Consider the following 121,700-nt stretch of genomic DNA (forward strand, 5'->3'; position numbering starts at 1 on the left):
GCGGATGCAGGGGCCCAAGCACTTGGGCCATCTTCTACTGCTTTCCCAGGCCACAGCAGAGAGCTGGATCGGCAGAGGAGCAGCTGGGACCTGAACCGGTGCCCATGTGGGATGCGGGCTCTGCAGGCCACAGTTGTCACCTCATGCTGTCAGACTTTAAAGAGTAGGAAGACAGAAACTACCAAAGGCCGAACCTTGAAATCTGTTCACAGCGCCGCCCCTGGGTTTCTTTCCGCCTTGTTAATGTCCACGTGTTTCTTACAAGACTGTAACCTGTGCGGGCAGGAGGCAGGATAGAAAGGTCTGCCTAGTTGGGCCTGAGTTTGCCCCATCCCTTACCGCCTGTGGGAAGTTAAGCATTCATTTATATCCTTGGCGCTGGTTTGTGGGGGGAGGACGAGACACACAGGGGACAGATGTCAAGATTCAGTAGGCTCCAAGGAGCTCGATGGGCAGCGTGTACACTAAAAACGGAGTTAGCTTAGGGTGACTCCTGTACAGGAACGGCTGGTACATCTGTGAGGTGCTCCATGCTTATAAGCAAATAGCCATTTTTTTTGTACAAAAGTTTCCTTTGGAATCTTGGTTCTTCCTAAAGCTGAGAAAAGTAAGTCGACTCCCCTTGCCAGTATGGTATAGTGAGGGCGGCCCATGAGCTGTTACATCCTGGCTCTGACCTACTGTGAAGCCTGAGCCGGGCATCCACTTCCTCATCTAGTAAGCAAAAAGGTAGAGGGGACTTTCCAGGCTTGGAGAGAGCCCTGGAGGAAATACACCACGAAAAGCACTGGTCTGGTTTGCTTTTGCTATGAGAAACCACTCCACATCACAGTGGCTGAAACCATTAAAAAAAAAATTATATGAAAGGTAGAGCTACAGAGGGGGAGAGAAGGTCTTCCATCTGCTGGTTCACTCCCCAGATGGCCACAATGGCCAGAGCAGAGCTGCTCCCGGTCTCTTACCTGGGTGCAGGGGCCCAAGCACTTGGGCCATCTTCCACTGCTTTCCCAGGCCATCCAGATTGGAAGAGGAGCAGCTGGAGCACAGACCAGCACTGCGCGTGGAGGCTTAGCCTGTCATGCCACGGCAGCAGCCCCCTGAAACCATTTCTTCTGCTCCCAAATCTGTCAGTGGTTCCTGTGGAGACAGCTGGTCTCTGTTGCCTTCAGCATCAGCTGGGGTAGTTCTGCGGCTGGGGGCTAGGATCACCTAACGGCCCACATGTGTTTGGCGGTTGATGGTGGCTGTGAGCTGGAGCCACTGGTGTTGTGGGCCAAAAAACATACAACCTCTCCTTGTGGCTTGAGCCTCTAAACGGTGTGGAAACTAGATGGCAAGGGCCAGTGTCCCCAGGCAGAATGAGACAGTTGCTGCCTTGCATTTTTCTAACCTAGCCTTGAAATCTGTTCTGCCGTGCGCCATGTTTGTTCTCTTGGGGCCACTAAGGCTGGCCTGTATTCAAGGGAAAGGAACTTAGACAACTTTATTATTTTTTAAAAAATATGTGCAGAGTGTCAAAGAATTTGAGCATGTTTTACAACTGCCACAGCCGTACATGACATCAAGGCATCACAGCTATTGTGACTGGGGCCTGGAACTAACTTCCCAAGCCCTCCAGTCCATCTAGTTAGGACCTGCTCTTGAACTGGGCTCTTTGGTGTCCTGTGGAATGTGGGTCTCAACCCATTTCTTCACCTCTCAAAGTCTGTCTGTCCTTGTAAAAGGAGAAGATAATTACTTAGGAATTATAGTAATTCACTAAGGAGGGGCAGCCATTAACTCTTCACCTGTGCCAGGCAAAAGCTTGCCCCTTGTAAATCCTTGTTTCATTGTAGCTTTTGCTATTGTTTCTGGCAGGAAGGACCACTTGTAATTATCAATGCCCTCTTTTGTAACTAATCAATTCTCAAATAGCAGTTTGGGAACCGCCTTGGAAAGAATAAAGGAGAACATTTTTTTTTTTCTAGTGCTTTACAAAATTATTTGTAAGAACCTGTTTGAGACTGAATTGTGGGTTCAGAGTTTGGCATTGGGAAGTCTGGGGAATCCGCCATCCAGGAACAATAGAAAAACAGAAGCCTGGACGTTCCAGGAGCACCTGTGAGAGCCTGCTGCCAGGAACGAGGGGTTCGGGGCCGTCACCCTCAGCGGTGCGGGGATTGCGCCTCGCTGAATGCCTGGTTCCTGTTCAGGAAGTCTTGCTCCAAGGATGAGCCCTTATTCTAAGCAGCCAGGGTTTGAAGAGTTCCACAGGTGTCACCTCATGCTGTCAGACTTTAAGGAGTAGGAAGACAGAAACTACCAAAGGCCGAACCGTAAATTATTTGCAAAGTCTGCACCGCCTTCTGGCGCCTAACATCTTTTGACACACGAGAAGTACTTAACAGAACCTGTCACCAGGTTAAGTACTGCACCAGCTGTGACTGTACGGGGCTGCCACCTTCCAGGCCTTCCTGACGGGCCTCATTACCTTCACTACTCTCGGAAAAGCCTCTCGCCCAGCCCTAAACTGGCCAGAGTCGATGGTGGCAGATGCACACGATAGGAAGAAAGTAACCAGCAAGTCAGCTTGTACCTCCGGGCTAGGTACATGGGTGTATCCTCAAATAAAAGTCCTTGTAAGCTAATTCTACAGCTAGTACACATTACAGCATTGGTCAGGAGTTTGAAAGTCATGCCATTCTAAAACTACTTGTTGGTGCTGTGGCATAGTGGGTAAAGCCACCGCCTGCAGTGCCAGCATCCTATATGGGAGCCGGTTCAAGTCCTGGCTGCTCCACTTCCCATCCAGCTCTCTGCTCTGGCCTGGGAAAGCAGTAGAAGATGGCCCAAGTCCTTGGGCCCCTGCACCCGCGTGAGAGACCCAGAAGAGGCTCCTGGCTCCTGGCTTCGTGTGGGCAAAGCTCTGGCCGTTGCAGCCATCTGGGGAGTGAACCAGTGGATGGAAGACCTCTCTCTCCCTTTCTCTGTGTAACTCTTTCAAATAAATAAATCTTAAAAAGAAAACTACTTGGTGCCTAAAGTTAGTTCTTGGGTCTGCTAAAGTAGAATTTCTCCTAAACACTTTTAAAAAATAAATAAAAGCTAACGACCAGCTCTGTTCTTTCCTGAGATGCTCGCCTGGTCTGTCAGGTGTATCTCCCACTAAACTTGCTTGGCGATTTAAAAAAAAAGACTAGGAAATGGAGCAAAATACGAACTACCTGTGTTCCTTGAGTCGCCCAAGTTATTTTTTCATGTTTTCACCGTAAAATCCTTCATTTACATGATGCTAGCTTTTGCTTTCTCTAGTAGAAATTTCACGTTTTCACAAAGCACTGGAGACAAGGGCGTCAGAACGTCCCGTTTACCCTCCCCCACTCGGTTTCTAAAAAGATGATCAGCGTGAACCCAAATTTTAAAAATGCTGCTCATTAATTACGTTTTAAAAGCAAGGGTTCTGTGGCGAGGTAAGAGGATTCTAACTCTAGGGCTGCAGGGCTCCCTCCCCTAAGTCCGGGTAGCCGAGCCCTCCGTCGTCCACGCGCGCGCGCCCCGCACGGGTTCTGACTCGCGCGCTCAGAGAACCATTGAGAACCGGGAGCCGGAGCGGCTCGCGCGAGAGTTCGCAGGTAGGGGAAGGAGGACTTCCGTCCGCGGCCGCCTCACCACTAATGCTTGGCCGCAACGGGCGTCATCGCTCCCGCTCCTAACGGGAACCGTAGGAAGCTGACACGTAGGTGCAGACCCGTCTGCGGGGTGGCCCAGACAGCGCATCCACCCGCAGACCTCGAGGCCAATCTCCCCACGCCTGGGCGCCGCCGCGGCTCGAGGGAGGTGTGTCTCCGGGCTCACTGAGGCTGCGCGAGCTCTAGGTTACGGGGCGGGGCCTGTCTGCCGCGCGCCGCGTCGCCAGGGAAACGGGGGCGGGGCCGGCGCGAGACCGGCGTCCGGAGGCGCGCGAAGCGCCAAGGCGGGCGTGGGCCGCGCGGGCCTGAGGAGGCCGGTGGACGTCCGCCGGCTCCCGAGGCGGCTTCTCCCAGGGGCCAGGCCGGAAGGCTCGGGTGCACAGCCTCCGAGTGGGTGCGAGCCCCGCGGCGAACGCAGGTGCCTCGAAGCGGGGCCTGTTGAGTCTCCGCGTTGTTTTCCAACGGTGCACGCCGCGCGACACTACTCAGACGCGGGGCTGGAGAGGTGAGAAGGGCGCGCGGAGTCCGCACGCCTCCTCGTCCGGCTCTCCTGCTGGTCCGCGCCTTTAGAGCGAGCCCGGCCGCAGCCCGAGCCCACCGCCTCGAGCTTCCTCAGGCGTGCGCGGGACCGGGCTAGGGGTGCGGGGACTCCTGCTGCGTGGCCCGAGGGAGACGCTGGTGTCCGCGGACCTCGGGGGACCAGGATGGCGGTCTAGACCACGAATGCCCGCTCCTGGGCGGTGGGGGTCTTGGCTTTTCGTCCCTGGCTGGCGGATCAGCTAGCTCTGTGCAGGTGTATGTAGTTGAGTGTCTGTTGGGAATGAGCGAGGACCCCCAGCTCCACCGCTGGTCAGCTGGTGGCCTTGGGTACCCTGCCCATCCCGTGAGGGTGGCAGCCACCCGTGTGTGATGGGCACCGGGCCCGCAGGTGGCAATTACGGCTTCCTGGGAGAAGCTGTTGGAAACTTCTGGGCCTTAAATACGAATCTCCTCGCTTTTTGAAGTGCGGGGCCCTTGGGGTCTCGCTGCCGATTGCTGTAGAAACGAATTTAAGATACGTTTTACATGCATTTCCCCTACGTAATTTTAAAAAAATTAAGCCACGTTAAAGGCTTGTGACGGAGAAGAGCCCTGCACTCCAGTTCCTGTGCCCACTCTTCTAGCTCGCTCTCTTGATGTTATTTAGAAATTACAAATAAATACGCTTGCAGTGTTATTCCTTGATTGGCTTAACACGTTCTGTTGACTTATTTCCGGGAGATAAGTGTTTAGCTCATAGTTTATCTTCCCTCCTCTCGTTTTCAACTAACTCTTCCTTTCTTGTAAATCCTGTCATTAAAAAAAAAAAAAAAAAAGTTTATTTGCTTAAAAGGCAAAGTGATAGAGCAAGAGAGCGAGAGGGCTTCCTTGGTTCGCTCTCCAAATGCCGGCGACGGCTGGGGCTGGGCCAGGCACCGCACTCAGACTCAGTTCAGGTCTCCCTCTTGAGTGCTAAAGACCCAAGCGCTTAAGCCATCACCTGCTGCCTTCCGGGATGCACCTTAGCAGGAAGCCAGAATCAGAAGTGGAGCCAGAAGGGGGCTGGTGCGGTGGCATAGCGGGTAGAGCCACCGCCTGCAGTGCAGGCATCCCGTATGGGTGCTGGTTCCGGTCCCGGCTGCTCCACTTAACTTTTTTTGTTTTGTTTTGTTTTGACAGGCAGAGTGGACAGTAGAGGGAGACAGAGAGAAAGGTCTTCCTTTTGCCGTTGGTTCACCCTCCAATGGCCGCCGCGGTAGCGTGCTGCAGCCGGCGCACCGCGCTGTTCCGATGGCAGGAGCCAGGTGCTTCTCCTGGTGTCCCATGGGGTGCAGGGCCCAAGGACTTGGGCCATCCTCCACTGCACTCCCTGACCACAGCAGAGAGCTGGCCTGGAAGAGGGGCAACCAGGACAGAATCCGGCGCCCTGACCGGGACTAGAACCCGGTGTGCCAGCGCCGCAAGGCGGAGGATTAGCCTACTGAGCCGCGGCGCCGGCCTGCTTCACTTCTGATCCAGCTCTTTGCTGTGGCCTGGGAAAGCAGTAAGAAGATGGCTCCTGGCTCCTGGCTTCGGATCGATGCAGCTCCAGCCTTTGCAGCCAGTTGGGGAATGAACCAGCGGATGGAAGACCTCTCTCTGCCTCTCCTCTCTTGTGTAACTCTGACTTTCAAGTATATCTTTAAAACAAAACAAACAAACAAAAACCAAATTCGCATGCTTTAAAAAAAAAAAAAGTGGATCCAGGATATAATCCAAGGTACTCTGATACAGGACTGCTGTACCAAATGCCTGTTCCCTTCCTTTTTTCTGAAAAAATAGTAATTGTTTTATTATTGATTTGCTTGATATATGCATAAGTCACTATTTTTTTTCCTGGATAGCTCAACATTTCTCATATACCTGTCAGGAGTTTTTATGCATGGTCTTAAAATCATTAATTTCATCTTTTTCCTGAATGCCTTCCTCCTTTACTCTAACTTAGTTAGGTCCGGAGACGACTTTTCCCATCTATTCTAAGATTTTCCTTTTTTTGGCTTTTCTCCTGCATTGGATTCACTGTAATTTTTTCTTGATATGCTTCCTTAGTTTTGCGGTCACATTTTCCTGTAACAACTGGTTCTTCATTTAAGTAAATATTCATTTCTATTCATTTTATAGATGCATAATTTGCCACTGTATGGCAATACCATATTTTGTTCATCTACCATAAACAGTGGTGAATATTTGGGTTACCACATTTTGGCCATTTTTTTATTTTTATTTTTATTTATTTATTTATTGACAGAGTGGATAGTGAGAGAGACAGAGAGAAAAATCTTCCATTTTTTCCGTTGGTTCACCCCCCAATAGCCACTGCGGCCAGTGCACCGCACTGATCTGAAGCCAGGAGCTTCTCCTGGTCTCCCATGCGGGTGCAGGGGCCCAAGGACCTGAGCCATCCTCCACTGCACTCCCGGGCCACAGCAGAGCGCTGGACAGGAAGAGGAGCAACCGGGACAGAATCTGGCGCCCCAATCAGGACTAGAACCCGGTGTGCTGGCGCAGCAGGAGGAGGATTAGCCTAGTGAGCCGCAGCGCCGGCCCATTTTGCCCATTTTGAATAACGCCACTAAGAACATTTATGTACAAGTTTTTATATAGATAGTTTTCAGTTCTCTGGGCCATATAACTAGGAGTAGAAGTGCTGGATAGAGTGGCTAACTCTGTATTAAGCATTTGGAGGAACTGCCAGAGTAGCTGTACCACTTTCCATTCCCACTGGTGTTGGATAAGCAGTTCCGTTTCTCTACATCTCTACCAGCTCTTACTATCTGTTTTTTTGATTACAGCCATCTTAGTGGATATTAAGTGCTATCTCATTGTGGTTTTGATTTGCATTTCCTTATTGACTAAAATTGTTGAGCAGGTGCTCTTTTGGCCATTTGTGTATCATCTTTGGAGAAGCATCTACATCCTTCGTCCTTTTTTAAAAAAAAGGGTACATAGTGTATCAGTCTTACTTATTTATTTTATTTGCAAGAGTGAGACACTGGGGCCGATGCTGTGGCATAGTGGGTAAAGCTGCCACCTGCAGTGCTGGCATCCCATATGGGCACTGGTTCGAGTCCCGGCCACTCCACTTCTGATCCAGCTCTCTGCTATGGCCTGAGAAAGCAGTAGAATATGGCCCTAGCCCTTGGGTCCCTGCACCCACGTGGGAGACCCAGAGGAAGCTCTTGGCTCTTGGCTTCAGATTGGTGCAGCTCTAGCTGCTGCAATCAATTGGGGAGTGAACCAGTGGATGGAAGACCTCCCTCTCTCCCTCCCTCCCTCCTTCTCTCTCTCTCTCTCTCTCTCTGCCTGCCTATCCTTCTCTCTCTAACTCTGACTTTCAAATAGATAAATAAACTTTTTTTTTTTTTGACAGGCAGAGTGGACAGTGAGAGAGAGAGAGTGAGTAAGGTCTTCCTTTGCCGTTGGTTCACCCTCCAATGGCCGCCGCAGCTGGCGCGCTGCGGCCGGCGCACCGCGCTGATCCGAAGGCAGGAGCCAGGTGCTTCTCCTGGTCTCCTATAGGGTGCAGGGCCCAAGGACTTGGGCCATCCTCCACTGCACTCCCGGGCCATAGCAGAGAGCTGGCCTGGAAGAGGGGCAACCAGGACAGAATGTGGCGCCCCGACCGGGACTAGAACCCGGTGTGCCAGCGCTGCTAGGCGGAGGATTAGCCTGTTGAGCCATGGCGCCGGCCCCAGTAAATAAACTTTTTTAAAAAAAGTGAGACACACAGAAAAAGCTCCCAACCAACCACTGGTTTACTCTGCATATGCCCACAACAGCTGGACTTGGGCCAGGCCAGAGCCAGGAGCTGGGAACTCAACCCAGGTCTCCCATGTGGGTGGCAGAGACCCAGCTAGTTGAACATTCCAGGGTCTGTGTGATCATGAAACCAGATTTGGGAGCCAGGGCCAAGACTTGAGCCTAGATATTCTAATATGGGAAGCAGGTGTCTTAATTGCTGTAGCCAGTACCTACCCCAACTTACATTTTAATTATATCTGCAAAGGTCCTGTTTCCAAGTAAGGTCACAGTCACAAGTATCAGATTTTTAGGATATTAGTGTATCTTTTTTGAAACACAGTTCAACCAGCACTAATCTTTGTACTAAGAAATACCTAAAACTCTTATTAGTTCACATTTAATATTTTTATACATATGATCACCAATTGAAAATAAAAATTCTGGGCCAGCATTATGGCCTAAGTGGATAGCCACTGCCTATAGTGCTGGCCTCCCATATGGTGGTACTTTGCAGTGCTGGCCTCCCATGGGTGCTGCTTTGAGTCCTGGCTGCTCCACTTCCAATCCAGTTTCCTGCTAATGCACCTGGGAAAGCAACAGAGGATGGTCCAAGTGCTTGGGCCCCTGCACCCATGTGGGAGACCTGGAAGAAACTCTTGGCTTTGGCCTGGCCTAGCTCTGGCTGTTAACATCCATTTAGGGAGTGAGCCACCAGATGGAAACTCTGTCCCTCCCTCCCTCCCTGCCCCCCCCCCTTCTACCCTCCCTCTTTCTCTCTCTCTCTGTAACTTTGCCTTTCAAATAAATAAAGTAAATCTTCACACACAAAAAAAGTAAAACCTTTGCACAGTAATATATACTACAGATCAAAAACTGCTTGAAAATTTTTATAAGTAACCTTGACAACCATAGAGTTAATCCACGGAGAGGGTGTTTGACCTAGCCCCTAAGGTGCCAGTCTAGACACTCTTGTCCCACTTTGGAGTACTTGGCTTTGATCCCTGGTTCTAGCTTCTCATTCCAGATTTCTGCTGTGTGGACCCTGGGAAACAACAGTTATTGCTGAAGAGGTTAGGTTCCTGCATGCACATGGGAGACCTGTATTGCGTTTCTAGCTTCCAGCTTGAATTCCCACCTTTGCAGGCATTGGGGGAGTGAATCAGAAGATGGGGGAGGTTTGGAACCTCTCTCTTAGTCTCTTTTTGCCTCTCAATTTTTTTTTTTGCTTTTTTCCCCCCCTCTTCTTTTTTTTTTGGCCTCTCAAAAAAAAAAAAAAAAAAGACCTGAGGGGGGGATAAATAAGAAACTTTTTTATTTTTTAAGATTTACTTATTTGAAAGAGTTAGAGAGAGAGAGATCTTCCATCCGTTGGTTCACTCCCCAGATGACCACAACAACTGGGGTTTGGCTGGTCCAATGCCAGGAGTTTCTTCCAGATCTCCCACATGGGTGGCAGGGGCCCAAGGACTTGGGCCATCCTCCACTACTTTCCCAGGCACATTAGCAGGGAGCTGGATGGGAATTAGAGCTGCCAAGACTTGAACTGGTACCCATATGGAATGCTGATGTCACAGGTGGCAGCTTTACCTGGTCTGCCACCACGTCGGCCCCAGAACTCTTAATTTCTATTGGTGTTCTTGTGAAGGGAAGTTGAAGGTGCTGGAGCATTACTTGGGTAGTCAGTCATGCTTGTTAAATGGAGCTTACTCAGGGCCAGCGCTGTGGCGTAGTGGGTAAAGCCGCCTCATGCATTGCTGGCATCCCATATGGGCTCCAGTTCGCGTCCTGGCTGCTCCACTTCTGATCCAGCTCTCTGCTATGGCCTGGGAAAGCAGTAGAAGATGCCCCAAGTACTTGGGCCGCTGCACCTGTGTGGCAGAACCAGAAGAAGCTCCTGGCTTCGGATTGGTGCAGCTCAGGTCATTATGGCCATCTGGGAAGTGAACCAGAGGATGGAAGATCTCTCTCTCTCTCTCTGTCTCTGCCTCTCCTTCTATCTGTGTGTAACTCTGACTTTCAAGTAAATAAATCTTTAAAAAAAAAAATAAATGCAGCTTACTCTCAGCTTTCTTTCCTAGAAAGTAACAACAACAACAAAAACTAAAAAAACAAAACAAAACAAAACAAAATTTAAGAGGCAGAGTGCCAGAGAAAGAGAGAAGACAGAGACACTTATCCTTCTATTTCCTGGTTCATTTCCCATGTGGTCGCAACAGCTGGGGCTAGGTCAGGCTGGAGCCTGGAGCCAAAATCCCATCTGGGTTTCCCACATGGGTGGCAGGAAAAGCTACTCGAGATGTCATCTACTGAATCAAAAGTGTAGTTTCTGGCTCCAGTATGGGATGTGGGCATCCCAAGTGGCGGCTTAATCCCACTGCACTACAATGCACATTAGCAACAAGCTGCATGGAGGGCGGAGCTAAAACTTGAACTCAGGCCCTCTGATTTGGAATGTGGGCATCCCAAGTGGTTGCTGGACTACTGTGCCAAATACCTACCCCCAAAATATCTTTTTTTAAACAATGTGATTTAAAAGGGATATTTTAAGTGAAAGACCTCCCATGTTCATCTAGTGTTGATTTAGTAGCTATTCAGAAATGTGACTCCTAAGAGGATGTAAATTATTTATTCTCTCTTTTATTCCCTTTTTTCTTGTAGTTAGAAGATAAAAAACCTTTCTAATTCATGAAGAATCTGCACACCAAGAAGTGCACGTCAGGTTACGGGTGAATTTCTGTCAAAAAGTGATTAAACAGAGAATGGAGAAAAAGGTTGCTTCCAGGTGAGAAATGAGACTTGAGCAAAAAGACAACTGAAGTTATAGTCTGTAAAAATTTGTAAACATTTTACTGTAAAAGTAACAACATTTCTAATGAAAGTTGATTTTTTTTCTAAATTATGACTGCTGAGGTAAGAATTAGGGTAAGAATGTTTTTATCATTGATATTTTAAATTTCTTGTATAATGTACACATTTCATCTGCATTATGTTTTTTAAAGATTCATTCATTTATTTGAAAGGCAGAGAGAGAGAGGTCTTACATCTGCTAGTTCATTCCCCAAATGGCCGTAATGGCCAGAGCTGGGCCAGTCCAAAGCCAGGAGTCAGGAGCTTCTTCCGGGTCTCCCATGCAGGTGCAGGGGTCCAAGGACTTGAGCCATCATCCACTGCTTTTCCAGGCCATAGCAAGAGAGCTGGATCAGAAGTGGAGCAACTGGGAGTCGAACTGGTGCCCATATGGGATGTTGGCACTGCTGGCAGCAGCTTTACCTGCTACACCACTGTGTGACCCCCTTTTCATAGTTTTACCACCGAAGTATAAATTCCTACAGCACATTTAGAGCAGAATTAGAAGCTATTTATATTTTCTTTATAATTTTCAAGACTGTTCAGATTTTCTAAGATCCTATAATGCTTTTTTTTAACTTTATTGAGATATAATTCACATACTTATTCACCCCCTTTTTTCCTTTTTCTTCTGGCAGCATTTTTTTTTTTAAATAATGGATTGCTGTATATCACTTCTAGGCTACCTGCATGTACTTTTTTGAGACCAGTTTCCTTTTTTTTTTTTTTTTTTAAGATGTTTATTTATTTATTTTAAAGATTATATTTATTTGAGAGGCAGAGTTACAGAAGAGGGAGAGACAGAAAGCAGTCTTCCATCCGCTGGTTCACTCCCCAGATGGCTGCAACGGCCAGAGCTGAGCTGATCCGAAGCTAAGGGCCAGGAGCTTCTTCCAGGTCTCCCATGTGTGTGCAGCGGCCCAAGCAGTTGAGCCATCTTCCACTGCTTTCCTAAGCCATGAGCAGAAAGCTGGATCGGAAGAGGAACAGCCAGGACATAAGTGATGCTGGCACCACATGCGGTGGCTTAGCCTACTACGCCACAGTGCTGTTCCCCTTTTTATTTGAAAATTAGAGTTACACACACATAGAGGGAGAGAGAGAGAGAGAGAGAGAGAGAGAGAGAGAGAGATGAAAGGAGAGAGGGAGGGAGAGAAAGAAAAAGATATCTTCCATCCTCTGATTGATTCCCCAATGGCCACAATGGCCAGAGCTGGGCTGATCCGAAGCCAGGAGCTTCTTCTGGGTCTCCCATGTGAGTGCATGGGCCCAAGCACTTGGACCATCATCCACTGCTTTCCCAGGCACATTAGCAGGGAGCTGGATCAGAAGTGGAGCAGCTGGGACCTGAACTGGCACCCATATGGGATGCTGGCACTACAGACAGAGCCTTAACCTTCTATGCCAGTGCTGGCCCCAATGGCATGTATGTTTTGTTTTATTTTTTTTTTTTAAAGATTTCTCTATTTATTGGAAATACAGAGTTACAGGGAGCCAGAGAAAGAGAGAGAGGTGTTACAACCTCTGGTTCACTCCTCAAATGGCCAACATGGCTGGAGTTGCACTGATCAGAAGCAGGAGCCTGGAGCTTCTTCCAGGTCTCCCACACCGGTACAGGGGCCCAAAGACGGGCCATCTTCTACTGCTTCCCAGGCCATAGCAGAGAGCTACATCGGAAGTGGAGCTGCCAGGACTTGAACCGGCGCCTATATTGGATGCTGCGCTTCATGTCAGGGCATTAACCTGCTGCACCACAGCGCTAGCTCTGGCATGTATGTTTTAATGACTCTGGATTAGTTAGTACAAAAGCACATTTCAGGGGCACCAAAAACTGAAAATGTATAAAAAGGGGGAATTTTACTATTTTTAAGAAAGACTCTTTAAGTTATGCTTGCATACAAATAAATTGTAGAGAAAATCTTTGCTGACCACTGTTTGAACCTTGAAATACACCCTCATATTAATAATACTGATTCAAAAGGTAGTCATTAATCCATGATAGAAACTCGTTTAACATTATTGGGAAAAGTCATTTTTGAATCTGTATTAACACTTAAACATTAATGAACCTGCTGTAACACTTGAGCTGCTGTCTTATATATAATTTACCTTCCAGTTTTAACCCCTTGCATTGAAGTCTAAACCACCCTAAATTTTAATGAATACAACAATTATGTAATTGGTCAAACATGATTGGTGGTCTTTATTTGGTGGTGACAAAAAGGCTGTAGCTTAGTACTTAAACCTGCATTTCATGGTGACCTTTCTGTCAAGGCAGAATAACCATGGGAGCTATGAAATCTGAAAACTGGAGGAGACCAGGACAAAGACAGTGTGAGCCAGCCACTGCAAGCCGGTCTGTACTCTTGTCTCTTAGCAGGAGCAGACAAGCCAGAGTCACTGCTTGCTTTCTTTGTTGGCTTCAATAAACAGTCTATTTTTACTGCAGAAATCTTGTCGACAGTTATATTTCATTGTAAAATACAGTCAACCTTATAACAATCACATTTTTCTGGAGAAAAAGTACATGTACAGTACACATACTACAGTACATAAATACAGTACACATAATACGTTCAGAATCACTGATTGCTTTCTCTTTGTCTCCCCCGACCCCTGCACCAAAATGTGTGTTTGCAATTCTTGTATTTCTTCTTCACCAGATACAGGCTCTTTGAGAACTATTTTATCATTTTTGTAATCAGCATTCATTTCAGCCACTTAACATTTTCATCTCTTCAGAAATGTTTCTGTATAAAGCGTGTGGGGCCCTGACTATCCAGTCTTCATAGGAGGGTTAGGAGTACATGAAGCTTCTTTTTCTTAAGTAAAACCTGACTATTTGTAGAAAGTTGGTGTTTGAAATACCCACCCTCCCCTTTTTCTGTAAAATCAGTGAAGGAAAATGATAATTCCTTTTTTAAAAAAAAGCTAATTTGAAAATCGGAGCAAGTTTTCCTCCCTTTTAAATTGTCCTCTAAAGTAGCCTTTGTAAACGTGTCTGATCCTGATTGTTCATTTCGCTGCTGGATAGGATGGCTGATGAAATGGAGCACTTCACTTGTTGGAAGGCCTATCACTGGGATCGGAGCTGTGGCATGGTGTGCTAAGCCACCACCTGCAGTGCTGACATCCCATACAGGCGCTGGTTTGAGTCCTGGCTACTTCTCTTCCAGTCCACTCTCTGCTAAATAGAGGATGGCCCAAGTGCTTAGGCTCCTGCACCCACATTGGAGACCCGGAGGAAGTTCCTGGCTCTTGGCTTCAAATCAGCTCCCTTCTACCATTGCAGCCATCTGGGGAGTGAACCAGCATAAGGAAGACCTATCTTTGTCTCTCTCTCTGTAACTCTGCTTCTCAAATAAATAAATAAATAAATCTTAAAAGTAAGCTCTTCTGTACCTTTTCAGATGGCATAAAATAACACACCAAGATTCTCTTACCAAAAAGTAGTTGTTTGTTGTTTGAGTTACTATCCTGGCAACATCCTCAAACTTCACAAAGGCATGGAGGCTGCTGTTTCAGTTCTTTTACTTCTGGACTGTCTGAACCTCGTAACAACACATCACTCATTTACTCCGATGGCTTTTATAATACAGAGGTTTTTGTAAAATTGCATAAAAATAACCATTTTAAAAATTGTACAGATTCCTTGACATTTCATATATAAGTTTTCACAATGCTATGTTACCATCATCACTTTTTTTTTTTTTTATTTGAAAGGCAAAGTTACAGAGGGTCAGGGGTAAAGAGAGAGAGGTTGGCCAGTGCCGTGGCTCAACAGGCTAATCCTCCGCCTTGCGGCGCCGGCACACCGGGTTCTAGTCCTGGTCGGGGCACTGGATTCTATCCCAGTTGCCCCTCTTCCAGGCCAGCTCTCTGCTATGGCCCGGGAAGGCAGTGGAGGATGGCCCAAGTCCTTGGGCCCTGCACCCGCATGGGAAACCAGGAGAAGCACCTGGCTCCTGGCTTCACATCAGTGAGATGCGCCGGCTGCAGCGGCCATTGGAGGGTGAACCAACGGCAAAAAGGAAGACCTTTCTCTCTGTCTCTCTCTCACTATCCACTCTGCCTGTCTAAAAAAAAAAAAAAAAAAAAAAAAAACAGAGAGGTCTTCAATCTGCTGCTTTACTCTCTATATGGCTGCAACAACTAGAGCTGTGTCAATCCAGAGCTAGGAGCCAGGAGCTTTTTCTGGGTCTCTCATGCAGGTGCAGGGGCCCAAGGGCTTGAGTTATCTTCCACTGCTTCCCCAGGCCATAGCAGAGAGCTGGATTGGAAGTGGAGCAGCTAGGACTCAAACCAGTGCCCATATAGGATGCCAGTACTGCAGGTGGTGGCTTTCCCTGGTACACCACAGTGCTGGCCCCATCACCACTATCTACTCCGAAGTTTTTCATCATCCCCACAAGAAAGTCTGTATTGTTGAACATTAACTCCCTATTTCTTCCACTGCCACCTGTTTGTTACTTCCTTTTTTTTTTTTTTTTTTTTCTTTTAAAGATTGGTTTATTTGAAAGGCAGAGTTAGAAAAAGAGACACAGAAATCTTCCATCTGCCTGTTCACTCCCCATTGGATACAACAACCAGTGCTGGGCCAGGCCAAAGCCAGGAGCATGGAGCTCCATCTAGCTCTAACCACTGGGGTGCAGGGCCCCAAGCACTTGGGCCATCCTCCACTGCTTTCCCAGGTACATTAACAGAGCTTTATCTGAAGTGGAGCAGCCAGGACTCCAACTGGCACTCAGATGGGATGCTGGTGTTGCAGGCAGCAGCTTACCCACTGCGTCACCATGCCAGCCCCACCTCTATTCTACTTGCAGTCACTGTGAGTTTGCCTATTCTATGTACCTTATATAAATGGAGTCCTAAAATATCTGTCCTTTTTGTGTCTTGGTTATTTCACTTAGCATGTTTTTAACGTTCATGCTATAGCATGTATCAGAATTTCATTCCTTATAGCTGAAGTGCTACAATTGCATCATTGTACATTTTGTCCATTATCAGCTGATGGATATTTGAGTTGTTTCCACCTTTTGGCTATTGTCAGTAATGTTGCTGTGTACAGGGTGTCCATGTTTTTGTTTTTAATTAGAAAGAGGGACAGACCTTGCTACCATCTGCTGATTCACTCCCCAGGTGCCCATAATGACCAGGACTGGGACAGGTAGAAGCTGGGAGCCAGAAACTCAGTCTAAGTCTCCCAGGTGGGTGGCAGGAACCTAATTGCTTGAGCCGTCATTGCTGCCTCCCAGAGTCTGCATTATCAGAGCTAGAGTCAGGAGCTGGAGACAGGTATTGAACCCAGGTACTCCAGTATGGGATGTGGGTATCTTAACCACCAGGCTAAGTATCCAGTCTATTGTACAAGTATTTGTGTGGCCATGTTATGTTGCTTTTCTAGTAAAACTACAAATTGTTTTTAAAGATTATTTATTTGAAAGGCAGAGTTAGAGAAGGAAGGAGACAGAAGAGAGATCTTCCATCTGCTGGTTCCCTCCACAATTGGCTACAACATCTGTGGCTGTGCTGCACTGAAGCCTGGATCCCAAAGCTTCTTCTGGGTCTCCCACATGAGTACACAAGTCCAAGCACTTGGGCCATCCTCTGCTGCTTTCCCAGGTGCATTAGCAGGGGGCTGGCACGAAAGTGTAGCAGCCAGGTCTCAAACCAGTGCTCATATGGGATGCTGGTGTTGTGGGCAGCTGCTTTGCCAGCTACGCACAATGCTAGCCTCAATCATAAGCATTTTAAAGCAGAAAATTCAGGCCATGGGATTGCTACCTCATTGTAGTAACACAGGTAATTATTTGTTCCTGTGGTCATCCATGATTCTTCATGTTCCTTCTACTGAAAGTGAAACTTTTTGGTAATTTAACTTCTGGTTTGGACTGTCCTGTGAAGAAGGGTCAATTACAGATGAATGGTGTTTGGCATGGGCTCACCTGTCATCAGTTCCAAATGGATAAATTGATGACGTTATGCTTTAGAAATCAGAAACCACTCTACCAAATTAAGAGAAAGGAATCTAATTTTAACCTCCAAGTTTGGAACCAAACTCAGCATGTACCTAGTTGTTCTGTTAAGGTCTGTCGTGAGGCTGAACCTGAGGGAACAAGTCAGCCAGCACACTGGGTGTACTTAGCAGAATTCGCCCTTAGATTGTGAAGTGCACTGTCTCCTTTGAGTTCCATAGTCCTGTGCACTGTTATCTCCACTTACAGGTGAGGAGAGAATACAGGGGATTACTGTGAATTTCCATAGACATTGTAGCTCCTGATCCAAGGAATCAAGGTTTTGTTTTGTTTTTTAACTCCAAATCTTTGGGGCCCACGCTGTGGCATACCAGGTAAAGCCACCACCTGCAGTGCTGGCATTCCCATTTGGATACCAGTTCGAGTCCCAGCTGTACCACTTCTGATCCAGCTACCTGGTGATGGCCTGGGAAAGCAGTAGAAAATGGCCTAGGTGCCTAGGGTCCTGCACCCACATGGGAGACCTGGAAGAAGCTCCTGGCTTCAGATTGGCTCACCTCCAGCCATTGCAGCCACTTGGGGAGTGAACCAGTGGATAGAAGACCTCTGTCTCTCCCTCTCTCTCTCTAACTCTACCTCTCAAGTAAATAAATAAATCTTTAAAAAAAAAAAAAAACCTCGATCTTGATGTGTTTCTACTCTTTAGCTGGTAGTTAGGAATATTCTTTGTGGATTATATAATAAATGATTTTCATATTTACACTTTTTTTTTTTTTTTTAACAGGCAGAGTGGACAGTGAGAGAGAGAGACAGAGAGACAGGTCTTTCTTTACTGTTGGTTCACCCTCCAATGGCCGCTGTGGCCGGCGCACCGCGCTGATCCGAAGCCAGGAGCCAGGTGCTTCTCCTGGTCTCCCATATGGGTGTAGGGCCCAAGCACTTGGGCCATCCTCCACTGCACTCCCGGGCCACAGCAGAGAGCTGGCCTGGAAGAGGAGCAACCGGGACTAGAACCCAGTGTGCTGGCGCTGCAGGCGGAGGATTAGCCTAGTGAGCTGCCTAGTGAGCCACAGCCATGATTTTCATATTTAAACTTAAGTGATGCAGTAACACATTCAAGCAAGGAATACTGTTTTCCAAGACCAGAATGCTAAGAGTTTCTGCTGCCCCTGCAGAAGCAACCAGACTCAAGTCAGTAGCATTTAGATTGATTGCACAAAGCCAGTTTTGTTTTAAGAAATTAAAGAATGAGCTGCAGTTGTCATAATTGTAGAGCGGTGGAGGTTGTGAGACAGGAGCAGACCCGCTGATCACCCTGCATGGAGAAAGTGATGTGGATTTCTTTTCATCTAGAGGTTCTTCCTCCATGTTTTTCCTACCTTGAAACTAGTTGGGGATCATTTGTAGGGCTTGCTACTTGTTACATTCCTGTGGCGTATTTTTATGTCCTCTATCATTTTCTTCTAATTGATAATTGGATCTTGAAACATAAGTGGATTCAAGTTTGATTTTTGAGGAAGGGGGACACAAGATTATAGAATCAAAGCAAAGAGCAGAACCAGATTCTTATATGAATGTTGGAAATAGCAGGCTTGGAATAAAATAATTAAAATAATTTGGTGTGTGCTTGCTCTATTAATAATTTGAGAGAAATATGTTAAGATTTCCTGTTGTTAATGAGGTCTTGAATTATAGGAATGTCTTGAGGCACATGATGAAGGGGCCTTCCTCCAGAAAAGATTTACATTTTCTTCTGTTAGATGTGTATCCTATACTTGCTGTCAGCTCTGGGTACCTTGTTTTCTCATTGTAAGATGTCTAACATTAAATACATACTCGTAGTTGCGTGTGTGTCCCCAGGCCTAACTTCATTGCTGGGTGTATAGAGGTCCTAGATAAAGATGGGGAGAATGAGCAGACCCTGCAGGGATGCATCTGCAAAGTATGTAGTTAAATGGAGTACCTCTCCCTGAGCATTTAGGGATGAACATTTTTAAATTGTGTATTTCTCTTCACGTCTTTTTTTTCTTGGCTTGTCATACTTTTCCCATTGATTTAAAAATATGTATGTATTTGATAGGCAGACAGAGACTCATCTGCTGGCTCATTCCCCACGTATACAGTGGCCCAGGAACCAGAGCTAGGAATTGGGAACTCGGTGTCGGTATGCTCGTCGGTAGTAGGAACCCAGTTACTGGAGTTATCACTGCTGCCTCACAGGGGCTGCACTAGCAGGAAGCTGAAGTCAAGAGCCAGGGGTTGTGCATGGGAGACCAGGAGAAGCACCTGGCTCCTGCCTTCGGATCAGCACGATGTGCCGGCCGTAGCGGCCATTGGAGGGTGAACCAACGGCAAAAAGGAAGACCTTTCTCTCTCTCTCTCTCTCTCTCTCACTATCCACTCTGCCTGTCAAAAAAAAAAAAAAAAAAAAGAGCCAGGGGTTGACCCAGGTGCTCTGTTGTGGAATGTGGGTATCCAAACTAGAATTTTAACCTCTAGCCCAAATCCTTATCCCCTATTGGCATATGTATTTTTAAAGGTTTATTTGTTTATTTGAAAGGCAGAGTTACAGAGAAGCAGAAGCAGGGGGCGGGGGGAGAGGTCTTCCATCCGCTTGTTCACTACCCAGATGGCCGCTATGGCTGGAGCTGCGCCTATCTGAAGCCAGGAGCCAGGAGTTTCTGCTGGGTCTCCCACACTGGTACAGGGGCCAAAGGACTTGGGCCATCTTCTTCTTTTTTTTTTTTTTTTAATTTTTGACAGGCAGAGTGGACAGTGAGAGAGAGACAGAGAGAAAGGTCTTCCTTTTTGCCGTTGGTTCACCCTCCAATGGCCGCCGCAGCTAGCGCGCTGCGGCCAGCGCACCGCGCTGATCCGATGGCAGGAGCCAGGTGCTTCTCCTGGTCTCCCATGGGGTGCAGGGCCCAAGGACTTGGGCCATCCTCCACTGCACTCCCTGGCCACAGCAGAGAGCTGGTTGGGCCATCTTCTACTGCTTTCCCAGGTCACAGCAGAGAGCTGGATAGGAAATGGAGCAGCCAGGACTTGAACCAGCGTCCATATGGGATGCTGGCACTACAAGTGGCGGCTTTACCCACTATGCCACAGTGCTAGCCCTTGTATGTTTTTAATTAAGCTAGGCTTCTTCCGTATTCTTCAGGAATATTTTTGAAAGATTTATTTATTTGAAAGAGTTACACAGAGAGAAGAGAAGGAGAGAGAGAGAGGTCTTCCATCCTCTGGTTCACTCCCCAGTTGGCCACTGTGGCTGCAGCTGTGCTGATCAGGAGCCAGGAGCTTCTTCCAGGTCTCCCACACAGGTTCAGGGGCCCAAGGACTTGGGCCATCTGCTGCTGCTTTCCCAGGCCATAGCGAGAGCTGGATCAGAAGTAGAGTAGCTGGAACCCTTAACTGATGCCCACATGGGATGCCAGCACTGTAGGCAGCAGCTTTACCCACTATACCATAGCACCAGCTTCCTGATGCTGTGTTTTGTTTTGTTTTGTTTTTAAAGATTTTATTTATTTATCTGAGAGGTAGAGTTATGGACAGGAAGAGACAGAAAGATCTTCCCTCCGCTGGTTCACTCCCCAGATGGCCGCAATGGCCAGAGCTGTGCCAATCTGGAGCCAGGAGCCTCTTCCCAGTCTTCCATGCAGGTGCAAGGACCCAAGCACTTGGGCCATCTTCCACCGCTTTCCAAGGCTACAGCAGAGAGCTGGATAGTAAGTAGAGCATCTAGGACTAGAACCGGCGCCCATATGGGATGCCAACGCCGTAGGCTGAGGATCAACCTACTGTGTCGTGACGCTGGCCCCAACGGTGTGTTTTTTAAAGTGGCTTCTACTTCATCTATTTTGTATTTCTTTAGTCTTTTTTCACCTCCCTGCTCTTGTTCCTTCCATAAAATGTGCCAGACATTGTGTTAGAAGCTGAGCATGTATGAATACCAAGTACACACACATGCACGCAAATAAGAGTGGTCTCTGTTAACATGAAACCACTGAATAGATTAGGGGAAGACGGACACTCCATTATATCTAAGTGTGTAAACAAATTTGTAAAATACATAGTTTCAGTTCACTATCTCACCCTTCAGGTGTAGATTCTGCTAGAATAACTCATTTCTGGGGCCATGTCGTTTATACCAGTACTAATGTCTTTAAGCTTCCAGAGCTGTAAGTAGTTCTGCTGCTGCTTGAGTCACTGCCTGGGAAAGAGGAGCCCAGAGACCTGATGAGAGGAGCTAGCCACAGGACGGGGTGACTTTGGGTTTGGGCTTCCTCACGGTCAGAACTGAGTAGTAGTTGTTGCTGGTGTAGCAGGGCTTCAGAAGAGCACTGTCCCAGCCTGCCTTCCACCAATTAGCTCTGTTTCATGGGCTTTAGGACCTTTTTATTTTTGTTTTGAAGTGAGTAAGTTGAAAGCCTTAATTTCATTTATTTATTTGAAAGTCGGAGTTACAGAATGAGGGAGAGACAGAGATATTTTATCCACTGGTTCACTGCCCAAATGACCACAACAGAAGGATCTGGGCTGATCCTAAGCCAGGAGCTTTTTTGGGTCTCCCACATGGGTGCAGGGGCCCAAATACTTGGGTTCTCTCCCATTGCTTTGCCAGACCATAGCAGAGAGCTGGCTCAGAAGTGGGGAAGGGGGAATGTGGCATAGTGGGTGAAGCCACTGACTTACAGTGCTGGCATGCCACATGGGTGCCGATTCAAGTCCTGGCTGCTCCAACTCCTGTCCAGCTCTCTGATATGACCTGGGAAAAGCAGAAGAGTCCTTGGGCCCCTGCACCCATATGGGAGACCTGGAAGACACTCCTGGCTTTGGATTGGCACAGCTCCAGCCATTGTGGCCATCTGGGGAGTGAACAAGCAGAAGGAATACCTCTCTCTCTCTCTGCCTCCTCTTCTCTGTGTAACTCTGACTTTCAAGTAAATAAATAAATCTTTAAAAAAAAAAAGTTTTTTTTTTTTTTTTTAAGGCATAATTAGAGATCTTCCATCCACTGGTTCATTCCTCAAATGGGCGCCATGGCCAGGGTTGGGCTAGGCTGAAGCCAGGAGCTTCCTCCAGGTCTCCCTGTGTGGGTTCAGGGGCCTAAGGACTTGGGCCATCCTCTGCTGCTTTCCCAGGCCACAGCAGGGAGCTGGATCGGAAGTGGAGCAGCCAGGATACAAACCAGTGCCCATATGATATGCTGGCAGTGGTGACTGCTTAACCTGCTGTGCCACAACTCGAGCCCTGGGTTCTGTATTTTAAAATTTACCTACTTACTAAAACTTATTGGTAATCCCCAAATCACTTCTCTCTGTGTTTTCAGCCATTTGAGGACACGTGCAAAGCAGAAAAACTTTGAATTATTGAGTGCATATGTTCTTAGCTGAGGTCAACAAAAAAGTAAAAAAAGTGCTGGGCAGTGCTGCTGTGCTGTGGGTTAAAGCACTGCTTGTGATGTCAGAGCCGGTTTGAGTCCAAGCTGCTCTGCTACTAGTCCAGCTCCCTGTTCGCGCACCTGGACAGCAGCAGAAGATGGCTCAATTTGGGCCCTGCCATGCACTCGCTGGGAGACTCAGTTAGAGCTCCTGGCTCTTGGCTTCAGCCTGACCCAGCCTTGGCCATTGTGGCCATTTGGGATGTGAACTAGTGGATAGGAGATCTCTCTCTCTCTCTTTCTCTCTGCCTTTCAAATAAATGAATCTTTAAAAAAAAAATAAAAAATAAAAAAAAGATGAAAATGATGCTCTTCCTTGTTTGAGCAGTCACACTGTATATAACCCAGGGTCCTTTTCGCAGTCTGTTTAGTGCCTTGTTTGTCACATTTTGAGCATTTTGTTGATGATTTTCCTGTTTAAAATGGTCCCCAAGCATATTGTTGCAGTGCTGGGTGGCAGCCTTCAGCACAGGACCACTATGATGTAGCTTATGGAGAGGATGTGTGCATTGCAGAAGCTGCTTCCAGGCAGGAGTGACCATGCTGTTGGCCATGAATTCAACATCAAATGAGTTACTATATATTAAGTAAAGTGTGTCAGCAGAAGTTCATAAAATCCAGGCTGATGAACTGACGAGAATGTTCTTGCAGGCTTGCAGGAGGCTTACTCTGTATTTACCCTAGAAGCAGTGGTTTGGTATTTGAGGAAATAACTACTATACAAAGCTTGAGAATTGCTATTTTTTCCCCTCTGTCCCATTTGAGAATAAGTTGTGGCTGATTGCCCCATAGCGTTATTTGTAGAAAAAGAGAGAGAAGGAAAACTTCCCATTTGATTACTTTCCTTTCTGGCCTTGGATTCGGTTTGAGGTCACACATTGCATTTGTCTTGGAGGTCTCCTTCAGTTTGGAACTCTTTGTCGGTCTTTACCTCTTTTTGAACAGTTCAGACTACTTACCTTTAAAGAATGTTTCTCAGATTGGGTTTCCTCAGTGTTTTTCTATATTTGAGTTTCCTCAGTCTTTGTGATTAGACTCAAGTCGGGCGTTTTTGGCAGAAATAACCACAGAAGTGATCCTCTGTCCTTCCTGGTGTGTGATATCCAGAGACACATCACGTGGGTTGCTCTCATTACCGTTGATGTTAACTTTATTCACCTGGCGTTTCCATTTCTCCACTCCATAATGAATAAGTATTTTGTGGGTAGATGCTTTTTGAGACTATGTTAATGTCCTGTTCTGCATCAGACTAGCACTGACTTGGTTTTGCATCCATTGATGATTCTTTCCGATTCAGTTATTAATGTGATGGTTCTTAAATGATGACTTTATAATCCTTTCCAAATTTATTGGCATTCTGCACAGCACAACTTTCCCCCTGCATTTATTTACATATATCAGTATGGATTGTGTATTTTTATTTTATTCATTGGGGTTTAATCTGTTGCTACTCCGTTGTTCCAGATTTAGTCATTATTATAAGCAGATTCCTGTGTCTCCCTTTTTTTAAATTACCAACCCTACAGGGGCTGTTTGCAAAGCTGGCATCCTGTGTTGGTGCCGGTTTGTGTCACAGCTGCTCCACTTCCAATCCAGCTCCCTGCTAATGGTCTGGGAAAAGCAGCAGAAGATGGCCCAAGGGTTTGGCTCCTGCCACCCAAGTGGGAGACCTGGATGAAGTTTCTGGTTTTGTCCTGGCCATTGCGGCTATCTGGGGAGTGTACTACAAGATTCTGTCTCTGCTTTTTCCTCCCTGCTCACCTTATTTATTTATTTATTTATTTTAAGATTTGTTTGTTTATGGGAAAGAGATCTTCCATCTGCTGGTCAATTCCCTAAATGACCATAATGACTGGGCCTGCGCCAGGCCGAAGCCAGGAGCCAGGACCTCCATCTGGGTCTCCCATGTGGGTGGCAGGGGACCAGACACTTGGGCCATCTTCCGCTGCTTTTCTCAGGTGCATCGACAGGGAGCTGGATCAGAATCAGAGCATCCGGAGCATATTAGCACTCATATGCATTGCTGACATCACAGATGGCAACATAACTTGCTGTACCACAACACCAGCTCCGCTTTTCCCTTCCTTGATTGTAAAAGACAATCTCTCTTTTTTTTCTTTCTTTTTTTTTTTTTTTGACAGGCAGAGTGGATAGTGAGAAAGACAATCTCTTAATGTTTCTGAGATGCTGTGAAAAGCCAGCAACTTATTAGTGTTTAGTGAAGATGTGTGATTTCATATTGATAACAAAGCTACATTATCTGAAAATCTTTCATATATATATGAAATATATATATGATTTACAAATAATATGTACAGAAATATATATATTCAGCTTACATATGTGTGTATATATGTATATATGTGTGTGTATATATATATATATATATATATATATATATGAAGCTGTTTCCAGTTTATGAATGAGTTCCCTTAAAATTGCATGGGAAAAAAGAATGCGTTGGGCCATGACTCCAGGGTGCCCTCCAGCTCTGTGGTTCCTGCCTGGAGCAGACCTAGCAGTACCCACCTCCAGTGGCTGGCAGCTCTTTCTGTCAAGAGATTGGGCTGCTTATTGTCCTTGAAGCATGGTTAGGTTCAGTCTCAGTGAGCTTGTTTGTTTAATCTTGCTTGTATGTTAAGAGGTATTTGCATCACATGCACAGATCTTTTTATTCTCTTTCCTCTTATTCCCCTAATTTAAGGTCTTTCAGGGATGGTGCAGTTAAGAAACCTTATTCTCCAAAGATACTGTCCAACAAGAAGTCTTCTGCCTGCTCTGGGATCCGGAGGGAGTTTCCTGTTACCAGTCATCCAGTGCAGTATCATACTTCCCGGACTGGGACTCGACAGGGCCGGTTAAGAGAATTGCGCATCAGGTGAGCTTATGAGTGGGCTGCCTGCTGGCATGGACTTTTCTCTGTTCATTTTCCTTGGTTAAAATGAGGGAATGATTCTTATTTCATTTTTTTAAAGATTTATATAATTATTTGAAAGGCAGAGTTACAGAAGAGAGAGAGAGAGAGGTGTGACATCCTCTGGTTCACTCCCCAAGTGGCCGACATGGCTGGAGTTGCACTGATCTGAAGCCAGGAGCCTGGAGCTTCTTCCAGGTCTCCCACATGTATGCAGGGACCCCAGGGACTTTGGCCATCTTCTACTGATTTCCCAGGCCATAGCAGAGAGCTGGATCAGAAGTGGAGCAGCTGGGACTCAAACCAGCACCCATAAGGGATGCCAGCACTGCAGGCAGCGGCTTTACTTGATATGCTGCAGCACTGGCCCTGATTCTTATTTTCTTACACCAGTTAATTGAAAAACTTGATATTTAGAACCTGCATACATAAAACCTGTAATTGAATGATTTCTTTCATGTTCTCCAGTGTGCCCCACCTTATGCAAGTTATAAAGATTCCTCCAGAAAAAGTTGAAACATGGGCCAAGAAAAATGATCATTGGTCAGTTATGTTAAAGGTCCATTTATTCATTCAACAAAAATTTGTCAGGTGCCAGCTCTCCAAGATATTACGTTAAGCGCTGAGCATAAAGATACGGCATGATAAATGCTATGAGAGGAGAAGGATGTGGTACAGAGGCATACATGGCAAGATCAGCCCCATTATAGAAACAGCAGTGACCTTCTGGAGGAAGTGGAGGTTAGAGTGGGTCCTGAGGATAACATAAAATCAGACAAAGGGCAGGCGGAAGAATGTCCCAGACCCAGGCCAGAGATCAGCTGCATAAGACAGTTAGATTTCCTAGTGTGTGTTCCAAGCACTGTGCTAGCTACTGCAGATACTGTGAGCCTGTTCTTGGGCTCATAGTGCAGATGAAATGACAGACACCCTGCAGGTCCATGACTGTGATGTTGTATCATTTGTCACACAACAGGTGTGACCAGAGTGCTGGGAGGTCACAGCTGCTCCCCCTGGTTTGAAGGGGAAGGTTTGGGATGAGTGGGTATTTATTATGCATTTAGGATAATGTGAATGAAGAATTGTCACGTTGTTCCTTTATCTTAACTTTCAAATCTTTATCTTTTCATTGACTACACATACACACACACACACATGCACACAAACACATACACACACACAAAAGAGAGGGAGAGACAAAGGCCCAGGGTAGACCAAGCCAAAGCTGGGAACTGGGAACTCAGTTCAAGTTTCCCATGTGGGTGGCAGGGACCCGACCACTTGAGCCATCACCTGCTGCCTTCCAGAGCTGTCTTAGCAGGAAGCTGGAATTGGAATAGAGCCAGGACTTGAAACCAGGCACTCCTATATAGCATGTGGGCATATTAAGTGGTTCACAAATATTTGCCCTGTTTATAAACCAGTAGCCAAATGGAGTTTTGAAATGTATATATTCTTTCTTTATTTCAGATGTGTGTCCAGAAAGTTCTTATATTTGTGGATTCGAATGACTTTTGGAAGAGTATCTCCCTCTAAAGCCAGGTAATATTAGCTCAAAACAACAGATTTCTATTGAATTTGTTTTAGTTTTTTTTCCTTTTATTGACACATACATTATACATCCATATTTACCAGAAAAGATGTGATGTTTCAATACATGTGTATATTGTGTTATGATCACATTAGAATAGTTAGCATATCTATCACCTCTAGTGTTTATCATTTCTTTATGGTGAGAATATTAAAACTCCTCTCCTAGCTATTTTGAAATATACAACACATTATTGTTAACTGTAGTCACCCTTCTGAGCAGTGAGATAACAGAACTTCTTCCCCTGTCCTGCTGCAACATTTTTTTTTAAGATTTATTTATTTGTCTGAGAGGCAGAGTTACAAACAGGGAGAGAGAGAGACTGAGAGAGCTCTTCCATTCTCTGGTTCTCCCCCAAATGGTTGTTGTGGCTGGAGCTGGGCCAATTGGAAGCCAGGGACCAGGAGCTTCCCCCAGGACTCCCACGCAGTTGCAGGGGCCCAAGGACTTGGGCCATCTTCTACTGCTTTCCCAGGCCATAGCAGGGAGCTGGATTGGAAGAAGAGCAGCCAGGACACAAGCCAGCACCCATATGGGATGATGGCACTGCAGGCAGAGGCTTAGCCTACTCTGCCACAGCGCCAGCCCCTGTGGAACATTGAAGCTGTTGAGTAACCTCTCCCCTGGCCCACTTCCCTTCCTCTGGTAACCATTGTACCAGTTTAAACTTCTACAAGAGCAACTCTTTAAGAGCCTGCAAACGAGTGAGATGATGTATTTGTGTTTCTCTGCCTGGTTTATCTTGCCTCATGTAATGTTCTCTAGGTTCGTCTGTGTTGTTAGCAATACTTTCAACTTTGTTAACGGCTGAATACTATTCCCTTACGTTCATATAGCATGTTTTCTTTATCCACTCATCTGCTGATGGACACTTAGGTTTATCCCATACCTTAGCTGTTGTGAAGAGTGCTATAATACACATGGGAGCGCAGGTACCTCTTTCACAGACAGCATCCCAATGTTTTGCTTTCCTTAGGATATGTACTGCATCATAAGGCAGCTCTACTTTTAAATTTTTTGAAAAGCAATGTCTTTTAAAAAAAAAAAAGATTTTATTTATTTATTTAAGAGGTAGAATTACAGACAGTGAGAGGGAGAGACAGAGAGAAAGGTCTTCCTTCCGTTGGTTCACTCTCCAAAAGGCCACAGTGGCCAGAGCTGTGCTGCTCTGAAGCCAGGAGCAGGTGCTTCTTCCCGCTCTCCCATGTGGGAGCAGGGGCCCAAGCACTTGGGCCATCTTCTACTGCTTTTTCAGGTCATAGCAGAGAGCTAGATTGGAAGAGGAGCAGCCGGGACTCGAACTGGCACCCATATGGGATGCTGGCGCCGCAGGCAGAGGATTAACCTACTGCGCCATGGCGCTGGCCCCTTGAAAAGCAATTTCATATGAATAGTTTTGGCATCTGTGTGAAATGTACCTATTCCTTCAAAAATACAAATGCAGGGGCTGGCATTGTGGTGTAGCCAGTAAAGCTGCAGCCTGCGATGCTGGCATCCCATGTGGGGCCCCTGCTAATGGTCTAGGAAAGGTGGTGGAGGATGGCCCACGTGTTTGTGCCCCTGCTACTCAAGTGGAAGACCAGGAAGAAGCTCCTGACCTTGACCTGGCCCAGCCCTGGCTGTTGTGGCCACTGGGTGTGAACTAGTGGATGTAAGATCTCTCTCTTTCTCTTGTTCTCTCTCCCTCTTTCTCTCTGTAACTCTGACTTTCAAATAAATAAGTAAAATCTTTAGAAACAAACAATAATACAAATGCAGAGTCTGGCATTGCGACATAGCTGGTAAAGCTGCCTTCTGTGACATCGGCGTCCCATATGGGTGCCAGTTCATGTCCTGGCTGCCTCACTTTTTTTTTTTTTTTTTTTTAAGATTTATTTATTTATTTGAAAGGCAGTTACACAGAGGCAGACGCTTAGAGAGAGAGTGATCTTTAATCCACTGGTTCACTCCCCAGATGACAGCAACTGTTGGAGCTGCACCGATCTGAAGCTAGAGGCCAGGAGCTTCCTCCGGGTCTCCCACTTGGGTGCCAGTACCCAAGGACCTGGGCCATCCTCTGCTGCTTTCCCAGGCCATAGCAGAGAGCTGGATCAGAAGTGGAGCAACCAGGACTCAAATTGGTGCCCACATGGGATGCCGGCACTGCAGGCAGTGGCCCTACCTACCACACCATAACACCGGCCCCTGGCTGCCCCTCTTCTGATCTGTCTCCCTGCTAATGGCCTGGCAGAAACTGTGGAGGATGGCCCAAGTGTTTGGGCCTCTGCTACCTACATGGGAGACCTGGAAGAAGCTTCTGGCTTTTTGGCCTGGCCCAGCCCTGGCCATTGCAGCCATCTCAGTAGTGAACCAGCAGATGAAAGCAGAGAGCTGGCCTGGAAGAGGGGCAACCGGGACAGAATCCGGTGCCCCGACCAGGACTAGAACCCGGTGTGCCGGCACCGCAGGTGGAGGATTAGCCTATTGAGCTGTGGCGCTGGCTTTCCATTCACTTTTTCACTACCCAAATGCTTACAACAGCTGGGACTGGGCCAGGTGGTAGCCAGGAGCCCAGAACTCAGTGTGATTCTCTCATGTGGATGGCAGGGACTCAGGTATTTGGGCTGTCATCTGCTGTCTCTCAGGATGTGCGTCATAGGAAGCTGGTGTTCGAAGACTCAAACCCAGGCACTCCAAAATGAGGTGTGGGCATCTTAACTGCTGTGCCAAATGCTTGCGCCAAGGTACTCATTGATAGGGGGACTACGCCTTACTTAAGACTGAAGAGAAGATCTGAACAAAATTCTTGGCTAGTTTAGGAGGTAGATGAAACAGTCTTACCCAATTATAGCGTTTAATTCAGAAATATTTCTTCCTCATTTTTAAGAAGATTTATTTATTTGGTTGTTTGTTTGAAAGAGTTACACATGGAGGGGAAGAGAGGTTCTATCGACTGGTTCATTCCCTCCAGATGACTGCAACAGCTGGGGCTGGGCCAGGCTGAGTCAGGAGCCAGGAGCCAGGAGCTTCATCTGGGTTTCCCACGTGGGTAGAAGGGGACCAAGCACTTGGGCCATCTTCTACTGCTTTCCCCAGGCCATTAGCAAGGAGCTGAATTGGAAGTGGAGCAACCAGGACACACACTAGCACCCATATGGTGTGCTTGTGTTACAGGCTGTGGTTTTAGCTGTACACCACTACACTGTCCCCTTCTTCCTTATCCTTAGCTAATGGCCTTGCTTCCTCTTTTCTCAAGAAAACAGAAGCAGTGGAAGATACCTCCACATGGTCCCTCCACCACATCTATCTGCTGCCAGCATCTGTAGCCATCACCTGCTTAACAGGAGGGAAACTGCTATCCATGCCTTCATCTGAGGCGCTGTCCTTGACCTGTGCTTAACGGTCTGCCCATGCCTACCGAGACCATCGCTGTATCAACATTTTTTTTATTTTCTGTGTTGTCAGTTTTCCCCTTTTCACTAGATCATTTCCTTCATATAAATGGAAGTCTCCATCCAAAAAAATAAAATCTCTGCCCCCACTGCTTTCTGCAGCCTGGCACTCCATCTTTTTGTTCTCCGTTCTGTCAAATCCCTGGCCGTACTCAGTGCCTCCAGCATCACTTCTTGTCTGTCTTAAATCCACTCCATGGGGCTGCTGCTTTTTTTTCTTTTTTGAAATTTATCTATTTATTCTAAAGTCAGAGTCAGAGAGAGAGAAAGAGAATGAGAGATAGAGAAATAGCCCTTCCATCTGCTGGGCCAAGCCAGAGCCAGGAGCCAGGAGCTTCTTTTGGATCTCCCACATGGGTATAGGGGCTCAAGCACTTGCCCCATCCTCCGCTGGTTTCTCAGGTGCATTAATAGGGAGCTGGGGGGCCGGCACTGTGGCCCAGCGGGTTTTTTTTTAAAGCCCTGGCCTACAGCGCTGGCATCCCATATGGGCGCAGGTTCGAGTCCCGGCTGCTCCACTTTTGATCTAGCTCTCTGCTATGGCCTGGGAAAACAGTAGTTACGATGACCCAAATCCTTGGGCTCCTGCACCCACGTGGGAGACTGGAAGGAAGCTCCTGGCTCCTGGGTTCGGATCAGCTCAATTCTGGCTGTTGCGGCCATTTGGGGAGTGAATCGGTGGATGGAAGACCTCTTCCTCCCTCCCTCCCTCCCTCCCTCCCTCCCTCTCTCTCTCTCTCTCTCTCTCTCTCTGGCTCTACCTCTTTCTGTAACAATGTCTTTAAAATAAATAAATCTTTAAAAAAAAATAGGGAGCTGAATTGGAAGCGGAGAAGCTGGGACTCGAACCAATGCAAATATGGGATGCTGCTTTTCAGGCAGCAGCTTTACCTGCTATGCCACTCCGTGGCCCCTCCATGATACTTTTGATACCACCGTTCCACCCTTACAGTTTTTGTTCAGAGTACCAAGTTTGCTAAAAGCAGCGATGAATTCCTAAACTTCTCCTTTCTTGACTACCAGACAGCCTTACACAATCCATCATTTGTTTCCACCAGAAGCCCTTCTCCCAGCTTCTAGGATACCGTGCCCTCACAGTTTTCTCCTACCTTTTTGACTGCTCCTTCTAACTCTGCTTTGTCAGTTCCTCCTCATCTAAATGCCCCAACACCCAGCCCTGTAACTGCTTCTGACTTACTTACCTCACTCATGGTCGTGGTGATATCAAATCCCACGGTGATTTCCAGATGTACTCACATACACCCAGTCCACACCCCTGTCTTGAGCTCCAAGAATCCTGCACACATGACAGCTGGGTATCACAGCTCAATATGTCCCAAATGGAGATTTTTTTTAAAAATAATTTTTAAAAATTTATTTGAAAGAGTTACAGAGAGAGGTAGAGGTCTTCCATCCACTGGTTTACTTCACAAATGGCCATAACGGCCAGAGCTGAGCTGATCCAAAGCCAGGAGCCAGGAGCTTCTTCCAGGTCTCCCACATGGGTGCAGGGGCCCAAGGACTTGGGCCATCCTCTGCCTGGTTTCCTGGGCGCATTAACAGGGAGCTGGATTGGAAGTGGGCAGCTGGGACTTGATCTGGTGCCCATATGGGATACAGGCCTGGGCTTTAACCCCCTGAGCCACAGTGCTGGCTCCCAAACAGAAATCTTGATCTTCCCCACAAGCCTCCCCACTGTCTTCCTGTACTCATTGGAAACTCCTATTCTTCCAGAGACTCAAGTCAAACAAAATCTGGGAGTCAGAATTACAGAGAGGCATCGTCCATCTGCTGGGTCACTCCCCAGATGGCCACAGCAGCTGGAGCTGGGCCAATCTGAAGCCATGAGCTTCTTCTGGGTCTCCCACATGGGTGCAGGGGGTCAAGGTCTCAGGCCATCTTCTACTGCTTTCCCAGGCCATAGTAAAGAGCTGGTTGGGAAATGGAGCAGCTGGGACTTGAACTGACACCCATATGGGATGCTGGCACTGTAGGCAGCGGCTTTACCTGCTACCCACAGCACCGGCCCCACGTGTATCTTTATAAGCCAGTTTTTGCAAACTGAGTGGGTGAGCAGGAGGGACATGTTAGTAATCTGTACAATTATGAAAAGATATTCAGAGAGGCCAGTGTTGTGTCCTGGTAAAGCCGCTGGCTGTAACACTGGCATCCCATGTGGGCGCTGATTTGTGTCCTAGCTGTTCAACTTTCGATCCAGCTCCCTGCTGATGGTCTTCCTCCTTGTCTAGCCACATGGGTGGGTGTAGGGCCCATGCACTTGGGCCGTCTTCCACTGCTTTCCCAGGTGCATTAGCAGGGAGCCAGATCCAAAGTGGAGTAGCCAGGACTCAAACCGGCACCCCTATGGGATGTTGGTCCTGCAAGTGGCAGCTTTGCCCATTATGCCACAGTGCCGGTCCTGGGACCCAAGTACTTGAGCCATCACCTGCTGTCTCCCAGGATGTGCATTAGCAGGAATCTGGACTGGAAGCAGAGCTGGCACTTGACCTAGGCTGTCTAATATGGGATGTGGGTGTTCCAAGCAACATCCTAACTGCTGAGCCAAATGCTTGCACTACATATGTCTATTTTTTATTATTATTTTGGCGTTTCTATGAGGTAGCAGTGGCAATATAAAGCTGTGATTGGGAGCAGCATTGTGGTGTAGTGGGTAAAACCATCGCATGTAGTGCCAGCATCCCATTTGGGCACCAATTCAAGTCCTGGCTGCTCTTCTTCCAGTCTAGCTCCCTGCTATAGGCTGGGAAAGCAGTGGAAGATGGCCCAGGTCCTTGGGGCCCCGCACCCAAGTGGGAGACCCTGAAGAAGCTCCTGACTCCTGGCTTTGGATTGGCCAAGATCTGGCCATTGTAGCCATTTGGGGAGCGCACCAATGGATGGAAGGCCTCTCTTTCTCTCTGCCTCTGCCTGTCAAGTAAATCTTTAACAACGACACTGTGATTTGGGAATAGATGTCAGCTGGAACACTCTGTCCAGCTCTCTGGTTCTTCTTCATTGCCCTAGGTTTTACTGTAGGCAGCGAACATTACGGAAGGTCTTTGAAGCATGGAAAGAAGAGTGGTGGGTCTCTCATCAGGAGTGGAAGCTCTGTGTCCGAGCTGACTGTCACTACAGGTCAGTGTGCATCACTTTGCTTTAATTTTACACAGTATCAAATACACAGTATACTATTACCAAAAATAACTGTTGACATGTTTCTGGTCAGAAGGACCAAAGTATAGGGTTGCTTTTTTGTTTTTCTTTAAATCTTTTTAAAGTAAGGTAAAAATCCTAAATTAAACCCAAGTAGGAATTCACACGCAGACTCCATACACTCCTCTGCACTCCCCAGCTAATTCAAATAATCACTATGTGTGTATTGTATCATGCCAATTATTTGATGGGACATTTCTTATTGTTTCTCACTTCCAAATAATTTCTAATTCTGAGAGTATTTTGCTTTTTAAGATAGTAATATGTTTTAATTTATATTGATAAAGTGAGAAAGTATTCCATATGCCTAGTCACTATAGAGCACCAAGAATATAGAAAAGGAAAATGCTTTCTCTTTGATATTCTCTTTTCCATGGATATATGGATAAAAAAAATGGGGAATTATACAGAATACACATTTTATACCTTTTTTGGAAAGAAAATATATTTTTTAAAGATTTATTTATTTATTTGAAAGTCAGAGTTACACAGAGAAGCAGAGGCAGAGAGAGAGAGAGAGAGAGAGAGATCTTCCATCCACTGTCATTCCCCAGATGGCCGCAACAGCCAGAGCTGTGCTGATCCAAAGCCAGGAGCCAGGAGCTTCTTCTGGGTTTCCCATGTGGGTTCAGGGGCCCAAGGACTTGGGCCATCTTCTACTGCTTTCCCAGGCCATAGCAGAGAGCTGGATTGGAAGTGGAGCAGCTGGGACCCAAACCGGCACCCATATGGGATGCAGGCACTGCAGGCGGCAGCTTTACTCACTACGTAATAGTGCCAGCCCCCCCCAAAGAATATATTTTATACATTGTGTCTTTAAAATGGTATTCACTCTCATTTTAGTCACACTTTTAGGTTCTTTGGGGGCAGGAATTCTGATTTGTGAATATTTAAGGTATTAATATTGAATAATTCTAGTAAGCTGAAAAGAAGCCTGAGGAACTGGAGTAGTAAAAGTATGGAATGATGAAGGTCTTAAAGTGTATGGTATGTGAATCGAAAAGGAAGAAGTGTCATTGGTTGTGTTTTGGTGGAGAGGAGGGCGAACGTTTTGCATGGTGCGCAGGTTGATTAAGATAACGACTATTTTTCCAAGCATCGTGGCCTTGTGAATGCGGGAAGTGAAGGTCTTCTTGGAGAAATCAGGCCTTCTCTTCCCCCATGACAGCTCCAGGGGGTGGCCAATGACTGCTCCAAGGACAGTAGGCTTCCCTGTGATTCCAGGACGTGCAGTTGGAACTTAAATGCAGTAGAGTTTTTTGTGTCAGGAGGTTCTGTGTTATTTTCTTCTACACAGAGAGCAGACTGTGCTGAATGAGGAGCGGTCATTAGCTTTTCTGATTCCTCAGGTACTACTTGTACAACCTGATGTTCCAGAACTGGAAGACCTATGTGCACCAGCAGCAGGAGATGAGGAACAAGTACATCAGAGCAGAGGATCATGGTAAGAAAAGGAAGTCCAAAAGATCATGTCCATGTTTACTCTTGCTCAAAAGATAAGCAAATTGTGTCCCAGAGAGAAGACTATTTGAGAGGCTGAGAGAGAGAGAGAGAAAGAGAGAGAGAGATGTACAGATGGAACTGCTGTCCGCTGGTTCACTCCCCAAATGTCCAGAGCGGCTGGGGTTGGGCCAGGTCAAAGTCAGTGCCCAGGAATTTAATCCAGGACTCCCAGACGGGTGGCAGGAGTCCAAGTACTTCAGCTGTCATCTGCTGCCTCCTATGCGTTAGCAGGAGGCAGAGGAGCCAAGACTCCAACATGGGAGGCCAGTGCCCCAAGCAGTTACCCTGCTGTGGCACAACCTGCAGGAAGGGAAGATTTGTGTGACTCCTGTTTGTGGTTTTCAGAATACGTGTTCCCTGAATGGGGACTCTTGTGGGATCAGATTCCTGTGGCTCTCCCACACGCTGTGGTTTTGGTGCTAAAAGCTCATTTGGCCCTAATTTGTGTGAACTGGCCTGTCCTGGCCTGCTGGCGCAGTGTGCTGCCTGTGTCTCCCATGCACCAGGGGCTGCCCTCTGTCTTGCTGCCATGTGTCAGGTTGCAGGGAGACTGGAGCAGAGCTACAGTGCTCATTTCTTTCTTTTTGAGGATTTATTTATTTATTTATTTTGAATTAGAGTTCTTCCACCTGCTGGTTTACTCCCGAAATGGGACCAGGCCAGGCTGAAGTTAGGAGCCAGCTTCTTCCTGGTCTCCCACATTTGGGCCATCTTCCATACTTGGGCCATCTTCCACAGCTTTCTCAGGGTATAGCAGAGAGCTGGGGACTTGAACTGGTGCCCATGTGGGATGCCAGCACTGCAGGCGGTGGCTTCATCTGCTACGCCACAGCGCCGGCCTCCAGTTCTTTATTCTTGCCAATCTCTCTTTGTTTTCAAGTTCATTGATTTCTGCTTTTTTTTTTTTTTTTGACAGGCAGAGTTAGACAGTGAGGGAGAGAGAGAGAAAAGTCTTCCTTCCATTGGTTCACCCCCCCAAAATGGCCGCTACGGCCAGTGTGCTGCACCAATCCGAAGCCAGGAGCCAGGTGCTTCCTCCTGGTCTCCCATGCAGGTGCAGGGCCCAAGCACTTAGGCCATCCTTCACTGCCTTCCAGGGCCATAGCAGAGAGCTGGACTGGAAGAGGAGCAACAGGGACAGAATCTGGCACCCCAACCGGGACTAGAGCCTCTGGTGCTGGCGCTGCAGGCGGAGGATTAGCCTAGTGAGCCACTGCGCTGGCCTTCTGCTCCTTTTTTAAAAATGATCTTTCTTCTTCAAGCTTTGGTCTTAATTTGATCTTTTCCTAGTTTTTTAATGTATAAACTAAGGCTGCTGATTTGAGATCTTTGTGGTTTTTTTTTAAGATTTATTTTTATTTATTTGAAAGTCAGTTACACAGAGAGAGAAGGAGAGGCAGAGAGAGAGAGAGAGAGAGGTCTTTCATCCGCTGGTTCACTCCCCAGTTGACCACAACAGCTGGAGCTGCACAGATCCAAAGCCAGGAGCCAGGAGCTTCTTCTGTGTCTCCCACGTGGGTGCAGGGCCCCAAGCACTTGGACCATCTTCTACTGCTTTCCCAGGCCACAGCAGAGAGCTGGATTGAAGTGGAGTGGCTGGCACTAGAACTGGTGCCCATAGGGGATGCTGGCACTGCAGGTGGCAGCTTTACCTGCTATGCCACAGTGCTGGCCCCGGGTTTTGTTTTCTATAGCATTTACTGCTATAAAGTTCCCTTTGGGGCTGGTGATGTGACATAATGGTTAAAGCTGCTGCCTGCAACACCAGCATCCCACATGGGTGTTGGTTGGAGTCCCAGTTGCTCCAATTCTGATCCAGCTCCCTGTTAATGCTATTAAGAAAGCAGCAGCAGACGACCCAAGTGCTTGGGCCCCTGCACCCACGTATTAGACTTGAGTGAAGCTCCTGGCCGTTGACTTTGGCTGTTGGCTTTGGCCGGCCCAGCTCTGGCCAGTTGGGAAGTTAATCAGTGAGTAGAAGACATCTCTGTCTCTCCTCTCTCTGTGTAACTCTGCCTTCCAAATAAATAAAATACATCTTTTTAAAACAATAAAGTTCCCTTAAACACACCTTTAACCACATCATATACATTTTAATGTTAGATTTCTGTTTTCAATGAGTAATGAGTAAAAAATGTTTTATAGTTCCGCTTGAGCCTTCTTCTTTGCCCCATAAATTATTTAGAAGTATACTTAGTTTCCTAATATTTTGGGACTTTCTGGTATCTTTCTGTTGAGGATTTCGTTATGACTTAGTATCATTTCATTTCTTCCAGATTTTTTTTTTTTTTTTAATTTTTGACAGGCAGAGTGGACAGTAGAGGGAGACAGAGAGAAAGGTCTTCCTTTTTGCCGTTTCACCCTCCAATGGCCACCGCGGTAGGCGTGCTGCGGCCGGCGCACCGCACTGTTCCGATGGCAGGAGCCAGGTGTTTATCTTGGTCTCCCATGGGGTGCAGGGCCCAAGCACTTGGGCCATCCTCCACTGCACTCCCTGGCCACAGCAGAGAGCTGGCCTGGAAGAGGGGCAACCGGGACAGGATCGGTGCCCCGACCGGGACTAGAACCCGGTGTGCCGGCGCCGCAAGGCGGAGGATTAGCCTACTGAGCCGCGGCGCTGGCCTCTTCCAGATTTTTTTTAAAAAAGATTTGTTTATTTATTTGAAAGAGTTACAGCAAGAGAGCAAGAGAAACAGAGGTCTTCCAACTGCTCGTTCACTCCCCAAATAGCCTCAACAGCTGGGACTGAACCAGGCCAAAGCCAGGAGCTGGGAGCTTCTTCCAGTTCCCCAACTTGGTGGCAGGGGCCCAAACACCTGGGCCATCCTCTGCTGCCTTTCCTAGGCCATTTGCAGCTGGATGAGAAGTAGAGTAGCAGGGATACAGACCGGCACTGGTGTCACAGGTGGTGGCTTAACCCACTGCACCACAGTGCCAGCCCCAAGCTGTTATTTTCTGAGCACTAATTTGCACGAACAATCTACAGTGATTCTGATGCACAAGATAGTCTGAGAACCCTGCCTCTCTAAAGTTCTAAGTATTTGCAGACTTTTCATATAACAGTGTAAGGTTGAGTGGATACTCCCTGTGATCTGTGGACAAGGCCTGAAATAACCATCATATGTCACAAATAACTCTTTATTTAAAACATCAAAGGGATTTTTCCTGGGGCTGATGTTGTGGTACAAGGAGTTAAGCCACTGCCTATGATGCTGGCGTCCCATAATGAGTGCTAGTTTGTATCCCAGCCAGTCCACTTCCAATCCAGCTCCCTGCTAATAGCCTGGAAAAGCAGTGGTATTTGGGTACCTGCCACCCAGGTGGGAGACCCAGATGGAGTTTCTGTGCTCCTGGGTTCAGCAGGACCCTGCCCTGTCCTTTGCAGCCATTTGGGGAGTGAACCTGTTAGATGGATGATTTCTCTGTCTGTAACTCTGCCCTTCAAATAGAATAAATAAATCTTTAAAATAAGAACAGTTCATGTTCATTGGAGACACTCTTCATAGATAATTTCACTTGGCCTTTCAGACATACCTCTGAGGGTGGCATCTTTTCCACAGATGAGGAGCTTGTGTGAGATGACTTTGCTACAAAGTGGAAGGGTCGGTATTGAAACCTGGCTTGTCTCTCTCAGCAGCCCACACTCTAAGCCACAGCACTGTACTGTGCTCCTGAACCTTGGTGGGCTGATTTCTGAGGTGCGGGGTGGGCTTAGGAGCTACATGTTACATTCTCCTGCACATTTTGGTTTGTCTTGTCAGTATTTATAAGGTATGGTGAGCTGTATTGCTATTGAGCACGTTTTGGAGAATGTCCTAAAAAACTTTTTTGTTTGTTTGTTTGTTTGTTTTTGACAGGCAGAGTAGATAGAGAGAGAGAGACAGAGAGAAAGGTCTTCCTTTTTGCCGTTGGTTCACCCTCCAATGGCCGCTGCAGCCGGCGCATCTCACTGATGTGAAGCCAGGAGCCAGGTGCTTCTCCTGGTCTCCCATGCGGGTGCAGGGCCCAAGGACTTGGGCCATCCTCCACTGCCTTCCTGGGCCATAGCAGAGAGCTGGCCTGGAAGAGGGGCAACCGGGATAGAATCCGGCGCCCCAACCGGGACTAGAACCCGGTGTGCTGGCACCGCAAGGCGGAGGATTAGCCTGTTAAGCCATGGTGCCGGCCCTAAAAAACTTTTTTATAATTTTATTTTTCCCTTTGTATTCTGAAAAGAAATTGACTTTATCAGTGATAACTTTAAAACAATTTATTTTATTTATTTGAATGAATTATGGAGAGAAAGAGAGAAGTCTTCCATCCTCTGGTTCATTCCCCAAATGACCACAATGGCCGGAGTTGAGCTGATCTGAAGCCAGGAGTCAGGAGCTTCCTCCAGGTCTCCCATGTGGGTGCAGGGATCCAAGGATTTGGGCCATCCTCCACTGCTTTCCCAGGTACATTATCAGGGAGCTGGATCTGAAGTGGAGCAGCTAGGACTTGAACTGGCACTTATATGGGATGCTGGCTTTAACCCACTGCACCACAGCACTGGCCTCAGTCAGTGGTAACTCTTCTTTCCTTTTCTTTTCTTTTTTTTTTTTTAATTTTATTCATTTATTTGAGAGGTAGAGTTACAGACAGTGAGAGGGAGATACAGAGAGAAAGGTCTTCCTTCCGTTGGTTTACTCCCCAAATGGCTGCAGTGGCCGGAGCTGCACAGATCCAAAGTCAGGAACCAGGTGCTTCTTCCTGGTCTCCCATGTGGGTGCAAGGGCCCAAACACTCGGACCATCTTCTACTGCTTTCCCAGGCCACAGCAGAGAGCTGGATCAGAAGAGGAGAAGTCGGGACTAGAATCGGTGCCCATATGGGATGCTGGTGCTGCAGTCCAGGGCTTTAATCCACTGTGCCACAGCACTGGCCCCAAGTGGTAACTTTCATAATGAAAATGGAATTTACCATAGAAGGACACTTATCAGCTTTCGTACCTCCCACATCTAGTAAATTGTTTTTCTTTTATGATCATTACTGATCCTCTTTATTATTTCCCAATTAGACTCATTTCTTACATTTTGCTTTTTCTACTTTAGTTATTGTTAGAAAATGCAAGTTTTCTAACATAATTTCTCCTTATTTAGCTTCATATTATGGAGATTATTAAGTGTTTACAAAATTACGAGAATCAGGAACCTCCACATACCTATAACCCAGTTTCAACAATTATCAGCTCATGGGACTGGCATTGTGTTGCTGGGGATTAGGCCATTGCTTGTGACACTAGCATCTCGTATTGGGGTGCAGGTTCAAGGCCCAGTTGCTTCTCTTGTGATCCAGCTCCCAAATGCTTGGGTTGCTGCCACCCATGGGGAAACTGGGATGGGATTCCTGACTCTTGCCTTTGGCCTGGCCCAGACCTGGCTGTTGTGGCCATTTAGGGAGTGAACCAGCAGAAATGAAGCTCTCTGTCTCTGACACTCTGCCTTTCAAATAAATAAATAAGTAAATCTTTTCTTAAAAAAAATTTGGGTCCAGCACTGTGGCGTAGCGAGTAAAGCCGCCACCTGTGGTGCCGACATCCATATGGTCGCCAGTTCGAGTCCCAGTGCTCCACTTCCAATCCCGCTCTCTGCCAAGACCTGGGAAAGTGGTGGAAGATGGCCAAAGTTTTTGGGCCCCTGTGTCCACGTGGGAGACCCAGAAGAAGCTCTTGGCTTTGGATCAGCCCAGCTCTGGCCGTTGCAGCCATCCAGGAAGTGAGCCAGCAAGTGAAAGACCTCTCTCTCTCTCTCTCTCTCTCTCTCTCTCCCTCTGCCTTTCAAATAAATAAATAAAAATCTTAAAAAAAATGCAATCACCAGTTCATGCCAGTATTATTACATCTGTATCCCTAAAAAACTTCTCTGTTGCCTGTTGATGTATAGAATTTAATCTGTAACTGTTGGAGAATATATCTATAAAGAAATAGGAACATGTAAAGGAAGGACTCCCTGGACAGTTCAGTACATTGATCTTTCTTTAAATGCTGTCAGTGTCGTCATGTAGTCTTCACTTGTACTTGGATCTGCATTAATTTTGTAGCACTTAACAACTTTTCCAGCAGGGGGCACACGAAGGCTAGAGAGATTCAGGGATTCAAAGAAAGGATGAATACAGAGACCCTTGAGCTTTTGTCATAACCCAGGGTAGCACATCTCCTCTTACCCTTTAAAATAAATGCCTTTGGTGTGTCTAGATGCAAAGCAAAAGATGCGACAGGCCTGGAAGTCCTGGTTGATCTACGTGGTTTTTCGGCAGACCAAGCTTGAGATGCAGAGCACGGCTGCGGAGTTCAGGCAGCAGAGTATTTTACGGTGAGTGCACTTGATTGCCCCTCAGAGCAGCAGCCGTCATCCCTCACCAGCTGCTATGTGGGGAGCAGCATAAAACCCATGTTAGGGGCCAGGGTTGTGGCATAGCAGGTTGAATTGGCATCCCATATGAGTGCAGGTTCAAGTCCTGCTGTTCCACTTTCGATCCACCTCCCTGCTTATGCGGTTGGGAAGGCAGCAGAAAATGGCCTAAGTACTTTGGCCCCTGTCACCCATGCAGGGGACCCAGACTTTTAACTTCCATCCCCCAGCCACAGCTGTTGTGGCCATTTGGGGAGTGGACCAGCAGATGGAAGATGTGTCTGTTTGTCTCTTTCTCAGTCTCTGTCTCTTTCTCCACGCTCGTGTGTGTGTAATTCTACCTTCAGATAAATACATCTTTTTTTTTAGGATGTATTTATTTATCTGAAAGACAAAGTTACACAGAGAGAGAAGGAGAGGCAGAGAGAAAGAGGTCTTTCATCTGCTGGTTCACTCCACAATTGATTGCAATGGCCAGAGCTTCGCTGATCCAAAGCCAGAAGGCAGGAGCTTCTTCTGTGTCTCCCACATGGGTGCAGGGGCCCAAGGACTTGGGCCACCTTCTGCTGCTTTCCCAGACCATAGCAGAGAGCTGGATTGGAAACGGAGCAGCCGGGACTCGGACCAGCGCCAATATGGGATGCCGGCACTGCAGGCGATGGCTTTACTCACTATGTCACAGCACTGGCCTGATAAATACATCTTTTTAAAAATTTTCTTAAAAGCTTATCCTAAAACAGCTCTTCAAACATAATGCATAATATTAATTGATAATCTGTTCCACTATTATGTTTTACATAATCATATTCAAGGCTAATTGAGTATTTGCAATGTTCTAAATCCTGCATTAAGTTTGTGTGTATGTTAACTTTTTAATGTAAAATATATTATTTAATCTTTGCCATATACTGTTATTGCACATTTTACAATGTACAGAAAAGTTGAGTAGCTTGATTGAGCTCACACAAATTGTAATTGGCAAAACTAGGAATCACCTACCTGCACCCTTAACTGCTGTGCTACACTACATCTCATTAGCATTTAGAAGCTTTGGAGGAACATGAATTAATCTGCTTTCAATAACAGGGAACTGCTGTATGTGGAACTGATACCCCTGTGTGCTTCTCCAGTGGTACTGGGATGTCCTGAATGGTGGTGTATTAAATGCACAGTTCTTGCTGGAAAGAGCTGGGCTTTTAAAACGGTTAAGAGCAGAGGCTTTGCTACTGTACCAGCTTGGTTTTGAATCTGTGTTCCTACACGTGCTATTGGGTCATTTCACCATCTGGGAAATAAATAGACAAACTAAGTATATTTCACAGTTGTCATGGGGAATAAACATGGTAACACCTGCAGGGTATTTAGCAGTGTACAGAACATCAGTGGATGTAAAAAAGACATTTAAATAAAAATAAGATTATTTAAAATTTATTCAGTGATATTTTTATAATTAAACATTTAATTTACTGAAAAGGCAGAAGCATAAACATAAAGAGATAGAGATCTTCCATCCACTGGTTCACTCCTCAAATGCCTGCAACAGCCAAGGCTGGGCCAGACCCAAACCAAACACCTAGAATTCAGTCTGAGTCTCCCATGTTAGCCACAGGGACCCTAATACTTGTTGTGTCACTTGCTGCCTCTCAAGGTGTGCATTTACAGGGACCTGAAATTGGAAGTGGAGCTGGAATTCAAACCCAGGCACTCTGCGTGCCCCTTAGCAAGTATTTTTAAATACTTAATTGGTATGCAGTTCTGCTTGAGTCTGTGGTGGATGTTTTTGTATAATGAATTCATTTACTCAATGTATGTTTGTTGAGGCCTTAAAATGTTCTGGTACTATGTTGGTGCTGGGATTATTATTTTTAAATACTTAAAAATAATACTGCAAGACAGCTGGAGATTTTTGGAGTGATTTTGGTAAACAGGGTGTAAGTTAGGAAAAGAGAGTAGGTTCAGAAGAGAGAGGTCTCTGTGGGTAGAGTGAGCAGGCAAGTAGAGCTTCTGGAAAGCAGAACCTGCAGACTGGTTTTCTCATGGCTGTTGTCCTACGGCAGATTGGAAAAGAACTGGAAAAGAAACCAAGACTGAAGCCAAAACTTGTCCCGGACAGTTGGAAGGGAAGGAATCCAGCGAGGCAGGAAATCCATGGTTGCTTCTTACATAGATTATTCTGCAGAATCTGATCTTTAAATGTTGACAATAATTGTTTTTCACATTTTTGTTTATTTATTTTGTTTATTTGACAGAGAGAGACAGACAGACAGAATTTCCACTGGGTGGTTTACTCCCCACATGCCTGTAATAGCTGAGACTGGGCCAGGCCAAACCCAGTGGCTGGAAACTCATCTGGGTCTAACACAAGTCTTGAGCACTCATTCATTGCTGCTTCCCAGGGTCTGCATAAGCAGGAACCTAGAATCAGTATCAGAGCGGGGACTCCAAACTAGGCACTTTGTATGGGATGCAGGCATCCCAAGTGGTATCTTAACTGCTAGGCCAAATGCCTGCTCCAGTAATTAATTTTAAAAGAAATAGACCAAACAGAATATGTCTGTAGTGATTAGGCTGATCTGACCTTAGGAACCATCAATTTCCAACCCTTAGTTGGTAGCTCCAGAATTGTGTGTGTGTGTGTGTGTGTGTGTGTGAGAGAGAGAGAGAGAGAGAGAGAGAGAGAGAAACAAACCAGCAGTTTCTCTAGCAGATACTAACCTAGAGATGTCACCATGAGGGAGAAGGACCAGAGCTGAGGATCTGAGGCCCATCCCTCACTCCCTTCTCTTGTCTGAATGGCCTTTTTTCTGGCTGGCCCCATCTTTGGTTTGCTCTTTCAGGGTGTGTTGGAGAGAGTGGAGGCGGCGACTAGGACAGGCCTGCCTGAGCCGTGCCCTCCATGCGTCAGCTGTGAAGCACAGGGCCCTGAGCCTCCAGCTGCAGGTAATTCCAGTGGACTTGGGTTTGGGTGCTGTCTGTCCATGTGTCAAGCTCCGCACCTACAGACTGGGCTCAGACTCCCCAGAGGAAGCTTTGCTGGGCCAAGGGTGCTGACATGGGCAGAAGCAATGTGGAAGGCTGTGCTCTTTCTCAGACAAGACCGCTACTGATGCCATGACAGGTCCATCCTGGATGTGATTACCAGTAGTTGCCAGGGTACGTTTGCTAGCTGTGGCCTTGGGCAGAGTTTATGAATGTTACAAGCGTGTTGAACAAACGGCATTGTGCTCTTATTTCCTCTTTACTGTTTAGCTACAGCAAACGAGAAAACTGTGAGAACAGGAAATAAACAAATACTGAAAAGAAAACCTGGATTCTTTTTTCTTATAATTTTGCTTATCTTAGAGGTTACTTTTAGGGAAGCCACTAGTTTTTGGTTAGTTATGAAAGCCTAAGGCCTGTACCCAAACTATGGTGTGGTGAAACTTTCTTAGGGTCTTTGATATACTCCGAGTTTCTGTCACTTTCTGTGTCTGTTTTGTAATTACAGGATTGCCAAGTCAGTTATAGAAAACAGAATAAGAAAGGGGGGTGGAGGAGGAAGCCCAAGTTACTAAATGTAGGAAGAGTGTCTTTTTTTTCTTTATCCCCTCACCAGGAATATGTTTTTGAACTGACGACATATTGCAAAGTCTTTGGAAGCAGATGCAGATCACATGCAGATGGCACACACAGCTGTCTAGATCCGAGATGACAAGCTCTGGCCCATCCACCACATTTGGCCTGCTGCTTGTTTTTGTAAATAGTTTTATTGGGACACTGATCCACTCATTCATTCATTGATGTGTTATCTGTGGCTGCTTTCAGGCTATAAGGCCTGAGCAGTTGCAAGAGAGACTGCATGGCCAGCAAAGCCTAAAATATTTATTTTCTGACCCCTGACCTCTGACCTCATAAGATTGTCTGAGCCAACAACAAGGAAATAAGAGACAGTCTCTCCAGTAATATTACCAGCAGCAGCAGCAGCAGCGGTGGTTTCTGTTGTGGTCTCACTTGTGGTAGGTGCTAGACTAAGTGCTTTGCATACATGCTTTCCTAGGATTTTTTTTAAATCCCAGTTATTGTTGAGGAAACTCTGAAGGTTAAATTACTTGAACCAAGGTCATACATGTAGCAAAGGTCAGAGCCGGGTTTAATCCAAGCATCCTGAACACTGCAGAACCACTCTCTGAACCACATACACTGTAGTCCCTACCAGACTTGTCACCTCAGGAGATGACCAGTGGGAAAATGCTGTAAACATGGGAACCTAAAGAGACTGCTTTCCTGTCATTGATGGACAAGTGTGTGGATGCTCCCACTTTTGGATAGCCACTTTCATTCTGCTGAAGCTACCGCTGTCCAGAACATATTTAGAATTTGCTTTTTATAGTTCTCTTCAAGGCTTGCATCAACAGATTTGATTGAATATTTTTAGTGGTAGCAAGTGTTTATGGTTTAAGGTTGGATTGAACTTACATGAATAGCTAAAAGTCATTCAGAGACTCATGTGAACAGTCAATACTGATACAGACAAACAGTTACACGAGACTGTAAGTAAGGCCAGACTTCATCCTGTGGATCATGATGATGCGTTGTGTCTGAGAAGTTCCCGTGGTTTACCAAGGACACGCACCCAGGTCATAGCTCTTGATCCTCACAAGCTTCTCTAGGAACATGTCGGGGCAGACATAATGAGTCATCTGATATTTTAAAAAACATTATGTATTTCAAAGGTAGGAACATATAAAAATAAAACATTATAAAAAAATTAACAGATAGCCAAGTACCCATTCCCCAGATTTAAAAGGTGTTGGCATTTTGTGTCTTGTTCCAGAATCTGTTAAGTCAGTGTTGTAGACCCAGCAAAGCCCTGCCCCTCCTTCCTTTGGCTTCCTCTCCTCCTCGAGGATAGCCACTATTCTGATCCTGATGTGGGCAGTTTCCTGTATGCTTTTTTCCTTGTAAAATTGGTGTTTTCTTACTCAAAAAGGTTTTAGGGCATCTGTTTTTGGGAAATGGATAAATGGTTTTGTGCTATACATGTACTTTCCAACTTTTCTTTATGCAGCAGTATATTTTTTAATTATCCATGCGTATATTCAGAGATCTATTAGCTCGGTGTATTAGGTCATCACATGAATAGGGCACAGTTTATCCACTCACCTGATGATAGACTTTTTTTTTTAAAGATTGATTGATTGATTTGAAAGAGTTACAGAGAGGCAGATGCAGAGAGGGAGAGAGGTCTTGCATCTGCTGAGGGTCGTTACCCAAATGGCCGCAATGGCCAGAGCTGCACCAATCTAAAGCCAGGAGCTTCTTCCCAGTCTCCCACATGGGTATAGGTGCCCAAGAACTTGGACCTCCCTCTATTGCTTTCCCAAGCCATAGCAGAGAGCTGGATAGGAAGTGAAGCAGCATATGGGATGCCAGTACTGCAGGAGGCGGCTTCACTTGCTACGCCACAGTGCCGGCCCCAGATAGGCTGTTGATTACTTCTACTTTGTTTGCAGTTACCAGCAGTGCTGGAGAGAGCATTCTTAAACATCAAAAAGTTCATGTAAATTTGTATTATGAGAAAACTGCATGGATTTCAGCATTTTTTTCCACCAAAATTAAAGTCACCTTTTAATTCTGTTTTCTTTTTTTTTTTTTGGACAGGCAGAGTGGATAGTGAGAGAGAGACAGAGAGAAAGGTCTTCCTTTTTGCCGTTGGTTCACCCTCCAATGGCCGCTGCGGTCGGCGTATCGCGCTGATCCAAAGCCAGGAGCCAGGTGCTTCTCCTGGTCTCCCATGCGGGTGCAGGGCCCAAGCACTTGGGCCATCCTCCACTGCCTTCCCGGGCCATAGCAGAGAGCTGGCCTGGAAGAAGGGCAACCGGGATAGAATCCGGCGCCCCGACCGGGACTAGAACCCGGTGTGCCGGCGCCGCAAGGCGGAGGATTAGCCTGTTAAGCCACAGCGCCGGCCTTAATTCTGTTTTCCACATACTTCAAAATGTTTTTTTGATCTTACTTGTTTGAGAGAGATGTTTAGCTCCCATGTGCTGGCCGACTCCCAGGGCTGGGTCTGGGAGCCAAGAACACAGTGCAGACTCCCAAGTGGGCAGCAGAGGGCCCTCTACCCAGGACCTGCTGCCTCCCACGTTGGGACATAGGCCTCTTAGCTACCAAGCCAAATGCCCAGCCCCTTAGGTCTAATTTTACATACTGTATGAAACAGGATCTTAGTTCAGCATCTTCCATCTGGACACTTCTTGGCTCCAGCACCGTCTACTGACTTGGCCGTCTTGAATCTTTTTTATGCTGAAAGTAATCCACCTCTATTATACAGCGTGGTTTCATCTGTTCATGGATCTGTTCCTAGGCTTCCTGTTCCTTTATTCTATTTGTCTATCACTCTGCCAACGCGGCCATGCCACTTCAGTTAAAATTTAATGAAGCAGCTAAGAAAGCTCCTAGACTGCCCTGGGGGAATTCTGCCTCCAGCACCTGTTAGTTTGGGACCTTTAAATGAGTTAATTAGCCTCCCTTTGTGTCAGATTTCTTATCTGAAATAGTGGTGCCTATCTCGTGGGGTATATAATGTGCATGGAGCCATGCTGGAAATATGGAAATGCACAATTGTTATTGTGCCTGCTCCTGTAAGCTCCCACGCCTCTATAAATGGGAAGGGAGCGTCTTTATTCTTGTTCTTTTAAAAAATTATCTTGATTGTTCTTTACTCTTTTTTTTTTTGTTTGTTTGTTTTTAGTAATTTTAGGATCAGCTTATCAAGTTCCACAACAAAACCTACCAGAATTTTTATTATACTATACTGATTTTTTACATTAGGTTTGGAAAATTGTCACATGTACAAAATTGGGAAAACCTCATGGTATCTTGGCAAGCATGAGAAGGAGAGTGGAAAGGATGAGTTTAGAAGGTTACAGCCAGACCACAGGGCTTTTCAGGCTGCACCCTGTAAAGGCTTTGGCTTTTATTCCTAGGGAGCTGCTGACTCTAGCAAAGGAGTAACATGATTGCCCCCATCTCTCAACAGAGTCCCTCAGGTTTTTAATGTGCTGCCTTTTGGATAAGAAAGGGAAGGAGAAGGGCCAGAGTTGTGGTACAGCAGGTGAAGCCACCTCTTGAGATGCCAGCATCCCATCTTGGAGCATCAGTTTGTGTCTTAGCTGCTCTGCTTCACATTACCTTCTTGCTAATGCCCATTAGATTGCCCAAGTACTTGGGCCCCTGCTGCCCATGTGGGAGACCTGGATGGAATTCTGAGCTCCTGGCTTCAGCCTGGGCCAGCTGTTGTGAACACTTGGGGAATGAACCAGCAGATGAAAGATCTGTGTCTCCCTGTCTGTCTGTGATTCTGCCTTTCAAAGAAGTAAATAAATGAGTAAATCTTAAAAGGCAGGGCGGGGGGGGGGGGAGTGGGGAAAGAGGTGTATGTGTTTGATTATACTTGTATTTTCAAAAAGAAATAGTGGAAAAATAAACCCAAAATGTAAAAATGGTTAGCTAAAGGAGCAAGAAGAGAATAGTATGGGAATGGAGTACTTCTGAGTTTAATTTGTTATAATTTTGACTTTGAAACTATATAAATATTTCACATACTTAAAATGCAAAAGTAAATTAAAAAGAAATCCCTAGAATTTCAAAACTAACAAGCAAACTTGTGTTGTGACAAAGACTACAACACAAAATCATTACTTCAAGGAACTTTGTATATTTTGACATTCACTCCTAAAGGAATGTATTCTAAGGATACAAAGAACGGTTAAGAAATGTAAAACTGGGCTGGCACCGTGGCTTAACAGGCTAATCCTCCACCTTGCGGCGCCGGCACACCGGGTTCTAGTCCCGGTTGGGGCGCCGGATTCTATCCCGGTTGCCCCTCTTCCAGGCCAGCTCTCTGCTATGGCCCGGGAGTGCAGTGGAGGATGGCCCAAGTGCTTGGGCCCTGCACCCACATGGGAGACCAGGAGAAGCACCTGGCTCCTGGCTTTGGATCAGCACGATGTGCCGGCCGCAGCGGCCATTGGAGGGTGAACCAGTGGCAAAAAGGAAGACCTTTCTCTCTGTCTCTCTCTCTCACTATCCACTCTGCCTGTCAAAAAAAAAAAAAAAAAAAAGAAAAAAGAAAGAAATGTAAAACTGCATGCAGTCATCTTACTGTTGCTGGAAGGCTTGGAATTGTCTTTTGAAACATTTCTTTAAAGATTTTTATTTATTTATTTAAGAGGTAGAGTTTTGTTTGTTTGTTTGTTTGTTTGTTTTGACAGGCAGAGTGGACAGTGAGAGAGACAGACAGAGAGAAAGGTCTTCCTTTTTGCCGTTGGTTCACCCTCCAATGGCCGCTGCGGCCGGCTCATCTCACTGATCCGAAGCCAGGAGCCAGGTGCTTCTCCTGGTCTCCCATGTGGGTGCAGGGCCCAAGGACTTGGGCCATCCTCCACTGCCTTCCCGGGCCATAGCAGAGAGCTGGCCTGGAAGAGCGGCAACCGGGATGGAATCCGGCGCCCCAACCGGGACTAGAACCCGGTGTGCCGGCGCCGCAAGGGGGAGGATTAGTCTGTTAAGCCACGGCGCCAGCCATGAGGTAGAGTTAAAGACAGGGAGAGGCAGAAAGAAAAGTGTTCCATCTGCTGGTTCACTCCCCAAAATGGCTGCAATGGCTGGAGCTGGGCTGATCCGAAGCCAGAAACTGGGAGCTTCTTCTGGGTCTCCCACGTGGGTGCAGGGGCCAAGCACTTGGGCCATCTTCTGCTTTTCCAGGCCATAGCAGGAAGCTGGATTGGAAGAGGAGCAGCCAGGACATGAACCAGCACCTGTATGGGATGCCTGTACTGCAGGAGGAAGCTTAGCCCATTACGCCACAGTGCTGGCCCCCATTTTGAAACTATTATAGATACATTGTAAGATAAAGCAAGTAGCTGGCAGTGTCACTAGGAATCAAGATTTCCAGTGTAAAAGAAAAGAATACAAGTACAAAATGAAAGAAATTAAGTAAAAACCCTCAGATTTGAAATGTAAATATTGAAAGAAGTCATACTTTTTTTTTTTCCTGCCTTAAAAATTTATTTTTATCTCTGTTTCCCAGAAAGACTTAGAAACAGTGGCAGTAACATATGGCATTTAGCATCCCCAGCATCCAAGTTGTGGCCTCCACTGTTTCCCACTAAAAGGACCTTGTACTTTCTTTTGGAGGAATTGCTAATAATAGGTTTGGGGCAGAAGATAGACGAGATGAGCCTAGGATATAGCGTTCTGGAAAGTGAGGTAATTAACCACAGCTAATGGGGCTGTGTCACAGGACTCAGGAACACATTTGATCGATAGAACATTTCTGAGCATCCAGTGATTTTAGGTCATTATCATGCTGATTCTTTGAATACATATCAGACATATATCCCACCTTTACTATATAGCTTTATCTCCGAGAAACCAGAGGGCTAATCAGAGCGAAAGCTAAGAGCTTCTTTACTGAAAGATTGCTGTTAATAAATGCAGAAGGAATACTAGAATTCCAAAATTGCTGTTTTGCCACCTCTAATGAGGACATGGATCTGGATGATGATCATCAGACAGAAAGATGATGAGAAAACATCCTGGGAGGAATGGGCTGACTGCCACCCAAGCCACTGAACAGCCGCGATGCGTCTCAGCGATGATGGGACGGGCAGTGCCCAGCCACACTCGTGTTCTTGCTTAAAAAAACTGGAAGTGATGCCAACCAAGTCTAATGTGAATCTGTCAGTTTATAGGAAATCCAGGGATCAGAGGAACAAGTTAAAGTTCCCTCGAAGAGACAGTCAGATCTAAAATGTGGGACATTTTGTAGGGTAAGTGACTTGGTTTCTCTGATAGACTGGTGGTGGCATGACAGAGAAGACAGGTAGAGAGGGAAAGGTCATATGAAAAGGAGGGGTTTAAATGACATAACCACCACAGCAAACCAAGGAGGGCACTCCAGTTGTTCTGTTAGGAACGGATCAGAGGGTCTAGGGGTTAAAACATCCACATCCGGTATTGGAGTACCTGGGTTCAGTGCCCGACTCTAGCTACCTGCCAGTTCAAACCCTGGCTGAAGTCGTTGGGCTCCTGCTACCCACATGGAAGTCCAGGAATGAGTTCCTGGCTTCAGCCCTGGCCACTGGGGGCCTTTGGGCAGTGAACCAACAGATGGACACTCACTCACTCTTGTGAATAAATAGTTATTTTTTTTTTTTAAATAGAAAGTGAGATCTTGGACAAGGATGGTAAGTAAGGTGGTACTTGGATTCTGGACATAGTTTGGACATATAGCCTATAGGATTTGCTAATGGAGAGATTTAATATATGAACTTCCAGAGAAAGGTGCCAAGAGGATTCCCTGGGTTGAGCCTGAGCATCTGGAAGAGTGGAGTTGCCATTGGCTGGATTGGAGAAGGCTGAGGGAGAAGTGAGCTTGAGCAGAGAGACTGGGAGGAGCCCTCTTCTTAGGGAGACTCCAGGGAGGCAGTGGGGTATATGGGGAGGGCCCCAGCAGGAGATGGTATCTGAAGGCACAACAGGGGTAAGAATGGAAGGAGTGAGTATGGTTAGCGTAGAGGACCGGGGTGGAGCCTGTGCAGGAGTGTGCAGCAGACACGACGAGGGGCACAGGTGTCCTGGAAGCCAGGGGAAGGAAGCCGTGAGCGGCTGTGCCGGGTGCTTCTGGCGGAGCAGGGAAGGTGAGGACTGAGCGAGTGTAGACCTTTGCATCAAGCAGCGTGGAGATTGAAGATCACTGGGTAAGAGCAGCTTCAGGAAGCTGAGGACAGGAGGTTCAAGAAAGCTTGCCTGAAAGAAGAAAAATTCAAAAACAGCCTTTTGACGCAGGAGCTTGGAAAGGAGGGAGCTGGAGTGTTCCTGGGTGGCAAGTGTGGTCTAGAGTGGGTGTGGCTTTGACTGAGAATCACTGGTCCATTCCTTTCAGGAAGTGTTTCCGTGACGATAGTTTTCTCTCAAGTTTTTATTTCTGACAGCAGCGCAGAAGAGGTACACACTGTACTTCCCCTGGTTTAACTGCTTGTTAACATCTTGCCACATTTGATTTCTCTAAGTCTAAAATATATTTTTTGAACAATTTTAAAATTATGGTCATAAAGTTTACCCTGAACACTTCAGCTTGTATCTGTTAAATATTAGGACATTCTCCTATGCAATCATAATATCATTATTATATCCAAGAAGTTTAACATTGGTAAGATTATGTAATGTTTGTATACTGTTCATATTAAACTGTATAATGTTGCATTTTCATGCCTGGTCCAGAGTCCAATCAAAAATCACCCATTGCCTTTGGTTGAAGAGATTTTGTTATCTCTTAGGATGGGAGAACTAATAGCACATTCATGTGCTGGCTTTTAAAATCTAGCAAAGAGTGGAAAACTGGGACTGCACAGGAGGGGGAGTTGCCAGAGTGATGAACTTGAGAAGATGAGAGGAGCCAGGGTGTAGCCAGGACCCCTGTTGGGAGCAGGAAGGCAGAGCCTCTGCGTGGGTGAGGGTGTGGGCATGGTGGGACCTTGAGGAAATTCTCTTTTGTTGGCATCTGTTTTCTTAGTGAGCCAGGAAGGATGTTATTCAACTGAAGGAAAGGAGAAGAGGTATTCCGGGTTTAAGAACAGAAGACATGATTATTATTGGACTTTCTGTAAAAGTCATCTTCAAGCCAGGGCCTGCATTATCACTGCACACAGGGGCGCTTTAGTGCACAGTCGTAAGGAGCTCCACGTAGACCCTCGTACTCTGTAGGTGTGCTTCCCTGAGACGACCCTGCCTGGTGAAGGGCCTCTGGACAGTTGGCTTCCTCCTCCTTTGGAAGAAAGGGCAGACCCACACCCATCCCAAGTCTGAATTAATTATACCATCCCTCAGACTGTCCTTGCTTCTTGTCCATTGATTTTGTTTTTTAATTTCTCTTTTTAGATTTTTAACAATTTTATTTATTAGACAGAAGAGAACTCTCAACTGCTGGTTCACTCCCCAAATGCCAGCAACTGCTAGAGCTGTGCCAGACCAACATCAGGAGCAGGGAGCGCCCATATAGGTAGCAGGGACCCAGCCACGGGAGCCATTGCTCCACCTTCCAGAATGTGCACTGACAGGAAGCTGGCATCGGGAGTGCAGCCAGGTCTTGAACCTAGGCACACTGGTGCTCGACCAAATACTCGGCATCCACTGCCTCCCTGCTTCCCGACTTTCATTTTTAATCTGGAAAAAAAAATCATGATGAGCGTTACACACAGAAGTTAAGATGCACCTCGGGACACCCGCATCCCGTCTCAGAGTCCCTCGGTTTCAGTCACAGCCCCGCTTCCCATTGCAGTTTCCTGCTCATGTGCGTTCTGGAAGTCATCCAGCTCATGGCTTTGAGCCCTGCCACCCATGGAGGGGACCCAGATTGAGTTCTAGGCTTCAGATTTTGGCTTGGCCCAGCCCTGTGTGTATCTGTCTGTCTTCACCCTCCTCCCCTGTGCTCCGTCTCTGTTCCTGGTGCTCCTTTGACCGTTGTTTTCTCTGGTTTACAGGCTTGGTGTCAGTGGCAAGACCAGCTCTTGCGTAGCCAGAGGGAGAGACAGAAGGCGGTCTTCGCAGTGAAGCACCATCAGGGTCGACAAAAGCGGAGGTTCCTAAAGGCCTGGCTTGAATACCTGGATGTCCGCAGAGCCAAGCGACAGAGGAATGGTGAGTAGGAAACCCCAGGCTCTCGAGACGGAGGATCTAGTCACAGTTTGCACTCTGCTGCTGGCAGGAGTGCTTTATGAGGGGGATTCAGGTTTGTGGGAAATGGAACTGAAAGCTAAGTTTATTTTGGTGCAGAAAAATTTTGAAATGTTTCCACTGGGTCTTCAGAAAAGTTTGTGGGAGATGCATGTTACAAAAAAGCAATACATGATTTCAAAATTTTGCACCAAAAACAAAGTTTTCCTTTATTTTTCTCCTTTCAAAAATGTTTACTTTTTGTTTTGAAAGGCAGAGAGAACTCCCATCTCCTGATTCCCTCCTCAAATGCCTGCAACAGTCTCCAACTTCAGGAGCTCATTCCAGGTCTCCCATTAGGTAGAAGGGCTTTTGCTGCCCCCAGGGTGCACATTAGCAGGAAGCTGGAAACAGCAGCCGGAGGTGGGAATTGAACCCTGATAGGGGACAGAGACATCTGAACAGCTGGGCCAAACACTTGCCCCTAAAGTTATCTTTTAATTCCTTTTTTTTTTTTTTTTTTTTGACAGGCAGAGTGGATAGTGAGAGAGAGGGAGACAGAGAGAAAGGTCTTCCTTTTTGCCGTTGGCTCACCCTCCAATGGCTGCTGCGGCCGGCGCATCTTGCTGATCCGAAGCCAGGAGCCAGGTGCTTCTCCTGGTCTCCCATGTGGGTGCAGGGGCCCAAGCACTTGGGCCATCCTCCACTGCCTTCCTGGGCCATAGCAGAGAGCTGGCCTGGAAGAGGGGCAACCGGGATAGAATCCAGTGCCCCAACCGGGACTAGAACCCAGTGTGCCGGCGCCGCAAGGCGGAGGATTAGCCTGTTAAGCCATGGCGCTGGCCTCTCTTAATTCCATTTTCCATGAACTTTTTGAAATTCGCAAAAGGAATGTGACCTTGTTATATCACAGATTTTTTTGTTCAAAGGAGTTTTTTTTTTTTTTTTTTTTTTAAATTTTTGACAGGCAGAGTGGACAGTAGAGAGAGAAACAGAGAGAAAGGTCTTCCTTTTTGCCGTTGGTTCACCCTCCAATGGCCGCCGCGGTAGGCGCGCTGCGGCCGGCGCACCGCGCTGTTCCGATGGCAGGAGCTAGGTGCTTCTCCTGGTCTCCCATGGGGTGCAGGGCCCAAGCACTTGGGCCATCCTCCACTGCACTCCCTGGCCACAGCAGAGAGCTGGCCTGGAAGAGGGGCAACCGGGACAGGATCGGTGCCCCGACCGGGACTAGAACCCGGTGTGCCGGCGCCGCAAGGCGGAGGATTAGCCTAGTGAACCGCGGCGCCGGCTTCAAAGGAGTTTTTTTTAACTTTTATTTAATGAATATGAATTTCCAAAGTACAGCTTATGGATTACAGTGGCTTCCCCCACCCCCAAAGGAGATTGAAGAGGAAAATAGATCACCATCAATTCACTTATTTTCCTCTATGCATACATTTTATGCAAACAGGGGTTTAAATATACTGTAAATACTGATTATGATGATTAATATGATAACTTTTTATTTAAATATTTATTTATTTATTTGCAAGTCAGAGTTACACAGAGAGAGGAGAGGCAGAGAGAGAGAGAAAGAGGTCTTCTATCTGATGGTTCACTCCTCAATTGGCTGCAACTGCCGGAGCTGTGCTGATCTGGAGCCAAGAGCCAGGAGCTTCCTCCAGGTCTCCCACGTGGGTGCAGGGGCCCAAGGATTTGGGCCATCTTCCATTGCTTTCCCAGGCCAGAGCAGAAAGCTGGGTCAGAAGTGGAGCAGCCGGGTTTCGAACTGGCACCCACAGGGGATGCCGGCGCTTCAGGCCAGGGCGTTAACCCACTGCACTACAGCGCTGACCCCCTACCTACAACTTTGTTTCTTGCTTTTTTTTTTTACATAGCTAGCCACCACTTTTGTAAGACTTTAAGTACAGTAATGTCACCCCTTATCTGGGGGATATGTCCAAGACCCCCTAGTAGATGCCTGAAAACTGTGTTTTTCCTGTGCATACATACCTATGATAAAGTATAATTTGTATTTTTAAAAATTTTTTTATTTTTATTTTTGACAGACAGAGTGGACAGTGAGTGAGAGAGACAGAGAAAGGTCTTCCTTTTACCGTTGGTTCACCCTCCAATGGCCACTGCGGCTGGCGCACCGCGCTGATCCGAAGCCGGGAGCCAGGTGATTCTCCTGGTCTCCCGTGTGGGTGCAGGGCCCAAGGACTTGGGCCGTCCTTCACTGCACTCCCGGGCCACAGCAGAGAGCTGGCCTAGAAGAGGGGCAACCGGTACAGAATATGGTGCCCCCGACCGGGACTAGAACCCGGTGTGCCGGCGCCGCAAGGCAGAGGATTAGCCTACTGAGCCGCGGCACTGGCCTAAAGTATAATTTTTAAATTCAACACTAAGAGAGATTAGTGACAATGACTAATGGCAATATACTATAATAAATTATGTGAATATAGTCTCTCTCTCAAAAGAGTTAGGACAAATTTTAATATTTCATATCACACTGACCCTGAGTAACTGAAGCTCTAGAAAGCAAAACCACAGGTAAGGGGAGAAAGCGTTGAGCTGGCTAGCATGACCAGCTACAGACCAACCTGGACTTACAGCATTTGAGTTCCAAGACTGATTCCCTTACACCTCCTGGGATTCAGCTCACCAGGCCGTTAGCCGACTAGTACTGAGGAAAAATGGAGCTGAGCTAGGGTCAGCCTGGCTGGAAGCTCAGAAACACCTCTGCCAGCCTGGCGGTCAAGCTGCAGGGCATTTCTTAGTCCTGAAGTCCTAGCTGGGAGACGTCTGGACAGAGGCAGAAGTGAAGCAAGAGTCCTCGTGGACAGCAGCAGTCAGCTGTGGCTCTGTGATGTAACTGACTGCATGGTGCCCTCCTCCTGAGAGAGCAGATGACAGCTAGGGATTCCTAATGACCTTCCACTGTTTATCGTGTTTATCTAAGGATTCGTTGTGGAAGAGCCTCGAGTCCCTCCCTGCTGACTGCCGGGGTGGGGTTCAGCTTGTCTTAAGGTTGCTTTGAGGAGTGGGCTGCACACTTGGAGTGCCTGGTTTTCGTTCCTGGCTGCGGTTACTGATTCCGGCTTCCTGCCAGTGCGAGTCCAGTGGGGGCAGCAGTGATGACTCATGTCACCATGACAACTCGTGTCGTTGTGTCCATGCCACCGCTTCCCAGCTGCTGGCCTGCCTAGTGCAGCCCTGGCCACTGTGGGCATATGGAGTGAACCAGCGGATGGGAGTATGCGCTTACCCGCCTCTTCATTCTCTCTTCCTCCCCTTCTCCCCTCTCTTTCCGTACATGTCTCTCTGCCTTTCAAATTGGAAAAAAAATTAATGCTTCCAGCTCATCTCCCAGCATGGGGGGAGCAGCACTGAAGTTCCTGTCTGTTGCAGAAATGGCCCAGCGATTCCACCGCGCTACTGTGCTTCAGATACACTTCTGTGATTGGCAGTGGGCCTGGGAGCGGAGGCAAACCTTGTACAGCCAGCAGGCTGCGCTGGGGGAGCTGGCCAGGAGGATGGCCCTGCACCGGGCCTTTGTGCGCTGGAAACACTGTATCCTTCGGCTGCATGAGCTCAGCAGTGGTGAGGCAAAAGTCAGGAGATAGAGGCGGAACCCTTAGCAAAGACAACTTTATCTTCTGTTGACCTGCTTTTACAGTGTGCTGTCTACTTGGGACTTATGTACTTAGAGTTTAAAGAATAACAGTAAAACGAACACCTAGGTCCCCACCAACCGATCTAAATAACACAACACTGCTGGCAGCCCAGTCTGCTCTCCGCTCACTGCGGGCCCTCTCTCCCCTCACAGTGTCCCTGCCCTCCTCACTGTAGTCTCTTGGTGTCATCGACCCATTGCTCGTCTCCACCTTGTGGGTAGTAGAGATTGCCACAGCTGTCACGTGGTGACACCACCACTGTCGCCGTAGCTTTGCTTTGTGGAGATGTTCCTGTGTGCATCTGCGCGCGTTACCCTGGGAGTCCTCACGGCAGCCCTAAGAGCACGAGTCACTGTGTCCGTGCTACACTGATTTAGGTGAAGCTCAGTGGTTTTCACTGTCACAGCAAACCACTGGCAGAGCCAAGAGCTTTTAAAAGTCAGGCTTTCGACTTCTAGGCACGTGTTCTTTTTTTTTTTTTTTTTTAATTTTGTCAAATTTTTTTTTTTTTTTTTTTTTTTTTTACAGGCAGAGTGGACAGAGAGAGACAGAGAAAGGTCTTCCTTTGCCATTGGTTCACCCTCCAATGGCCGCCGCGGCCGGCGCGCTGGGGCCAGTGCACCGCACTGATCCGAAGGCAGGAGCCAGGTGCTTCTCCTGGTCTCCCATGCGGGTGCAGGGCCCAAGCACTTGGGCCATCCTCCACTGCACTCCCGGGCCATAGCAGAGAGCTGGCCTGGAAGAGGGGCAACCGGTACAGAATATGGCGCCCCGACCGGGACTAGAACCCAGAGTGCCGGCGCCGCAAGGCGGAGGATTAGCTTGTTGAGCCACGGCGCCGTCCTTGGGCACGTGTTCTTAATCACTGCCCCATGCCGCAGCACTTGCCCAACATGAGAAATGGGACTGCCTTGCGGTAAAGCCTGCTTAAGCTCTGGGATAGGGGGAAGCTCAAAGACTAACAGGAGGTGATTGTCTGGCAGGGAAAACAGACGCGACAATGCAGCCTTACAGCGTGGCGTGACTGTAGCAAGTCCTGCAGGAGCCAATGGAGACTGAGCTGAAGAGGCAGTGTTGGAGTGGAGTCTTGGAGGGAGCAAGTTCACCCCGCGGGAGGAGGGAAGGACTTGGCGCAGGCTGGGAGCGAGCAAAGGCGTTGGACACCCTGTTGTGCACTGCGGGGCTGTGGCTGGCAGGGGCAGGGTGGGGGAGGGCCATGTGGCCTGGGGACTGGCTTGTGCAGCCCTTACGCAGTGAGCAGGAGTTTAGGCTCTCTCCTGAGGGCCACCGGGGAGCCTCTGGAGGTTTTTAAGAAGAGAACAGAAGCAGTCAGATTTGTGCTTTAGAAAGGGTGATTCTGGATTTGAGGAGAGAGGCCAGCCAGGTGAGCTAGTCACCTCACAGCCTGTGTGAAGGGCAGGCCAGGTGGGCCATGCGGTGTTGGGGGTGAGGACAGAACCGGAGGGTGAGCAGAGGAGAGAGATGTGGGAGAGCAGATGGGCTCAGCAACGGAGTCGATGGGGGGAGTGAGAGGAGAAAACATTTGCAAATAGCTCGAGAGGTTTTTAGCTCAAACATCTGACTGGGTTGTGATGCCAGACAGAGCGCAGGGAAGGGAGCAGGTTGTGCTTCAGATAGGAGGATTTTGGAGATGTTTACCAAAGTGGGCAGTGGCTTAGCTCAGGGCGAGGTAGTGCTTGGGAAGTAACTTGCCCGCTGCTTCCCTGGGCCACAGGGCCTGACCCTCCAGGTTGGTCCCTGGGATGTGTGGGGCGGGAACCGTGTTGAGACCCGAGCCTTAACGTCCCGGCAGACGTGCTGCTCTGCGCAGAGGAAGCAGCCCTGGCGGAGGTGGCAGAAGAGCGCCGCAGGCTCAGCCTGCTGGTAAGAGGGCCGTGGCCTCATCAGCCTCGCTCAGGCTCCCGCTCCTGGGGCCCCGGCCCATCTCGGCCCCCAAGGGCGGCCCTCCTTCCATTCCTGGTCAGAGGGCTTTGGAGCTGTGCAGCACCCTAGAGACGGTCTAGTCCTGGGCTTTTTTAAGCGGCAGAGGCCCTTTTCAGTAGTGGAAGCCTAACGCAGCAAAGCTGTGCTTGAAGCAAGGTCTTCCAGGAGCCTGTGGGGTTCCACAGAGCACCCGAGGAAAACCCAGTCCGTCTGGGCTCCTCACGTCTGTCGCGGAAAACTGAAGCCCTGGGTGTGGGGGCATGGGGACCGCGGGCTCTGCTCAGATCACGTGAGGTGCTAGTCATGGAGCTGGATCCAGGCCTGGAAACCCTGCCCTTCCCCAAGCCCTGCTCACCAAAGATTCCTTCTATTGATGCCAGCAGAGCTGCGTTTATGATCGTGTAAGTGTACACATAGGATCCACATGGTAAAAACACCACCACAGCCCAAAAGTTTGTCTCCTTTTCAAAAGGCCAAAGCTAATGTTTGACCTCTGTAGAATTCTCCTGTGGGTCAGGGGATCCCCTGATCAGAGGTGAGGGTGTGTTTGTTCTGTGCAGTGCCTGTGGGCAGTGGGAGTGGCTGATAAATGCTGAGATACCACTGCCGCTGTGTGGGCTCCTGATGAATCTCAAGGGAGATTCATTCCCAAGAAACACTTGGGAATGGGGTGGCTCTGAATGAGCTGCTGGCTTCCTGATCAGGGCACCGCCTTCCTTTGTCTGCTCTTATTTTTACAGACTCTGCTGAGTCTTGTCTTTGTGACCCGTTGTGTCCTTTCTCCTTTGCCCAGAGCTTTTGCTTTAGAGCCCTGAAAGACAATGTGACCCGTGCCCGTCTCCAACGAATAAGAAAGAATCTGGCTCACCAGCAGCACGACATGACGGTGAGGGCTGTTTTCTGTGCCAGCGTATCTCTTTCCTCTTTACTTTAATTGTTTAAAAAAATTATCTGAGAGAAAGAGAGAATATACTGCCACCCACCGGTTCACTCCCTGACAACCCTCCATGGCCCAGGCTGGGCTGGGGCCAAGACCAGGAGCTGGGCACTCTATCCGGGTCTCCCACGGGGGTGGCAGGACCCAGTTACCTGAGCCATCACTGCCACCTCCTAGGGTCTGCGTTAGCAGGAAGCTGGAGTCAGTGTAGGACCCGGGTACTCCGATACGGGACATGGGTGCTTAAACTGCTAGACCAAGTATCTGTCCTGAGGGACCCCTTCTGGTGGCTGTACGCTTAAAGATCTCTGGATTTTAGCCTCCAGACCTTAGTACCCTAAGGTAATCCATACCTGCTGATAGAAAAACTCTTGGGTTTGCCTTGTTGATCCCATTTTTTTTTTTTTTTTTTTTAATCTGTTTGCTAAGAGAATTAATGGTTGACCTAGATGTTGAGTACTGCGGATTTTAACCCTGGCCAAAGGGGTATGGTGATGTGAGTACACTTTAAGTCATGCACCTTAAGTCTGTTCCATTAATGTACCTCAATCAACCTTATAAAGTTCCTTTATAAATCCATTCTCTTCAGCGGCTCGTTTACCTGATGTCTCTACTTGTACGTTTTGTTTCTGGGTGTGTTTTGTTATTTTATGAAAATGTTCAGGGGCCAGCACAGTGGCATAGCGGGGAAAACCACCGCCTGCAGTGCTGGCATCCCATATGGGTACCAGTTCTAGTCCCGGCTGCTCCTCTTCCAATCCAGCTCTCTGCTGTGGCCTGGGAAAGCAGTGGATGATGCCCAAGTGCTTGGGCCCTTGCACCTTCATGGGAGACCTGGAAGAAGCTCCTGGTTCCTGGCTTCTTAGCGGCCCAGCTCCAGCCGTGTGGCCATTTGTGGAGTGAACCAGGGGCTGGAAGACCTTTCTGTCTCTCCTATCTCTCTCTAACTCTGTCTCTCAAATAAATAAATAAATAAAATAAATCTTTTTTAAAAATTTCCTTGTTTTATGCAGTTACTACAAACTGAAAGTTAAGTGTGAAGTTTCCATTAGGTTGAAGTAAACATTTTTTAAGACTACCCCATAGATAGTAATATGCAAGAAGTTTAATTTCTAAGGTGATTTTTAAAATTTATCTTTTATTTATTTGAAAGGCAGGGTTAGAGAGGAGAGAGAGAGAGAGATCTATCTATCTATCTTCCATCAGCTGGTTCACTCCCCAGATGGCTGCAATGGCCAGGGCTGGGCCAGACCGAAGCCAGTCTCCCGTGTAGGTACAGGAGCCTGAGTACTTGGGCCATCCTCTGCTGCTTTTCCAGGCACATTATCAAGGAGCTGGATCAGAAGTGGGGCAGCCAAGTCTTGAATCAGCACCTATATGGGATGCTGGCATTGCAGGCAGCAGCTTAACCTGCTATGCCACAACACTGGCCCCTAAAGTGATTTTTTTTTTTTTTTTGAATGCTGTTGTCTCCCATGAGACCCATATTAAGAACAGCTCTCCCTAGACTGAAGGAATCATCTTTTTGTCTTTTACATTGGCCACGAACAGCTCCCTAGCTCAGCCACAATTACTTTGCAAGCCCATGTGTGTTGATTGTTCCACACTGAGGTAATTCCTGCTCTTGGGGAAGCTCATGGCCTGTTGGAGTAGGACTCACCAGTAGGTGAAGAGCGATGATTTTACCTTTCACCTTCCTAAACTTCTCTTTCCTGTCTGTGTCGCTGCAGCTGCTGCGCAGGTTCTGGGACCTCTGGCAGTGTCGGATTGAGCAGAAGGAGGAAAGAGAGCAGCTCCCCATGGTGTGCTCCGCCTGGGACCACTACAGGTAGGGACTCCATCCTCATCCTCAAGCTCTCCCAGGACACCTTGTGACCATGACTGTATTCCCCTTGCATGAGTGAGTGCAACCGATTCACAAAGGCCTCTTAGGGGTTGAGACCGTGCTGTGGACCCCCTGATTCCTGACTTTGTGTTTTAGTTTTGTCTGATTGGACAGGAGGTAGAGTGAGGATCACTGTGGTGGTTCTTGGCCACCATGGTGTGAAATGTGTGTCTGGTAGCCTGTTACTACACTGCCTCAGGCTTTGAGCAGGAGTGATGCTCGTGTCTTAGGACGTGTGCGTTGCTAATGTCCAGGGATCTGTCAAGTAAGTACTGTATTTGTGGCTCCATCTTCAAAGGGTGCAGGACATGTCCCCATGTTTTAAAGTTAGTCATTCAGTTAGGAAAACTCAGAAGGAACAGGAAAGAAAGTATGAAGTGAAAACGAGTTTCCTGGGGCTGCCATTGTGCCACAGCAGGTTATTCTTCTGCCTGTGAGCTGACGTGGCATCGCGTATGAGCCTTGGTTGGAGTCTCGGCTCCTCCACTTCCAGTCCAGCTCCCTGTTAATATGCCTGGGCAAGCAACAGAAAACACCCAAGGACTTGGACCCCTGCAGCAGGGGTAGCAGCAACTGGAGCTGAGCCAGGCTTAGACTCTATCTAAGTCTCCCTGTGGATACAAGAACTCAAGTACTTGGGCCATTATCTTTGCCTCTCAGGAACATTAGCAGGAAGCTGGATCAGAAGCAGGACTTGATCCAGGCTGATAAGGTGTTGTGAGCAGCTTAACTCACTGCCCACACACAATACCCACCCCTGGAGAATATTTAACTGACTTAATTCAGAGATACCAGGATGTGTCATGATTCTGAATCCTGGCTTATAAAGCTGAGTGTGGCTCTCACTGTCAGTGTCACTATGTGTGTGAAGGGGCATGAACCTGTCACAGACCCAGGCCATGAGACTCAACCCTGTACTTGGTCTAATTCGGTTTGCAAGAAAATTGTCAGTTTTTACGCAATTCACAGTCTGAAATTAGGAGTTGACAGATTTCATGTGAGCTGTCAGATTCTTGTTTCTTCTCTCCTAGAATGAAACAAGGAAGCTCCCAGGGTGCCTTTTAGTTCGCAAGGAGTAGCTCACCCAGATTTACCTGCCTTAAAAACAAAGCAAAATTTTAGAAACCGGAAGGCACCGGTTGGCTTTACTTGGTGTTGTGCTTTATTTCAGGATGACATTGCAACACAAGTGTATCAAGTCGTGGCTACAGTATTCCCAGAAGAGGCGATACAAGAAGGTGTGGAGTACTTTGCAGCAGATAGCCCTCTTGGCTTCTGTTCTTGGATCCATTTGCTTGGGAATTATTCTTGGAAAAGGCCTGTTCCAAAAGGTCTTGTTCTGATTTGAAAGAGAAGGTGCTGGAAAAAGACTCAGCAGTATTTCCGCCAAACTCCCTGTGTCATCAGGAAGTCTGCCTAACTCCCGTTCATCTGCTAGGGAAGTGCTCGTGCCCTCAGAAAAGAATGAGCGCTTATCATTTATTGGAGGAGTAAGTCAGCCCATCACCCAGCGTGACTTCAGGAGAGTCAGGGCCAGGTGCAGAGCCCAGACGCTGTGCTGGACAGTGTGGGGCATGGGTGCCCACAGTGTGTGGCAGGGATGGAGGCCAGGGTGACAAATTAGCAAAGGCTGATTGAGAAAGAAAATTTCAAATCAGATCCATGTAAAAAATACTTATTGCACAACTGCTATGCCTGTGATCCTGTAGAAAGAAGGCAAAATTTCTGTTCTCACAGAGCTTATAATTTAGTAGCAGGGCAGTAAGTAAATGTGGACTTGCTGTGACGTGGAGTGCTGACTGGGAAGGCGCTCCAGGCCACATTCAGGCTCAGGGGTGACGGCGGCCTGGGTGCTACGTGAGAAGCACCCCTTCCCAGCCATCCCTGGCAGTAAGTTGGGCCATGCAGACCAAGCTCCCTTCCAGTTATTTCTGTGCTGCCCTCCCAACCCCCATCTCCATCTGGTGCTAGAATCTAGAGATTCTGGCCGATTCTCCATAGTTTTGGAGATAGAATCCAAATTTTCAGGGCTGTATATAAGATTCCTGTGGATTTCCTGATCCCTGATGGATTTCCACCCTGTCCTGTTGGTGCCCCAGTAACTGCACTCCGGCCACGTAAACTGCCAGCTGCTCCCTGGATGTGCTTCTCATGGTCCCTGCGGTTCTTGGTTCCTCACTACCTCCCAGCTCAGGGGTGTGCTCTCCTCCCGCGGCCCCACCCTCCTCCTGTGTGATTTTATCAGAGCATTCACTGTGTAGTCCTGCCAGGCTGTGAGCTCCTTAAGGGTGCAGCCTGTCCCTTTCACCCGACACAATGCTTTGTGTAGGGTATGTGTGCGGACTGTTATCTGGCCGAGTAAATGTGCAGGTGGACGAGCCAGCTGCCGGTGACCATGCTGGAGCTTTACCCAGAGATTGTCTCAGTTCTAGGAGTGTGGATAGAGCCAACCCAGGGCATGGCTGTCGTGCTGCCCTTGCCTTCCACATCTGGAAAATGCTTCAAGTCCCTTCATTCTCTGACATCCCTTTGGATTGTGTTGCTGAGAGGACATTGCCACTTGCTCCCTTAAGTTCATTTACTGCAGGTGGTACAGAATATAGGGAGGCCCTTTTGAAAAAGACTGAGTTTCGGATTGAAAGGTTGTATGTGTTCAGGAGGAACCCTCCTTTTCCAACACTGTTAGAAAGTCAAGGGTCAGGGGGCCGGCAATGTGGCACAATCGGTGAAGCGCCACTTGCAACATCAGTATCCATCTGAGCACTGGTTAGAGACCCAGCTGTTTCACTTCCAATCCAGCCCTCTGCTAAGGCGCCTTGGAAAGCAGCATAAGATCGTCCAAGTGCTTGTGCACCTGCACCCATGTGGGAGACCCGGAAGAAGCTTCTGGCTTCAGCTCGACCCAGCTCTGGCTGTTGTGGCCATTTAGGGAGTGAACCAGCAGTTGGAAAAGCTCTCTCTCTCTCTCCCCCTTTTTCTCTGTAACTCTGCCTTTCAAATAAACAAATGCTACTGTATGGGAAGCAACCCTCCAGAAGGCTGACTTTGAAAGCTCATTGTCTTTTTTTTTTTTTTTTTTGACAGAGTGGACAGTGAGAGAGAGACAGAGAGAAAGGTCTTCCTTTTGCCGTTGGTTCACCCTCCAATGGCCGCCGCGGTAGGCGCGCTGCGGCCGGCGCACCGCGCTGATCCGATGGCAGGAACCAGGTGCTTCTCCTGGTCTCCCATGGGGTGCAGGGCCCAAGCACTTGGGCCATCCTCCACTGCACTCCCTGGCCACAGCAGAGAGCTGGCCTGGAAGAGGGGCAACCAGGACAGGATCGGTGCCCCGACCAGGACTAGAACCCGGTGTGCCGGTGCTGCAAGGCGGAGGATTAGCCTAGTGAGCCGCGGCGCCGGCCTCATTGTCTTTTTTAAAAAAGATGTGAAGCACAGAGACCATTCGTTGTTTCCCTGCAGCTGTTGCGAGCCAGAGCAGACGACCATTTCCAGCACAGAGCCCTGCCCGCTGCCTTCCGCGCATGGCACAGACTGTGGCGGTGGCGCCAGCAGGAACGTGTCCTCCACTCGACAGCAGTGCGTTTTCACAGGTATGTGTTGCGACACCTGCCTGCCTTGGGGCAGGTGCCCGAGTCCAGATCTGCCCACCACCCGGCCCACTTGTGTTGCTTCTCAGCCGCCCAGTGCCCAGGCTGAGTCTTCTGGTTTTTCTCTCATGTGGGCTCACTGGATTCATTGAGCAGGAGGAGTCAGGTTTCTCCTGGGAAAAGCTTAAGTCCATCTTTGATGGCAAGTGCTTTCCAAATAGCCTATGTCCTCATCTCTGGCTGCAGAGAGATCCATGAACGCCGCCCGTTAGCTTTCGGCATCAGCTAGGTGGCAGGCACTCCCGAGCATGATTTTCCTGCAACACTCGGTTCCTGTTTTGCTAGACTTGGCTTTTTGAAGTCTTGCAGTTGTAGTCATCATCAGAATTAGAAAGTCAAGGAACACCTCTGGCTCCTGCAGGGCCAGACGTGCTCCGAGCAGGTCCTTGCATGCTGGGGGCGTGCAGAGAAGAAGTGACCAACACTGACTGTGTGTCTGCCAGTGAGGTGGGCAAGGTGATGGAAGGAAGACAGCAAACATGGAGTGTTCAAAAAGTTGGTGGAAATGCATACTGCGAAAAACGTACACATGGGTTTTAATTTTTTCCACAAAATAAACACCCTTTTTCCACAAACTTTTTGAAGCGTGCTTATGTAAACTCATTCTGCCTATGACACCATCGTCTTCGTTAATAATTTCCTTCCTTACAAACCGAGAGAACAGCCTCCAAGTGATAAAGGATCTGCCTGTGGTGACACAGTGAGTGGCAGAGCCGTGGGTCAGATCCCCAGCTCCAAAGCCAAAGTCCACCGTTTTCTGCGTGGCCAAAGCAGAGATCTTGATGGTTTTGTTGGAGCTTTAAATTCTTGTGGTTAGGTTGATGCACGAGAGACAGTGGGCAAACAGTTTCAGGGGGCAGATCCTTGTGTACACAGTTGTGTCAGCCTCTGGAACTTGGAGAGAGAACTGGGGAAGTATCAGGGGGGCTTCCTGTGAGCCAGGGGATGAGGAGTCATGAGATGAGGGGATTGGACTGGGCTTGTAGGTAAGTGATGGACACATGTTTGAACAGGTGCATGGAAGGCTTAGAGTGACCATTTTGGGGATTACCCTGAGCACAGCGTACTCTTAGAGAGATGGGGGGCATGCATTGGGAGAAGTTACATGGATCTTAGATTTAGAGGATTCTGACATGCTGGGGTTTTTTTTGTTTGTTTTTTAAAGATTTTTTATTTATTTATTTATTTTTGAGAGGCAGAGTTACAGAGAGGGAAAGCAGAGAGAGAGGTCTTCATCTGCTGGTTCGCTCCCCAAATGGCTGCAACAGCCAGAGCCAGGCTGATCCAAAGCCAGGGGTCAGGAGCTTCCCCTGGGTCTCCCTCACGGGCGCAGGGGCCCAAGCACTTGGGCCATCTTCTGCTTTCCCATACCTTAGCAGAAACCTGGATCAGAAGAAGAGCACCTGCAGGCAGAGGCCCAGCTCACAACGCCACAGCGCCAGCCCCTGAGATGCTAGTTTAAGAGAAGCAGCCGGCACTGTGGCGTAGCAGGTTAGACTGCCGCTTGTGGTGGTGGCATCCCATATGGGTGCCAGTCTGAGTCCTGGCTGCTCCACTTCCAATCCAGCTCCCTGCTAATGAGCATGGGAAAGCAGTGGAGGATGGCCCAGGTGCTTGGGCCCCTGCACCCACGTGGGAGACCTGGATGAAGATCCTGGCTCCTGGCCCTATTGTCCCACTGTCACTCATCTCATGTGTATGTTTTTCAGGGAGACATTGGAGAAGAGAGTGTTTTCTCTCTGGTGGCAGAAGATGTTTGAACAGCGAGAAAACTGCCTGGCAGAGAGAATGGTAAGAGGTGCATCTGAGGAGGCACATGAGGGCCTCCTACCCCCCGGAAGTCACCGGAATCCAGACCCCCACTCTGGGTCTCCTGCCTGGGACTCACAAAGCAAGGGCAGGGGCTGGGGCATCTGTGTGCTTTGTCGCTGGAGTTCATGGTTCTCCCAGGCACCCATTTCTTTGGCTGTGGCCGTGATCGGTGTCCTGCAGATTCTCGCCCGGCTCCTGTAACCCCTGTGCTCAGCGTGCTGTGTTTCTCCCCGTCCTGCCACAGGCCATCCTTTATGCGGAACAGCAGCTTCTGCGTAGGTCCTGGTCCATGTGGCGCCAGCAGGCAGCAGCCCATCACCGGGAGCGGGAGTGGCAAGCAGTGGCCTGTGCCCACCACGGCCACGAGAGGCTCAGGAGAGCGTTCTGCATCTGGAGGGGCCGTGCCTGGGGCCTGCGAACAGAGTGAGTGGTCCGCACTGCCTCAGAGGCCCCTCCCACCCCAGCTTGCTGTGGTCATGCCGGCCATGCCACATGCCCAACCCGAGGGTTGTGTCAGCCTAGACTCTGGTTTTAAGTTCTCTAAATTCATCCAGAAACAGTCTAAGCAAAGCAGGGCTGTGGTGGCAGGACCTTGGGCCGCCTCATGAGGCCACTGGCCACATCCTGCCTATTCAACATTCGTAGTGACATGGGCCACAGATTAGACTGGCGGCCCATGTTCGAACAGCGGACCATCCTGGGGAAGTGGGCAGTGATGGCAGTTTTTACCACACCACGTAGCTAGAAGAGCAGGAGCTTCCCATAGCCACCCTGTGCTTTGAGCGACTCACCCCATCAGCGCACATTTAACCTCCACCTTGGTGAGCGGCTTCAGCTTCTGCAGCTTAGCAGGCTTTGGTGGTACTTGACACCCTGAGAGAGAGCCCCGAAACTTGACCCCTGGGTGGGGGCCGGGGGCTGCATCGAGGCTGGCAGCTGAGCTCTGCGTGTCGCCCATAGGAGGACAGGCAGGGCCCAGGCTGTGGAGATGCACTCGGCGCGGCTCCTGCACTGGGCCTGGAGCAGGTGGCAGGAGGTAAGGCGTGGCGCCGGCGCCGTCTGGGTGTGACTTGGACAGGTGGAGCTGTGTGACGGTGTGACGTGGCGCACAGATGGGCTCCACCACAGCCCCTCAGCAGCCAGTGCCTCTGAGTCGAGGGGGAGAAGTGTGAACTTGCTGTGGGAAGATGATTGGCTCCAACTGCCTGGTTCTTTCAGGCACTAGGCTGGGCTTATCTGAACTCATGGGATCAGACTCCTGGTCTCAGCATTTGCAGGGCCCTACGGAGGGTACAAAGTGTCTAAGCAAACACTGAGCCTCCACTGTGGGTCGGGCCCTGCTCACAACACCCTCATTCGTAGCAAGGGACTGAGGCACAGAGAGGTTCAGTATCTTCTTGGCACTCACACACGGGGTGTGCAGTGGAGGCAAGGCTGGGCCCACCTACCTCATCCCTCTGCCTGCAGAGCCTGGCCCTGCGGGGAGCCGAGCGCTGGAAGCTGCTGCGAGCAGAGCTGCATCACCAGCGTGCTGTGCTGCACCGGGCGCTGCGGAAGTGGCTGGTAGGAGCCGCTTCTCCTCCTGCTTGCCGGGGGGCCGGGGAGGTTTCTGAAGACAGTTTCTCTTCTCCTTCCTCAGCGAGACACAGTGCTTCCCCGAGCCACAGACAGGTGCCCCTGGTGGTGGGTGTCAGAGGACAGGCTCCTTCCATCCTTGTAGAGCGCAGTGAAAGCAGACGCTGGGTGGGGAGTAGCTCAGGGCTCAGGGCCCAGGGCGGCCTCACTGGGCAGTCTCCTTCCTGATGTCTGGGTGGGCCTGTGGGCCTTGACTGGGGGTTTAGTTTCTCCACCCTCTGTATGTGCTCTGGGCATGGCATTTCCTATTGTAACCATATCACTGAGACGAGAAGGCTGGAGCAAGGAGCAGCCTGGGTCCAGAGGCGGCCCCCAGCCCTCCTTGTCCCCCACAGACTTACCGGGACCAGGTGCGGAGCATCCTGCAGGAGGTGACAGCCAGGGAGAGGCGGCACCACAGGCAGCTGCTGCGGTGAGTCTCCCGAGCCTGCCCAGGGCTCAGGCTGAGGAATGAACGGGCCTGGCCACAGCAAGCGCTGCGTCCGCTGGCTGCAGAGCGAGGCTTTAGAAAGCAGCTCCCCCAAAGCCTTCAAGGCTGCTTGCCTGACCTGCTCCACCCTGCAGAGATCAGGGGCCACCTGCGTCTCCCTGGGGAGGGCACTCAGGCAGCCTCGTGCAGCTCCCCAAAGCCCATCCTCCAGTTCTAAGCTCTGGACGTGCTCCTTCCCAGTGGGCCTTGCTCCTGCCTCTCTTTGTTTTCCTTCCTTCATGTTGGTTCAGCACGTGCTGTTCCAGGCAGCCTGAAGGCGGTGGGCCTCTTACCTTTAAACACACGCATACTTCCTTTGGGCCCCACCAAGCAGCTGTCCAGCACTTCAGATAGCAGGAGAGGGGCTCCCCGAGCTTGCTCTGGCTCGCACGCACGCACGCCCTTCCTCCAGCTTCCCTGGCCCCCCAACTTCTCTCATCATCGCAGTGTGAGTCACCTATGATGACATCATCTGGTTCTGGCCCCACAGAAATTCCTGAGGACAGGGAGCAGTGCCCAGCACCGAGCAGGTGCTCTCCAAATGCACCATGGGTGGCCACGCTGTGAGCCTGGTGTCAGTGTGACAGGTCCCCCAAGGCAGAGAGCCTCAGCCCAGGAGGATGGGGAGGAGGAATGACTCCTGAGGGCCCCCTGTTTGTCCCTGCTGAGGCCTGTGCACCTGCAGGTGGGTGTTACGCCGCTGGAGACAGAACACCGTGGCCTCTGTGGATGAAGCCAGGAAAACTTCCCAAGCATCTGCTTACTACAGAAGGACCCTCTGTTCCAAGGTGAGGTTAGGGGCAAAAGCTGCTCACCCTGGGGGTATGGCGACTATTTCCTGGCAAGAGTTGGGGGTGGTGCCAGACATTCAGACAGAACAAGGGACCCAAAGCATGGGGAATTCCACATGTGTAGAAAGTACTGGTTCTGATAAGAATTCGTTCAGGGGCAGGCATTGAGATGCCTATGTCCTATATTGGAGGCATGGGGTCCAGACTTCTTCTTTTTTTAAATATTTATTTATTTGAGAGGCAGAGTTAGAGATGGAGAGAGGAGAGACAGAGAGATCTTCCATCCACTGGTTCACTCCCCAAATGGCTGCTATAGCTAGAGCTGGGCTGATCAGGAACCAGGAGCTTCCTCTGGGCCTTCTTTGCAGGTCCAGGGGCCCAAGCACTTGGGCCATCTCCCAGTGCTTTCCCAGGCCATAGCAGAGAGCTGGATTGAAGCAGAGGTTAAGCAGAGGCTTAACCTACTGTGCTGCAGCGCCGGCCCCATGAGTTCAAGTTTTGACTCATCTCACGATTCTAGCTTCCTGCTAATGCACCCTGGAAGCCAGTGATGATGGCCTAAGTGCTTGGGTCCCTGCCACCCACGTGGGAGACGTGGACTGTGTTCCTGTCGCCCGGCTTTTGATCTGGCTCAGCCCCAGGGACTGTGGACATTTTGGAGGGGAGGGGTTGAACCTTCAGATGGGAGTGTTTCTCTGTTTCTCTCTCTCTCTCTCTCTCTCTCTCTCTGTCTCTCACAAGTAAAATTAAAGTTTTTTTTTTTTTTAAGTATCACTGCTTTTTAAAAAAGAGGATGTCATGTTTTTATGAATTACAAATCCATATCCACTGAAACAAGAACACGGCACACAGTCAATAAACCGGTTCTTACTTGAGCCAGTACTTTCTGCACACGGGGACAAACTGTGTGAACCGCTGAGCTCTAGTCTCCTTCCCCTCCTCCTCCTCCATCAAAAGACGATGCTGGGACAGGCTCTGGGCCACAGAGGCTTTCTGGGTAGCACGCAGTGCCCAGGGGGTAGGTGCTTGGTCATCTTCAGTGGGAGGAGACCCCAGACCACCACCTTGTTCCACTGGAGTAGAAGCAAGGAGATGCCATGTGGTAGCACCGGCCCCGTGCCCAGGGGGTGGGGAGGGCTGGCAGGAGGTGCTGTGGGAGGAAAATGATGGACCACAAAGAGCGCCTTCAGACAGAAACAAATGACAGAGCACAGAGTAGTCCCTGAGCCCGAGCATTTAGAAAATTTAAAACATTTATTTTCATTGTATTTGAAAGGCAGAGAGAGAGACACAGAGATCGTTCATCTGCTGGTTTACTCCCCAAATGCCCACAACAGCTCATTCTGGGCCCGGTCAAAGCCGGGAGCCAGGAACTCCATTTGGGTGGCAAGGACCCAAGGACCTCCAGGGTGCACATTAGTAATAAGCTAGAATTGGCAACAGAGCCAGGACTCGAACCCAGGCGTTCTCAGGCGGGATGTTAACTACTGCACCAAACCCCTGCCCGTGTATTTCTTCACCTCTCTTTCCAGCTAGCAGAGACAGAGCTCCCATCCGCTGGCTCGCTCCCTGAATGGCCACAGTGGCAAGGGCTGGGCCAGGCAGGAGCCAGGCATTCAGTCAGGTCTCCCGTGTGGTGGCCGGAATCCGACAACTGCTGCTTCCCAGGGTACACGTTAGCAAGAAGCCGCCAGCGAGCGCAGAGCAGGACTTGAACCCAGGTGCTGTCACGTGGGGTGGGGGTGTCTGCGGCTTCAAAACCAGGCCAGACCCTTCCCCCGAGTCAGCCTCGTTAGGAGACAGCAGTGTGTGGGAGCCCTGACTGCAAGGCAGGGGCTGGTCCTAACAGCTGCAGCTGTCGGGGGAGGGAACAGTTGCATCTGGTCAAGGCCCCGTCTGTTTTCAGGCAGACTTGGAGGCCAGGCCGCGCACCCCCACCCTGGTAAGGAGGAAGGAGAGCAGGAATCTTGGCTTAGCCTCAGGGCGTAGAGAGGGGGAGGCCGTGTAGGTGGGAAAGGAGTTCAGGGCTGTATGGAGTGGCCACAGGCCTCCCTGGCTGCCAACTTATTTTTTTTAAGTGTTTTGCTACTGTGATTTTACTCTCATAGGAACAGGGCAGAAACGTGCATGTTCTGTTTGCTAAATAATAACAGAATTATACCCATGTAAAGACTTCTTCATTCCCTTCTGCCACAAGTCTCAGCGCCCGCGGTGCTGGGCTTGCTGTGGGGGGCCTGGGGCTGTGTCCTGTGGCTGTGTGGACCTCAGGCACCTCAGCTGCTCCTCCCCCCAGGAGCTGCTGTCGCGGGCCTGGGGGTCCCCAGAAGTCAGGACACGTTCCGATGACCCCTCGGTTCCTCGCCTGCCTGTAGATCCTGATCCAGTGGCGGGAGGTGGCCTCTGTGCGGATTTACTACCGACAGCAGGAGGCCTGTGCCATCGAGGAGGCCCGGAAGGTGCTGGAGAGAGGTAAGTGGGGGCCCGGAAGAGCAGGGTGACTGTCCTGGGCTCTCTGCTGCCCACGCCCCTGTGTCCTCACGTGCACTGGTCCTCTGGCGCTGCCTCTCAGAGTGCCGTAGACTAGGAAGTGTGAGGTCAGTGTCGGGAGCGCCAGCCTGGGGGGCAGAGGCAAGGATCCCTCCCCTCTTCTGCTTTCTTTCTGGTGGCTGCGGCAGCCCGATCAGTCCCTGGCTTGTGGACGTATCATACCCGCCTCTGTCTCCATGTGGTCCTTCCCCGTCCCTGGGTCGCTCCTTTCACGGACACCGGTCTCACTGAGGGCCCGTCCTACTCCCATACGACGTCACCTTAACTAATTACATCTGCGCTGACTCCATTTCCAAACAAGGTCCCAGGAAAGACATGAAGGGGGGCGGGGTGGACACAACGTGGAGTTCTGTCCTCTGGTTGCCATCCAGTTTATGATTACGTGAAAGGCCAAGGCTTGAGATTCAGAGACAGGAAGAGATGAGTCTGCGGGGGGGGGGGGGGGGGTCCTGATGAGGCAGTCCTGCCAGAGCCTGCTGCTTGTCAGGGCCCTGCCTCCCTGCCAGCCGGGTCCTCGTGTGTTCAGGGACCAGAACTGCGCAGGTGCCCGTGTTTCATGAGATACACAGACCCGCGAGACACACAGCCAGGGCACCCTGCAGTGGGGGGAGGTGACACTCTGAAGGGGATGCTCATGGTTAGAATAAATGAAAATCTGAATGCTGTGAAAGCAGTTTGCTGTGGTTTACCTTGGACCACAGAGGCCAGTCATGGTGTTACACTGGCTTCACAGATTCGCTCCAGGACAGAAACGCCTCCCCCTTGGTTGGGCGCTGGCTGTGCTGTGTGCGAATGCTCGCAGGACCCTGACAGCCTGTGCAGAGCCCCAGCGTCAGACACACAGCACCTCCTCCTCCATGAACCCCCCCGTGCCCACAGCTCAGAAGCCAGTGCTGTGCTCTGGTTCCCCAGGGGACTATGTTAGCCTCTTCCTTGGCCTTTGTTCTGGTGGAGCTTCTGCACCTGCGCCACGTACGCCAGGCTGGGTCGGCTGCCTTGCCATCAGATGCCCACCCCCGGCCATGCTGGGAGCATCAAGTTCAAGGTGTGGCCTGTAGCTGCTTCTCTGAAGCGCTTGCCCTTGAAGGCAGGCCCTGCGGTTGCCGTGTCCACTGTGTCCAGTACGAGGGACTTGGGATGCTAGCCAACAAGACGTTGCACATAGCAAGTCCATGGCCAATACCTGAGGATCAGTTTCCTGGCTTTTATTCAGACCTGAGTCTCGGGCACATCTTGACAGTGCAGGGTGTGGCTGGGTGCCAGGGAAGATGTCAGAAGATACACGACGCAGAGTGTCCAGGAAGGGCAGGCTCGGCCGGCCGGGGCGTGACCTCAGGCAAGGGCCTCCCCCCGACCCCCACCCCGGGTTGTCAAGAGGACCCAGTGAAATGATTGAGAAGGAGACATGCAGACAGGGGACGGAGCTGTACCCACAGTGTCAGCACCTGGTACCACAGTTGGCCCACAGGGGGCCATCACTGCCTTCCCTGTCCGCCCCGAGCTCCCCGTGTTGGCATCAGTGTCCCAGGATCAACCCTGCTCTCATCTGGAGACAGGAAGCAAAGTGCAGAGCTCTGGGAGTGGGGACGCAGCCCGCAACCGAGCGCACCTCCCCTCACCTCCCCTCACCACCCCATCCCCTGGGGCTGTCACTCAGGCTGGTTGGACTTTTCTGAGGGCCTGGGCTGCCCTCCTGTTAGAATGAGCTGCTTCCTTCTTTTGCTTTTCCTCTTCCTCCCCTGCCCCTGACTTTTCTTCCTCCCCCGCCCCCCACTATTCCTCCCTGCAAGCTCCAGCTCCGCCTCCTCCCTCAGGCAGGGACTCCTGCAGGGGTCAGGCAGCTCCTTGTGAGGGACTGGGAGAGGGCCCCTGGGGGCACAGCACAAGTAGCTCATCTGGTCCCAGCCCCGAGGGTGCTTGGTCACCTTAGAGAGTGTCCACTGTCCACATGAGATGGTTCCACCCAGGGGCCCGGACATCCTGGCTCTATCCCCACACGTGCTCCACCCTGAACCTTCCCGGCTAGTCGTCACCGGTGGAGATCCCACGAGAGCCCACCGCGGCGTGGGTCTGCCCTAGGCTGTCTGCGGACCTGGTTGCGGCGCTGGTGGGACTGCAGCCGGAGGGCAGCCCAGCAGAGGGCCCAGCTGCAGAGGGCGGCCCAGCACCACCAGCAGCAGCTGCTGCAGGACGCCATGGCCCGGTGGAAGAGGCACCACCTGGGCTGTGTCAGGAAACAGGTGAGGCGGCTGGCGGTGCTCCAGGTTCCGCTTTGTCACAGGGCGGGGAGGGGGTGTTTAGGCGGGGGATGGCCTCTCACGAGGGGCCTCTTCCTGCTTGTGTGGCTGGGTGGTTCTGGGTCCTGCAGGAGACACCCTGAGCGTTGAGTGGGGGTGGCCAGCCTCAGAATCAAGGCCCCCAGGGGAAGATGGCCCAGCAGAGAACCTGGGTCACGCTGACCCCCAGCTTGTCCGAGTTGGGGGATGAACAGCCGTGCAGTCACCTCCGGTCTGTGTCCGAGACCTTGGCACCATCCAGGCCTCCTGACCACAGGAGGACATTGATTTGTGCCTGGGCCACACTCAGTGGTTGCCCCAGAGGCCTGGGCTGCACGTTTGCCCTGGTTGCTGGGTTGGGAACCTGACTCCCTGGGTGCCTGCTCTCTCCCCAGCTGCTGCAGAGGCAGGCCACCCAGTTCCGGGCACAGAGGCTCAGCCAGGCCTGCTTCCAGCAGTGGAGACGGCAGGTGAGAGCCCCTGCGGTACACCTTCCCCACTTCCTCCTCCCACCGGCTTGTAGGGCCTGGGCTGCCCACACCTCTATTCAGTATTGGTACTGTCACCCTTGACCCTCGGCCCCCTCCAGCCGCTTCCTTCCACCTGACCTGTAGGCCAGTTGTTTCGAGGCCTGCTTTCTCGTTCTACAGCGTCCTATGTAAAACACACTGGTGTAATTCCGCAAAATTAATAGGAAATGCACTTGAAGTCCTTGCCAAAGCCTTGATAAAAAGCCAGGAGCGCTCATTCGCATTCAGTTGTGCACAGCAAACCCCTTCAGCCTGCAGGTCCCGCTTGCTCTCCTGGGCTGCGGCCAAGATCTGAGCCCAGCCCCTCTCCAGCTCCCTAAACTGCCCGGCCTGCTGCCTGCCCGGAGCCCTGCTGCCTGCTTTCCTCGTCATTCCTTGATCCACGGATCAGGAGTGCAGTGAGCCCCTCGCAGCCAGGCACGGGCTGGGACCTTCCGAGGCAAAGGAGGGAAGCCCCAGCCACAGAGGCTGTGAGTGAGGAGCTGCAGCATTGGAACAGGGCTGAGTGGTCAGGGCAGCCTCCTGGAGGAGGTGAAATGGACGTAACCCCATCTTTCTGGCCCTAGTTGGAGGCCAGGAGGCAGGAGCAGCGGGCTACGGTGCGGGCCCTGTGGTTCTGGGCCTTCTCGCTACAGGCAAAGGTAACGGCCTGCCTGGGGTTGGGGGGACGAAGGGGCACCTGCTCTGTCGGGGTGGATCTTGGGCAGAGCCCCCGGGGAGTCCTGAGTAGGGCTACCTAAGCCTCAGGCCCGTTCTTGGAGGTGTGGACAGCATGGCTGGGCTTTGTGCTGGAGAGGAGGAGGAAGAAGGCGCGGCTGGAGCGGGCGGTGCAGGCCTACCGCCAGCAGCTCCTCCGGCAGGGCGCCACACGGCTACTGCGCTTCGCAGCTGACAGGAAGGCTGCCCGGCAGCAGCTGCAGGCCCAGCAGCAGGTCCAGGTAGGCCCCGGGCCTTCCCCTGTTGTGGGAGCGAGCCGGGCATGGCCTGAGCTGACAGCGGCTACATTGCAGGCTGCCCACAGTCTCCACCGTGCAGTCCGCCGCTGTGCCCTGCTCTGGAAACAGAAGGCGCTGGGCAGGGAGCCTCGGCCCCCAGCCCCCAACGCATCCAGCAGGAGAGTGACAGCCAAGGGTCCCCTCCTCAACCACATTGCTGGGGACGCCACCCGAGCCCCTCGGCCCGAGGGCACCCTGGGCACTGAGGCCCTGGCTGCTGGGGAGCCCTCCCTGCTGGAGCTGTGAGTCGTCCACCCTGAGGAGGGAGGGAGAATGTGCCCTGAAGGGACAGGCCACGGTCAGGCCTTGCCCCAAGCCCCTCTCCGCAGGTCCCAGCCCCCGAGGTGGGGGAGAGGATGGGCTGGGATTTCCCAGACTCTCCTTTTCCTGCCAAAGCTCAGGAAGCCCCTCTGCCGCACTTCCTCCCCTCCCCTGTCCTAATTGCTGACCCAGGAAGTGACACATGGCGTTGAGGAGAGCCACAGGCTGTTGGACAGCCCTGCCTCTGCCCCTGGGCCTGCCACTGTCTCCCCAGACCTGTCACCCTGTGCTGAGCTTGTGGTCACTGCCTGAGAACCCCAGGCCCCTGGGGCAAGATCCGGGTGGCCTTGGACCCCCATCCCTGCCCTGCTCCTCCCTGTCTGACCTTGGCAAGACCCTGAAGGTTCTCAGAGGCTGTCCCTTCCACCCCCCAGGCATGGGAGGAGCACCCCCCCCCACCAGGGCTACTGCACAGGCTGGATCCATGCATGCAGCAGCCCCTCACACTCAGGCACATGTCGCCAGATTTCCTGCACACTCTCCCAGCCTGGGTCACCCCCTGCCAACCGTCTACTTGTTGACCTTGGCCGAGAGCCCAGCCTTTAGTGTTCCCGTGGGGCTGGGGAGAGCGGACTAGAGAGGGCAAGGCCCCCGCAGCCCCTGTCCGCCTGACGATCCTGTGTTCTCCCCAGCAGGGCTGCACACTCGGCGAGGAAGCAGCCACGATGCCCACACTTCCTGCTGGAGCGCGTGCAGAGCCATGCGTCCTCAGGATGCGGCACCCTTGGGGGGCAGCGGTAGGCTGTGTATTTTGGGAGCTACAGGATGGGGGGATCCGCTTTGCTTCCTCAGTGCAGAGTGCACTCAGCGAAGGGTCCCATAGGCTGACCAGGTTCCTGCCTTCCCTGTGCCCAGGACCGAAAAGCTGCAGGCGTGTGGCCTGGGCGTGACCCCACCAGCAAGCCCTTCCCGCACAAGGTCCTTCCTGCCTGGGGCCCTGCCAAGTGCCCCCAGCCCTCAGCTGCCCCCAGTGGCAAGTGCAGGCCCAGAGCTGCTGCTGCTGCCTCCCTCCTCCTTCATGCCCCGCCGGGTGGAAGCACCAGCCAGGGTAAGTTCTCCAAAAGACCTGGTCACCGACTCCCACCTGCTCGTCTCGTCCCCATGTGCTGCTCTTTCTCGTGCCCTTGGTGCCGCAGCATGGCTGTACTCATTTCTGGAACACCCTGGCACCAGAAGAGAGCCACGCACTCAGCCAGCAAGCATAGGTGCCCACGGCACACCAGGGCCAAGGGCACAGCAGCTGAGGCCCCCGCCCCTGGGAAGTTTCTGTGCTAGTGGCCCCTGCAGACCCTTGAGGTGACCACAGATCACCTAGGGTCAGGCCGGCCTCAGTGGGGAGTCGGCTGAGGACTGCAGCAGGCAGCACACGTGGGGTTAGGTCCCTGTGGTCATGTGACGCAGGCAAAAGATGCAGGTGGCCAGGACTCTGCCACCGCTGTGGGCACAGATGATTCCCTCTGGAGCTGGAGGAGGTAGGACCTGCCCCTGATGGACTTGGAACCCAGGGTGACCCTGAGAATCTGGCCTGAGTAACACGGGGAAGGAGTTCTTTAACCGAAAGGAGAATCAGGTGAGAGCCAGATTGGGGTGAGGCATCGAGAAGGCAGAGCACGGGGTCTGGCTAGGGGAGAGGCCCCAGCCAGAGATCTAGGTGGAGGGTCCTCAGTGTAGTCTAAGGGAAGCCCCTGGAGCCGACTGTGATCACCGGGCGGAGAGTAGAGGAGGCTGGGGAGGGGCGGGGGAGTGGGCCCGGGGACAGGAAGGAGCCAGTTCCAGCAGTGAGTTTGGCCTTGTGGGATCAAGGACACGAGGCTGGAGCGGGCACGGGGTAGTGGGAGGAAGCCTATCAGAGAGAACCGGGGAAAGGCTCCGGGGTGGGCTGGGCGCTGAGAACTTCTGCAGGGGTGAGGCGGGCTCCAGGGTGGGCTGGATGCAGAGAGCTACTGCTGCAGGGGTGAGGTACAGAAGGTTGAGTAAACCTTCAGAGTAGCTGAAGCGGTGCTGAACCACACCCCTGGAGAGACTGAAGGTGTCAGGGCTGCAGGCCAGGGCAGGGCCAGCCAGGGTGGGACTCCTGGCCTGGCCTGCCCCGCCCCTCCCCTGCAGGGCATAGTGGGCAGCAGGGCTGAACCAGGGACGAGGACTTGGTACCCTCTGCCCAGGCTTCCTCCTGTCATCTCTGCCCAGCATCTACCCTTCCTCCTTTCCAGGTGTCAGCACAGCTGGACACCCCTGGGCTTAAAGTCCAGGCTCCGCCAGCCCTGACCAGCATCCCTGACCCCCATCTGCTCCTCCCGGGGGACTTCACGGGCACGAGGGCTGGGTCTGGTGCTGAAGCTGCAGGTGCGTACCTGGTACCTGGGCCCTGTCAGGGCAGTGGGGACCTGCCGTTCACCCATCCCGCAGGGCAGATGGTGAAGAGCTAGCATGCCCCACGCTGTCCTGTCGCCGCAGGCCACGCTGACCTGGAGGCTGAGCTCGAGGGGATCCAGCAGCAACTGCAGCACTACCAGAGCACCAAGCAGAACCTCAGGTGCGGCCCAGGAGGCCCCCACCACTGCCCGCGGTGGGGAGCTGTACAGAGGCCGTGCTTCCCACCAGGATGCCGGGCTGAGACTGCCAAGTCCCGCGGGGCCCCAGCTGCACTTAGCGGCCCTCAGCAGCCTCGGAGATTTGAGGGAAGCAGCCTGGTTCCCTCGTTCTCAGCTCTGCTCAGGGGAGGAAGGGCTTCCGGCTTCCCTCGCTCCCCGCCCAGGAACTGTTCGCTGGAGGAGGAACAAGTTTGGCTGCTGGCCTGGAGGGAGGGCAGGGGTCCTGCCAGGCCCTTCTCTGCCCCACCATATCCCTGCACCACCATTAGCTGGCGTGCTTCTTCCCGGGCCCAGGGGGAGCCTATGAAGCTCTGTGGAGAGACCAGCCTGGCACACACAGGTGTCCCCGACCCACAGGTCCTGCCAGCGCCAAGCAAGCAGCCTGCGCAAATGGCTGGAGCTGAGCAGGGAGGAACCCCGGCGGGAGGACCAGGCTGAGGAGCAGAAGGTGCAGAAAGAGCTCGAGGAGGTGAGGTCCAGGCCAGCCCCGGGCCAGCCCCGGGCCGGGCTGCCCCTCAGCTGGCTCTGTCTCTCCTGCCTGCAGGTAGAAGTGCAAATCCAGCTGCTGGCAGAAGAGCTCCGGGCCCAGCACCAGCCCATTGGGGCCTGCATCGCCCGCATCCAGGCCCTGCGGCAGGCTCTGTGCTAGGCGTCTGTAAGAACAGAACACAAAGCCACAATGGGTTTTCCTTTTTTATTTCAAAATGTTTTTGCGATTAAATGAATCACTGTTCAGAAGTCTCCCACTTTTCATACAAAAATACTGTGCTACTGATACAGTTGAAAAAGTTCAATGACTTCTCCTGCAGGAGAAATTCACAGTGCCCCCAGGATCAACAGGAAGCCTGGCCTTGTCCTGGCACTGGGCTCCCCCAGGCCTGTGCACCTGCTTCTTGAGACAGGTTTTCTAGGCACTGACCCACCATACACCAGGGCTCCTCCGCCTGAACCAACAGCAGCAACTCTCCCATGTTCTGTGGGGAGGGGACCCGAGCCCCATCTGCCCTGCGCACTGGACACCCGCAGGTGGGTACAGTGACCCGTCTCGCTCCAGCAGAGGACTCAAGCCACTCTAGAAGGCCACTTGTCAGGGCCTGCAAAGGTCCACGTCACTCATGCCGCCCTCAGAGACATTCAGACGGTCATTTGGCCACAAGTGCAAAGAAGAAAACCCGCGCTTTCCCTGTGAGCGGGGCGAGGCGAGTGTGGCGACAGGAAGCAGGTGCCCTGCTCTGGGCTGCTAGGCAGGTCCACAGTCCGTGCCAAGGGGGCACCTCACCCTGTGCACTGCGTGGGGCGGCAGGGCTAAGGAGAAGCACAGGGCTACAGGAGACAGCCCAGAGGCGGGGAGCAGCAGCAGGAAGGTGCAGCAGCACTTAGCACCCTCAGAGCAAAGTCAAGACCAAGTGCACGCTCAGCAAGGAGTTTATACAATGTTAAAAAAAAAAAAAAAAAAAGTCCAAAAAGTTATTCTGAGATGGTCCCAGCCCACACTTTGTAGGCCTGGGGCGTGACAGGCGCTCTGGCTGCCTCCTGAGAAGGACCAGGCCCTCTCGGCACATCCTTCAGGCCCGCCAGGTCAGCCCTCACAGCACAGCCTCCAGGGCTTCCCCTCAAAGATCTCTGTGCTCCTCTGAGAAAAGGTCCCTCGGCAGCCACGGCCAAGAAGCAGGCCCTAGAGGGAGCCCAGGGCTTCCCCAAAGCGGATTTTCTGTCCTGGTTTCAGCTGAAAGTTGAAGTCCTTGGGGGCCTCGAAGATGAGCACGATGGTGGAGCCCAGGTTGAACTCGCCCAGGTGCTCGCCCTTGCGCATGGGGATGCCCTCCTTGTTGGCGTGCGTCACAAAGCTGAAGTCGTTGTAGGACCCCTTGCTGTACCTCGGGCTGTTTGTGTGCAGGTTCTGTGGGGGAGGCCAGGTGTCAGACCTGCACCTTCTTGCCCACTCTAGCTGCCCCACCCCCACCCTGTTCCTTCCTCCTCCTCCTCCTCACCTCTGACCTCTGTTCCTAACAGGAACAATGCGCCAGGGAGGGAGGTTAACCCCCGCAGCCCCTGGCTCCACAGGCCTGGGCCCTGCTCACCCGGTCAAAGTAGATGCGAATGGAGCCCACGTTGGTGGCCCCCACGGCCGTCAGGGAGAAGAAGCCATGTTTCCAGTCCCCGGTCAGGACCACGCGCTCGTTGTGGCAGAAGAGCTCCTTGATCCAGCGGGCCATGCCGGGGTTCACGGACATCAGCGAGCCTATGGGCAGGGAACATGCTACTCTGCCCAGAGCGACCACTGCAGGACAGCCTGAGACCCACCCTGACATCACTGCAAGGGAGGGCGCCCCCAGGCTCCCTCACAGCCAGCCAGTGCTCTTGACCTCAGTGAAGCCAATCTAGAGCCGGGGCCCAACATCCAAGGGCGGCTGCCACCCACCTGGGAAGTGGCGCCGGTGGGAGACGGTCCAGTCGGTGGGGGAGTGGAAGCAATGGTAGTCGCCGGGAGCCAGGTAGATGACGCAGTGGTAGAGCTCATTCCCCGCCCGGGTGACCAGCTGCTGCTTGAAGGACTCACACGAGGAGGCTGTGGCATGGGGACGACAGGTGGACCCAGGACGGCCCCGTGGCTTTGGTCAGGGGACGTCCTGGCCCCTTCTGCCACCTGCAGCACCCACAGCCGCCTCAGCCGTTCCTCCCTCCCCACCCTCAACCCCTCAGTGGCAGGGCTGCTGGGCTCCACCTGGGCAGTGACCCACCTGGGGGGAAGGGCGGATCATCCGTGCCAGTGCGAGGGCCCAGGAACGACTCCAGGGAGTACGTGACCCCCTTCACCTGCTCCACCTCACAGTTCTTCACCTGCCCAAAGTTGAGGATCTTCCCATCCGACGGGCTGATCTGGAGGGGAGGGGAGGGCCCCTTGTCATCTGCCGGGCACCCAGCCCTGCCGTCCGGGACACGGCGGGCCTGGTTCCCGAAGACACGGGCGAGCAGGCGGAGCAGGGCGAGCAAGGTTCAGGCCTCACCACGCTATGCAGGCCGCAGACGGGCCGGGCCTGCGGCTTCAGCTTGCGCCGGAAGAACTCGCTGAGGTTGCGGTAATGGTGCAGGTCCTCCACGGCAGCCTCCTTCATGTTCACGCCGAAGGTCCAGATGTACAGGCTGTACACCGGCCGGCGCAGCCAGTGGGGCAGCTCCACCTGGTTGAGGCGGCCCCAGGCCCGGGACAGCAAACGCGTTGGCACGGACTTGTACAGGGCCACCTGCAGCCACAGGGCAAGAGGCGGAGTTGGCTACGCTGCCCCAGCTCCAGAGAGTGCGTCCCCCCCCTCCCCCATACCACAGCAGAGAACCCGCCCCAGGGCGGCGCAGTGCCCCAGGCTGCTGTTGTGATGTGGCTGTTTCTTGCTAGGAACCAGACTGTACTTGCCAAACGCACACAGGACCGGAGGCTCTTCAGTCACTACACACAAAGGTCAGAGTGCAACTGCCCCAGCGCTGGAGGGGAGAGGGTGTGCCAGCCCTGCCCTAGGTCCCTGCCCGCATCCCTTGAGAAAGGGGCAGGGTGCCCAGGACAAGTCTGCAGTGCTTGTTAACAGCCAGCACGGAGGCCACCCTGACCAGCACCATCAAGAGCTGGAGTTGCACACAGGTCCCACTGCCCCTCCAGGCCTGGCAGCACTCAGGACACGTCCACACAGCTGCTGGCACCCAAGGCTCCTCCCTTGACGTGGGAGGAATCCCTCCCCATTGGTGCCTGGCCAGGCTCTCAGGACCCGGAGTCTGGAGGGCAGGTGACAGCCCACAGGTGGCCCAGGCGCCCAGGCAGGGCCAGCTCTTAGAAACCTCAGCTACTGCACTACAGTGGGAACTTGCCAGCCGCGGCTGCTGCTTGTCCCCAGGGTGTCAGCGCCTCTGAGATAATGAACCAGTGGCTCCCAGAACTGTGCTCTCTCCTGCTGCTGCCCAGTCACCTGGAGTGGCCTGGGGCAGCTGTGTAACAGGCTGTTCTCAGGAACAGGCCAGAACCTGGCCAGGTCTACTATGCAGGACGCCCAGTGCCCTGGAGCGCTCCTGATCCCTCCCCCACCCCCCGGAATTCCATCCCGGTGGTCAGACTGCTTCGAGCCAAGAGCAGATGCGAGCCCACGGGGCCCAGCGACGGCCAGGACAACTCAACTCAGCAGCTGGGCCACCCTGCTTCCTCCCAAACAGGCTCTCGCCTTCCTGAACTGCCCCTTGGGCACCCAGGGATTCACTGGGACTCCTGTCACCGCTGAGTTCTCTCTGCCTGAACACAGAGTTTCTGACTCCCCAGTGTGAACTGCTAGAACCTGAGCCCCAGTGGCAGCAGTGAGGCAGGCGGGGACGGCAGGCGGGGGACAGCAAGCACTCCGGGTCACCTGTGCAGCCCACATGGCCGCACGCACTTACCCTGCTCACAGGCCTCCATCCCACCCGGCTGAGCGGCCTGAGGGCGCCGAAGGGCAGGAGGTAGTAGAGCACGGTCAGGGGCCAGGAGCGCAGGTTCAGGGCAGGTCTGGACATGCAGCTCAGCTGGCCCAGCCTCCGCCGCAGGGCCAGCTGGGGGAAATGCAACCTGCAGGACACACGTCCACGCACAGCCCAGGTCAGCAGCCGCAGCCTGCGCGAGGACCCCCATACCTACCCTGGGCAGTGCCACTCCTGCCCACACTCGGCGTGCCCCCGGGCACCTCGCCATTCTCGGGGCCCAGCTGCCTCTGGCTGGCAGACTCAGTTCCCATGTCCACAGCCTGCCAGCCGGCTGAGAACTGCCAATAGGGGCAGCCAGTCGAGGAGGCTTAGCCCAGCTCCCGGGCGCCTCACACGGAGCCTTCCAGGGCCAGCATGGGGGAAGGCGGGGAGGAGAGGCTGCCTCACATCCCCCAGTGTCCCCTGGTTCCAGGAGAGTGGAACCCAGGGGCCAGCTCTGCTCACACAGGTGCCAGGGAGCCAGAGGCTCCTGGCCTGAACCCCCAGCAGTGCACACAGGAGCTGGCAAAAATCTCCTCCTGGCTGCAGGCCTCCTGTCTCACCAAGGACTTGGGCAGCCAAGATCTCCAAAGCAGCAGGTGCACACACAGACACACCCCCTGCTGGCCATGGCTCTGCCCCTCTGCTCGCTCACTCCTCCCACAGCAGGTCAGCTTCTCCAAAACCCACCCATGGCTTTATGGGGGGACCTCCCCCAGCCCTCCACCACCTCCCCTGCAATGAGGGGGCTGTGCACATGACCCAGGCCCCTCCTCTCAGCCAGGGCAGGGTCTCTCCCCACCAGCGCAGATCCAGTCACTCAGGCACAGGCTCAGCTTCATGGGAGTCACAGAGCTGGCAGGGATCCTCCCACTGGAACCCTGGCCTCCTGTCCCCTTGTCACAGAGCCAGGCACAGCGTCGGCATCAGAGGAACACAGTGCCACCTACTCCACAAACACCCCCGGGCCTCAGGCTCCTCATCTGCTTGGCAACACACTCAGCATCTCTGTGACCCTGCGCCCTCATGGGAGGCCGCCCCCTGTCACCCAGGTACGGAGCAAACCAAGGACAAAGAGGCATCTCGGCCAACAGCAAGAGCAGAAGGAGCAGGGAGCCGCGGGTTAGTGAGGGCACAGGCAGGCAGGCACGCTCTGCACAGACAGCTGCAGCCCCGCCACCCACCAGCGCCAACTCTTCTTCCTCCTCTCCCACCCCACCCCACTGTGCTTCTAAAAGCAGCAGGACGGTGGAGGGGCCAGGCACAGGCAGCCAAGCACTGCCTCCCCGCCCCGCTCACTGCAGAAGAGCAGGGACCAATCCCAGAAGAGCCGCAGGAAGCCCCTCTCCGAGGCTGCAGGCAGGCTCTGGGGTGGGAGGGGCCCAGGCACCCTCCTGAGGACCAGCACAGGACCAGGTCCCCAGCCAGCCGGGCCACCTCCCCCCACCGGGCTCTCCTCTGGTTGGAACCACAGGTACCTGAAGCGGGCTCTCCTGCTCAGGCCCCCCTGGCTGGGCCCCTCCAGCCGCAGGGGCTGACCCCCAGGCCCCCGGCTGCCACCTCCACCTCGGGGCCGCTGGACCTGAACTCTGACCTTCCGGAGGTCGTGGCGGGGCGCGGTGTGGTTAGGACGCAGTGGGCAGCATCTCACCATTTCGCAGCACGGAGCTCTGGTCCTCGCCGCGCCTCTGACTGACACATCGTGGGCCGGCACGGGGAGGGTGGCGCAGCAGCTCGCTGGCGCGCCTTTGTTTCTCCGCCTTCCTCCCCTCCCCCCGCGCCACAGGAGCTCTGCGCTGTCACTGCTCCAGGGCGCTGGCGGCTCCGCTTCCCTGGTCTCAGCAGCTCACGGGTGCAGGTTAGAGGGTCGGGGCTATTGCAAACAGACAGGCACCGGTCACACACCTGCTCAGGCCACCTGCTCGGGGCTTGCAGCTCAGAGCGGAAGGCTCTTCACACAGCCCACTCTGTCCCCCAGGCCTGGCCAGCTGCCCTGTCCCTGCCGCCCTGGACTGAGCCAGCCTGCCCAGGTCACCCACTTGCTTCGCTCAGCTGGGAGGGCAGCAGGTAGGCGTGGCCTTTGGGCTGTGGGTCCCAGGAGCCCCAGCAGGGAGGGGACCGGGCACTGCCAGGCTGAAGGAGCACAAGGTGGGAACCTGAGCCCTGCGCGCCAGACCGGCCCCAGCACAGCGTCGGCCTGTCTGCGGCCGCGCCCCTCCCTCGCCAGGACCTGACCCATTTTCCATTCAGGTTACAAAGTAGCATCTGAAGAATGAGATGAGCAGGAAGCCCGGGGAGGCCCAGGTGAGAACCCAGGAATCGCACCCTCACCCCTCCAGGCCCAGCTCTGCCCGGTCCAGCTGTGCGTCTGGGTGACTTCGGAAAACCTGCCCAGGGCTGGCCAGCCTGCTCCCCTGTCCCATCCTCGCTTCCGAGAAGCACTTTGGCCAGGCTATCTGCAGGACACGCCCAGCCAGGACAAAGCCTGTCCCTGCGCAGATAACAGGGAGGGCGAGCAAACATTCCAGGCTGCCGCCATCTTGGCCCAGCAATCAAGGCCCAGGGAGGGGTGGGCTGACATGGGCTGACCGGGAGCCCACCCTGCCCCGCCTCCAATCCCAGCCACAGCCTTGTGGGGGTGCAGGAGCACTGCCCCAACTTCAGATGACGAAATGAGGACCCCCCAGAGCTGCTGCTTGAGGACCCCGGCGAGGACCACACTGTGACAAACGAGAGACCCCAACTCGGACGTGGCCTGCGCAAGGACCGACGGGGATGCACTGGCGGGCCCATCTCAACCAGAGGAGTGGACTGCAGCCCCGGCACCAGCCTGCGACCGTCACTGAACCCTGGGAGCCAGGACAACAAGCAACCAAGGTCTGGACCTCAGAAGGCTTTCTCCCTGCACCCAGAATAGGGCGAGGCCTGGCAGGGGCAGGTGCGTCACCAGCCCCCTCCCACACAAACACGGCCCCCACCACCCAAAGATGCTGCAGCTGGGCCAGGGCTGAGTGGGAAGCTCTTCCTCCCCACTGCTCGTTGAGGAAATGGGCACCCATGGAGCACCGTGACTTGCCAGGGCCTTTCCCGCCTCTGGGCAGGATTGCAGCAGCCAGGTTGTCCCCCCCACAGGGCCCCTTGGGCTCTCATGTTCCGGGTGGCTGGCCCTCGGGCCACACGCTGACTTTGAAGTCCTGGTGAGAGCATGGGTGCACCTCCACAGAGTGCCCTTGACTCGGAGACGGGAGGGAAGGTTTGGGCACAGCTCTGCCTCGGGGCCCCTCCTGTGGTTCCTCACCCAGAGCCTGAGCCCGCGGGTCTCTCTTGGGGCCTGGGAGGGCTGGGCAGGGCAGAGCTGGGCCTGGAGGGGTGAGGGTGTGATTCCTGGGTTCTCACCTGGGCCTGGCTTCCTGCTCATCCCATCCCATCCCCAGGGCCAGGGTCAGGGCCCGCCTCGGGCTAATGTTCCCATCCTGGGGGAGGTGGGGTCAGGTCATCACATACTGAGCGCACCTCTCTCCCTGCCAGGCTAACAGGCCTGGGGGGTGAGCCTGGGGCCTGACTGTGCAGAGCCTGGACTGGGAGCAGAGGAGCCCAGCTGCTCATAGCCGGTATTCACAGAGAGGCAAGCATGGCCTTGAGGGCTGGGAGGGGAAGAGGGGACGCTGGGACCGTGAGCCCACAGACACACCAGCTGGGCCCAGCACCCCAGGCTCTCCCAGCTGACTCTCCCACCAGCCTCAGCGCTGCTTGCCCCCTCGGCACTGCCCGGGGCCCTCAGGCCTGCTGCTGTCCGGCCGGGCCTGCCGAGGACTCCAGGCCTGCAAGGCCAGGGGCTTGGCCAGACAGCCCACCAGGGAGAGGGGAGCTGGCTCCTCCTCCCTGCAGTGGAGGGGGCTGCGTTTCTGAAGCAACACTAAGAGCCGCCGCGGGAGACTGGGGCCCCCAACCTGAACTTGCCCACAGTGAGGCCGTCCCCCTCCCCTCTCAGGGCCCCTCCAGATCACCATCTGTGGGCCACAGAACACAGACACCAGCCAGCCCTGTGTCGGGCTCAGAGTTGCACGATGAGGGAAGGGGGTCTCTAGAGGTTGCTGCCTTCTTACCCCCACCCCCCCAAGGTCAAAGCTACTTCTGCAGCCAGCAGTGCTTCCAGCCTCCGCCATGACGGTCCCTGGGTCCATGCCCCAGCAACCTGGCCCTCCCAGACCCCAAGAGAGACCCGCGGGCTCAGGCTCTGGGTGAGGAACCACAGGAGGGGCCCCGAGGCAGGGCTGTGCCCACACCTTCTCTCCCGTCTCCGAGTCAAGGGCACTCTGTGGAGGTGCACCCATGCTCTCACCAGGACTTCAAAGTCAGCGTGTGGCCCGAGGGCCAGCCACCCGGAACATGAGAGCCCAAGGGGCCCTGTGGGGGGGACAACCTGGCCGCTGCAATCCTGCCCAGAGGCGGGAAAGGCCCTGGCAAGTCACGGTGCTCCGTGGGTGCCCATTTCCTCAACGAGCAGTGGGGAGGAAGAGCTTCCCACTCAGCCCTGGCCCAGAGCAGCCCCCGCAGAGACCCCCACTTCCACCCGAGAGCTGGCTCCCGGCGCCTCACGCCTCACCTGCCTTTCCACGCTGGGGAGGACACAGCTTTGCTCCCACAGGAAGGGGAAATGGGAGGGGGCTCGGGTGGCAGTTGTGAGAGGAGCTCCAAACACAGGGACAGCAGGTCACCCCTGTCAGGACCCACTGCTGTGGGCTTCACATCAGAGCAGCATGGCCACGTCCCAGGGCACAGGCACCAGTACCTGCCCTCCCCTCGCCGACAGTGCAATGGAACATTCCAACTGAAGTCAGACAGAGGGACCCAGGCCAGTGAGCAGCTACTGTGGGTGGGGTTCTGTGTGCACACACTGGAGTGCACAGCTATCAGGGGTATGTGTGTGTGCCTGAGTGTGTGCAGACACTGAGTATGGGTTCATGCATATGCATGTGAGAGTGTGTGTGTGCGTCCAAGGGAGCCTGGGGGTATTAGGTGTGTGTGGGATCAGGTACATGTGGGAACCTGTGTGTACACATGACCATGTGGGTATTTAGGTGTGAGTGCATCAGAGCTTGTGGGTATGAGTGCGAGTGTGTGGTCATTCGGTGTGCACGAACATGTACATGTGTAGGTCCTGGGTGTGCGTGTGCATGTGTGGAGTGTAGGTGTGCGCTCGTGTTCCTGACCTGCTTCCCTAAGGACCTTGGTGGCTTCTAGCTTGGGCCATGGTGGAGCAGGGCAGGCAGTGAGGGCCCCAGGACCGTGCACCCAGAACCCCTGAGTACATGAGGCCTCGCGGTTATGTGTCCAGGCAGACACACCCCAAGAACCGGCTCCTGCTCCCCTACAGAAATCTCGCCACTTCTGAAACCTTAGTGCCCCAAAGCACACCTGCCACCAGCTCTTCTTCCCACACGGGCCCATGCGGAATGGGTGAACCACCGTGGGAGGAGGGACGAGGGGGCAGAGAAGGGCCCAGAGGCGCCTGGCATCGAGAGGCAGTGGCCCGGCTGCCCGGGGCCCCAGCGGGGGACAGGAGGTAGGGAAAGGACTCGGCCTCATCTCCCAAAGAAGGCTCCTCTCAGAGGATGCCAGCGGGGCGCAGCGTGGTTCCCCTTGCTGGCCTTGGGGTGGTGACGCGGTCCGCCCCCGCAACGCTCAGCTCAGCTTCTCCCTCACTTCCCGCACACTGCCTGCCGTCAGGAGGGGATGCTGCGACAGGACGTGGAGGAAGTGAGCTCATGCGGCCTGGCCCCGTGACCCGTGTTGGGGGGCAGGAGAAGAGGCGGCCACCACTTGATGGAGAGGGCTGGGCTCCTCAGGCCCCAGGGCCCCAGCCTCCTTGGCTGTGAAGGAGCCAGTGGGCACCCCTGAGAGTTCTGAGGGCACCCACCCGGGGAGGCAGGGCAGTGCAGGGCAGCGTGGGGACCTCCCCAAGTAGCCCCAGCCACAGCTACCTGTGGCTCCTGGGCCCAGGGCCTGGCTGGGCGCACTCACCAGCAGGTGGGTCCAGGTTCTGGCTTCCGGGCTCCGGGCTCTGGGCTCTGCGCTCTGGCCTCTGACTCCTTCCCACCAGCTCAGAAGCCTCTGGGCGGCGGGTGGGGGCTCGGCTTCCAGCCACTCAGACTGCTGGGGGCGGGGGCAGGAGGCCCGACACCAGACACCATTAAAGCTGCCGCTCCCTTCAAGCCCTAGCCAGGCCCAGGGAGCCCTGAGGGCCCCTTTAAGAGGAGGGACCAAGGCCTGGGGAGAAGGGGAAGAACTGCCTGGTAACGGTCACCGGCACACCAGAGCACGGCAGGGCGGGGCTACTGCCCCCAGGAGATGCCTCCGGGGGCTGGGGCCTCCAGAGTCGCCACTCCCCCCCGACCTTCTCTGGCCCCTACGCGCTGCTGACCTCACAGAGGGCCGGCTTCTTCACTGGTCCGGAGAAGCAACCCACCTCCAGCCTCCCTTTCCAGTCCTGGAAGCAAGCATTCAAGTTTCTTGCCGCCTTCCACAGCCCTCCTTCCATCACCCAGGCAGGCACACCCCACGCCCGAAATACCTTAACCCCAGACTGACCACTAAACCAAAGCAGCCAGGAACCAGGTCCACCTCCCAGCTTGGGGACGGGCTGAGAGCGGGCCTACCGGTCTTCCCACCCGTCTGGATCAGAGGGCCTGGGGCAGCAGGGGCAGCAGACCCCACGCCCACAGGCCCCAGGCGCCCAGCAAGCCCAGGTCAACTCAGGATGGAATGCAGCAGCTGAACACTTTTGGGGGTGTGAGGAGGTCGGGGGCAGCCGCCATGGCTGCCACTGGGAACTCAGTACCATCTGCGAGGCCAGCTCAGCAATGGTCAGGTGGCTCAGAGGACTCAGCCCTCTCACGCTGGGCTACGACATGAGGATGCAAGCCCAGTGTCTTCCCACCACTGAGAACTGTTTCTCAAACACTGCCATTGGAGGAGGGCACCCATAGGGCCTGTAGAGAGACGGGCAGAGGAGCTGAAGCAGCCTGGGTCACGAAATGATGGCACGGAAACACAGCCTCACACCTGTCCTCACTGGAATCCAGCCCAAGAAGCGCTACGACGGGGGCCCCAGTCATGGGCTTGCAGGATGTCCCACACCTACAATGTACCTGTGGTAACTGGGGGAAGGGATGAGCAAGGTCCATTTCTAACCCTAAGGCCTTCAGGTTTTGCTACTACAAGACTGTGAATACCCTACACACAGGCTGCCCCTCGAATTCTCCTACCCGTGCCCACAGCAGACATCACTAATCGATCCTAGCACTGAATCCCAATAAGACTTTAGACACTCTCTGGCCTCAGAACTCTAAGCACACACATCAGATGGGATAAAAAAGGAATTAAAGCACAAAAAAAGATGCTGACATATGATCCAAGCACAACCGGGAAGATCCTGGAAGACTGCTCTGACTTCCCCAGAGCCTCCAGGCCACACGGCTCCCCTAGGTACAGGGCAGCTGGGGGAGGAGCTCTGTGGCTGGAAAGCCAGGTTCCGCACACTCCGCCTCCCTCCTCTGGGTGGTCGCTTGAGCTCTGAGGCACTGCTCTACAGAACCATGCAGACCAGTGATTCCGCTTAATCCCTGTAAGCCCCCGAGGTGGATCAGTTTAGGCCGGCGCCGTGGCTCATTTGGCTAATCCTCCACCTGTGGCACTGGCACCCAGGGTTCTAGTCCCAGTTGGGGCGCCGGATTCTGTCCCGGTTGCTCCTCTTCCAGTCCAGCTCTCTGCTGTGGCCCAGGAAGGCAGTGCAGGATGGCCCAAGTGCTTGGGCCCTGCACCCACGTGGGAGACCAGGAGGAAGTGCCTGGCTCCTGGCTTTCGATCGGCCCAGCAGACTGGCCGTAGCGGCCATTTGGAGGCTGGGCCAACGGAAGGAAGACCTTTCTCTCTGACTCTAACTCTGCCTGTCAAAAAAAAGCAAAAAAAAAAAAAAAGGGAAAACCCATAAACCAGCCCACCCACTGCCCTGCCATTGGCCCTCCCCACCTCCTACCACATCTGTTTCCTGGAGGGAAAAGACTCTAGATTTCAAACATTAACAAGTGCATTTCTGAGCACACCCAAAAACCTTCTGGCAAGTTTACTTCCCCACCTTGGGTGAGGCCCCTTCAGACCCACTTCCTCCTACCCTGCTAGGATGCCCCCTGGGTGGGAGCGCCATCTGGTGCCACCAGGAGGCTCTGCAGGCTCCAAGGTCACTTGGCCACCAGCCCTTGCAGATGGTGGCCTCCCAGCCTCAGTCTGCCCACTGTGCTCTCTGTGTTCCATGCACTACCGCTGGACGGACGCTCTGTGCCAGGGTAGTAAAGGCGGGACTGGCAGCTGCCGTCAGTTAATTCTCATTTTCTGTGGCCAACAGAGGCCCCTGGAGGAAGACTGGTGAGGGTGGGTGTCTCAGGCGAGGCCGGGGAGCCACAGGCAGGCCATCAGCCTTCGGGAAGTCTGGGCAGGAGGCCTGGACAAGCACAGAGTGCCTCTGGCTGTCTCTCCACACACAAGATCCTCCCAGCCCTGTCTGGTTCCCCTTCCCTCTTGGGCAACGCTTCCTGCTGTCCCCTCGGCCTGCACGGCTGCTCTTGAGTCCCTGGCACGTGCAGAGCCCCTGCAGGAGCTCCTTGGTGGGCCTGCCCCGGCACCGAGGAGGGGGTAGCCTGCGCTAAGGCAGAGAGAAGGGGCTTCCATGGGGAGACTCACACAGGCCACAGCTGTCGGAGTCTGCCACCCTGGATTCCTTCTGGCCCCACGTTTTCTTTAGGCTCGGTCCTCAGTTCCTCCACACACTGGCCACAGTGCGTGGAGCGGACCACAGTGCATGGAGGGGACAGGCCCGGAGGTGCACCTACACCTATACTGGTGGGAGGTAGGAGTGGATGTAAGGACTGGGGGACTGGGGGTGGGGGGGTGGGCTGAGAGCTGGTTAAATACAGCACAGCCTGAGCCACCTGGGGGAGTGGCTGCGTGTCCTCAGGTCACAGTTCCTCACAGATGCAGCAAAGGAAAGGCCCCAAGGCCTTCTGTGGTGCCCTCCTGCCCCAGAGTGAGGCCACATCTCTGCGGAAAGAGCTCCCCCTGCTGGCCAGTTCTAGCAGCCTAAGAAGGCTACCCCTGGAATTCAGTGTGCGTGGGAGGCCCTGCCCCTGCCAGCTTGCCTATCTGCCCATTTCAATAACTACAACTGTTTTCTCAACACCTGTTAGGCAAGCAGTAACAGAGTACTTGCTAAACCTCTACTGCATGCCAACATGGAGCCAGGTGTCCACACATTTGACAGCCTGATGAAGGAGTTAACAGCTGTCCCATTTACAGCTGAGAATCAAGAAGTTATAGGAGGGGGCTGGCGCCGTGGCTCATTGGTTAATCCTCTGCCTGTGGCACCGGCATCCCATATGGGCGCTGGGTTCTGGTCCGGGTTGCTCCACTTCCAGTCCAGCTCTCTGCTGTGGCCCAGGAGGGCAGTGGAGGATGGCCCAAGTGCTTGGGCCCTGCACCTGCATGGGAGACCAGGAGAAGCACCTGGCTCCTGGATTTGGATTGGCGCAGCGCTAGCTGTGGCGGCCATTTGGGGAGTGAACCAGCAGAAGGAAGACCTTTCTCTATCTGTTTGTCTGTCTACAACTCTACCCGTCAAATAAAAAAAAAAAAAGAAGAAGAAGAAGAAGTTATAGGAGAGGCCCATATGACCACCAGTTTGGAGTCCTGGCTGCTCCACTTCTGATCTGGCTCCTTGTTAACATGCCTAGGAAAGCAGCGGAAGACAGCTCAAGTACTTGGGCCCTCCCACCCACAGGGAGACCTGGATGGAGTGCCAGACTCCTTGCAGCCATCTGGAGAGTGAACCAACAGATGGACAATCTCTTTCTCTAACTCTTCAAATAATTTTTTTTAAAAAGAAAAAGTTATAGGACACATAAAGCTTAACAATGTGCAGAGAAGTAGGCCCTTGGCACAGGAGTTAAGATGTCAGCAGAGAGCCTGGGGTCAAGTCCTGGCTCTGCTGCCAGTGGGGGAGAGCAGGTGATAGCTCAGTTACGTGCGTCACTGCTACCCACAGGGAGACTTGGAGTGAACACGGAGCTTCTGGCTTCAGCCTGGCCCAGTCCCTGGCTGTTGTAGGCATCTGGGGAATGAACCAGCAGATAGGAGATCTTGCACCCTTTGTCTTTCAAATAAACATAAATAAAAACATAGACAAGAATTTATGGGAGATTAAAAAAAGAAAAAAAAAGCTGTGCAGATCATGTCTGATACTGCCCATGGTCACATACGCCATGGCACGAGGGAGTGCCTGGCATGGGCCAATAGGGACCTGGGCAGGAGGAGCACTCAGAGCCCTCCACCGAGCCTGTCTTTCTGTGTGAGGCGTGTGCCGGGGCCATGAACAGGGCTCATCTGCCTGTCCTTGTTTTCATGAACTGGAATACTGCACCATACTTTTTCAAAAAAAAAAATTGCAAGACAAGCCAGACATCCGCAGTGGTGCAAACCCAGAGGGGCGTGGCCTCTGGGAGCCTGGCCACTCCTGACCAAGGTCTGTCCTCTGCACAGCTGCCCCTGAGACCCCACCCAACACGAGCCCCTGAGGTGAGGTCAAAAATGAACAACAAGGCCGGCGCCGCGGCTCACTAGGCTAATCCTCCGCCTTGCGGCGCCGGCACACTGGGTTCTAGTCCCGGTCGGGGCACCGATCCTGTCCCGGTTGCCCCTCTTCCAGGCCAGCTCTCTGCTGTGGCCAGGGAGTGCAGTGGAGGATGGCCCAAGTGCTTGGGCCCTGCACCCCATGGGAGACCAGGATAAGCACCTGGCTCCTGCCATCGGAACAGCGCGGTGCGCTGGCCGCAGCGCGCTACCGCGGCGGCCATTGGAGGGTGAACCAACGGCAAAAGGAAGACCTTTCTCTCTATCTCTCTCTCTCACTATCCACTCTGCCTGTCAAAAAAAAAAAAAAAAAAAAATGAACAAAACTGCCCCGTAATGCTGAGCCTTGAGCTGGGCCTTCAGGAGTAAAGTGCCGACATCCCCAGCGCGCTTTCAAAAGACTCCCAGAAATGACACGTGCGAGCATGTGTGCACCACACATCCATCTGTGACCGAGCGTCGGACAGACAACACACGAACTATTCTGTGCTAACTCCAATTCTTTCAACATTTCTACTCTGCTCAAAAGTGTTCACAGGGGCCGCCATGGTGGCACTGCGGGTTAAGCCACCGCCTGCAGTGCTGGTATCCCCTATGGGTGCCAGTTTGAGTCCCAGCTGATCCACTTCCGATCCAGCTCCCTGCTAATGAACTTAGGAAAGCAGTGCAAGATGGCCCGAGTGTTTGGGATCCTGTACCCACACAGGAGGCCAGGAAGAAGCTCCTGGCTTTGGCCTGGAACAGCCCTGACTGTTGCGGCCATCTGAAGAATGAACCAGCAGATTGAAGATATCTCTGACTCTGCTTATCCCTCTCTCAAATAAATCAATCTTTAAAAAAAAAAAAAAAAGTGTTCAAAAGGGGCCGGCACTGTGGCATAATGGGTTAAGCTAACTAACACCTGCAATGCCGGCATCCCATATGGGTGCTGGGTCAAGTCCCAGCTGCTCCACTTTCTATCCAGATCCCTGCTAACTAGCCTGGGAAAGCAGGTCCAAGTGCTTGGGCCCCTCCACCCATGTGGGAGACCTGGAAGGAGCTCCTGGTTCTTGGCTTTGGCCTGGCCCCGCCCTGGCTGATGCAGCTGTTTGGGGAGTGAATCAGCAGATGGAAGACCTCTTTCTCTCCCCTATCCCTCCCTCCCTCCCTCTGTAACTCTGCCCTTCAAATAAATAAAATAAATCTTTAAAAAAAAATTCACAATTTTTAAAAATTGGAAGACTGCTTTAAACCACAGCAAAACTCCTGTACCAGGGGGAAAAAGCCAAGCCCAATTTCCACACAAACCCCTGACTTGAGGGCAGGCATACCCTAGAGCACCACTGAGGGTACAGCATGGGTGGGAACTCAGGACACAACCATTAACCCCAGATTTCCTGTCCTCAGCCTGGGATCACTAAGCACCCTGCTTGCCAGGCTCCAGTGGGTGCTGTGTTCTTGACAAGTCCTTGGTGGCTGGAGAAGCCAACTGCCCACCAGGGCTGGCTCTGCAGCCAAGGTCCCTCCCCTCTCTGCAGGCACCTCTGTGGGCCCATGAGGCTCACGGGGGAGAAGCATGGGACAGGGATGTGATTTCCACTGGCCTCTTCCCCAGGGGCCCCCAGGGCCATGGGCCAAGCTTCCCCACCATGAGCGCTTCTGTCCTCTGGCCTGTGGGACACCTCCCCACAGGGACAGCATAGAGGCCAAGGGGAGTCTGTCACCAGATTTCACCCTCCGATCACTTAGATGTTAACAGGGAGCCCCCGGAGTCCCGGATCACATGGCTCTGCACTCCCCCAACAAGCCTGACAGGTGACGTCTTCTCCTTAAAAAGTACTCGGGAAGCTTTTCTGTTCCTCCTTTTAAGGAATTACACAGACACCAGGAGAACCTCTCGCCCACCCTCCTCTCTGCGTTATTCACATGAGCTCGGGGAGGGGACTGGCGGCCTGGGAGCCTCTCTCCAGTACTCAAGAACTTGTCACTTTAAGTCTGTGAGGACCACAGACGCAACTGCAACCCATGACTGAGACCTGAAGAACCCCCCTGCCCGCCAGAGCTGCAGGAGAGCTTTGTTTGTTGTGAAGGCGCAGTTCTCCGCCTCATTAAAAAGAGGAGGTAAAAGGTTTTGATCACTTCTGGAGGAGGGAGCGACCCTCTCCCCCAGCCCAGCATTCACCATGCAAAGTCTCGTTCCCTGATGACATGTCCCATGTGTCACAAGCTTCACCTCAAATTTCTGACACTGCGTATCTGTAAACTCCACAGTGAGACGGAATGGCAAGGAAGGCAGAATCCACACCCTCCCGGACACAAGGCTCTCAGCCCCCAGTGGGACGAAGAGGGCCCCCAGCCTCGAGGGCTGGGCCCTCTGTCCTCCAAACTGTCAGTCCAGGCAGAGAGACTGACACGTTCTCCCTCCAGGCGTCTGGTAGCCCCTAAGGGTCAAGGCAGCCACACAAAGAACTCAGGGCTGCCTCCCACTGGCACAGCTCAGGCCTGTGCCCTCAGGATGTGGGGCAGGGTCACCGCCAGTCCTGACAATAGCCCCAAGTCCCTCCTGAGAGGTCACCCTGTTGCCAAGCCCCCACCTCATGGAAAACTCCCCTCCATGTGGACTGGCTAATCACGGGAAGTGGGGAAGTGCCCACCAAATGCCCCTGCCTTTTTGTGGTTCTGCGTGGAGGACAGGGAAAGTGGGAAAATGGTTGTTGGCTAAAAGGATGAGTGGCTGGGAAACGGCAAAGCTGCCTCATGAGACGCACCCCCGGCAGGGGGTGGGGAGAAACACCTTCAGGCCACCTCCCGCCCGCCCGCCTGTCAGAGACCCGCCCATCCTTACTCAGCCTCCACCGGGAAAACCAGATACTGGAATGAAAACAAACCAGAGGGAAGCTGGAAAACATCCATCTTCCTTAGATGTTTCACCACCAAAGACTGGGGACACAGCCTTAAAAAGTCATGTCATTTTGAGTAAAACTGGCAACCAGACATAGGCCTCTGAATTGGCAAGCGATGTTTTTTTAGATTGAATTTATTTATTTTGAAAGGCAGAATTACAGAGAGGCAGAGAGAGAGAGAGAGAGAGAGAGAGAGAGAGAGAGAGAGAGAGTCTTCCATCTGCTGGTTCACTCCCAAAATGGCCACAGATCCAAATGGGCAGATCCAAAGCCAGGAGCTTCCGCTGGGTCTCTCACACAGGTGCAGGGGCTAAGGACCGGGCCATCTTCTACTGCTTTCCTAGGCCATAGCAGAGAGCTTGATTGGAAATGAAGCAGCTGGAACTCAAACCAGTGCCCATACAGGATGCTGGCACTGCAGGCAACTGCTTTACCTACTATGCCACAGCAATGGCCCCCGGCAAGCAACTTTTTTATAGCTTATGGGGACAGACAGCTTATCTGGAATTCTAACTGCTGCACAGATGTAACCATGCCAGGGCTCTGGCCACACCCACACCTTCCATCCTCCATCTGTGCTGTCACACACCGCCAGCTCCTGGCAAAGGCCCTGGTGTCAACAGCCCTCCTCCCTAAAGCCAAAGGTCAGAAACCAGGCCAGCGCAGCTCAGTGAACAGGCACTTTGGCCACGAACCCAGGGCAGCTCCAGCACAGCACCACTTCCTGGAAACAGGTTCCTAGAAGCAGCTCCTCTACTTTTCATCACCTCTGCCCATGGCCGTGACGGACACCAGCAGTTCAGTCAAGGAGTCAATGGAAGCCAAAAGGCATCATTCAAACCGCACACGATCCACACCACAGACTAAATGAAAACAGACTTCTCTGCCTGAGTGGCCTGGCAAGTGACCTCTCAAAGAGCGCAATCCCAAGCTCCCCTTTGGGATCACGCGATTCTGTAAAACAGTTATGTGACGAGGCGGTGGTACAGTGGGTTAAGCCAGCACTTGTGACACTGGCATCCTCTACTAGGGTGCTGATCTGAGTCCTAGCTTTCTGCTAACGGACCTGGGAAGGCAGTAGATGATGGCCCCAAGTCTCTGGGCCCCTGCCACCCACATGAGAGATCCAGATGGAGTTCCTGGCTCCTGGCTTCGTCCTGGCCCAGACATGGCTGTTTCAGACATTTGGGGGAGTGAACTAGTTGCTGGGAGCTTCTCTCTCTCTCTCCCTTTCCCCTTCCCAAATAAATCTTAAAAAAAATCAACAGGAAAGACATCCATTGTAAGCAGCAGCTGGGGAGGGCATCTGGCGTAGTGGGTGATCCTCTCCGACACCTGAGTCCCAGGTCAGAGTGCCTGGTTTGGGTCCTGACTCCACTTCCAATTCCAGCTTCCTGCTAATAATGCAGGCAGTAGGTGATAGCTCAAGCAGTCAGGTCTCTGCCACCCACATAGGACACCTGAACTGAGTTCCAAGACCCTCAATTCAGCCTCGCCCACCCCTGGCTGTGCTATTTAGAGAGTGAACCAGCAGATGGATGATCTCTCTTCCTTCCAAGTAAAAATGATAATAAATTGAAACTTTAAGAACTTCAGAGTGATGAACTTGGAATCCACAGATGGGACTGAGACATTTGAGTCCCAAAAATTATAAGAAAAATTTGCAGGGCCAGTGCTGTGGCATAATTGGTAAAGCTGCCATCTGCAGTGCCGGCACCCTGTATGAGCACAGGCTTGAGTCCTGGCTGCTCCACTTCCAATCCAGCTCCCTGCTGATGCACCTGGGAAAGCATCAGAGGATGGTCCAAGTGCTTGGGCCCCTGCACCCACATGGGAGACCTGGCTGAAGCTCCTGGTTCCTGGCTTCGGCCTGGCCCAGCCCTGGCCATTGAGGCCATTGGGGAGTGAACCAGTGGATGGAATATCTCACTCTGTTGCTCCTCTAACTCTGACCTTCAAATAAATTTTTAAAATCTTAAAAAAAAAAAAAAGGGGGGGGGGGGTTGGTGCTGTGGCACAGCGGGTTAACACCCTGGCCTGAGGTGCCAGCATCCTATATGGGAGCCAGTCCGAGACCCGGCTGTTCTACTTCTGATCCGGCTCTCTGCTATGGCCTGGGAAAGCAGTGGAGGATGGCCCAAGACCTTGGGTCCCTGCACCCACGTGAAGGGCCCCAGGGGAAGCTTCTGGCTCCTGGCTTCGGATTGGCGCAGCTCCAGCTGTTGAGGCCATCTGGGGAATGCACCAGAGGATGGAGGACCTCTCTCTCTCTCTGCCTCTCCTCTCTCTGTGTGGCTCTGACTTTCAAATGGATAGATCTTTAAAAAAAAAAAAAAAATCAAATTGGACTTCATCAAAAAATGTTCACATCATCAAAGGAATTGTAAAGAAGGAGAAAAGAAAACTGACAGAACGAGAAAAAAAATTTGGAAATCATATAATCAAAATATATTACAGTGATTATGGTGCAGTGGGTTAAAGCCCCAGCCTGCAGTGCCAGCATCCCATATGGGCGCCAGTTCAAGTCCTGGCTGCTCCACTTCTGATCCAGCTCCCTGCTAATTTGCCTGGGAAAGCAGTAGAAGATGGCCCAGGTACTTGGGACCCTGCACCCGCGTGGGAGACCTGGAAGAAGCTCCTGGTTCTTGACTTCAGATCAGCTCAGCTCTGGCCGTTGTGGCTATTTGGGGAGTGAACTAGCTGATGAAAATATCCCCCCTCTCTGTAGCTCTTTCAAGTAAATAAAATAAATATTAAAAAATATATATATATAGGCCGGCGCCGTGGCTTAACAGGCTAATCCTCCACCTTGCGGCGCCGGCACACCGGGTTCTAGTCCCGGTTGGGGCGCCGGATTCTGTCCCAGTTGCCCCTCTTCCAGGCCAGCTCTCTGCTGTGGCCCAGGAAGGCAGTGGAGGATGGCCCAAGTCCTTGGGCCCTGCACCCGCATGGGAGACCAGGAGAAGCACCTGGCTCCTGGCTTCGGATCAGCGGCCATTGGAGGGTGAACCAACGGCAAAAAGGAAGACCTTTCTCTCTGTCTCTCTCTCTCACTGTCCACTCTGCCTGTCCAAAAAAAAAAAAAAAAATATATATATATATATATATACACACACACACACACACTAAGAACTTCTCCAACTCAACAACTACTCAATTTTAAAAGGGGACAAAGAACTCGAGTAGTCATTTTTCCAATAAAGATACAGTAGTACCCCCTGCCCATGACTGTTCCAAAACAGTTCCAAGACCACCAGCAGATGTCTGAAACCAGACAGCACCAACTCTTTATCTGCTATTTTGTTTTCCTTTACATACGTACGTACCCATGATAAAGCGTAATTTATAAAGTAGGAACAGTAAGAGATTAACAACTAATAATCTTTTTAAAGATTAATTTATTTACTTGAAAGTCAGAGTTATACAGAGAAGGAGAGGAAGAGGGAGAGAGGGAGAGAGGAAGAGAGCGAGAGAGGGGGAGGGAGGAGGGAGGAGGGAGAGGGAGAGGGAGAGGGAGAGGGAGAGGGAGAGGGAGAGGGAGAGGGAGAGGGAGAGGGAGAGGGAGAGGGAGAGAACGAGAGAGAATGGTCTTCCATCCACTGGTTCACTCCCCAGGTAGCTGCAATGGCGGGTGCTGCACCGATCCAAAGCCAGGATCCAGGAGCCTCTTCCCAGTTTCCCACGTGGGTGCAGGGGCCCAAGGACTTATACCATCTTCTACTGCTTTCCCAGGCCACAGCAGAGAGCTGGATTGAAAGTGGAGCAGCTGGGACACGAACCGGCACCTATATGAGATGCTGGCACTGCAGGCAATGGCTTTCCCCGCTACGCCACAGCGCCGGCCCCAACAGCTAAGCATTGTAAAAAGAGATAGGGGTTGTGGCGCAGTGCCATTTGAGATGCTACATCCCACATCGAAGACTGCCTGGTTCAAATTCCAACTACTCCACTCCTGATTTCAGCCTCCTGCTAACGCACACCCGGGGAGCAGCGGGTGATGGCTTAGGTGGTCGGGTTCCTGCCACCAACGTGGCAGATCTGGACTGAGTTCCGGCTTTGGCCTGGCCTGGCCGCAACTTGCCATTTCCTCTCAAATACTAAGGGGAAAAAAAAAGACTTACTTCCAGAAAGTAGTACTGGAATGAGTAGATGGGGTAAAGGGTAAAAGACTTCTTTTAATAGAAACCCTTCTTTACCACTTGAAACTCTTATTTAAAATTTAAAACATTATTTTACTCAAAACAAAAATTAAATTGATGCATGTTCCTAAATACAGCCCAAACTTGGAAGGACTAGGCTCACCAAAATGTTAACTGGTTTCCTGTGAGCTGTGGGATCCTGGGTGATTTCTGTTTTCATTTGCATATTTTTCAATGCTTTTACATAGTTTCAAACAGCACTTATTTTTGTAATTAGAAAAGGAAAGGACAAAGCTATTTCCACACTGCAGAAAGTGATACCACATACTTGGGGGGTGGGGAGAGAGGGGGAAAGTATATGAGATGCGGAACCTGCCTGCTTTGGAAAGCGGCCAGGGACGGCAGAACGCTTCCCTTCCTGGAGGGACTGAGCTCATACCGGTCACCTCGCCTGCCGCCAGAACAGAGTCCCTTTCAACTGCCAACTGCATGAACTTCTTTTTCTAACATAAAAAGAACGTGACTCTTGGAGCAGTTGAATGTCTTAGAAGCCCTTTCTTAAATGTGCACAGACAGGTCTGTGTGTTGACTCCGCGCCTCTTGCCCCCACCACGCTGCTCTTCTCAGAAACGAACCCACTGCAACATTGTGGAGAAATCAACTGCAACAAGAACCCAAAAAGGTGAAACTACTCGGCCAAGGTCACGTAGCTGATGTCACCCAGAGCTCGTCTCTCTCCTCCCAGTGCAACGCTCCCTCCTCCTTCCACTCTCCATCCCCTCTTCTCTCCAGCTCCCCCCACACTTCCTCCCTCTATGAATAGCTGCAGTGACTGAGGTGGCAAAAGTTTGGGAGTTATGGGTTATTCTATAGTGTTGGCGACAAGAGAAATTCTATTTGAATAAAGAAATAGGTACAAATTCTTCCACTGGGCGCCAAAGGGGGCTAACAAGAACCCTCTTCTGCATTATCACAGTTTACTGCTCAAACTGTCAGGGCGCTCAAACAGACACACTGACCTCACATCAAAAACTTCTGGATATTTAAAACTTATTTCAGGCCGGCGCCATGGCTTAACAGGCTAATCCTCTGCCTAGCAGTGCCAGCACACCGGGTTCTAGTCCCGGTTGGGGCGCCGGATTCTATCCCGGTTGCCCCTCTTCCAGGCCAGCTCTCTGCTATGGCCGGGAGTGCAGTGGAGGATGGCCCAAGTGGTTGGGCCCTGCACCCCATGGGAGACCAGGAGAAGCACCTGGCTCCTGGCTTCGGATCAGCGAGATGCGCCGGCTGCAGTGGCCATTGGAGGGTGAACCAATGGCAAAAAGGAAGACCTTTCTCTCTGTCTCTATCTACTCTGCCTGTCAAAAAAAAAAAAAAAAACAAAAAAAAACAAAAAAAAACAAAAAAAACACACCTTATTTCAAAGGCAGAGAGATAGAGAGGGCACTCCCATCCACCAGCTCACTGTCCAGATGCCAGCAGCTGGAACTCAGGTCTCCCAGTGAGGATGACAAGAGCTCCACCAACAGGCTGAGCCATCACTGCTGTGCCAGGATCTGCACCGAGAGGAAGCTCGAGTGGGCGCCAGACCCAGAGGCAGGAATCAAACCAAGGTCCTTCAATGTGAGTGGCAGTGTCTACACTGCTAGGCCAGACGCCTGTTCCCTCACCTCCCATTGTAAGCTACCAGGGCCCTCACAAAAGAGAGGCTCGTCAACTATGCAGCAAACCCTGGAAGTGGAACTAGGACAAGACAAAGCTGAGACTCCCATTCTCACAGGTAACATACAGCGTGATCACTCAGCAGAACTGAGTAGTTTGGTAGGATCCACAGTAGAGTAAATCCCGGCTGCCCCGCTTCTGAGCCAGCTCCCTGCTAATGCACCTGGGAAAGCAGCGGCCTAAGTGCTTGGGCCCCTGCCCCCTTGTGGGAGACATGGAAGAAACTCCTGGTTCCTGGTTTTGGCCTGGTCCAGTCCTGGCTGTTGCGGCCATTTTGGGAGTGAGCCAGTGGATGGAAGATCTCTCACTCTTTCTCTCTCTCCTTCAAACAAATAAAACTTTAAAAAAATAATTAAAATTTTATTTAAGAATAACTATTATAAAGTTTCAGGATTTGCAATCAAGCAAAATCTCTCCTTAAGTCAACAGAAAACCTTAAAGCTAAGTTAACTGTGTCTAGAATGACATTGTGGGACTTTTTTTTTTTTTTGACAGGCAGAGTGGACAGTGAGAGAGAGAGACAGAGAGAAAGGTCTTCCTTTTACCGTTGGTTCACCCTCCAATGGCCACTGCAGCAGCGCGCTGCAGGGGCACGCTGCGGCCGGCGCACCGCGCTGATCCGAAGCCAGGAGCCAGGTGCTTCCTCCTGGACTCCCTTGTGGGTGCAGGGCCCAAGGACTTGGGCCATCCTCCACTGCACTCCTGGGCCACAGCAGAGAGCTGGCCTGGAAGAGGGGCAACTGGGACAGAATCCTGCGCCCCAACCGGGACTAGAACCTGGTGTGCCGGCGCCGCTAGGCGAAGGATTAGCCTATTGAGCTGAGGCGCCAGCCTATTGTGGGATATTTCAAAACCAATGTTAAACTATATCAAAACCAATGTTAAACTATCATCACAAACTAGATACAATGAAAGGCAACGAACTTGAGTGGGTGAAGGAATATATTTTACATGGATAGAACTGAAAAACTGTTCAACTGAAAATGGATAGCTGTGGCGCAGTGGGTTAATGCCCTGGCCTGAAGCGCCGGCATCCCATATGGGCGCCAGTTCGAGTCCCGGCTGCTCCTCTTCCCATCCAGCTCTCTGCTATGGCCTGGGATATTAGTAGAAGATGGCTCAAGTCCTTGGGCTCCTGTACCCACATGGGAGACCCGATGTTGACGTAGCTCCAGCTGTTGCGGCCATCTGGGGATTGAACCAGCAGATGGAAGACCTCTTTCTCTGTCTCTACCTCTCTGTAACTGTCTTTCAAATTAAAAAAAAAAAAAAAAAAATCTTAAAAAAAAAAAGTGGATAGGAAAGCTTAGATATTTTCATTGAGTTGATAAACTCTCAATAAATAGCAACTGGCAATCCTAATACTTGCTTACACTTGGGTACTGATGATACACACTGGTGGTCATAATAAAATCAAAGAAAAATAAATAGCAAGTTATTTCACTTGCACTTCCTGGAAGTAAGTGGAAGCTCACCTCCACTTCTCATCATCACCACCAAGCCTCTTTAGGAACAACACCTTTCATTACCAATCTGATAGTGTTGAAAGGATTTGGGATTTGGTGACAACTGATCTTGGTCATGGAACACTTTCAGCCACTCACTTAGTTTTCCCATTTACAAAATGGCTGACATCTGCCTTGCCCACCTCAATGAGTTGCTGTAAAACACACACAACACACACACACACACACATCTGAGACAGAGAGAGAACACACAAGAGCAAGCACTCCCCCATCCACTGGTTCCCCACAATGGCCAGGGCTGCACTCAGTCCCAAACCCATGAACTCAATCCAGGCCTCCTGCATGGGTGGCAGAAGCCCAATGACTTGAGCCATTACTGATGTCTCCCAGGGTCTGCATCAGCATGAGGCTGGAGTCCAGAGCTGGGGTGGGTATCAGGTCCAGGCATTCCAAAATGTAGGACATGGTTGTCTGAACTGCTAGGCCAGCTGCCCACCCTGTTGTAAAGCTCTAACAAAATAACAGACTGAAAGGGTTCAGAAAAGCAAGGTGCTCCTCAGACATGGGTGCTCATCTTAACACTAACTACCAGCCGGTCTTCTGTAGCTCTGGGGATGTGAGGCCATCTCAGGGACACTAAGGGACTAGGTTCCAGTGAAACCACCACCAGAAATGTTCATTCACCACTTAAAAATGGAGCCCTTGGGGCTGGCATTGTGGCATAGCGGGTAAAGCTGCCACCTGCAGCACCGGCATCCCATAAGGGCACCAGTTCAAGTCCCGGCTGCTCCACTTCCGATCCAGCTCTCTGCTATGGCCTGGGAAAGCAGTAGAAGATGGCCCAGGTGCTTGGGCCCCTTGCACCTGCGTGGGAGAACAGGAAGAAGCTCCTGGCTTCAGATAGGCACAGCTCAGGCTATTGTGGCCATCTGGGGAATGAACCAGTGGATGGAAGCCCCCCTCCCACCCCCACCTCTCCTCTCTGTGTTACTCTCTCAAATAAATCTTTTAAAAAAATTAAAAAAAAAAAAAAATGGAGCCCTTGGGGCCAGCATTGTGGCACAGTGGGTTAAACCTACAGCCTCTAGTGCCAGCTTCTCATATGGACACCAGTTCAAGTCCTGGCTGCTTTACCTGCAATCCAGTTCCCTACTAATGCACTTGGGAATACAGCAGATGACCCAGGCGCTTGGGCCCCTGCCATGCATATGGGAGACCCTGGCTTTGGCCTGGCCCAGCTATAGCCATTGCAGCCATTTGGGGAGTAAACCAGTAGGTGGAAGATCTGTCTCTGTGTCTGTGTTTCTCTCTTCCTCTCCCCATCTCTCTGACTTTCAAATACATACATCTTTTTTAAAAAGTGGAATGCTCATGGTAAGCTTGCAACTCAACTTTCCATGGTCCCTAAATCTGGTTTATCACCAGAATCACTCAGGGGCTTCTTAAAAACACAGGCCTTAAATCTGACTCAAGCTTTCCAAATTTCCAGGTGTGAGGCCAAAGAATCTAACGTCTGAAACTCCCCAACAATTCTTTTTTTTTTTTTTTTTAAATCTCTTTTCTTTCTTTCTTTCTTTTTTTTTTTTTTTTTTGACAGGCAGAGTGGATAGTAAGAGAGAGAAACAGAGAGAAAGGTCTTCCTTTTTGCCATTGGTTCACTCTCCAATGGCCACTGCGGCCAGCGCATCACGCTGATCTGAAGCCAGGAGCCAGGTGCTTTTCCTGGTCTCCCATGTGGGTGCAGGGCCCAAGGACTTGGGCCATCCTCCACTGCCTCCCTGGGCCATAGCAGAGAGCTGGCCTGGAAGAGGGGCAACCGGGATAGAATCTGGCCCCCAACCAGGACTAGAACCCAGTGTGCCGGCACCACAAGGCGGAGGATTAGCCTGTTAAGCCACGGCGCTGGCCTTCCTCAACAATTCTGATGGCCAGCCTGACCTGAAAAATCTCCTGCTTCTCATTTGTGATGACAGCGATCAGATGGGGCCGGGTGGAACAGGAACCGGCTCCCAACTGCTCATTCAGGACTCTCCCTCCTGAAATCTAGAGTGAAGCTCTGGGTCCAAACCATTTCTTCTCCCTTAAGTGAAATGCCGGAGCCCTGGTCCCATGGCCGCTTGATGCAAGCACAAGAACAGATCTATCTTCAGTCCAGTCCTTTATCAGTAGGTGCTCCTAACTTCACCCGCTCCAGGCCACTGCACTCCAATGTCCTGCCACCACCCAGGACCTCGGGGTTGCAAGCTAATCAGTCCTGTCCTCTTTGCAGCCATCTTTCAGGTGTCAACGTACGTAAGGCAACCATCACAATTACACAAACAGTGGGTGCCCAAGATTACCGACACTGGCATCTGATGATTTTGGGAGTAGTAGATTTCTTCCCCATTTATATTCTCTTGCGATACCTTTGAAGCTGCTGGGGATTTTCTAAAAGCATGCCAACTTGTCACAGAGCGAATCAGACTGGCGAGTGCCTGGGGCCACACAACCAGTCTTGTGCCACCCCTGGTTACAAGTCCTTTACAAACCTAATGAGATTCTTGAGTTCACCGAGGAAACTGCCACGGTCAAGGGAAACGGTACGGCATTCACACACACGCAACCGCCCTCTACCAAGAGGACTCTGTGACTCTGCTTTTGATGAAGTCCAAGGCATCCTCCTTGGATGGGCGACGGGAACCATGAATCGCACGTGGCTGCACAACAGCGCAGGCTGTCCCTATCGTGAGTATGGTGGGGCATGGGACATGGGGTGTATGTGAGCATTCTGAGCAGTAATAGTAACAAAAACCTGATCATTTGAGTCTGGTTCCTAGTGAGAACGAATCCACATCACAAAACCCAACAGGTTCTGCCCGACTCAGACTGAGAAGGACAAGAACGGCAGAGCAGCCAGGGTGTCGGCACCCACGCCAGGCACGCGCTCAGAGGACTTCAACATGAAATTCCCACTCAGAGCCCTTGGGGAGACCAGGGGCGACTCTGGGGACAGAAGAGAAGCAAGCTCTCTTGTGACACCAAAACATTTGCACAGAGACCGCTGGAGACATGAGCTCCACAGAAGTGTTATCTGACTTGTTCAAACACTGCAACTTTGGGGCAATCAGAAAAGCGGCGGACAGCGGTCCCACGCGAGAACCCCAGTGGTTCCGCCTGTTCCTACCTCCCAGTGACCAGCAAGTTTGGGTGGAATCTCCAGTCCCAGCCTCTCCAGCTCTCGCTCCCTGTACTTCTCATACTGCCGGTACCCTGCATACCCTCCGCCTGTCGCCAACAGAATGGGCAGGGGGCGCAGCCGGAACAAGGCTCGGGCAGGGGCAGTGTGAACATTTCTGGCGTCTGTAACAAAAAAAGAGGAAACATTTGAGCCTGGAAAGCAGATACAGGGAAAAGCCACAAGAACACAGCACCAACAGGAGAGCTGGCAAGAGTCAACACATCATGGAGGCCTTCAGCAAAGGTGAGTGCACTCTCAAGGCTGCTGCCACGCAGGTGTCTCCAAATGCCATCAATAAAGAAAGGACAGGCTGGGGGACTACAGTGCACCCAGCTGCCACCAGAGGCACAGAATTAGACAGGAAATGTGGAACCACAGAGAAGAAGCTACCCAGTGGGCCACCCACGGGTCCTGGACTTGGAACCCGGTACCCATTTTCCACCCAGGGCTCTGTGAGCTTGCTCTAACGATCCACCCAATTCCGACCAGGCCCTGGTCTTCGGAAAGGCAATATCTCAAAAGCCTTTACAACTCACCAATAAAAAGACATCTCAAGGGGCTGGCTCTATGGCACAGCAGGTTAAGCTGTAGCCTGCAGCACTGGCTTGCCATATGGGCACCTGTTTGTGTCCAGCTCCCTGCTAATGCGCCTGGGAAAGCAGCAGAAGATGGCCCAAGTCCCTGGGCCCCTGTACCTACATGGGAGACCTGGCTAAAGCTCCTGGCTCCTAGCTTTGGCCTGGCCCAGCCCTGGCCATTGCAGCCATTTGGGGAGTGAACCAGTGGATGGAAGATAGCTCTCTCTCGCTCTCTCTGGCTGCAGATTGGCCCATCTCTAGCTGCTGCAGTCATCTGGGGAGTGAACCAGAGGATGGAAGATAGCGCTCGCTCTCTCTCTCTCTCTCTCCCTCCCTCCTTCACCCCCTCTCTGTTACTCTGTGTTTCAAGAAATTAAGTTTTACAAAGCACAAGCCACAAAAGCCTGGATATTGTATGACTCTGCAAATGTAGCACCCAGAATAGACAAATCCACAGAGAGGTAAGCAGGTTAGTGGTTGCCAAGGGGCTGGGGGTAAGGAGGGAATAGTATGTTTTAAACTTAGTGGTGATGTTTGCACAACTCTGAAAATACTAAATATCACTGAACTGTACACTTAAAAGGGTGACTCAGGGCATATACTCAGACTAGCAGAGACAGGAACCTACATCCTACACTGGAGTGTCTGGGTTTGATTCCTTCCCCCAGCTCCTCATCCCAGCTTCCTGATAACATAGACCCTGGGGAGCAGCGGCAACAGTGCAAGCAATTGGGTCCCTGCCACTCACATGGGAGGCCTGAATACCACTCCTGGCCCAGCACCAGTCCCAGGTTCAGCTGTCAGAGGCATCTAGAGAAAGAACCAGCAGGAGAACAGGACACACTCATGCTCTCTCCCTCTCCAATACAACTTTGAAATTTAATTATTTATTTTAAAGGCAGTGACAGAGAGAGGAGATGGAGACACACCCCCACACACACACACATTGACAAAGAAAGAATCTTCCATCCTGCTGGTTCACTCGGGCCAGGCCAAAGCCAGAAGCCAGGAACTCATACATAGGTGGCAGGAACCCAAGCACGTGGGCTGCTGCCTTCCCAGGCACACAGCAGGAAGCTGGACTGGATGTGAAAGAATCAGGACTTGAATCAGGATTCCAACATGGAATGTGAACATTCCAAGTGGTGGCTTAACTTGAAGTGCCCCAATATCTACCCCGCAAAACATTTTTTTTTTTTTTTTTTTTAGGATTTTATTTATTTGAAAGGCAGAGTTACAGAGAGAAGGAGAGACAGATCTTCCATTCGCTGGTTCACTTCCCAGATGGCTGCAACGGCCAGGGCTGGGCCAGGTCAAAGCCAGGAGCATGGAGCTCCATCTAGGTCTAACCATGTGGGTGCAGGGGCTCAAGTACTTGGGCCATCTTCTGCTGCTCTCCCAGGTGCATTAGCAGGGCGATGGATAGGAAGTGGAGCAGACAGGAGTCGAAACAGCACCCATATGAGATGTCGGTGCTGTAGGCGGCAGCTTTACCTGCTATACTACGGCACCAGGTGCATAGCCCTCAAAAATTTAAAAAGAAAAAGGTATGTTTATTTTGATACAAAAAAAAATTTGAAATTATGCATATGAGAGGTCAAGAAATTCATGGAAAACGTACATTATGAAAAACTAGGTATGCTTTCAAAGTTTTTGCGTACCAAAATACACTTGTCCTTTAATTCCATTTTCCATGAACTTTTTGAAGTACCCTTGTATATGTGTATCAAGGTAAGTATATTAAAACATCAAGCTGTATATCTTAAATGTACCCTGTGTAAAAGAAAAAAGCAGCTAGAGCTAAACGATCAGTGGCCTGTGTAAAACCAGAGGGCGCACTCTTGCTGCCTTTGACTTCCAGCAGGAGGGAAAGCTTGCTCCTCACGTCGCCGTGTTTGGGTTGGTGAGGTGTTTCATTTGTTTTCAAGTAAGCCAGAGCAAGTGTCATTAACCTCTTCCATTCTCTAATTATCCCCATGAACCCTTGTTAACTATTTCTACACTGAGTTTATTACTTTTTTATTTAAAAACTTATTTATTTATTTGAAAGGCAGAGCAACAGAAAGGGAAGGAGGGAGGGAAAGAGAGAGATTCCATCTACTGGCTCATTCCTCAACTATCTGAAAGAGCCAGAGCTGGGCCAGGCTGAAGCCAGGAGCCAGGAACTCCAGCTGGGTCTCCCACATGGACGGAAGGGACCCAAGGACTTGGGTCATCATCACCTGCTGCCACCAGCCGGAAGCTGGATCAGAAGCAGAGCCGGGGCTCGATCCAGAAGCCCATGAGATGCAGGCATGTCAAAGGACGGCTTACCCTGCTGCGCACAATGCCTGGTCCCTAGGCTCATCACTTCATAAAAGCACAATGGCTGCCTTCCTAAGACGCGAGATCACAGCTTAACGTCTGAGACTCTCCCTCTACCGTCCCTGTGACTCCCACATGCTCCAGCGTGCAGTTCCTCGTTAGACAGGCAACACCAGACGTTCCTGTGAACTATCACGCTGGTAAGAAGCTTTCTGTTGTTCTCATGAACCGCCTCATTTTATCCCCAAGGTAGTCACTCTCACTGGGCAATAAAAAAACAGCTTTGACAATGACAGACTCAAAAGGCTATTTTGATAATAAGCATACTTCTTTGTAGCGGTTCCAATGGCTTCTAAAAAGACTGAAAATTTCACAGTCCACAGGGCTGAAGGGAGAACTGACATACCTACAAGTAATTTCTATTCCTGGGAGTTCAAGCCCTGTTCAAAAGCAGTTTGAGCTAAACACCGAAAGTGAAATACACAAACCTTAGTCAGCAATTTCACCTCCTTAAGTTAATCTTGAAGATGCATAAAGATGTTACTACAGAACTGTCTGGAATAGAAAAAAGACTAGAACAACTTAATTGTACAATACCAGACAGCATGAAGTACTGTGCAGCTGGCAAAAACATGGTGAGGTAATGCCAGCCAATGCTTTAGCAATATGCTGTGTGTACTATTTCCTTTAATTTAACAACACCCTATGTTTATCCCAATTTACAGATGAAACAACTGAGGCCTGACCTCTAATTGCTCCTTACCTGTGCGAAAGGCTTGAAGAGGCAGCTTCTGAAAGGGCTGCAGGAAATGGCTCAAGGCAATGCTACGGACACTATAATCAAGCAAAAACAAATCCGTAAGTATTTTTCTTGAAAGTAAAATCAGTGGGTCAACTGGCAAAATTTTGGGTATGGTTCATAGGTTCTGCATATAACAGAGTTTATAGATTCACTATATCATTATCAATGTTAATTTCCTGGTTGTGACACTTGTACTTTGGTTACGTAAGAAAATGTCCTTGTAGGAAAGAGACTGAAGTATTTAAAGGTAAAAAGGTTATCAAGTCTACAAGCTGCTCTCAAGGGCTACAGGGGCAAAAAATATGGACACACATACACACAGAGAAAGAAAATGACAAAGCAAATATGACTGCCATTTGAGGATCTTGGATAAAGAGCCTTTGGGAATTCTATGTGTTGTTTTTTAACTTTCTGTAAGTCTGACACGATTTCACAAAACAAAAGGGGTTTGCTTCTTAGTTAAGCACAAGACTACAGCAAGCAGTAGAACCAGGCACTCCTACACAAAGCTAAGGGCCTGCAGCACAAGAGAGCCCTGCACAGATCTGTAAACATCTGGACCCTACTCGTTAGGGATCTAATTAAAGGGGACTTCAAAAGGTTTGTGAAAAAAAATCAAATTAAAAGGTAAGTTTACTTTGGTACAAAAGAATTTTGAAATCCACGAGTAGTATTTTCATAATACCTGCTATACACGAACTTTTTGAAGACTCCTTTTAGTTCACGTGGCTGAAATTTTAAGATTTTAAACGTCTGTACTGGGAGGGAGGGGACCATGTTGTGCTATTCTAATCCACCTCAGGTCTGACTGGCTCAACTGGTTTACAATTTTGGGAATCATCTTTTGTGGATGCTTTGCCACAGAAGCTACTTCCACAGGGTGACAAAGTTCGTAGCTTTAGCTCAGATTCAGTTTGCTTCTCTTCATTTTATCTTCACCTGGAGAAATCTGACACGGCACCCGTGGCAATAAACAACCAGGCCAGCCAGTAACCCATCTGCGCATTTTCAGTTAACACTGGCTCTCCTCTTAAAGAGCACTTTCAATTCAGGCAACTCTTCAGTTTTCCCAAACAGTAATCTGAAATCTAAAGTCATGAACCTATATCCTTGTCAATAAATATTTTTCGTATTCTTGGAGCTTTATATAGAAGTAAGGTGGCCAAGGCCGTTGCATAGTGGGTAAAGCTGCCACCTGAAGTGTCGGCATCTCAGATGGGCGCCGGTTCTAGTCCCAGCTGCTCCACTTCCAACCCAGCTCTCTGCTATGGCCTGGGAAAGCAGCAGAAGATGGCCCAGGTCCTTGGGCTCCTGTAACCCATATGGGAAACCTGGAAGAAGCTCCTGGCTCCTGGCTTTGGATTAGCCCAGCTGTGGCTGTTGTGGCCATTTGGGGAGTGAACCAGCAGATGGAAGACCTCTTTCTCTCTGTCTCTCTGTCTCTCTGCCTTTCAAATAATTAATTTTAAAAAGTAGACGTAAGAATTAATTCTATTATTAAATGCCTAAATTTATATTTTTGTGAAAAGCAATCATTATTTATGACTTTCATGCTAAATAATATTGTCAAGAATATTTAGTTATTTTGTCTTGTACAGATAGCCTATAAACATCATCAGATTTAGGCACTTTATTTTCATGTGAAATTTTTTTAACTTAAAAAGATCCTCCTTAGGATCTGTGGCATAATGGGTAAAGTCACTGCCTGCAGTGCCAGCATCCCATATGGATGCTGGTTCATGTTCCTACAGCTCCACTTCCGGTCCAGCTCCCTGCTAATGTGCCTGAGTAGGCAGTGGAGGATGGCCCCAGTGCTTGGGCCCTGCCACTCATGGGAGATCAGTATGGAGTTCCAGGCTCAGCCTGGCTCAACCCCAGCCATGGTGGTCATCTGAGATCTTTCAGCACATGGAAGATCTCTTGTCTGTAACTCTGCCTTTCAAATAATTCAATCAATCTTAAAAAAAAAAAAAAAAGACCCTCACGCACAGGACCAATGTGGCTAACGTGATGAACTGGATTCTCCTACAGGTGAACAAAGTGTGTAAGGAGAGAAGCAGTTACCCCTGAAGGTCCGATGCATGCACCTCTTTTAACACAACTGACAAGGCTCATCCCCTACCCTGGATACTCCCACTACAAAACAGCCCAAAACCCTGCTTTCTCATTCTTTAGCATAGGAAGTGTAAAAACTGGCGAAAGGGCAAATTGCTGTGTTTTGTACATTGCTGTTACATGCTCCAGGATGCACGCTGAACTCCCTAACTAAAAGAATGGCTCCAGGAGGCTTAATGAGGTTCTTTTTGGCTGGGGAAGGACGAATGGGAGATCATCATGTACCCACTATCACGGGACCCGGGGCACAGGTGGTCTGTTTGCATGTCCACCCTCCCCTCTGGAGCCCTGCACAGTACAGAGCGCTCGTTTGGCTTTATTGTTCACGGCTGCAGCCCCCACTCCTGGAACACACGTCAGCTAGTTCCTTGTTACAGGACCACCCCTACTTTCACATAAATGCGATAATTCCTCCATTCTCACAGATTCACCGTCTACCTCATATCCTTCCCAGTTTCCATGCACTTTTTTTTTTTTTTTAAGATTTATTTTACTTATTTGAAAGGCAGAGTTACAGAGAGAGAGACAGACAGAGACAGAGAAAGAATATCTTCCATCCTCTGGTTCACTCCCCAAATGGTAGCTATGGTTGGGGTTGGGCCAGACCAAAGCCAGGAACTTCAACCAGGTCTCCCATGTGGGTGGCAGGGACCCAAGCACTTGTGCCATCTGCTGCTGCTTTCTCAGGTGCATTAGCAAGGAGCTGGACTGAAAGTGGAGCAGCCAAGACTTGAACCGGTACCCATACAGGATGCCAACACTGCAGATGGCAGTTTAACCTGTGGTGACACAGCGTCGGCCCCTTCCCACCCCTTTTTCTGCTCTGCCTCATCACCAGCTCCTACAAAGAGCTTTGTATTTCACTGTCTCCACTGCCTCACCTCCATTCTCTCCAATTCCACTCAGCCAGGTCTCCTCTTGTCAAGTTCACCAACACCACAGCACACATCCTGGGTTCATCCTACTCGACCTCTTGGCCACATGACACGGTTGCTCCCACATTCCTCACTTGGCTTCTGGGACCATGATTTTTCCTCCCACCTCTGCAATCTCTCCTCTGCCTCCCTTGTGGGTTCTCCTGGGCTTCCTGACTTCCAAATACTGCCCTGCACAGGGTTCAGACCTCACCTCTTACTTATATACGGTCTCACAAGACGCTCATCCAGTCTCAAGGCTTTGCAGAGTAAAACACCAATGATTCCCTCAGTGCTCCTCCAGAGACCCCCGGATCCAGCTCCCCAACAGCCCAGCTCAAATCATCTCAAACTGATGGTTCAAAACAGAACTTCTAATCTTCTCTAACTCACCTCCAACCTGCTCCTCCCCGAGTTCTCTGTGGCAGAGACAAGCTACATGTGTTTTTTGTTTTGTTTTGTTTTTTTGACAGGCAGAATGGACAGCGAGAGAGAGAGACAGAGAGAAAGGTCTTTTCCGTTGGTTCACCCCCCAATGGCTGCTGCGTCCGGCACACTGCGCTGATCCGAAGGCAGGAGCCAGGTGCTTCTCCTGGTCTCCCATGGGGTGCAGGGCCCAAGGACTTGGGCCATCCTCCACTGCCTTCCCGGGCCATAGCAGAGAGCTGGCCTGGAAGAGGGGCAACTGGGACAGAATCCGGTGCCCTGACCGGGACTAGAACCCGGTGTGCCGGCGCCGCAAGGCGGAGGATCAGCCTAGTTAGCCGCGGTGCCGGCTGACAAGCTGCTTTTTTTTTTTTTTTTGACAGGCAGAGTGGACAGTGAGAGAGAGAGACAGAGAGAAAGGTCTTTCACCCTCCAATGGCCGCTGCGGCCGCCACATCATGCTGATCCGAAGCCAGGAGCCAGGTACTTCTCCTGGTCTCCCATGCGGGTGCAGGGCCCAGGCACTTGGGCCATCCTCCACTGCCTTCCCGGGCCGTAGCAGAGAGCTGGCCTGGAAGAGGGGCAACCGGGATAGAATCCGGTGCCCCAACCGGCACTAGAACCCGGTGTGCCGGCGCTGCAAGGCGGAGGATTAGCCTGTTAAGCCACGGTGCCGGCAAGCTACATGTTAACCATGTCCACTTTCTCCTCCGAACACTAACTAGACTACGCTTCCCAGCCTCTCCTGTGGCAAGGTGTGGCCATGGGACCAAGTTGTAACCAAGGGAACGTGAGGACCATTCAGGCCTCCCAGGCACCCCCCTTCAGCCTGCTAGATGCAGGCCCAACATGCAGATCTTGGGAAGATAGGTATTAAAGATGCCAGAGGAGGGGCAGGCATTGTGGTGTAACAGGTTAAGTTGCTGCTTATGATGCCAGCATCCCATATGGGTGCCGGTTCAAGTCCCAGCTGCTCCACTTCTGAGCCACCTCCCTGCTAATGCACCTGGGAAAGCAGTGAAAAGACAGCCCAGGTGCTTGCACCCCTGCATCCATGTCAGAAACCTGGAAGAAGCTCCTGGCTCCTGGTTTCGACCTGGCCCAGCCTTGGCCATCAGGGTCATTTGGAGATGGAAAAATCAATCTCTTTTCTCTCCCTCTCTCTGTAATTCTGCCTATTAAATAAATCTTAAAAAAAAAAAAAAAAGAAGAAGAAGAAGAAGAAAAGGGAGGGAGGGAGGGAGGGAGGGAGGGAGGGAGGAAAAGAGATACCAGGAGACTGCATCCCTGAAAAACTGCTTGGAGAACAGCTGTGCCACCAATTAGGGGCTTTACCACAGTAAGAAATGAACTTCTGCTGTAGCAGTTCTACTGGGGGCTGCTGGGGCCTGTCTGTCACAGTAGCAACACTATGGCTTATTCACCATGTTGGAAAAGAGCATACCACTCGCCCAGCTGCTCAGGTCAAAACTCTAGGACTCAACCTTGAGTCCTTTCTTTCCCGCTTATGTTACTCATCCACTGGCAAGGCCTGAAAACTCCACCTTTAAAATAGCCCCTCACCTGCCTACTTCCATCACGGCCACCACTCTCCCCCTAGCCCAAGCCATCTGACCTCTCAGCCTGCACTCCCTGCTTCCACTCTCGGCCCTCTCTGGCCTGGCCGCCACAGAACAGCCACAGCGACCTCTTCTCAAACAGAAGACGCGACCAGACGCTCCTCCCTGCCCACCTCTCCTCTCAGCTGTGCTGCTCGCCTTCTCCCGCTCTCCCCTCTCGCCATGCCCGGTTCCGGCCACAGGCAGCAACCTTCCGCGCCCCCACACTCAGCGACTGCTCCTCAGGGCAAACCCCTCTCCTATGTGGCTCACCCCCACATCGCTCGGTTCTCTGCTCAAATGCTCCCCTCTTGGTGTGGCTTTATCCGCTGACTCCCACACGCCTGAGACTTGCCCATCTTTTTTTTTTTTTTTTTTTGACAGGCAGAGTGGACAGAGAGACAGAGAGAAAGGTCTTCCTTTTGCCGCTGGTTCACCCTCCAATGGCCGCCGTGGCTGGTGCGCTGCGGCCGGCGCACCGCGCTGATCCGAAGCCAGGAGCCAGGTGCTTCTCCTGGTCTCCCATCCGGGTGCAGGGCCCAACCACTTGGGCCATCCTCCACTGCACTCCCGGGCCATAGCAGAGAGCTGGCCTGGAAGAGGGGCAACCGGGACAGAATCTGGCGCCCCGATCGGGACTAGAACCTGGTGTGCCAGCGCCACTAGGTGGAGGATTAGCCTGTTGAGCCACGGCGCAGGCTAGACTTGCCCATCTTGAACACCCTCCTAACTCTTAATTCCCTGGCTTTAGTTTTTCTTCATAGCTCTTCTCACCCCCTGAAATAAACGGATTCTGTAGGCACTCACCGACTCACTTAGTGAACTGATCAGTGTAGGGGTTTGTCTGATTTTTTGCTGGACTTCAATCTCAGCAGTGAAACAGAGGCTCTGAGAGAGGAGTGGGTGGGTTCCATGGAACACCCGGGCCTCCAACAAGCAGGTCATTAAAACCCGCGAATGAGCACTCAGGTCTGACCAGGGGGCTCAAATCCCAGCTCTGCCATTTAGGAGTATCACTGTGTGACCTTAGGAAGTTGTTGATTCTAAGCCTCCCTTTCTCTGCTTGTAAAAACAAGACCTATCTCATTAGTAGGAAGTAGGACGATCATGTAAAACCCTTAGCCCAGGGCCTGGCACCTCACTTACATATTACTGTTGTGAACAGAAACAGGACTGACACCCAGCCAGTGCACGCTGGGATGGCCAGGTCCACTGCCTATGCCCAGTGCCCACCCTGCCTGGTCCGTCTTCACAGCATCATGGGTGTAAGACACTTTTAACATCATGCCTGATGGTAGCATTTTAACTGCAGTCCTTATGTCTCTCCTGCTTTCTAAAGCCTTGAAAGTTTTAAAATGCAATCGGCAGACCTCTTGAAGGCTTTAGTCCATGCCCTACCTTGTATCAGAATACTCAGTAAAGTGTCTCCTCTCTCTCCTACAAAACTGTAAACTTCCTTGAATACAAGGGTTGCTTGTTTGTTTGCTTGTTTTTAAGATTTATTTGAAAGGTAGAGTTACAGAGAGACAGAGAGAGGTCTTCCATCCACTGGTTAACTCCTCAAATGGCCACAATGGGCCAGGCTGAAGCCAGGCGCTTCTTCTGGGTTTCCCACATTGGTGTACCGACCCAAGCACTTGGGCCATCCTCCGATGCTTTCTCAAGCACATTAGCAGGAAGCTGGATCAGAAGTGGAACAGTGCGGACTTGAACTGGCGCCCATTAGGGATGCTGGTATTGCAGGCAGAAGCTTAACCTACTATACCACAATGTCAGCCCCACAAGTATTTTAAACATGCTTTTTTTTTTTTTTTTTAATTTTATTTGCAGTACGAATGGCCTTTATTGGTTACCACACCAAAGAGAACAGAGCAGGGGATAGGACAGCTCCTGCTCCCAGGAAGGCGTCCGCAGACTTGCTCACCACCCTTGGAAAGCACAAACACACTTTCCAACTCTTCATGTCTCCACCCTCCGCCTCCCTCTCCACTGTCCCTGGCAGTGTGTTTTGCAGTGGTAGGGATGCACTAAACACTTCTGAAAGGAAGCCTTGCAGAGGTAACCACTGCTAGGCGCTACTGTTCGTACTCTCCTGAACCTAAGAATCACGTGGGGGCACCTGGACGGCCACCAGATGCCAGGGCCTCAATCTGGACCCACGGAACCTGAGTTAGCAGGGGGATGGGGACCTACCTGGGGGTCTATTTCTAATAAACCTCCCAGCCCACTCTTTATCAAATGAGTTTGGGAAACACACCTCTAAATGTTGCATTCTCTGTTCTATCATCCATCACACACCACCTAGTGATTGGACGACTTCTCTCAAATACAAGGCTTTCATTTACATATCTCACAAACACTACTTCACTTAAAACTCATAGAAATGTTATCTTCTGTTTTTTTTTATGTATGGTACAGTTTCTATCTTGATATACAATACCGCTGAAAACTCAGAGTTGTTCTTATTAAACCCAAATCCTCAACCATCCCACCCACGGCACCTAAATTCAGTCTTGTCCACCTACGTTGGTACGAACACATGACTTTTCCCTTCTTTCCCTTTTTATATGATGGCTGAGTAAGGTACATCCTCTTCAACATCATTTTTTTTTTAAAAACTATTTTAGAAGTGTCTTTTGTTTTTTAGTTCTGCCAACTCATGACACATTTTCGATGATTCATAAACATCACACCTGGCGGTCACACTGAAAGTCACATCCAGCTTCCTGTCCAAATCCCAATAGCTAACCCCACGCCAGTGCTCACAGAGGCCAATGATGGCTTGTGTTCCCTTTTAGCCCCAAACCAGAGCTCTTCGAGGTCCCCAAAGCTATATCTCCCGACACAGCACAGGATTAGGTCCCACTGGCCAAACAAGCCCTGCCAGAATCGCACAAGCACGGCGTGCCTCTCTAACCACAGCTCTGTGAAATGCCACCAAGCCCCGAATGAGTCGCAGCTACCAGAGTCCGGATGCTCCCAAGCTACTCCTCCCAGAATAACGACCCTCCGGTCCGTGCACGAAGCGTCAGATACCTCCGTAGGACTCGGGGCTCCGCTACGACCTCTCTGGGTCTCTGTGCGCTGTAATCTGGGCAACTCCAAAAACAGCTGGATTTGGAAGACTCCACAGGTCTCTTCCACTCCGAAGAACCCAAGAGCTGAGAGTCACCAGGGTAACCAAGTCCCCAACCCGTAGCATTCTATTTTGCAATGATCTAATGTAAACCCCAGACGACGAGCCCGAGGTGAAAATCGCCTGAGTCCCAGCCCAGAACTCTTCCCACACGCGCCGCCCCTTCCAGAACGCAAAATACGAGGAAAGGGCGTTCAGCCTGACTCGACTCCGGTGACAAGCAGGCAACCTGTTCCGTTTGTTTTTTCGTTTTTCTTTTTCTTTTTTATCTCTTGGGCAACCCCAGCTATCTAGAAAGAATAAAGTCAGAGCGGTTCGGCCACACGCTAACTAAATCCGGACCGTCTTCCGCGGCAGCAATGGCACCTGCTCCGGAGCTGGAGGGCGAGCCCATGACAGAGAAATGACTCCTGTCCCCCGACTCCCCCTTGGCTCAGGTCGCCCCCCGCCTCCGAGGCAATCTCCGCACACGGCTGTACCTGTTCCGCAGTAAGCACAGACCGCGGCGACCCACGGACGCCGCCATCTTGTCTCCTCTCTCGGCGGACCACGCCCCCTTTAATGCCAGGCGCACGCGTATGACGTCACACACGCCCTCACGGGGCCAATGAGGAACGCTAGAGGCTGGGGGCGTGGTTTTCTGAGCTCCGCCCCGTAGCTCCGCCCCTGCTCTCAGCAGCAGAGGGGTGTGGGCGGTTAGAGCACCTGCTGCGCTGACCCGGAGAGCGGCGCTAACAGTCAGTTCTCTTTCCGCATTCGCCTGGAAAATCGCAGCCACCCAAGGTCCGAGACTGTCGCATCAAAAGCCTGAGTCGCTCAGGGCTCATACAGATGGGGCCGCTGAAGCTTTCAACGACTCAGCTACCGTTTATGAAGTGCCAGGCTCTGTCGTGGGCGCTTTGCACACCTGGCGTCATCTTAACCGCCCGCGGCTGGGCTGCCAGGGGAACCAGAGGCAAGCCATCTCGGGTCCCTGAAGAAGCGACTTCGTCCTCAAACTGGGTGCCCGATGGGAGGTGCTTGCTCCTGCTGAGGTTCGGGTCTTTGGCTTTAAGGAGAAAACCAGTTCTCAACAGTGTCTGCTGCTTTTTTTTTTTTTTTTTTTTTTTTTTTTTTTTTGGATATGTCCTTGTGGGTTTTTTGATTTTCCTGATGGCTAGTGTTGAGGATTTTTTTTTTTTTTATGTATTTGTTGACCATGGATTTTTTATTTTTAAGATGTTTTTAAAATTTTACTTTGAAAGGCAGAGCTACAGAG

General features: G+C 51.3%; 2 protein-coding genes across 10 annotated transcripts; one reads left to right on the plus strand and one right to left on the minus strand.

Moving 5' to 3' along the window:
- The first annotated feature begins 3,617 nt into the window (after positions 1-3,617).
- SFI1 (SFI1 centrin binding protein) lies at positions 3,618-80,674 on the plus strand. 7 transcript variants are annotated; one of them, XM_062182744.1, is made up of 34 exons: positions 4,084-4,173; positions 10,626-10,749; positions 24,934-25,107; positions 26,614-26,685; positions 33,190-33,300; positions 34,728-34,822; positions 41,096-41,213; positions 44,090-44,192; positions 53,780-53,936; positions 57,342-57,503; positions 59,421-59,491; positions 59,935-59,952; positions 60,345-60,437; positions 62,219-62,316; positions 63,545-63,611; positions 65,833-65,963; positions 67,730-67,811; positions 68,077-68,255; positions 68,793-68,868; positions 69,300-69,395; positions 69,803-69,879; positions 70,622-70,724; positions 73,100-73,196; positions 75,354-75,514; positions 75,946-76,020; positions 76,647-76,721; positions 76,842-77,018; positions 77,091-77,317; positions 78,029-78,133; positions 78,252-78,444; positions 79,607-79,739; positions 79,851-79,929; positions 80,345-80,456; positions 80,532-80,674. In XM_062182744.1, exons 2-34 carry the CDS (start codon positions 10,727-10,729, stop codon positions 80,634-80,636), a joined length of 3,645 nt encoding a protein of 1,214 aa, XP_062038728.1. In that variant the 5' UTR covers positions 4,084-4,173; positions 10,626-10,726; the 3' UTR covers positions 80,637-80,674. The 7 variants fall into 7 exon arrangements, with proteins under 7 accessions (XP_062038725.1, XP_062038728.1, XP_062038724.1 ...); XM_062182741.1 differs by lacking the exon at positions 4,084-4,173 and adding an exon at positions 3,618-3,816 and having other exon boundaries at positions 80,345-80,674; XM_062182740.1 differs by having other exon boundaries at positions 80,345-80,674.
- Positions 80,668-120,989, minus strand: PISD (phosphatidylserine decarboxylase). Of its 3 annotated transcripts, none has more exons than XM_062182749.1 (8): positions 120,922-120,989; positions 112,215-112,285; positions 108,516-108,691; positions 82,996-83,232; positions 82,729-82,867; positions 82,410-82,556; positions 82,069-82,229; positions 80,668-81,887 (listed from the first exon to the last, which is right to left on the minus strand). In XM_062182749.1, exons 1-8 carry the CDS (start codon positions 120,966-120,968, stop codon positions 81,663-81,665), a joined length of 1,203 nt encoding a protein of 400 aa, XP_062038733.1. In that variant the 5' UTR covers positions 120,969-120,989; the 3' UTR covers positions 80,668-81,662. The 3 variants fall into 3 exon arrangements, with proteins under 3 accessions (XP_062038733.1, XP_062038732.1, XP_062038734.1); XM_062182748.1 differs by lacking the exon at positions 120,922-120,989 and adding an exon at positions 84,404-84,569 and having other exon boundaries at positions 112,215-112,287; XM_062182750.1 differs by lacking the exons at positions 108,516-108,691; positions 112,215-112,285; positions 120,922-120,989 and adding exons at positions 84,404-84,569; positions 86,115-86,336; positions 90,488-90,565.
- Between the last annotated feature and the right edge of the window lie 711 nt (positions 120,990-121,700).

This window comes from Lepus europaeus, chromosome 23 (genome assembly GCF_033115175.1).
Source record: "Lepus europaeus isolate LE1 chromosome 23, mLepTim1.pri, whole genome shotgun sequence".
Classification (NCBI taxonomy): domain Eukaryota; kingdom Metazoa; phylum Chordata; class Mammalia; order Lagomorpha; family Leporidae; genus Lepus; species Lepus europaeus.

Bases quoted from the DNA above. Each gene is read 5' to 3' on its own strand.
- SFI1 (XM_062182741.1), top strand. From the start codon at position 10,727: ATGGAGAAAAAGGTTGCTTCCAG. The intron at 10,750-24,933 runs GTGAGAAATGAG...CCCTAATTTAAG, and splicing joins GAGAAAAAGGTTGCTTCCAG to GTCTTTCAGGGATGGTGCAG. The intron at 78,445-79,606 runs GTAAGTTCTCCA...CCTCCTTTCCAG, and splicing joins GGGTGGAAGCACCAGCCAGG to GTGTCAGCACAGCTGGACAC.
- PISD (XM_062182748.1), bottom strand. From the start codon at position 108,682: ATGTTCACACTGCCCCTGCCCGAGCCTTGTTCCGGCTGCGCCCCCTGC. The intron at 84,570-108,515 runs GTAGGAACAGGC...TGTGTCCTGCAG, and splicing joins AACTTGCTGGTCACTGGGAG to GTTGCATTTCCCCCAGCTGG. The intron at 81,888-82,068 runs GTGAGCAGGGCC...CCTCCCCCACAG, and splicing joins TTCGCATCTACTTTGACCGG to AACCTGCACACAAACAGCCC.